This window comes from Mustela nivalis (assembly GCF_964662115.1).
Source record: "Mustela nivalis genome assembly, chromosome: 7".
Lineage (NCBI taxonomy): Eukaryota > Metazoa > Chordata > Mammalia > Carnivora > Mustelidae > Mustela > Mustela nivalis.
This window is the reverse complement of record NC_139026.1, coordinates 45,409,712-45,553,890: the sequence shown is the minus strand read 5'-3', so window position 1 is coordinate 45,553,890 and position 144,179 is coordinate 45,409,712. Positions and strand designations below refer to the sequence as shown.

Genomic DNA, 144,179 nt, shown 5'->3' with positions numbered 1-144,179 from the left:
ACAGATAATAATAACTTCCGTTAGTAATTCACTTATATTTAAAACAATAGTCCCCATTGATATGTAAACAAATCATTTAACAATAATTCACTGGGCTCCTATTCTGGGCACAGGGATATAAAATGGATAAGATCCAAGTGTTTCTGCCCACCTAGCGCTTGTTGAGCTGCTGGTATCCTCCTTGCTCTCTTTTTTTTTTTTTTTTTTAAAGATTTTATTTATTTATCTGACAGAGAGAAATCACAAGTAGACGGAGAGGCAGGCAGAGAGAGATAGAGGGAAGCAGGCTCCCTGCCAAGCAGAGAGCCCGATGCAGGACTCGATCCCAGGACCCTGAGATCATGACCTGAGCCGAAGGCAGCGGCTTAACCCACTGAGCCACCCAGGCGCCCCTCCTTGCTCTCTTTGCCTCCGTTTCATGGCCCTTGTCACCAACAGTATGGCACATTCATCTGTCTATTGTCACTCTCTTCTGTAGCTTCGAGGAGGAACTGACTCTTTTATGTTCTCTCACCATCTCCAGATATCCAGCTCATAATTGCCTTTCCATAAATATCTGCTCAATAACGAATGAATCTACAAAGTCGGAATCATATAACTTATAGAAGGCAGACCCCAACCTCAAGCCCAGATCCATCCAACTGCAGAGTTTCCGCAAATATCCATGAATTCTTTAATTCGGATGCCCCTACGTTAGGAAGAGCTTAAATTTTCTACAATAGGTGTGCCCACTTAGATCAATGATATAATCAATGGAAAAAAGTTTTCAAATTACCTTAAGTGATACTGGCAATTGCTGATAATATAATTTCTAGAAGGAAAACACACACACACACACAAAAACCTATGGTACGAAATTGAATACATATAGCATGAGAAAAATGACCGTGAGGTAGATGTAAAATCAAGGGCTGGAGGCAAAGGCATGAAAATGTTTGAACTAGTTCACTCTGGATAATGGGATTGTAGTAACTTTTGCTTCCTCTTTGCTATTTTTCTCGATTTTGCAAATGCCCCAGTCAGGACGCATAACTACTTATATAACACTAAAAAGTTGATTTTGACACTTACGTAGATTTTTTTCATAGACTATAAGAGCAAAAAGGGTGTACTAGGTAGGGAAAATTTCAGTAGCAAAGAAACAGAGGAAGGGATTTCCAGAAAACTAGCTCAGTTGGTCCTGACTCATTCGGTACGGAGGTGGCAGGGGGAGACTCTCCAAAGGCTGAGTTTGGACTCCATCTCCAAGTAATAGGGAACCATGGACAGTATTGGAGCTGAAAGGAAAGGGCTATTGAATGTGCAAAGCCTAAGTAATTGTGAGGAAAGTAGCACAACCAAAATATCAATAAACCCCTTTGCCTATTATTCCCCTTTGCTGACATGTCTGTCTTTAGTTTTAACATTATATAATTCTATCCTAAAGTTTACACAAGAATGCATTTACTTGCCAAAAAGTGCTTTGCTAACAAATTTTGTGGCTGCAAATGTGACAGTGTCCCTTGGGCCAACAACACCTTTCAGAAGACTAAATATTAAAAGTACAATAAATAAAATATATATTTTTTCAATTTAGGGGTTTAATCAGGCATTAGTTTTCTCTATTTCTATTTATTCTTTGTGAAATGAATTTAAAATATGGAATTGGGATATCATATAGAAATATATTTACTATTGAGTATTGAGAATTCTTATGAAAATGTTGTTTGTTAGATTTTTTAGACCTGGGCAGTTTCAACTGTATTTTTTTGCCTGTGTGTGCGTGTGTGTGTGTGTGAACTTTTTGGTTTCCTAGCACTATATCTGGAAGCCAATCAGCCAGCAATATCACAAGAGGCTAAAGTAATAGACCTACTCCTATTAATATAGATTCCTACAAAACCATCAGATTCATTAATCAAACTTTTACTTTTTTTTTTTTTTGCAGAGATAAACGTCCATAAGAATTGCAAAATCCAAGCATATAATAATTCTCCTTTCTAAGCAGGATTCAGAAGGCTCACAAAAATAGCTCTACTTTTTTTTTTTTTTTTGCTCTGCAAAGGAAATACATATATATGCTTCAACCTATGTAAAAACTGCCTTTCTGCTTACTCTACCATGAAAACTCATACTTGTTCTTCCCTACCTGCTTTACATGTGACCTTTTCATGATGCCAACTCTGTGAGAATTTTTTTGGCTTCAGGTCAAAGAAATCCAACTCAAACTGGCTGAAGAATAAACAGTGTGTATAATTAAGAAGTCAGAGAGAGTTTTGACTTCTGTTCTACAAAGCTTAACAGTGTCCACAGAATAAGCAGACTGTTACCTACCAGCTCCATCAGGAACACGAGGTTCGTTTCTCATGGGACTGGCTTGGCTATTTGCCCCGCTCTGAGCCTACCACTGAGACTGGGACGTGGACCACCCTAACTGGTCAGAGAGAATCCTGGCAGGCATGTGGAAGATAAAAATTTTTCTAGGCAGAGAAAAATAACGGGAAAGAAGGACAATGGCTTACAATCAAGGGACTGTGGAGTTTCTGGGGAATTACAAGGCACGGCATTCAGGAAAAATATTTGGAAAGGAGGAAACTGCCAGGGACAAGACTGGATCATGAAGGACCTGGAAAGTCATACTCAGGGTTTGGAGTTCATCCTGAAAACAGGAGGGTAGCAATTGAAGTATTTAAAGCAAGAAAGTATGAAGTATGGTCATATTTGCATCGTTAGTTAGCTCATTCTGAAAGCCAGGTGAAAGATGGATTGGAAGGGGAAAAATTCTACATAATTTTTTACCTATCTTAGAACACTTATGTTATTAAATTATTTGCCAATAGGTACAGCCACTATGGAAAAAAGGATGGAGTTTCCTCAAAAAATAAGAAGTAGAGGGACCCTTAGGTGGCTCTTTTGGTTAAATGTCCTAATCTTGATTTTGGCTCAGGTTGGGATCTCAGGGTTATGAGACTGAGCCCCAGGTTTGGCTCTGCAATGGGTATGAAACCGGCTTAAGATACTCTCTCCCTCTGCCCCTCCCCCACTCTAAAAAAAAAGGGGAAAAAAATAGAACTACCACATGATCCAGCAATCCCACTTGTAGGATTATACTATAAATTATACCATAAATACCATAAAATTATACCATAAAATTATACCATTATGCCATAAAAACATATATAATAAATATATATTTATATATGTAAATGTGTATACACACACACACATATATCTATATTGGACTATTATACAGCCACAAAAGGAAGGAAATTCTATCATTTGTGATGCTATGGATGGACCTTGAAGGCATTATGCTAAGCAAAATAAGTCAGGCAGAGAAAGATAAGAACTATTCGATCTCACTCATACATGGAATCTTAAAAAAAAAATTCATAGCAAAAAAGATCAGCTCCGTGGTTACCAGAGACGTGAGATGGGGGAGGAGGGAACTGGAAGAAAGGTGGTCAAAATGTACAAATGTTCAGTTATAAGATAACAAATACTAGGGAGGTCATGGAACTGTAGGTAACGCTGTTCACTGCACTGATCACTGTAGGTAACGCTGTTATATGATATACAGAAAAGTTTTTAAAAGAGTAATAGATCCTACAAACTTAGATCACAAGGAGTAATTTTTTTTGCTTTCTTTTTATGATATCTGTGAGATGATGAATTTTAACTAAACTTATTGTGGCAATGATTGCACAATATATATAAATTAAGTCACTATGCTATACACTTTAAACTTATATGGTGATGTCATTATTTCTCAGTAAAATTGGAGGGGAGGATTATAAGCCAGTATTTATGTGCTTTCTCTACTCTCTCTACTTAACTGTCCGCTCCTCCAGGGCAGGGCCAATTTTTCATTCATCTTTATAGCCTTCATCTGTGATGGTAAATCCTTAATGAAACTCATTAAAATAAAAGAAAATTACTTTTCAATGAAATTACCGTAAGTTTTTCATATAAATTAGATCTGAAAGGAGAAGATATTACTGGAAATTCTACGCTTCAAAAAAAAAAAAGTCATGAAAATATTAATCTCAGATTAGTTTTCAGACATTAAGATGTACTGAAACTGAGCCTTACTCAAAATTTTTTAGCTGGATTGAAAAGTACTCTTTGATCTAGAGTGTTGTAAATTTGGTAGCCTATGTTCTAGCTTATTTTTTCATTTTATGCTCTACACCAGGAATTGGCAATTTTTTCCTGTAAAAGATCAATTTATAAAATAAAAGATTATTTTAGCCTTTGTGTGTCAAATGGTCTCTCTTGGACCTACTCAGACCTGCTCTTTTGCAAAAACTCAGCTGTAGATAAATCATAAATGGATATGGTTATGCTCCAATAAAATTTTATTCATGTGAAATTATAGAATTATAATTAATTATAATAATTATAGAATTTCACATATCAGTTAAGCCATGTGGGCATGTCCTCTTGCTCCCAAAACACCTCTCTTTATTCTAGCATGGTGCTGAAAATCCGAGACATTCATCTGGGTCTCAACCAAGTTTTCATTCCATTTTGTAGGACTTTCAGCTTTCTTTTCTAACACCTTAAAAGATTTTTAAAAACATAGCAGCCAATTCAAAGCAAAACAGACACATAAAGTTGAAACCCCAGATGTAGACTCCAAGTGTGTGGCTAGAGGGTAAGAAGAGGGTCAGAGGAGTAGTGGACAGGAGGGCCCTGGGAAAGATCCTGAAAGAAAAGATAGGAGAGAACAAAAGAAGTGTATTTCTTCATAATTTCAGAGTTATGTCCAAGATGGTGCCCGTAGTCTTGGATTTCCTTTGTGAGTCAGAGCATAATGTTTCCATTTTTAAAAACACTAGCTTTTCTTTTCATCTGACGCTACCCACTGATAAGATTACTAAGGGAATAAATGGAATTATTCTTATTTCCTGAGCCTTTTATCCTGTTTCAAAAGGTCAAGTTCCTAGAGGATGGTAATAAATGAACCATGATAGAGCAGTTTGTGGAAATTTTTACTTGACCTGTAAAATGACCATGCTTGAAATATAATTGCTCATCGTGGTAGCAAATAGATTCTATCTATGCAGTTCAGGAAGAATATCATATCCCAAAAAAGACTTTCATTCAAAATTGTGGTTTCTAGGTATCATTGTTCATATACTTGGCTAATAATGTAACTTTGTATTTTAGAAAATATACATTTTATATACTGTAAAGAGGAAAAAAGTACTTTAGTGTCCCAGGATGTATCTTGTTTTGTTTTATTGATTTTTTTTTTTACAAGGGAACGCAAGAATAGGACATAAGAGAGACGACAGGGCTGGAGAAGACACGATTAATGTAAATGAAGAAAACAATCCATAAAGGAGCAAGACAAAAGGGCTGCAATCTCATAGTAGCTGAATAATGCTTTGATGTATGTCAGCAAACGGAAGGAATAAAAACACAATATGCTCTAGGGACAGAAGGCTTTATTTGTCTTAGTTTCCCAATAGGATGGTCTTCCTGATGTCTCTCTTCCATTCTCATATTCCAAAATACTCACCCAATTTCTTTAATACCATTGATTTGTTACCTCCTCTACAAGATGCTTTAAATACTCAGACAAATAAGAGACAATCCCTGACTTCTTTTCAGTCTTTGACTATAATCAAGAAATTTACTGTGAGCATTCTTGCACATGTTGCTTGGTACACATAAGATTTGCATCTGTTAGGTAAACATTCAGGAGTGAAATCTTTGTGCAATAGATAATTCTTATGTTTAGCTTTTCTCAGAACTGTCCGTTTTGCTAATGATTTTTCCAATTTTTACTTTGCATCAGTGTAAGAGAGCCTCAACATCCTCACCAAAGCTTATTAATGCCAGTCTTTAATTCTGAGCAATCCTAGGGGGTAAATTGTGGTGTTTTCACCGAGTTTCTTTGATAATTACTGATGCATATATATATAACATATTTTGATGGTCTTTCTTGTGGATTGCCTCTCAAGTCTTTGTCTATTTTTAAGTTAAATTATCTGTCTTGTTCTTAATGATTCTTCTTTATATATATTAGATATAAGTCTCTTGATTTAAAGTCTAATCAAAGGCTGTTCCATTTCCCAGAATTGGAGGAAACAACAATATCTGGCTGGTGAAATCTCTATGATTTCTATAGACCAGTGACTCTTTCATATCTGTCAGTCTGTCCTTTTTATAATTGCATTGTTTTTGTTCCATCATATGTCTATTTTGGATATTTTTTCCTAGCCTGTGCTTTACCTTTTCACTCTTTGAATGACGGCTTTTTATAAACAGAAGTTTATAATTTATTGAAGTATATTTTATCAGTTATTTTTTTGAAGTTAATGGCTTTTGTGACTGTTGAAGAAATCTTTGCCTATCTCAAGGCTGTCAGAATAGCCTGGTATCTTCTAAAAGTTTGATTTTTCTCACATTTAGGTCAATGGTCCATTTGAATTAATTTTATGTATGGTTTGAAATAGTGGTTAAAGTTAATTTTTTATCACATGGAAATATAATTATTCCAATACCATTTATTGCAAACATTACATGTGCCAGTTTTTTTTATTAGTTACTGCTTTTCCCTCCAAACCCATTTACGTGTATGCCGTTTTGGGATGCTGGGGCTGAGACTTTGCAAAGCACTTTTTCTGTTTTGCCAGCTGGCTTATGGTTAAGCACTACCAGTAGAAGTTACTAGAAAGAGCTTTCAAAGCTGGAAGAGAAGGAAAACTTATTTTTCCTGTTCCTTAGTTTGTTGGGTTTTTTTTCCCAAGGGCATTGATGGCTGGTGGTCTCCGAGAGTGACATCCGCCAATATTTTACCCCTGCTGAGGCAGAAGAATGTTCTGTCCTTCTACAGAAACAACACTCCTTTTCCCGAGACCTCGGACCCATCACACAGGTTCCTCCTCTGGCCCTCCAAAGCTTGTAAATACAAGCAGCAGCTGAGAATCAGCCCCACAAACCCTTCCTTTAACTTTTCAAGCTTTTCTCTTTGATCCTTCAACTGGAGGAATGGTAGCTGTGTTTGCTTTCTGGAGTTGATACACTTAGATTCCCTGTTGCCCTCTTGGTTGTTCATAACATTTTACTCCATGAACAATGCTTTACATTATATTCTCTTTGCTCAAATTAGTTGTGTGGTTTCTATCTCCTGACGGACTTCCACTAATGCAGCCATCTGTTCACTCACTGAATTGCCATGGAATGTCACCGCGAACCGGGTGACTTCATATAAATGGGTATGTTCTTGGCCTCTACGGTAGGTCATGAGTTTATTTGTGTGTCCTCGTGCCAGTACCACACTGTATTAATTACTGTTATTATTATAGTAAATCTTACTATCTAAGAGTCATGCGGTTTTGTTTTTCTATAAGCGTTGTCCTGGCTCTTCTAGATACTACATTTCCACCAGACTTTAGACCCAACTCACCAATTTCCATTAAAAAAGGGCTGAGAATCTGACTGAGATTGCTTTTATCTATAGATCAATTTGGAAAAAGTGGACATATTACAGTGGTGTTCTTTTTTTCACGGTAAACAAAGGGATATATTCAGTACGTGGTATATCCTACTATGTATGTAAGACTTGCTTAATTTCTCACAAAACTGTTTTGTAACTTTCCTCATAGTATTTTTACACATCTTTTATTAGATTTAATCATATGTGTTTAACGTTTTTTGGTGTTACTACAAAAGGTATTGTTCTTCATTTCCCGCTTGCTTGTTGCTCGTATACAGAAAAACATTTTTTCTTTGATGTTGTATCCAGCAGCCTCGCTAAATTTACTTATTAGTTCTAATAATTTATGTTTTATTTCCTTTTCTGTAGTTTTGATAAGTTGTGATTCCCAAGGAATTTATCCTATTAAATGGAGTTCTCAAATTTATTAGCATCAAGTTGTCCATAGGATATTAGACTTTTAATGATGGAAGGATCAGTAATAGTATTTTTTTTCATTCTTCATATTGGAAAAATTTTCTTTGCCTCTACTTTGTCTTGATCAATACTGCTGTGGAGGATGGTTATTCATTTTATTAGTATTTTCAAAGAAACAGCTTCTCACTTTGTTGATTTTAGTGATTAAACATTTGGTTTTTACTTTGTGGTTTTTTTCTTTTATCTTTAGTATTTTTTTGCTTTCTACATTTTGAATTTAATTTGCTCTTTTTACACCTTCTTGAAAACGAAAGATCCCTCAAAACATTGCTATGGGGGACGCCTAGGTGGCTCAGTCATTAAGTGTCTGACTTCTGTTCAGGTCATGATCCTAGTATCCTGGGATTGAGCCTGCATCAGGCTCCTTGCTTGGCGAGTAGATTGCTTCTCCCTCTTCCATGTCCCCTGCTTGTGTTCCCTCTCTTGCTGTGTTTCTCTCTCTCTCAAATAAATAAACAAATAAATCTTTAAAAACAAAAAACAAAAAACATTGCTATGGCTGTACCTCTCTGATTTTGATATGTTATATTTTTATTTTCATTTAGTTCAAAACACTTGCTAATTTTATCTTGCTTTTTTTAAAAAAAAAGATGAGTCATTTAGAACATGTTGCTTAATGTCCAGGCATTTGGGAATTTTCTTTTTTTTTTTTTTTTTTAAAGATCTTATTTATTTATTTGACACAGAGAAAGAGACAGTGAGAGAGGGAACACAAGCAGGGGGAGGGGGAGAGGGAGAAGCAGACCTCCCGCTGAGCAGGGAGCCCGATGCGGGGCTCCATGCAGAGCTTGATGTAGGGCTCCATCCCAGGATCCTGGGATCATGACCTGAGCTGAAGGCAGACACAATTGAGCCATCAGGCGCCCCTGGGAATTTTCTAGGACTTTTGCTGTTATTGATTTCTAGTTGATTTTCACTGTGGTGACAGATCTTACAATATGATTTTAGCCTTTTAAAATTCATTAATATTTACTATATATCATACAGTCTATTTTGGCTGATGTTCCATGTGTGCTGGAAAATAATGTGTATTTTGCAGTTGTTGGGTGTGCTGTTGTAAGATCAATTAAAGCAAGATAAGTAATAATGTTACCTGAGTTTTCTGTAAACGTTTTTGTAGCTTTTTCTGTTAATTACTGAAAAAGATGTATTCAAGTACGCAATTTTGAATGGGTTTATCTATTTCTTTTTAAAGTTCTACTGAATTTTTCGCTGTTATTTAGTTGCCAACATGTTTTGAATCATTGTGTCTTGCTGGTGAATTTCATTGAAAGATATAAAATGGATTGAGAGAGAGAGGGGAATGGAAAGATTTCATATCATAAAGAGAGCAAGTCTTTCCAAAATAATCTGTAAGTTAAATGCAAGATCAATCAATAGCCTAACGATTTTCTTTTGTTGTAATTATCAAGTTCATTCTATAAGTCATCCAGTACAATTAAAACCTAAAAATAGAATAATTGCAATGAAATAATTTAAAAAGGGAGGTTTCACATTTTACTATTCTTACAAACATTCAGTAATTAAATCAGAATGAGACTCTACCAAGTTAGATAAGAAAATTAAATGAATGGAAAAGAATGCTTAGGAGCATATCCACATTTTTTTATATATACAGGAATTTGGCAAGTGACAGAGGTACATTACAAGTCAATGGGGGTAAGAATGGTGTAATTATTAAATGGTGCAGGTACAACTGGCTATTCATTTGGGAAGGAAAAATATACCTCTCTACTTTCTACACACAAAAAACAAATTACAGGTTGATCGAAGACCTAACTGTGATCTTTGTTTTGGGCACATTACAGAGTAGATACTTTGAATTAAAGTATTACATTTCTAAGATAATAAATATTAAAAATAATTTTGAATGTTTTGCTAAGCTGGCAAGAAAAAAATAACACACAGGAGCCAAAAATGATGGAATGTTAGAATTCTGCAATGCAATGTGTACCACCCAGCTTTCGTCCTGGGCAATTTGGCTAAGTAGGTCCTGGAGACCTTGAGCTTCTACTTTGATGACTGCGTGGGCATGGACAGAGGAAAAGCCTTGGGCCTAGCTAATGTGGGATACCTAACAAAAACTGATAAACCTCAAACCACTCAGCTGGGTGGTATCTCCAGGTAACTAGAAGAAGCAAATACAAACCATCTTGGAGAGACACAACCGCATTTGAAGCCTCAGAAAACTCAAACAAATGAAAGAATAAAATTCCAAAGAACCAATTATGCAATAGTCAAAACACACAACCAGTATTGGCTGGTGTGACAATTAATGAGTTGATTATTTTGGAAAGCAGCCTGTCAGTTTGGAGATGGGCACTTCTGTGCGTCCCCCTAGCGCTATTCCTGGCATCATCGCTGGAGAAACTGTAGTATATGGGTGTAAGGAGAGGTGAGTGTGCACACGGATGTTGAGCAGAGCCTGTTGATAATTCTAAAGCAGTAGAAATGAATGAGCTGTTTCTTGATAGGTGGATAAGCTGAGGTCACAGAATGCAGCATCTCATAGAATGAATTCACTGCCTTTGAATAAGTCTCAGTATCACAGTGTTCAACTTTTTTACGAAAAGTTGTGGGCAGGTTGACATCATTCCTCTAAAGTTTAAAAACTTAAGTGGCACCTCGGTGGCTCAGTTCGTTAAGTGTCTGCCTTCTGCTCGGGTCATGATCCCAGGACCCTGGGATGGGCTCCCTGCTCAGCAGGGAGTCTGCTTTTCCTTCTGCCTTTCCCCCTGCTTATGCTCACTTGCTCTCTCTCTCTCTGTGTCCAAAATAATAAAGTCTTTAAAGAACTAAATAAAAATAAAAAGTAAATAAAATTGTAAAACTCAAGTTACATGGTTATTTTAAGAATATGAAATATAGGGCGCCTGGGTGGCTCAGTGGTTTAAAGCCTCGCCTTTGGCTCAGGTCATGATCCCAGGGTCCTGGGATTGAGCCCCCACATCAGTCTCTGTTCAGCAGGGAGCCTGCTTCCTCCTCTCTCTCTCTGTCTGCCTCTCTGCCTACTTGTGATCTCTATCAAATAAATAAATAAAATCTTTTTAAAAAGTGTTTTAAAAAAAAGAATAAGAAATACGTAAGAATTGTAAACATTAACTTCTAAGAACATATTTTTTTCTGGGGAGATAAGGAGAGAGGTTGTGTGAGGCAGAGGAAAATAAGACTTAAGCCATGTCTGTAAGATTTATATCTTTTCTTTTTTGTATGGGACAGATCTGAATCAAGCAATGCATTCAGTCATAATGCACAGAACAAGGCATTTGTTCTTTTCTAGTCTGTATGTTTTAAATGCTTTAAATTATAAAATTTGAAACAAAGCAAAAAAGATAGAAAATCAAAGCCAAATGCATTCTTGGTAAAGAGATTTCCATAATTATTTGCCTTGCTTCAATTTATTCTAAGTGTATAATTAATGCCAAATAATTCTTTAAAAATAGGTCTCAGTGAAAAATCTTAGTTGGGTGTGATCTGAAGCAGGAAACCTGAAATCTACTATTCAATAAATATCTCATTTACAACCATATTTCATTTAACATTGTATCAGTCTATAAGCTAGTATTATTATCCTTTAAAAAATGTTTTCCCCAGGGGTGCCTGGGTACCTCAGTCCGTTAGGTGTCCGACTGTTGGTTTCAGCTCAGGTCCCACTGTTGGTCCCCTGAGCTGTTGGTTTCAGCTCAGGGCTTCAGATCAAGCCCACACTGGACTTCATGCTCTCTCCCCCTACTCATGCTGTCTCTTTCTCTCTCTAAATAAATAAATAAATAAATAATTTCCCCCCCAGCTTTCTCTATCCCGTGGTCTTCTCTCCCCTAGGGAAGATAGAAGGATTCATCTGATAATAAGCCAGAGTCTGCCATAAACTGGGCCTGCCTGGCTTAATTCCTTCTTTTTCCCCATGGGAAGCTGGTATATCTCTTGGGTAGCTCATTCTATGGTAGGATTTTATAGTTTGGAGAGTATTATCTCAAATCCAACATTTGGTATACGCGCTTTGAACACTAGGAGTAGAATGATAGACCAAAGAAACCTATCAAGAGGATTCTCACTGGGCTTGGATTATTGGACCACAGACTTGAATGTATGGGGAGGGAGGACTGCCCCCCCCAACCCCTAGTGGTGCATAAAGGCTCACATAGAGCATAGCAAGCCAAGAGGGGTTTTACTGCTGTGTGATAGGAATGTAACTGCTCTAGCCCGATCTTGGGAAGTGATTGCTGCTCCTGGCCATTCTGTCCACAGGCCATTAAGCATCTCGTACAGGTGGGACTGTATATGTGGGTCACTATACACAGATCTTTGGACCCCTTAGACCTCAGCAAAGGCACATGGGTGGCAGGACCTGGGGTAGGGTGCAGAGGTACAGTTTGAATCTCAGGAAGGGTGTGCACCTCTAGACCGTCCTGAGCCAAATGGCAGAGGTTCCATTGCGTTGGCCACTGGATCTTACTCCACAGGCACATCTGAAGTGAAGATTCCGGGTCTAAAGGAAAGACAACCAATCCACATTAAACAATGGAAGAAAAGAACAATGTTGGCTGCTTTCAATACAAGACTGCTAGATATCAGGCATGCTACAGAACGCTGGGGAGATAATGGCTATAAATTGAGAGTGAGTCTCTAGAAAGGCAGCACTGCCTTAAATTCCACTCTGGATTTAGGGCCAAGATGGAACCCACAGAAGGCCCAAGGTTGAATTTATGTTTGTACCCAGGCTTGAGGGTGGAAAATAGTTAATTACCTGATGTGTTCCAAGGTGATCTTGTTACGGTAAGGGGCATGCAGGTTCTCTGAGGGAACATGCCTGAGAAAATGTATGGAATTCAACAGGACCAAAGAAAGAGCTACTGGGAAGCAAGAACCAGTTCTCTCTGGACTCCTCTGAGGGTATGGTTCTCAACTCCAGGTGCACATTGTAACAACCAATCAACGAACAATCTAGAAAATAAATAAATAAATAAATAAATGCCTCTAGAAATGAATGAATGAAAGAATGAGTGAACACCTGTAGAAATGGGACCCAGGCATTGGTACTGAGACACTGAATTGGGGTGTCTAACCTCAAGGTTGACAAGGAGTTAGGATCTACCAAATAAATGTTGATGCCCTTCCTAATGTTATCAATCCCTTTTTTTTTTTTCCACAATAGATAACCCAACATTGTAATTTAATCTGGCCATCTCAGAAAAGCTCATCGGAATAGTCATTTTTCTTTGGAGACTTCAAGTCTCACAATCCCAACACCATTCCTTTTTTTCTCCTGCTCCCCTGAAGTGAAAAATGTAAGTTTCTCAGTTCTCTCACCAGACACACATTACTGCTACCATTTAACCGTAAAGATATAGGATAATTGCATATGAGAATAATCTGGGTAGTAGGGAAAATAGAATTTCTGCTTTATATTTCTCAAATATATGCTTTCCAAGATATTTTTAGACTCTTTATGGCTGGATGCTTCCCAGGAAAGAAAGTTGGTTCTTCCATCAGAAATTTGCTGTTTCTATCTAAGGATTTTTAAATCTTTAGATCTTTGGAAAGTGCTTTCCAAAGTCCAGAATTTTAAGCCACTTAGGGATAATTAACAAGGATAAAAAAGGTATTGGGAGTTTAGCCAGCATTGCACAGAGCCGGCCCACAGCCTGACTTACAACCCCGGGCTCCAGCTTCCAGACCTGTGAGACTCTGCTTTCCCTGAGTCAACAAGTCCTCACCACATCCTAGTGCTCGTTATACACATTTGATTCTCGTTTTATTCCTGAGTACTTACTGGGCTGAGTTTTCTTGACTTGCCTGTTTCTATATTAAGCATTTTTGGGGTTATTAAAAAAAAAGAAGTCCAATTGCCAGTTACTAAGGCTTCTAGTTATGAACTTATTAAGGGTTTCTTGCTTGTTTATGACATTTTTTACTATTTCCATCTCAAAATTTGCCGTGAACCCTAACCTGTTTTCCAAAAATCATAATTTCTGCAGAGAACAACATGTTCTACTGGACTCACTAGAAATAGCGTTGCAAATTGCTCTTGGAGATAGCACGATCCAGGTGCAACGTTGTGTTCGCCTGGGTAAGTTATTACTCTTGGCTTTGCCACAAATGATGCTCAGATTGCTTTAAGTAGACATGACTTATTAGGGTCTCACCTTGCGGGGAACGCCAACAGAGCTGTCTCTCCGCTCGGCTTGATGCATGCTGTTCAACATCACCATGATTCCCAGATTACATCCCTTTTCATTTACTGTCTGTCATTCCATGCGGCTCAGTTCCTGGCCCCGTCTCCCTTCCCTGCCTTTTTGGTTTCACTGCTCAACATGATTGTGGGAGAGCAATCTTGGAAGGAGATTCTGAGAAGATTTATCGTTCTGTGGGAGAGCCGGTGTCAAAATCCATTTCAAAAATTCAGATCTTTGAAGATAAAGTCTTTGATGGTCTGAAGCTTTCTTTGAAGTGTGAAGAAGCCTCATAATCAAAACCAAAACTTGATAAGTGAATATTTAAATACCAATGCCAAGTCTATTTATTCTTATAATACTGATGATATTATAGCTGCTAACACCTATTGACTACTAACTGTACTGTATGTTCAGAATATTTTGCATGTATTGCCTTGTTTAATTTCTTAACAGTCCTGTAAAGACATCCAGACAAATCTGATTCCAGATTCTATAGATCTTAATCACCACCCATAGACAGAGGAGAACAAAGTCGTAGTGAACAAACTTCTCTCATTAAAAAGGACAGGATATTCTAATCTGCAGATATTTCTTGGAGATAAGTGAATTACATGTAAGTCATAGGACTTGTCAGCTCTCATTTAGGGGTGTGGCCATTTTAATGTCTTTAAAAATGCAAGCACTATTTCTTCTTCTTTCATTCAACAAACATTGGTTGAGCAAGTATCATGAGGTACCGTGCTATGTGTCATTAGGACACTAAGTTTAAAAAGATACAGTTTTTACCTCAAATTGCTCTAAGCCAGATGAAAGAGGCAGACATGGAAACAAAGCCCTGAAATATAGTGTGATAGAGGTTCTGATGGAGGTGTACACACAGTATGAGGGTGGGGAGGAGACCAATGCATTTGGACTAATGGCAGTGTGTCAACATACGTTAATGTTCAGCTATTACCCTTAATGATTCAGCTACCCCAGAAAAAAAAATCTAAAATTCTGTTCCTTAAACAAATCAGCTTTTTCCCCAAGAGATACACTATAGAGTTGTGGTTTCAAAACGCAAGTTGTGGAGCCAGGGTGGCTGGGTTTGAAGCTTGACTCCATTAATTTCTGGCAATTTACCTAACCTCTCTGTTTGTAAAACAAGGATAATAATTTTAATAATGGACTTATTGTGAGAATTGAATGAGTAAATATATGTGAATTTCTTGGAGCAACACCTGATATATAATAAGTACTATATGCATTAGCTATTGTTATTATAATGTTAATAAAAATATTGACATTCAATGAAAGATTTTTATGAAGTAAGGATGGATATCTTTCTTCAAATGGACCAGGTGATATTAATGACAACAATGTATACTTGAGCCTCTAATATATTCTAAGTACCATGCCTGGGCCTGGAGGACAAATATAATTCAAGACCTCAGGAATACTCAAGGAGCTTGTAATAAAATGGAGGCGACCAAAAACTAGCTACAATACATTAGAATAAGTGATATTTAAGTGTAATGTACTGTGGGAAAATGCAGATGAATGGAAAAATTAATTCAGTCTCCATGGACCCATAAAACCTTTATTGAGGAGGTCACATTTGAGCCAGACTTTGAAAGATCCAACCAAATAAGTACCAAGGCCATTCCAGTCATAAAGAGCAATATGGCAAAGATATAAAGGGATAACAAAAACAGAAGGTTGGTTTGAAGAGAGTCTGGAGATGAGTAGGGAAAAGCAGAATTAGTTCTTATAAAGAGCTTTGTAGTTAATTCTAAATTGGGAGAAATTAATGCAACTTGGTAACATCTGCATTTCAGAAATATTTCTGTGGCACCATGGGGAGTAGATTTGAAGAGAAAATAAAGGTAGAGGAAAAAAAAAATCAAAAGATTATTGCAATGATCCTAAAAAGAAATACAAATGGTCTGAGCCTGGGCCATGAGCAAGGATGAGGAAAAGAGAAGGTACAGTAGAGGGGTCACAAGGAGGAGTGACCAGTTAGATACAGTAGATAAAGAGGTGGTGTTGAAGATGACTCCAAGGTATCTGGCTTGGATGACTAAGTATTTGTTAATCCTGATAACAAAAATCAAAAGGGCAGAAGGAAAAGCAGATTTGTCTAAACCATCTCCGTCTGCACCTAAAAAATTCAACTCAGGGGCTTAGGAGACCAGTCCTGATGCCAGCAATGGATCCTGAAGTCCTGGGAGTCTGCTAGGAAATTGGAAATAGTTACCATCAGCAAGAAAGAGAAAGTGGAATGAGAAGAAGACTAAGACTAGAAGTCTGAGAAACTCCCCAATGAAAGGAGTGTCCAGAAGAAAGACGGTAAGTAATAGAATATAGAACAGACACAGAAAGAGCAACCGATGCATGAGTATCTGACTGTGTCCATCGGAGGGTTGGTGAGGGGGTTGGAAACAGAAAGAGTGAGGGAGAAAGAGCAGACAGTAGGATTGTGGAAGCTACAAGACAATATTTCAAGAATATGTGGTGACCTGGGGGCAGAGTTTAAGAAGACTAGAAGTCAATCCTCTCAATTCATAGAAATGAATAGAAAGAAATGTAACTAAACTCAAAATGCCTGCTGTGGGGAGGAGTATAGAAGGACATTTGGTGAGTGTAGAGAGATAGAAACTTAATGTAAGCATGTTTCTGGAAGCCTCAGTGCCAGAGTATCATGGGGAAGCCCATCTGATGATTGCTCACCAGGGCCCAGAACTGCACACAGAACACCCTGAGAAAGACCTCATTTCAGTTCTCATGGCCATTTCAGAGACAAATCCATATCTGAGGTAGAGGACAAGACGAGATTTTTTCCATTAATTTGGTGCCAAAATTGTTTATGAGACTGTTCAGAACATTTATATCTACTACATATGCCCTACGGCCATTCCTTCTCAGCAGCAAACCTCACTAGGTGCTTAGCCAAGTCTTACTTAGGTTCATGCACACACATACACACAGAGTCACACACGGTCACACTCACACACTTCTCCTCTCAATGTCTCTTGCCTACAGTTTGGGTCTGGGAGACACCTCTTCTAAGATGGTGAGGGGGTTAACAGTGCCCTAATCTCTCTCCCTTGCTCCTCCCAAATACTTGCCTGTACTCCAAGTACATAAAATGTCCCAGGAAGGACACACAAACTTGACTGCTTACGACAACTGACAGGGTATGTAGATGAAAGGATCAGGTCCATGGCGGCTCTCCCAAAGTGAAGCTTGAGAAGCCCATCTCAACAGGCAGGCACTGTAGTGTTCTAGCAAATTCCTCCTTGTGAAGTTGCAGATCCAGCTGTGGCAGATCTTCCAGAGTTCTAGAGGAACTGTCCCAACTTTTAACTGCTAGGAGCTATTAAAAACATTTTAAACACTGAAGAAATACACAACACATCTGAAGGCAAAGAGGCCCAGAGCTCATGAATATAACCCGTCTGTCTTAAAATGTTAAGCTTTTGAATAGAAAAGCTAGAAACAAGGCAGATTTTTCTGCTTTCCACTCTATCACTTCCTCCTCAAGGGTCCTATGTGACTGAACAGTGTGGACATTTAGGGATAGTGTTGAGACAGGAAAAAGAGGAAGGCCAAGACAAAAGAATACAGTTTATGTAAGAAATAGTACACAACACAACAGAAAGGATTCAAACAAACAAACAAAAAAGGGCAGAAAACTAACATTTCTCATACATTTTTGATAGAACTGATGACACCTATGTATTACCTTATTTCCTTTTCACGGTGATCCCAGTAAGTATGAATCCCTGGTTTACAGGTGAGAACAGGAGCTTCTAAGGGATGAAGCAACTTTCCTGTGGTTACACAATGGTGGAGCTGGAATTTAAACCCAGATTCTTTTTATTTGGATGTCGTGCTCCTATTCAGACTGCTTTCCAAGTGGCTGAATGCTCATGTAATGACAAATGTGGGTGCTGCTAATGTAAAATATAAATGTGTTTAGGACCATGTGTTTCTCTCTAGTCCAATGCCCATTACCATCTTCCTTGGGGAAAAATAGATGTCTGGGGAGCTGGCCGTTGTCTCTAGTCCAATGTTATTAGTTCCTATTTTCCTCCATCCAAGTTCTTCCTCCAAACCTCTTTGTTCTTTCAGACTTTATGAACCATCTAATCAAGAATATGCTTAATAGGGTTTTTTCTTTACGTAAGTCCCTAGGGCTATGCTGAATTTTAACATAATTTTGGTTACTTACAAAACCAGCAGAAGTATACCCTACTTCTAGAATGTGTAAAAAGCCTATGTATCTACATTGCACACCGATGGAAGACATCAGTTTTATTTAACACTCCACTGGAGGTTTAGTCAATGTAATAAATTTAAAAAAAAAGGAATAAAAATGAATAAATATTGGGAAGGAAGGAAGGAAGGGAGAAAGAGAAAGAGAGAAAAAGAGAAAGAAAAAGAGAGAGAAGGAAAGGGAGGGAGGGAGGAAGGAAGGAAGCTGTATATTACAAACCAATGAAATGTGGTATACATAGAAAATCCTTAAATAAAATGATCTACAGGTAAATTACTAAAATTAATTAATAAGTTTAGCAAGATTATTGGATTGAAGACCAACACACAAAAATTTCAAATATACATTAATTTCTTTTAATAACATTTTATGAATTTTCTGTTAGAAATCTTCCAATTATTTATTAGATTTAATCCTAGGTATTCGACATTTCACTCTTCTTTTATAAACGATACCTTTTTAAAAATTTCCCAATGTGTAATTTTTATCAGTTATACAGTGATACAATTTTGTGTGTCTTGACCTTAAATCGAACAACTTTGCTAACATTACTTATTAATTTAAATAACTGAATGATTTCTAGCAGAAAAATTCCAAGCATTTTTAAGAGAAATCAAAGAAAATCTAAATAAATGGATAGCCATGCCAAAGATAGGGAGACTTAATATTATAAATATGTCAATTCTCCCCAAACTAAATTATAAATTCAAAACAATCTAAATAAAAATTCTAGTAGGGCTGTGTGTGTGTGTAAATTGGCAAGCTGACTCTAAAATTTCTACAGAAATGCAAAGCCAAAGAATAACCACAATATTTTAAAAGAACAACAAAGTAAGAAAGCTTCTTTTATTTTATATCAAGCCTTATAATATTCAACAGTATGGTATCAGTCCAAGGATAGAACAAAACAAAGAGTCCAGAAGCAGACCTTGAGACAATTTGGAACAATATCCCACCTTTGCCAGTTGGCTGTGTTTGTCTAGTATAGAGCCAGATCTTAAGGAAAGGTGTTTGGGAAAGGCTTGCATTACAACCTAAGACATTCATCCTTTCTGGGATACAGAAGTTGCTTTTCCAACAGTTCACGGTTCAAATTATGTGACACTTGGTCAATTACAGGCATCAGACAGGCATCAGATTACAGGCATCAGACAGATAGTATCGCTTTCATCAATATGATAAAACCCTACTTTAAAGCTCTATGTTGTGTCCAGTAAATTCAGTCTCTTAAAAGATGCTCTTACATTATTGTAAGAATAGTTTAAAAATGGTATCTGCTTGCTACCAATGGGAATTGAGAAATATCACTAATTATGTGTGTTCTTAGTTTGTGTGTTTGCTAGGTGTGTTAAAGAAGAGATTCACTACAGCCCGAAGCAGGAAAAAAATATATTTTAGTCAAAGAGCTGTGTCAGGGTTTGGATCATTGTATGCCAAAAAAATCAGGGTATACTAGAGTAAGGTAGACAAAGAAACAAGGATGCTGAGTAGACCATTAGTTGTTTCTAACTCAGGAGGGACTAAGTAAGATCACACAGGATGGTGGTAACAGGGAAGTGGACATTTGTCAAAATCTAATATAATTACCTGTATCTAAATTAGTGCAAGAGACCAGTTTTAAGCACCATGAACATAATTCCTACATTTCTCTTAATTGGAAGAAATATTTCCATCTATATTGAATTATCAATTTGACAACAGTTATCTTTTATTTTCTTTCACCTTTGTTAAGTAATTCAATGTTTTTGAATATTGTGGTTTGTTCTGGGAGGAATGAAGTTAAAGTATGAGCTTATTCTTGAAACTAATTTTACTATACTACAAGAGAATAAAAGCTTCCCTCAAAATCACCTTCAGTACCAAAGACCAAAATTAAAACTCTAGTGAACTATCACAAGCAGATAAATATCTTCTTCTAGATAAAATGTCTTAATTGCAATGGAAGAAACTTCAAGTTAAGTGATTTGCAAAAATCCCAAAGCCAGCAAGCAGCCTATAGCTTTGGGAGCCTGGTCTAGGATGACTCCTGACTCCTCTCCAGTTTGCTTTCCATGGTAACATGCAACTTACTGTGCCCTGGAAAGAGGATATTTTGTTATTCAGATGTGATTCTCTAAAGCAGTTTTTCTCAATTAATCCCAGCCCCCAGGGCAGTTTGGTCTGGTAATTCTTCATTATGGGAGAACATTCCTGTGCATTCTGAGATATTTAGCAGCATCCTTGGCCCCCGCCCACTAGATGCCAGTAACATTCCCCTTCTCCCCATGTTGTGACAACCCGAACTGTCTTCAGACATTGCCACATAGTCCCTGAGGGACAGATGTCCCCAGTAAGGAACAAATGCTACAAAGTCCTCCCTATCCTGAAAATGCTTTGAAGGTTGACCAAAACAGAAAGAATCCAGGAAATTTTGTACAATTTCTCATGAAAAATTTAAATGTCAGTTATACTTTCAACAATTGCATCACCCTTTCATGAAAAAGTTCAGCTCTTTTGCTTGCTCTCTAAATGTCCAGCTGTTAGAAGTCTCCCTCTGCTCAATCCAGTCCTTGCCATTCTTAGCTTGGTTTTGTATCAGAGGAAACTACATTTCCCAAGCTCCCTTGTTCTTGGGCTTCTAGATGAGTTCAGCCAATGGAACCTACTGGCAAAAGATTGGAGTGTGCCAAAGGGAAGAATCCAGGACACTTCTCCCTTTCTGTTTGTGACAATAGCTGCTGAGTGACCTCCATGGCTCTAACTCCTGCTAACCAGCCTTTCTCCTGCTGTCCCTGCCATGGTTCCATCTTCTACCAGGTGAGTCTAGATCCTGGGATCTGAAAACACCATCTCTGTCCCTCCAGGTCTAAGGGTGATAGTGATTCCCCAGTGTTGCTGATATTTGGTTTACCTTGCTTCCCCATTTGACCACTTACTTTTTCCTTCATCTGTGGTATGGGCTGAATTTCCTTCATCTTGGTATGGGCTGAATTTTGGGCCCCCTCCATTCATATATTAGGCCCTAACCCTCAGTGTGGTTCTATGTGGAATAAGAAAGTAATTTAACGTTAATTTAGGTTATGAGGATGGAGCCCTGATCTGATAGCATTAGCGTCTTAATGAGAGAAGATAATGGAGAGTTCTCACTCTCTAATGTTCTGTTCTTTAAGCCAATGAGTCTGTTGTGTTTTGTTTAGACAGTCCGAGCTGACTAATACTGCAACTCCCTGCATTGTATTTCCATTGTTTGAAATAGCTAAGAGGAATTTTGCTTTCCTTCTAACCCTGACACAGCTCTTTATATCATGGTTACCATAAGAGGTTTGCCATAAAATATCCTAATATGTGCCTGACACTATGCAAAAATCACTTCCATATTCATTTCCTTATCTGTTTCTCTCAACAACACTGGGCAAATGACATGAAGACCCTAGGTTTCCAGTCACTTCGACTAAATCACAACTCCTCCACTTGGTGACTGCATGATCTAAGAAGAGTTAGTTAGTGCAAAGTGGGTCCAACAATATTACTAACTTAGGAGGGTTGTTCTGGATTAAATGAATTACTCTATGCAAGGTGCTTAGATTCTTTTTAGGCACAGGGCATGCTCTCGATAACTCTAAGTATTAGTTTTAGGTACAATGCATTGAGCATCTATTGCGTGTTGAGCACTGTGATAGATACAAGGGACATAAAGACAAATAAGAAACAATCGATGCCCTCAAAAAGTTGCAGTATACTAACAGAGAAAAACATTTGAACAGGTGATTAAAATACAATGTGGCAAGTATGGCAATAGACATATGGGAAAGCCAAGTAGAACATGATCCATTTGGTAGGCAATTGTTTGAGAGGTTTGGAAGGCAACTATCAAGGTTTGGATCCAGTTCTGCCTATCACTAATGGTTTTACCCTAGGCATGTTACCTAATTCACAGAAGTCTCTATTTTCTTTCCTGCAAAATGAAGATAAATAGCTCATATCTAGCTGTATCTAGCTCATAAGGATGTGGTAAGAAGAAATATGACAATAAAAGTATAGCTTCTGGTTTAGTTTCCAGGTGGTGAGAGGTGCTTAGAAAAGGATAGTTCGTTATCTTTATCAGTAACAGCGGAGCACAGAATTAGGTTGCCCACCCCAGCCCAGTATGCATTCCCGCTCCCCATTTCCCATTCCTTCCCCACGCTGATCCATTTGATAATGACGGCCTTTCTTTCCTTCCTCCTCCTCAGATGAGGAGGCTGTCTATCCTACTTTTCTAGTATGACTATAGGTAAGCACAACCACTTCAGAAAATTTCTTGAATAGAATCTATTAAACCAAAATATATGAATCCAGAAATCAGTACCTATAAGCACTAAGAGATGTAAAAGAATGTTTACAGCCAGCAACTTTATTCATACCAGCACCAAACTGGAAGCAAACCCAATGCCCATCAACAGGGGAATGGGTAAATACATTGTAATAGGTTAGTATACAGTGGGATATTACAGAGCAACGAGAGTCAGCTGAAGTTGCATACAATAATATAGATGAATCTCACAAACAAAATGTTGAGCAAAAGAAGGCAGAGTACATACTTTACTATCCCATTTCTAGAAAGTTCAAGAATAGGCAAAATGAATCTATGGCCACAGAAATCAGAAAAGTGGTTACCTTTGGGAGGTATTTGCCGAGAGTGATGAGATACTGGTAAATGATTATCAACCATCAAAAAAAAAAGAAAAAGAAAAGAAAAAAATCCTGATTTTATAGCATTTGCCAATTTCAATGGTATCAATCCTCTCTCTCACCATGGTGGATTTCAAGCTACCAATGTGATGTCACTGAACCCACGTCATGCATACAGTCTGCCCCTGTGAGCTGGTGGGAGCCAGCTCCAGCACATCAGAATGAAGGAACATTCTGGTGTGCTGAAAATGTTCTGTATCTTGATCTGGAAAGTGCTTACACAGGTGGAGCCTTAAGATTTGTTCACTTCGTCGTGTGGATATTATACCTAAATAAAAAGTAAAATGTAAAAATACTCCTGAGAACTTGCAAGATAAAAGCACTTAGATCCATGTCCCAGAGGAAGATCCAAAGAGGTCCCTGAGATTCAGAGCCTAAAAGGCAGCACTCAGACCTTCCTGCCCCACCCCCACTTCAACAGCTGGGAGGAAAAGAAGAGATGCCATTAGGAAACATTAGCACACATAGAAAAGAAAGGCTGACTCTTTCAGCTGGGCCACGCTCAAATTTTTCAGCCAGACGCTCAACTCAATCTTATCACCAATGGTTGACACACCACACAGAAGACAGTGTTGCTTCTGAAAAGCCCTGATCCCCTGCTTTAACTAACTATGGCCTTACCTGTCACTTAGCAATGAAAATTAATCTACCCGGGGCTCTGAATGAATGTTCTAAGCACGGTAGGACCTGAACACAATGATCAGACATGGAAATTCGCCAGCATGCACAAGGTCACTTTTATTTTGAGTAAAAATCACATTCATATCATTTTCCTTGTGTCACTCACATCTTAAGTATGTTCAATATGTCTGGATGATACCTGTGATCTAGTTCAATGAGATATTTGAATCAGACAGCTGCTCCTAATGTGTACGGCACTTATATATTTAAAGTTACAAAACCAAAGCCAAATGTTAAAGGGGCCCAATGGAGGATAGCTGGATACATCCACAGATTCACTTGCTCCCAATCTGGCAGTACAGGACCATAGAAAATACAAGACCAAGTACCTAGAAAATATAATAACAAGATTAACATGGAACTTGAAATTCTGGAGACGTTATAAATAGACAGAAAGGACATTACTCATGAAAAGATGCTGGCTAATGACAGTTCTAATCTTATTTATCTAAGTCATCTCTCTGCTTGGGAAATTGGAGCCTCCAGTGGGACAAAAGAGTATTGAGAAAGCTCTCTGAGTAGTTTTGTGTTTTAATCAGTTTTTAGCTGGCCACTCCGCTTCTAATTAGCTCTGTTTCATTGGGTAGTATTGGCTGCTCCCAGAGCACCTCATCCTTCTCGAACACAAACACTCCTCCATGGGACATGTATCCTAGAGCTCTGGAGAACCTAGGCCTTGTGGGGGCTAGATACACCTACTGCTTCCACGGAAGGGTTATACAATCATCTGGTTTAGATCATCTGCATAAAATCAAGGAGCCTAGAATTTCTCTTGCTATATTTTTAGTCATTGCCAAGAGGAATGAAGAAAATCACTTTCTTTTTTTTTCTTAAAAAGCTTCTAAATCTATGGGGAATAGCTTAATTCAGGAAATTCTTTTGAAGTGAAAAAGTACAGCTGAAAATCTGAGGCATAATTTCCATCCCATTAAATGGCTCTCCCAAGAATGAGGGACCCCAAAATGTGCCCTCATTGACTCTGCAGTCAGTGCCTGGCCTGCTGTGGCTTCCAAGCAGAAATGATGGAAAGGACCCATGTGTATTGCAGACACCAGAGGCAGGAGGGGAGCAAGGGCCATTTCTGCTGAGTCATCCCAAGTGTTCCTATTGTATTGAGGCATCCTGCTTACTAATTCTTCCCCGGAAATGCATTTCAAACAAGAATTGCTGCCCCATATTTCTTCCTTCTTAAAAACAAACCAGCAGACACCAATTCTCTGCAAAAATAATGGTTTTCATCCATAATGTTTTTCTAGAATGGCCTGGAAAAGCCCTGGAATTTCATTTTTTTGCCATAGTCCCAAACCTTCAGTCTGGGAGACAAGTATCAGGAAAGAGGAAAGAAAATGGGCAATAATCAATCAATCAATTAATTAAATAAAAAAAGAAAATGGGCAAATTATTGAGATAAAGCTACTGTCTATTGTTATTCATTGTCACAGCCTTGAAATAGAAATCCACTATTCATCAGCAGACTAAACAATTAATATCACATTTTTTTGCATTGGAAAAGATACTTTATCACTGTTCATAAAAACAGAAATAATTAAAAGAGATTCATCAGATAGTGATGTGTGCTAAGACTCAGGATAAAAGTGCTAAGTAGTGTGTATGATTTCCCGTGTTCTGAAGCAATCCAAAAAATGTTACAAATTCTCATTTCCTTCTCTCTTAACTGCTCTGTTTCTAGGACCTCCTGTCAAGATAATGTCTATCCTACAAAGTGATGACGATCATTGCCAATGGCTCTTTTTCTCCCTAATTAAAATGAGGAGTAGAAGTGCTTCTCATTTCTTGTACTGGTCTCAAATAAGAAAACATAGGAGAGTCTGGTTATTTGCACTGAATATTGAGAATTCCAATGTCTATAGATAAAATTTTCTTACAAAATAAAGTATTTTGCATAGATCCCTGACATCCTATCCGAGAAAAATCCCTCAGGGATGTGGTCTTAACAGAGCCTTGAAAATAACTATTGGCCCAGCCCCTCACAGCCTCTGCCTAAGCAGATTATCATCAAAGGTCTAAATGTCAGAGGGTGGTTTTTCGTGTGATATTTGTCTATGGAAATAGTTTGAATATATTTTCTGCAAGAAGATATTTGTTTCTATTTTCTTCTTAAAAAATAGTTATTAAAGGGACTTTTCTCTCTATGTTTGTGTTTTCTTGAATTTGAGTTTGAGAAACAGAACAGAGAAAGGCCTCACTGTTAGGCAACTAGTATTAATGCCTATAAGCCAGACTAATGCACATTTTTGGGATACAGTTTTACAGACTGGGTAATTTCAAAGCTCCTTTTTGAATAAACAGAGGGGGGATATAAAATGATTTTTTTTTTTTTCTCTTCAAATCCTAGATGGAGGGCAGGTTTTAGATTGGGGGAGTGAACAACACAAAATGGCAAAGAGTTCTTTGAACCAACTCTTTGCTATATCTACAGATAGTCTAGAAATCACACTTAATTTAACTGGCATTAACTCAGAAAAAGGTATACTTTATGATACCACTGCATAAATTCCATACCTATAAATTACTCCATGGAAGTTTTCTATTAAGGTCTTTTCCTATCCATGTCTTTAGCACACCAGTAAAATATCTAAATATGCAACAATACATGGAATATACCAATTTCATAAAATACTGAAATACTATTCCTCTTGTAATCTTATTTTCCGTTAGATGTACTTAGATTCTTGGCAAAGCCTTTGGCTATGATATGAGAGACATCAATCTTCCGAGTTCCCAGTTGACTATGTCCTTATTTTCTCTGGCTTTGCTTCCGAGAAGTTTCTTAAAAGCATCAGTGGTTTGTAGCCAGTCATAGTCAATTGACTGAATTTGAGTCTAACATGGATTTGACACTTATATTGACAATTACACTGAATACCTCTTTGAAGCCTGATCTTTCAATCATTCATTTAAAGTCTACTCTACCAACACACATGTATGTGTGTTTTATGCTTATAAATGTATGAGTACATCTGTGTGTGATTCCTTACTCACCTCTTCAACCATTAGCTCATATTTCTAAACTTGCATGAACCCAAAACACAGCAGCGAAAGACATTTTACAAAAGACAGAAATCAAAAGAGAAGCAGACCTGGTGACATCCATCATATGGCAGATAAAAAGAAAGTTAGCCCTATCTACTGACACAGAATGTGTCATACTTAGGCCTATTAATTTGGACTACAAGGAAGTAATACTCAACAGCTTAACTTGCTGTTCAAACTCTACTAGTAACCTAGAAGACCACTTAGAACACCAAATTGCTTCAACCCCAGCTAAAATTCCTCTCTGTTGGTAAAGTAGCAAAGTATGAGCTAGAAAGCTACCAGAAATCTCAGGGAGGACATTGTATAGCAAACTATGAGAGTGAAGCTGAAGTTACTACCTTGACCTAACCAGCCCTCTGGGGCAGGAAGCAGGAAGACACCTCACACATCATTAGGATTCTTGCCAATGTCCTCACAGGGGATCAAGAGTGAATTGACTCATGTGATATCTAAATTAACCAAGATCTGGAATGATTCCAAAAATGCTTCTCTGAAATAGTTTTATTTCATCTTATTAGCAAAGAATTTTCAGCAATGTAGAAAGTACCTTTGAGTTCTTAGAAAAACCCATGCCAAGAAAATCCATCAAAATAAAAATCTTATACAGGATTTTTTTTTTCAACACCAATAATCAAAATGATGATTGTAAATATATAAATCTTAAGTTTCCTTTAAAACTTCTTCAAGTGAATCCATAGTCTTTAAGACGTCTGTCTCTAGTTTTTAAAAATTATTAGATTTCTCTAGATGGAACAGGAGGAAAAGAGCTCCCCACACTCTTGAGTTTTTACTCTCTACTTCAAAATTGGGAAGAGAGAAGAAATTGTAGAGGTCATGTTTTGGTTTTCTTTGGTGCTTTTTCTTCTAACTTCAGGAAACTTTAACTCTTGGGCTAGTTTTCAACAAGAAAAGGATCTGGGACTAAGAACTGTGGGAATTAATTCAATTTTTGTTTCCCAGTGGAGAGATTGTTCATAAATAATGGTCTCAGCCCTGCTGAATTGATAAGATTGTAATCCTCTTCCCAGACCGAAGACCACTAGAAAAAAGATGCTGGACCTTGGGCAGTTGGCACCCAGTATTTTTCTCAAGCACCTGGTTTATACTTGGCTTACTATTCATATTTGTTGGAAGAATTAATGAATAAATAAGGCAATGAATGAAGAGTCAATAATGCAAGGTTATACTATACCTCAATAAACACCAGTCCAAATGCTATTCCAATAACTATGAGAAAATGTTTTGCAACTGTTTCTTTTATGAAAGAAATGCATGGCTGTTAAAAACAAAAACAAAAACAAAAAAGTTACCTTTAATGAAAATTTTATTTATTTAATTTATTAAAATTTTATTTGATTTATTTTAATTAAGATTTTTCCTCCCATTAGGTTGGCTTTTTACATTGCAACAGAGGAACACAGTCAACAAAAAGGAGTTAGATTACTCCACTCCACCATTCTGCCACACCACACTCCTCCCCGCACCAAAAGGTGGTTAATTGTGGTTTGTTCACTGAGAAGTAAAATCCAACTATTAAATTCAAGTATGTCATTGCTAAATCTAGGGATCTCTAGGTATAAGTAATAATTTTATCCTAACTTTCAATTATTCATTTTAGAGCTATTATCACTTTGAGTGTGGGTTTTTGGGTTTTTTTTTAGGTTCATAATCGGCAACAAAGAGTTTCCTGATTTTTGTTTTAGCTAACTATAAAACAAGTTTTCATTTTTAAAACAAGGTTTTAAAAAAAAAATCCCTTAGTAATTTATATCAGGATTATTTTTACTTTAAAAGGGGAAAAGATATTATGTCCACTCTTTTGTCTTTACTTCAGATAAAAATGAGAATTGAGAAAGTAGATTCTCTGCCATATTTGTTGAAATATATTCAAACTGGCATGCAATTTCAAGCTTAGAACATTTCAGACCAGACCTAAAAATTCCAAAAATTGTAAATTACATGGGTAATTTTCAAAATGGAAAAATACTGCATAATGTAATAGTGGGATTATCTGTATTGCCAGAAAATATATCATCCCTGTGATAGTCTTATATGTGCAGAGGGATAACAAAATATTGCTACGGTTGATAAAATAAAAGTTCTCCATAAGCCTGAGTAAAACAGTCTCTTCCTTCTCATTCTCGAATGTAATGGGTTTCTCCATTCACATCTGATCCAAAGTGGTAAAACATTCGAGTAAATTATTATGTCATGTAGGGTTAACTATGAGATTAATAATCTTATCTACTGAGTCACATTCATTATATTTGAGGAGCTTTCTCCCCCTTTCCCCTGCAGATAACCAGGTTACCTTGGCAAAGGAAGGGGAAAAAAGGAAATGTGAATTATGGCAATTCCAGATTTCTTATTTTTCCAGACATCTTGCAAATGACACAAGGCAGATGGAAGTATTTTATGAATTTATGACCCTCCTTTTGGGAAACTGGTGCAGCTATCAGCCTATCTTCCACTGAATTATGTGTGAATTTGGAGGGAATGCCTATTACTTTTTAGGATAAAGAAATCTATCCTGCAGAAAAACACCTTTGAATCGAATCTTTAATGGGCCGCAGATAACAATCTACAACTGAATTTACTAAAGCCCTCATCATCCTCAAAGTGGCAACTGCATTCATTTATACCATATTTATTTTACCTCTTCCTCGAGATACCACATCACTAAACTAGGTCGGAAGAAATATAAAAAGTAAGAATAAAACTGCTTAGGGACATTACTTTGACAATAAAAAAAACATGGTTGCTCTGTAGTTTGGTTGGGATAACTTTCCCCCGTGAATTATGTTAAGTACTAGTAACAGCAATTCCCCTTTAGAACAGTCTTTTGATTTGTGATGAGATTAGCAAAAGGGATGTGACAGCCAGCGGGAGAGAAATGTCCCCCACGATACTTTCTATTTCCTACTATATAATTAACCTTAATAGCCATTACTGCACCAATGCCAAAATGGAAATAATCTTCAGATGTTACAGAAATTAATTCATTGAATTATAATAGCTTTTATGCATCTTTCTCCCAACTAGATGATAATCCCCTCGAAGGTCCAAACGTATGTGATTTTAGCAAGGGCCTGTCTGATACGTGGTGGACACTGAAGAATAACAAATAAATGAAACATTAATATCAATTATCATTGTCCTCTGCATTCCTCCCAAGCAGAGGGAACAATTTATGTAAAGCCCCATGGTAAGGAACAGATATTATATTTTTGAACCCTGAAGACTATGTTTGATAAGGTCCCGTAATACCTTGCACCTGCCTCTATATAAGAAATATCAATAATTTGTTGAAATGAAGTTGCCTAGTTTTCACTCTCTCTTCATTATTTGAGTGTCAGCTCCATTAGTGCAAACATTGTGCCTGTCAGGAATAGATTTTCAGTGGCTGGTAAAAGGCCTGGCCCCTAGGAGGTGATCACTCAGTTTTGATGAATTAAACAGTAATAAGAAATATAACACATACTGACATCTACAAGTGACATAAATATGACAACTACAGCTCATAAAAGACAAACACAGCTTTTTCAATTGACTTTAAATGTCTGAGGCCACTTCTTAATTGGAGCAATAATTAGGTAAATTGATTGATGTACTTAACATCCAGAGCCAAACCCCTAAAGGCCAAGTCTTTATACCTGCACAATTACTTGAGAAAAGGAATCTTTGATAAGAAAAAGAAATCTTTACTTCACAAACTAAAGTGAAAATATAGTTTTCTAGGACTTATGTTAAAATAGAAAAAATAAAGAAGAATTATGATTAGTCATTAATCATTATTAATGAAGATGAGATGACTTTCATCAGTTAGATTGTGCTTTCCTTCTTGCAGTGGAATGTTTCTTTGATCTATTAATGTTGACTTTAAAAGATATCAGACTCACAGAAAAAATAAGAAATACTTTCACTTTTTTATATCCACTTTTATCTTTAAATAGGATTTATTTATTATTTGGGAAATTCCTGGGACTTTTATATCATTATTCCCATTATAATTTCTTGCAATTTAATTTTTTTTTGTAGAGACTCATGGTGAAAAAGAATTAACAGAACCACTTACTATGTCAAGTTTGATTTGTTCTTACCTGTTTGTAAACATTTTTGCCTTCATATACCACACAAGAATCTGTCGAACTTGTACATTCACATGACTTAAAATTTTGTTGAAAATTCTTTCCCCAGTCAGCAGCTCCATTGACCAAACCACAGCATTTAAACTGTTTAATGGAAAGTAGGTATATGAAACAATCACCAAAGAAAATTTTAAAAAATTGTCAATACGTTGAATCTTATTTTTCTGAAACTATTATTAAGGTGTTTCCTATACCAAAATGTCATGTAAATCACCTCACTAATTTCTCTGGATATAGAAGCAAAAATGAAGAAATCTTCCATTTTGGTCTTAATATTAATGAAGGAAAAATAGGGTTGCAGATGCACATGTCTGAGGAAGTTGGAGAAAAGATGAAAAATTCACCTAGTTTTTTAAATGACAAAAGAGAGGGGCAGAATCAGGTCTATGTACCCCTGATTTGGGGAAAGAAGCTTCCAAAAAGTTCATGAGAAAATCAAGTTCTCTTTAAATAACTTTTGCTCAAAAGAGATGAGAGGTTTTAAAAAATGATTTTAAAGAGGTTTTAAAAATGATCTTTGATCATTTTTGGAGGAGAAGAGGAAAGAATGAGAGACCTCTCAAAGGCCAAAAGATGATGCATGGTGAGTCTCCGGTAAAGCTGAATTTTACATGGACCTCTGCAAAAGGGGGGAGGGAGGCAAATGAAGGAAGAAACTCTTAAAATAATGTCAAGGAAGGCCCAGAATATACTGAAACATGGGGAAACATTTAGGGAATCTGTGGTCATATTTTGGGAAAAGAAACAAGGAACAATAAACCCGATGACTCAGGGTCCATGGCCCATCGTATGATCAGATGAAAGAGAGATGTAACCGTACCTCATCTTGTTCTATTTTATCTATTAGAAAGACAACTCTTCATGAAGAAAAGGTAGAAAAAACTGCAGACTACATGATTTTCTAGGCTAAGATGCATTATAAATGCTAGGATATTGAGAAATCTTTCACTTCTGGCTGGGTGACCACACTACCCCCATTACTTAACCGCTCAGTGCCACAGTTTCTTCATTTGTAAAATGCAGATAACAGTAGTTGCTCAAAGTAGATGTAAGTCGTGGGTTTGTTGTAAAAAAAAAAAAAAAAAAAAAAAAAAAAAAGTAATATTCCTGTGAAGATGGGAAGTGCTTAGCCCAGTACCTGGCTTATAGAAAGTACTCAGTATGTGGAAGCTATTGTTGCTGTTATTGTGGTGGGTGTTGCCATTTCCATTATACTCTGTTCAACACTGATATGAATCATTTAGATAAATATTTGGAAAGTACCTTTTCAACTCTGTAGTTGCTATAGAGCTGGCAGTGATGATTAACATTTTGGGGAATGGACTCAAGTTCCAAAGTTAGTTGAAAAAAATAGACTCAAACCAACAAGTTCAGTTGAAGCAGATATAAAGTCTTGCCCTTTGGCTCAAAGCCTTAAATGCACAAATATATGACTCAGCAGACATTCATATGACGAAGAGTGAAAGATTTCAGTTTGTCCCAAGGTCATTCAGTATGAGCAAGAAAAAAAACAATCTTGAAAAGCTTCCTTTCCTGTTTTCATGATAGACATGATTAATTGCTCATGCTTTCTGATTAAATAATCTTGAATAATATTAATTGATATAGACAGCCAGATTTTTTTAAAAGTCCCAATTATATGTACTCACAGATCAGTCCATATTTGGAGAACAATATACCTCAGGACTCCTTCCTTAAGAAGAGGCCTAGAAGCAGAAGACATGGTAGGAGGTAGAAAGACTAAACTTGGTATGATATCTGGTCACCAGATCAGATGTGTGAGAAGTCAAGGAAGAAGTTGGCCAGGATTTGTTGGAAGTGTTATCACAGCTGGATGAACAAGACACAGTGCAGTGAACAATACAACCACCTCTAGACAAAGAGTCGTCACCAAGAATCCGAGAGAAGCACTTTCCATTAGTATGTTAGCAGAGAAGTCATGGGGGCATTTCTCCAAAATCCAAAGAGAAAAACCACTTTGTATATACAACTTCTGTTCATGTGTGGTGGGCCCCCGAGTCATCCAGCAAGAGTTGGGTGTAGGATTCTTTCTCCAAAAAAAAGTGTTACTAAACCTTGGTGGAGAGAGGAAGAGGGGGGAGGGAGGAAGGAAGGAAGGAACTCAAAATGAACATTAAAAAAGAACTGTAGTTCTATGAGCATAGGAAGCTTCAGGCATAGGATTAGCATACAAGAACGGAAGTAATTCAGAACTGTGCTAAAATAAACAGAACATTTAGAACCCCATGGTTGTTCCTGGGACCTTGGATATCAGGGACAATGTGCAGCAAGTGCAGTTCAGGACCCAATCCAGAGATCTGGTGTTTACCTAGAGCACCTTTTGTCTTAAGTCAACCACCAGGGAGGATCAAGGATGATTGGTCCCACTCAGGGGAAGAACTGAGTTGCTTAAATTCTTCCTGCTTTCAACCTGGGTTGATCTGGGCTCCAGAGTAGGATGCTAGAGGGGAGAGGATCAAGAAATGCAGCTATTGGGGATGCTGGGAAAAGCACACCACAGAGGAAGTGAAACAGAGACTGACTCCTATCAGGTTTCAGCTCTTGGAAATGATGCTTTAAACAGAATTTTTACAAGCTGGAGTCTATTCAAACAGGAACTGGGGAATGCTCTGGAAAAAAAAAAAAAGTCATCTGATAAATAGTTCAAGAAACCAAGGATGTTTCAACTTAAAAAGCAAAGCTTTTAGAAGTCATATGATAGCCATTGTCAAAGTACAAGCTGCAATGTGCAGAAGCATCAGTAGATTTTCTTTTTTCCTCTGAAACTCCAGAAGGAAGAACTAGGACTAAATGATGTAAATCCTAGGGAGGCAGGTTTTGTTTCAAATTAAGAAAGAACATACTAATCATCAGACTTAGATATAAATGGGGTGGATGGACAAAAACTGATGAACTTAAATTCTTCAATGCTTAGAGGGTGAATAAACATAAATTAAAAAAAAAAAAAAAAACTTCAATCAATGAGAAGTCAAGTTAAATGCCCTACAAAGTCCAGCTGTCCTCTGAGATTCTGAGAATTTCCTTAACATGTGAACCGAATGCTACATGTGGTTAATACAGTGGGAATTCTGAAAAAAAAAAAAAAAAAGAGTGATTTGGAGTTTTACAGAGTAAGTAACATTTTTGTCGAGCCCTGAAGCACATGTAGTATTTGGGAAGAAAGAGAAAAGTATTAGTATTTTCCAAGATAGGGAATGATGCCAAGGTAGGAAGGCAGAATTGTTGAAGGGGTCCTGAGCAGACAAACCTGACTGGACGAGAGTGGAGGGGAAGGGTTTCTTTTTTGTTTTTGTTTGTTTTATGTTTACGGAGTAGTATTTACAAATATTAAAATATTCGGTAAGAGCCAGAGAATATAATACCTTCAATGCCTATCCAAGTTTTGACTTAACCCTAAAGACAGAGAAGCAACTTCAATAAGTAAATAAGGGAGAGGCTGGTACACCAATTAAAAAAAAATAACTAGTCAGACAACGGGGTTCAAATTCCAAGCTTATTGCTCATTAGCCATCAGACCTCTCCAACACCTAACCCCCTCATCTATAAAAGAGGGATAATAAAGATATAATGATCCACCTCAAAGAGTTGTCATAAAAATTAAATGACCTGCTAAATGTAAGGCCCAGTACAACTAAGTAGCAAGAAATGATACATGTAATTCTTTTTATGACAGAGGGGACAGACATGGAGACAGAGGGAGAGAGACTTTCCAAATGCCCCAAACACACTATCCTGGTTAATGGTAAGAAGTATGAAACAACTATTGATTTGGTCCATTGAGGCTTAATTGGTCATAAGCATATCTTCTTAATCTCTGTCCTCCTAAACTGGGTCAGAACTTCATAAGAAGCTGGAAGCAAAGTCAGAAATACTCTTGGATTTTTCTTACTGCATAGTGACAGAATAATCAGTCAAAATCTGCAAAACGGAGACATGTTTGTACTTTAAGGAATACTCTTGCTAAAAATTAAGTAAACGCAAAACCGAGGCCCCACTCCCCAAATGACCTATAAATGCTAATTACCTTTTCTTGAAATGTAGCCAGGGCTTCCTGGAATGCTTGTGCCTCCTCGTCTGTTTCACTTAAAAGCTTTATATTTTCATAGAAAGTCTCATTCAGAATGCGCTCGGACTGAAAATTGAAAAGCATTGTTAAATTATTCATGCTGGAAAGTAGTATTTTGGTATTTTAGACTTTTCCGGAATTATCAAATATCACGTATATATACATACATCAGATCTGAAGGTAGCTCCCAGGACACCTGCTGCCACCTGCAGGAGCAGGATCAGAAGTAAGCCTATGAAGAACTGAAAAAAAAGAAAACAAATGGAACACGTATTATCCCCAGGGCCTTCAGTCACATCTTGGGACATTTGGGCTTGGCGCATTGTTCTGCAATCAGGATCACATTACCGTTGGAAGAATAACCACATTCCTCATTTATTCTACCCTTTGCCTCAAAAAGACAATTTCGGGCCATTAGTCGTCAAAAACCTTTGTTTCAAACACCGACTAAGCAAAGCGGTTAAAACAAAAATTTACTGAGAGGATTGTAGACGTCGGTGTGATGTTGAACGGAAGGAAGTCTGAATGTTTACATACATACAATTATTGGAATATTCTTACTCTTTTTTCTTCATCAAATGCAAATTCGCACACACTTTAGGACAAACTTCAGAAAGGAGTTCAAAACAAGTTTTCTACCGTTAGCAGAACCACCTGGGATCTCATTATAAATGTACACTTCTGAAACCTGCCTCAGATCTACTGAATTCTAACTTGAAAGAATGCAGCCCACAAATTAGCTTTTCTCTCTTTAAAACAAGCTCCTCAAGTAATTAAGTCTCCCAAATTGCGAATGAGGCCTTATTGATCAAAAGGCAACCACTAGGGATACTATTAAAATCCTGCTGAGGTCTGTGTCTCGGCCTTCCCTCATAATACACAAACTGTTACACAGTATCTTTCAGGGACTGATACAATACTTACTCTGTGAGAGAAACAAGCTGAAGTGATCTCTGTAAACACTAATGTTAGCTTTTATCTAATAAATATGTCAGGATCTTTTTCTAATATTTTTTCTACATCCATTTATTATTTTCTACTGTACCTGGTAAAGGTAAAAGTCTGTGGATTATCCCAACCCAATCCATCCTCCCTGAAACTTTCTAAGCAACAAATCTGATTACCTCACTCTCTTACAATTTGGTCAGCATGGAATAGGATTTGGCGCCGTCCGCACTCACACCCATCTCCCATCATGCACTAAAAACAGCCTCTGTCACACTCTAGACACACCCAAGGCCATGTCACTCCCTAAACATGCCAGCACCACGCTGACAAACTCTGTCTCTGGAAAGCCCGTCACCCCCTCACCCACACAAACACCACTCTCACTTCCGCTTCTAGCTTGAAAGTTCTCTCCTCTATCCTTGCCCTTCTCTTCTTGGGCCATACACACTAGAGCTAATAGTTGGCTTGTCTGTCTTCCCTAATGGGTTCTAATTGTCTTAATGTCTTTGTATCTTTTAGCCCAGTATCTGGCACACAACCCTGTACTCAGTAAGAAGGGAGGAAGGGAAGGAGTGGGGAGAGGGAGAGAGGAAGGAAGGACTATAATTTCTTAGGGCATCCTCTCATCTAAGCTAAAAAATATTGGCCTCTATAATCAACCCCCCTAAACAAAAGTTAGAGTTTCCTCAGTCTTGGGAAGTCTTTTTGACAGACAATGGAAATGGAAGACCAGCCTCAGAAGTCTGAAGGTTGGGTGTTGGGATCTGTCTGGAGAACTCACCAAAAGAAGCAAGCAGCGGCTTTCTCTCACAGCACCACAGCATCCCAGGAAACCCAGAATCATGACGATAGACCCCACAGCGATCAAGATGTTCACAGAAATATAGGGGCTAGTAACAGAATTCCCAGGGTTGAGAATCTGAAAATAAAAAAGAGATGAATGATAGAAAAATCCCTTTCTTCCATGTTGGTTGTTCGAGAAATATCCATTGGGTACTTAGTATGGACCAGGCCCTATTCTGGCACCTTAAGATACTTCAGTGATTTCCAGAAGCAAAAAAATTCCTGCTTCAAGGAGCCTCCATTCTTTTGAGGTATTACGTACCTGAATAACATTTTCCAATGTATATTTTTCTAAGATGATATATTGGATGCCTTATTGAGGAAATGTCATAGACTTTTAAAATGGCGATTATTTTTTTTAAAAAAGATCTTATTTATTTATTTAACAGATAGAGATCACAAGGCAGAGAGGCAGACAGAGAGAGGGAGGAGGAAGCAGGCTCCTGGCTGAGCAGAGAGCCCCATGTGGGGCTCGATCCCAGGACCCTGGGATCATGACCCGAGCTGAAAGCAGTGGCTTTAACCCACTGAGCCACTCAGGAGCCCCTAAAATGGCGATTATTTTTTAAAAGTTTAGAGGGATAGGTACTTTCACCCATGATGCGATTTTTGGTTTTCATATTTTGTGTTTTATACCTAAGAGTCACATAGTAAACCATGCATATTTTATGGCAATCTAATTATTTAAATTCAAAAGGCAAGTTCCTCAAACTACCAAGAGACCCAACAGTATGAATGAGTCTTAAAAAAAATTAGGGTGAGCCAAGTAAGCCATATTCCAAAGAGTGATTGCTGTATGATTCCATTTGTATGACATACAAGAATAAGTAACTCAGAAATCAGACCAGTGTTTGACTTTGAGTAAGACAGGAGGGAAAGATGGAACCAACTGCAAAGGGATATGGTGAACATGTATGGGTCGATAAAAACGCTTTGCATGTTGATTGTAATAGTGATCATGCAGGTCTATACATTCGCCCAAACAAACAAAAATATTTAAACCAAGAAAATAATGCTAGTTGCTGACATTCCATGTAATTCTGTCTCCTTGTTTCCAGAAGGTATGGTCTTTAGAGTCGTCAGAAACTCTTTATTTTGCCTGTTAAGCAATGGTATATTGAGGAACACATCCTAGGGCTCCTTATATGGGCTTGGGCTACCCTCCCTGCATAATTCAGTTTTTCTCTCCCGTAATACGGATACTCTTCTTCATCAGCTTTCTGATACCTAGCCTCAATCTACCACTTGTTTTCCAGATAAATCATAAGCGAAAACTGAAGCCTTGTGCCTATTCTGTAAGCGAGTGCTCCTGGGATCTCATCCATTAATATGCTCTCTATCTACCGGGCTATTTCCAGGCAGAGTCCTAGCTATTACACTACAGAGACTCTGCCTTCTAGAAACTGCTGCACAGCATGTGGGCCAGCATGTGGACTCCCTTAATAGGAAATACATTAAAAAAACACAAACTGCTAATAATAATGTGTATGGTTTTTAAAGACTTTAAAAACCAGCTTATAGCCTAAAGGAAAGCTTCATTCAACGTTAATAGGAAAGAATGCGCTGCAACTGTAAAAGCATTAAAGCAAAGATTTATACTCTAGTCAGAGTCCTTATATATAACTAAGATTCTAACCCCAGACTAGTCAACTAACCTTGTGGGGCCCTGGTTTCCCATTTATAAAGGAAACTGGGTCAGCCTCTGTGATCCCTGAGGCCTCCTTTGTCTCTAAGAGTCTGTGCTTACAGATAATGTTTCAACCTACATATTTAGAAAGCTTCCTTATGTCCTAAAGATTTTTTTGTTTGTTTTTCAGGGTTTTTGTTTATTTAATTGTTGTTTACATGTTCATACTGAAGCTAAGAAATTGGTTTTGTTAATAAACACAGAAGGCACCTGGATCAGAGCAGATAATGACCCAAAAAAGCAGCATTAGGAAACCCCCTCTACCCACCTACCGTCAAACATTACTCCCCTAGAACATTGTGGCCAGTGCAGGTAAACCTGAAGGCATCTGAGAGGGATAACTCACTATCTTGAGATGTCAGAATTCGGCTTATAGGCCAGACAGAAATAACAGGTCAAATACCTACAGGGGAGACTGCAGAGGGCGGCCAGCATTGTAATGAAGCAGTTCTAGAAGACTGGTGTGGGCAGCGTGACCCCTTGGCCAGAGACTGGCCAGAAAGCAATGTGTTGGATGCCTGAGGGTTTGCTGTTCTAAGACCAGCCCAACAAGTGGCTCTTCTTTTTCAGGCAAGACATGGAAATCTGAGTTCAGGTGTTGACTCCAGGAAAGGGAGACCAGAGTTTCAAAGGCTGTCTTGGATGAACAGTGTCTGTGTGGGTGAAGACAAAGGGAGAATGATTTCTAATGGCTGAACCTTGAAGAAGACTCAGGGTGTTCTGTGAATTCTAAGAGATCTCCTGAGACAGAATAGCTGCCCACAGGCTTTGCCTCAGGGTGCTGAGTTTCCCTGAGGGAAAACAAAGTGTCCTTAGCAGAGATACTTTGAGCATAAAGAGATATGCTAAAATTTGTGCACAAAGACTTCCCAGACATTCTTCCTTTTTGCCTTCATGCTCCAGCTTTTCCTTGTAAAACTGGTGCCTCTGTTTTTCCCCTACTAAAATTAGTTCTTTGTAGTCTTGATTCTTAGTCAGAGACTTTAGATAAAAATAAATCAAGGGCACCTGGGTGGCTCAGTGGGTTAAGCCTCTGCCTTCGGCTCAGGTCATGATCTCAGGGTCCTGGAATGGAACCCCACATCGGGCTCCCTGCTCAGCCGGGAGCCTGCTTCCCTCTCTCTCTCTGCTTGCCTCTCTGCCTTTTTGTGATCTCTTTCTCTCTGTCAAATGAATGAATAAAATCTTAAAAAAAAAAAAAGAGAGAGAGAGAGAGAGAGAGAGATAAATCAAGCCAACTTCACAGAAGCCAAGCTGGTTGCTGGTGTCCTAGCAGATACGGACTTTCCATTTGGGGTTCGAGGCTGACAGAGCACAAGAGTCAAAACGTAACAGAAGATGCTGCCTCGCTCTACAAATTCATTCTGTGTCCCCAGATGTGGAGTCCCTCCCTCTCAAGGACAACAGTTTTCCTTTAATACATTCAATGTGTGGAATTTCTTAATAGACTAAACACCAAAGTTGTTTACCAGAAGCACTTGGAGAAAAAGAAAATGTTCCCATATCAACCAGAAATAAAGTGAAATAAAAGACAGGCTGCACACACATCTTAGAAAGGCAAACGCGCCCTGTGAATAGGCAGCTGTCTAATCTCTGAGTTTAATTACGCTTCCGAAAGTCCAACGTCAGCTTCTAGACAACAGAGTTTCCGGGTATCTTCAAATATCCTTCTTGAGTGCAAACCCAGGGCCCAAGGCCACCTGGAAGTCCCTGTTAACATTTATCAGTATAAAACCATAAATGAAATCCAGATGGACTAGGATGTTACCGACTAGTTTGCCACACCTGTCCCTCACCCAGTTTCCTCACCGTGGGAAGGCACCAAATGAGGAAGCTAACTGCCCCTGTGATTCCTTGGGCTCTCTAAGGGTAGAAAGCAGATTTGAAAAAGAAAAAGAGAAGAGGAGATAGAGAAGGAAGGAAGGGAGGAAGGGGGGGCAGGGGAGAGAAGGAAAGAAGGCAGGCAGGCCGGCAGGAAGGGAAGAAGAGGCAGACAAGCCACCCAGTTGAGGAAAGGAATCAGAACAGATGTTAATTTGCTTTTAGTCTCTCTTACGACAAGACTGTCTCCAAAGGCATTTAGCTTCATCACGGTATAATCAGAATACATTAATCGCTGGCTTAGTGTATCTTAATAATTATCAAATAAGGATCGAAATTTCTCTTACAGGCAGACACTTAATTTGGGCAAATAAATATCTTGAAAAGGCTCTAGCAGTAGAAGACAGGATCCTGAACGGTGGCAAGAGCCCAGACCACAAAGAAGAAGGGAACTGCCGTGCATGCGGTTAAGAATAATTGGAGGGCCAATTATTGGTGGAGGGCCCCTCAGAAGAAGGGGGAGAGAAGAATGGAAGCAGGGGAGCCAGGAAATGATGCCAGCTATTCTGTTGGGTAGAACCAAAGGAAGAGCCCCGCGCGCCTCCCTCCTTCTCTCTCCCTCATGCACTCTTTTGCATTCACAAAGGGGATGTAATACGGAACGGAAACCGCCCATGTGCGATCCAAAGACTGGAGCCAGAATTAACTCTACGAACTGAATTCTTCCTGACCTGTGAAAATCTTGGTAAGTGCTTTGCCACGGGGCACGGAATGGCGCCTGGTGAAGGAGAGGGGCTTGCGCTAATCTTATCTAGATAGCAAGAGGTTGGACACCCCCGGCCCAGGGCTCAGTTGCCCTAGTGGGACTGCTGTCTTACTGTTCTAAGGAGTCACCCTCAATGCCAGTTGGCACAGGTAATTAATTACTAACCACCTTTGTACTTTGTTGCCTTTAGATTCAAATTCTTCTTCTCCAAAAGAACTTCTCCTTTTCTTTACTTTGGACCAACCTTCCACCTTGGGATCAGCCAAATGATGGTCAGTACCTTGGATTACAGACACTGTTGGTGTGGAGGAATGGCAATCTGTCTTCTCCAGCTACACTTCAGGCTGGCCTTCCGCCAATAACGAAGGAGCCTGGTTTCCATTCTAGCCCCTTCCGATCTCCATGTTCATGGCAGTCTTCCTATCTTTAAAATAACACCCCTCCATTCTCCAAAAGGATTGATCCATGCCTGGCACAGTGCCAGGCACATAGTGAGTAATTAAATCTGATTAATTAAATTGAATTAAATTATAAGATCGCATACCAGCACAAAGGACTACATCAAGCAGTTAAGGAAAAAGCTATAGAAATATTTATATTATTGTTGTCACTATTTTCATCATTGGAAGAGAAATAACCTGTTTTGGGAGTGGAGAAGTTTGTATCTATTTATTTACCTCTTCACCATCTTTGTTAACTCGTATCCAAATTGCTGCTCCCAGGATCAAGATGCCACATAGCTGCAGGAAAAAAAAAAACAAAAACAAAAAACAAAAAACATGTTAGAGGACAACAGAGACAAGCTGTGACTCTGACTGAACACACCCCTAGATCATAATGACTTATCACTAATCATACACTACCACCTAAAAGATGTAAATCCGGCATGTTCACGTGCAGGTAATTGCTAAAACGTTCCACTAAATTGGTAAATTTGTTAAGAATAATTCTGTTTCCCATCCACAGTCCATTCATCGGTCTGCAGACAAGAAGTCACCACCACTACAGGGGAGGGGAACAATAGTTTTTCATATTTCAACACTAACTCTGTGTTTTTGCTAGATTATAATAGCTGAAAGATAGGTCACAACAGTTTAAAGACAAAATATCCTTACTAGGCCCCTGGGTTTGTCTCAGAAGCTGTCTTGGACCAAAAGGGAAGAAAAAACTAATCATCAAACATTCCTTCAAGATTCTAGAAGCAAGAAATTGGGATAGGCAGGGAACAGTAGTATATCTGACAAAATCTTCAGGTAAGCAACAAGGGTTTACACTTTTTGTACCCAAATAAACTCTTTTAAAAATAAGCTGTTTTAGGTTGTAAAACTTACCCAGAGAGGAGGAACAATGAGCAACAGTACTTAAACTCTTAAATGCATTTAATGACTTTCCCAGATTATTTCATTTGGACCAAAGCCAACACATAAAATGTGAAACACATTTTACTTTTGTGTAAGGAAAACCCTTGTCTTTCAGGGTTTGATTTTGTTTTATTTCATTTCAAATATATATATATATATATATATATATATATATATATATATATGTTATAACATCAAAAAAAAATCAAAGCTCTATCATTAAAGAGAGATGTTGAGAGCGAGTTTGGTAACATAGCAAACATAGCAGCGCTTGCAAGATTTTCTAGACTGTTCTGGTTGTGGGGTGCTCTGACAGAGAAATTCCCGAGTCTTCTGAAGCTCGCTGACCTTGTCCTAACGTTGCTGTTGTGCATGGTTGAGCCGTAGGCCAGCAAACCCAGAACAACCGGTTCACTTGCAGTGGCTTCTCATTAAGTCTACCCTGAATGTGGAGTCAAAGGCTTTCTTAAGCAATAGGGAGTACCATTGGCAGCTGAAAAATCAGAGAATATCCATGTTGTCTAAAAGATCTCAAGAAAGTCATCTGGGTCCAAACCCTTCCTTTCAGATCAAGGAGCTAGAACCCCAAGAAATAACAGTTCTGTCATGAAAATCCAGCCCCACTCCTAACCCAATCCGCCCCTCCACATGCTTTAACTCTTACCAAATAATGAAGGCAATGGAAAACCAAAGCTCCTTCTCAAATCGCCAAATAACCTGCACAATTTAATTATCTTACAGTCACACACTGGCATACACCATAAAATTCAAACCACTGAAAAGACAGCTTTAGAGCCTGACAACCCTGTCCCCCGCCCCCTTTCCACTAAATCCTAATTTCACTTGCAGATGGAGATAAGTGCTCATTTTAGTAGTTCTGTGTTAATAAATAAGTCTGTAAGGATTTATGTCGAATGATAATGAGACCCCCTGAGATTTTCAGTAATTTACAGCAGTTAGATTTTTGTTTGTTGTTTAATTTGTTCACTGATATTTTCTTTCTTTTTCTTCTCAAGTAGATTTACATTGATTGTCTTAGTAGTTGCTCTGGCTTTTAGCTTTAACTGAACATAGCATTAATTATCCAACTTTAACTGAACATAGCATTAATTATTATGATTATTATCCTTATCTGATATTAATTTATGAGACTACCAGTGAGAAAACCGTAGGAACTCCTAGAGACTAAGACTTTGGTTTTTCAAACCCTTAACTTTTGTTTTTCTCTGTGTGGCTCTAGTTTACTTTTTAAATCCTTTTACATATCAACTCATTGAGAAGTCAATGAAATCAACCATATTTTCCCTTCAAATGATAACCTTTAGTCTTCTCAACCACCAAGTGTTATCTGCAACACTAACTTTAAAAGAAGGAGTATGAAAACCACAAGATAGGGACGCCTGCTGGCTCAGTAGTTAAGTGTCTGCCTTCCGCTCAGGTCATGATCCCAGAGCCCTGGGATTGAGCCCTGCATCCTGTTCCCGACCCAGCAGGAAGCCTGCTTCTCCCTCTCCCACTCCCCCTGCTTCTGTTTCTTCTCTCGCTGTGTCTCTCTCTGTCAAATAAATAAATAAAATCTTAAAAAAAAAAAAAAAAACCAAAACCAAAAAAAAAAAACCCACTACAAGACACCCTTACACACCTATTGAAATGGCCAAAACCTAAAACTCTGACAATCCCAAATGCTGACAGGAATGTGGAGCAACAGAACTCTCAACCAATGCTGATAGAAATGCAATACGGTACAGTCACCTTCGAAGACAGTTTGGCAGTTACAAAACCCAACATACTCTTATCCTATCATCCAGCAATCATGCTCCTTGGTGTCTCTCTACATTTATGTCCACACAAAACCTGCACAAGGATATTTATAGCAGCTTTATTCACACTAGCTAAAACTTGGAAGGAGCCAAGATGTTCTCCAGTAGGTGAATAAATGGATAAATAAAGTGGTATACTGAGACAAGGGAATGTTATTCAGCACTTAAAAAAAAAAAAAAAAAAAAAGAGCTATCACTCCATGCAAAAACATGGAAGAAACTTAAATGCATATTACTAAGTAGAAGAAGCTAATCTGAAAAGGCTACATACTGTAGGATTCCAACTATATGACACTCTGGAAGAGGCAAAATTATGGTTTAGTTTTAGATCTTAAAAGATTGGGGGATGCCGAAGGGGATACAGCATGAATAGATAGAGCACAGATGAGTTTTAAGGCGGTGATAATACTCTACAATTATAGATACATGTCAATGTCGTTATACATGTGTCCAAACCCATGGAATGAACAAAACCAAGAGTGAGACCTAATGAAAACTATGGTCTTTGGGTGATTATGATATGTCAGTAGAGGTTCATCAATGGTAACACGTGTACTGCTTTAGTGAGTGATACTGAAAACAAGGTAGGCTATGCATGTGTGGGGGTAAGGTGTATGGGAAATGTCTGTCCCATCTTTTCCATAGAATTGTACACTTAAAACTGCTCTTTAAAAAATTCAATTTATTTTTAAATTATTTTAAATAATTAAAAATTAATTTTTAAAAAGAAAAATAAAGAGGGGCACCTGGTGGCTGAGTCAGTGAAGCATCTGACTCTTGATTTCTGTTCAGGTCATGATCTCAAGGTCGTGAGATCAAACCCCACATCAGGTTCCACACTGAGTATGGAGCATGCTTAAGATTCTCTCTCTTTCCCCTTCTGCTTCTCCCTAACCCACTCGCATGCTCTCTCTTTCTTTCTAAGAAAGAAAGAAAGCAAGAAAGAGAGAGAGAGAGAAGGGAAGAGAAAAAAAGAAAGAGAGAAAAAGAAAGAATATCCAATTATTTCAGAAGTCAAGAATATTTTGCCCAATTTCAATTTCTACAATTAGCTAAATTTTCTTAGAAATTTTGAAATTGGATACAAAGTCATTTCCATCCCTATCTATCTTTTCTTCTAGCTTAATCTTAAAAACAAAAGAAATACATGTTTAGAACATGCCAGTCTCATCTTATTGAAAAAACTTACATATAAAAATCAGTCTAAATAATATAAAATTATTAAATTTTATACTGACTTTAAAAGTAAATTTATTTTCTATCAAGAATAATAATTCTAGAGTCATGGTTGGTATTAACCTATTTTATCCCAATTGTTACAAGACTAGCTATCATAATGGTTCTCTGAGCCCTTTTCCAATTTGGCTTTGGGTCTTTGTCCCACAGCCTTCTTATACTATCTAAATAATCAAGAGTATAAATTAAGATATAAGTACCTAGCTCTGTCCCACTTTCTGTTGAGCAGGTTGTAAAAGGAAATGTAAATGGACATGCAGAACTGGCCAGGCCTACTGCCCCTAAACCCCAAAGGTTTCTCCTTGAAGGTAGGACTGAAAGACTATAACCAGAGACTCACATGCAATAATAGTGCAATTAATGCAATTTCATTTTGGTTATCACTCAGCTACTATAAGACATCTTTCATTTTGGTTATCACTCAGCTCCTATAAGACATCTTTCTTTTTATGGAATTAGGATGCAGTTGGTCTGAGCCAACATTCTAAGAAATTAGGTAATAATTTTGATGTTTGCTTAGGAGCATGCTATGGACCGGACTATATCCCTCCTAAATTTACGTGTTAAAGCCCTACCCTGCAGTCTGATTGTATTTTGAGATAGGGCTTTTAGGAGGTAATTAAGGTTAAATGAGATCATCAGGGTGGCATGCTAATCCAGGATGACTGGTGACCAAGATGATTGGTGACAGAGGAAGAGATCTCTTTATCTCTTTCTCCCTCTCTATGCACCAGCAAAAACCGTGTGAGGAGGACAGGTCAAGAAGGCAGCCACCCGCATGCCAGAAAGAGAGCCTCACCAGGACCAAAATGGACTGGCGCCTTCATCTTGGACTTCCAGCTTCCAGAACTATGCGAAAATAAATTTCTGTCGTTTAATCCATCCAGCCCATGGTACTCTGGTACGGCAGCCCAAGCAGACTAAAACAGGGCACAAGCTGAAAACTACAAAGTGCCAGGAAGAGAAAAAGGGAGGCACCACCTAGAGCAAAGATAAATGATACCGAACCAGCTGATTTGTCCTCTTCTTGGATACGGCGCCCGCCAGTCATTCCTACTCCTTCCCTCTCAATTCTACCTTTTGATTTATCAGAGTGTATTTAAGGGGCATTAAAAATGGAAGAAAGTGCACAGCGCTCTGTTAGCGGAAAGTATGGATCATGAGCTCTATCATTATTGGCCCAGAATGGACACATTTTCGGTAAGCTTAAGGGAAAGCTTCCTATGCTGCTCCTGAAAGGCTATAAAAGAATAAGAAAATATCCAAATGGATAATCTGGATGACTCCAAGATCTATTTTCATGGTAATCCAAAGACACCTCCGGCCATGAATGCAAGAGGCAAGGATTCCAAGAGCCCTAATATTTTAGGACAGAACTGCTTTTGTTGATTTTCAACTTTCTTTTTTTTTTTAATAAAGATTTATTTAAAAGCCTAGTTCCATGGCATTGTGGTTAAGATGATGCAGAGTGTGCCATTGTTGCCTGTGAGAATTTTTTTAAAATGTGAGATTATCTTTCTTTTCCCATGTACTGTATCCTCTTCTTCAGGAATACAAACTGTTCCGGTTGTCCATTCTCTCATCTACCTTCTTCCGCCTCATTTATCTCTTTCTGATTTTCCTCTGGGAGGGTTTCTCAGTTTGGGATTCTCTCTCACCATTTCCATTGAATGTTTCCGGAGTGGATTTTAACTCTATCATTGGGTTTCTGGTTTACATGAGGTACTTCTTTAGTTTTGTTTTTTTCACCTTATTCTATGCTTTTCCCGTTGACCTTTTCTGCTCCCGTGGCCTCCATCGTCTGTTTCATAGGGAGTTGTTTTCTGCCATTGCTCTGTGGATGCCAATTCCCAGGTCCTTTCTCCATGATGCTGGAGTGTTTCTTTCAGGGATGTGTGCTTGTCCTCTAAGGTTTCAGAGTTTCCTGTCACCTGTTCAGCAGTCTTTATTAGGACCTAGGCTGGATTTTTCCCTTATTCATTTTTGAATAAGATGAGACCCATTCTGATGTATTATTCAGTGAGAGTAGGCTTTGCACGTTGCCTTACTCTAGCGACATGGCTGACGGTAATTCTCAGACCTCCTGTTGGAGGAGAACTTGCTGGGCCTTCTCTTTCCAGGCATGGCCTAATGCAGCTCTGACTTACGGACCGTGCCTCCTCTCGCTCACACACTATCTGCTTTTCTGATGCTCTACACCAATGGAGTTACTTACAAACTTCAATTGTCAGCAGGCTCTGCCCTCATGGTTTTTCAGGCTCCAGTGACTGATTATTTGTTGTATCAAGGACTGGCAAGCACATAGCAAAGTGTCTCTAGAGTTGCCTTCATGTGTCTCTTCTGAACCCAGTAAATAAGCCAAATGCCCAGTACAACTGCTGAAAATTCTGATTTTAAGGAGCTCTAACTTTAGGAGAAATAAATCAAATTTAGGAGGATGAAATCAGCACTTCTTTGTGACATAACTAGGGTCTGGGTGAACACACTTCAGGTTATCTTTGCTGCACTAAAGCATAAAATCACTAAAATGTACATAACTTCACAAATAGGTAAAGAGAGCTGGATGTTCAGGATTTTATGAGCTTAAGGTTACGAGTTAATGTTTCTGAATCATAAAACGGATGCAAATTCAGGGGCCACCTGGGTGGCTCAGTCGGTTCAGCGTCTGACTTCAGCTAAGATCATGGTTTCAGGGTACTGGAATCAAATCCCGAAACAGGATCCTTGCTCAGCAGAGAGCCTGCTTCTCCCTCTCCCTTTGCCCACCCCCCTACTCATGCTCTCTTAAAAAAAAAAAAAAAATGATGCAAATTCAGGAATGTTTTTATCACTTTGCATCAAAAGCACAACCTGCAGAACTGTACATACATTTGCAGGGCCTGGGGCAAGGACACCAAGAACAAACAGTCCACAGCCCACAGGTCTCTATATTGAGAAGTTATCATTCATGGTAATAAACATATATAAAATGTTTCTGATCATCCAACCTTGACAAATGTGCCCACTTAATCACCTGGAGGACAAGATATGATTTTGAATTCTCTGACTCCTTGGAGTCTGCTATCAGCAGAGGGTGGCCTGGGGAGAAGTGCCCTGCCCCTGGCCCCACTCCAGGCTCTGTCCTTGAACTCCAAGGGACAAAACGGGAATGACTGTAGATGCATCAGCCTGTAAGCCAGCCCTGTTCCAACCTGCTCCCATTCCAGCAAACACCGCCCCACACCATGAAGAAGGGTCTAGACACTTCTAAGGGACCCTAGAAACAGGTTTGGAGCCATTTGGGCAGAGAAAATGGGGGTCTCAGGCCCCCAGCTTGGAGGCCAGGCTCAGGGTGGCTCAATAACTCCTTGTCCCATGAGGCCAGAGGAGGGCCAAGTAGAGCTAAAATCATATTTCAGTTTTTAAAGCCAATTATGTATAAAATATTACCATGCCAGACTCTAATACTTTTAAATTAAAAAGTAGTATGATGGGTGGCATTGGGGGAAATTGCATTAATTGCACTATTATTGCATATGAGTCCCTGGTTATAGGCTCTCAGAAAGTATCTTATTTAATCTTCACAATTAACTCTCCTGGATAAAATTATCATCTTCATTTTACAAACACAGAGACTGGGGCACAGAAAAGTCAAGGAAAGTGTTCCTGTCCACAGAACAATATGAAGTGAAGTCAGGATTTGAATCTCAAGTCTATCTGCTTGCAAAATTTGCTTTCCTTCTTTCCATTCCCCTCATCTGTGCTAGAAGATTTTTCTGCCTCCATCATATTTCTTGCCATCTTATTTCTGCCTCTGTTTCAGAATCGAGCACTGGAACTGATTTCTTACTACACAGCATAGTTGCATATTTTTGTCTTACAAAAATGTCCATACAATGTTGGTGGAAATATCTGCTTCTGAAACATTTCTTAAACATTGGTGGAAATGTCTGCTTCTTAAACATTTCTTTAACGTTCTTCTGAGTTTTTTTTCTATGCCTTAACTCATTTAACCTTCCCAACAACTCTAGCTCCAGTTTTAAAGATGAGGAACTCTAAAGCACACAGAGATCAACACATTTCCCCAAGGTCACATGGCTAGCGATGAAAGAGCAGAGGTTCAGTCTGGCCTCTCAACCCCTGGGCTTGGCTGCCTCTTGTCAGGGTTACAGTTCCACATGACTGCATAGTGGCAGGAAACCACTGCATTTACCAAGTTCACACATTCCAGCCATAGTTAGGTCTTTAACCTGGGAGAGTTCATCAACTGACAGAATGAAATATCATCAGGCCTGATTTTTTTTTCAGCTTCCTCCATCTCAGTTATCTCTGTCTTGACTCTCTTTTTTGCTGCAGGCCCAGCCAGCCAGGAGACCCAGGCACCACAAAAAATACAAGGAGAAACATCAAAATTCTGGCTCCTGGACTCCCTCCAAGTTCTGACTTCCTTCTGCTCTCTTCAGATGGCTTCAGGTCCCAGCATCCTGCATTTGTTGATACCTTTGGCTCTTACAACCTGGCCCCTCCTTCTCACCTTACCTCAGTTGGGATGGGGCATGTGACCTCACTCCACTTTCCTTCTGCAGGGCTGGCCTCTCCATAGCTCCCTTTTCGGACCTCCTGGAGGTTCCACTGTGTCCCTGGGCGAAGGCTCCGTGTCCTGTGCTTACCCAGAACAACTACTATACCACAGCATCTACACTACTGCCCAGACTGACCTATTTGAGAAGACCATAAGGAAATTTGGGCGGCTCATCTGTTCTGACACAAGACTTGGAGAAATAGATTTTGTACCTGGAATTTTTCCATTCTCTCCACTTCCCTGTGACTTGCATCCAACACTAGCATCAGTGATTAAGAATGATTTCCACTTTTACATGTTTTTCTTCAATTGCTAATTCTGACAATTGGAAATTGCCCCATATTTACGTGACCTATCTCAAGTTCTCTCCCAAAAGAAACTGGTATGTTTAGGTTACATGACCATATGCATATCTCAGAGATATTTCAACATCTGGCCCTATTTTGCAAAGGCTTAGTTTTGCAAGCTACACAAGCTACACCAGAAGGAATGCATTTGAACACATAAGGCCATGGATATCTATGAGAAAACCACATCAGTGGGACTGTTAAACTTGTTGTTTAAGTAAACATTAGGAATGTGACAAATTGCTAATTTCCTATGAAGGTTCATAAAATTCCAATGGAGAACACTGGGTTGGGGATAGAGGGGGGAGTAGAAATAGCAGTGGTTCCCTAACCTCAGGGACTCCTGCTATCTAATTTTGAATGAAAATGTTGATATCACCTGTTGGCTGAGAAGTTATCACTGGCCTTTATCTCCATTCCTCTTACTTGAAGACTCCTTTTCGAGATGTGTCCTATAGAGATTGTAGGTCACACCGATACGCGGATGGAAAGAACAAGGCCTTTTACCCGAGGGAAGTTAGAAATATCTAACTGAAATCTAATGCATTGGAAAGACTTCGTCTTCATTACCAGAAAAACAAGAGATAATGGGGACCATAAAATAATCAGAGAATTCGGGGAAAGCAGTGACAATATCTGGGTACAACACAGTAGAGATCTCTAATCTTAAATATATAATCCTGAACCTGTAACATGCCCCTTGCCTAATCACTCTTTGTCATTTCAGCTTAAAATCCAGATTTCAAATTCCTGAGTAGCTCTTTAATGGAACACGGATCTCCAATGTATTCACAATCTTTGCGAATGCACTTTATAATGCTGTTTTTATACAATATAGATATATTTTAATGATTTCATAATTTGAAGACTTCTACTAGTTTAGGTACTTTAGAAGATCTTATTAAAATAAGAGGCATGTATTTATTGACATATTCATATTTTGGCTTGTTTAAATGGCCCATATACATTTTGTGCCTTAGAAATACAAGGTTTGCAGTTTTTTAAAAATAAATCTCAGGACTTCATGAAGAAAAAGATGATTCCAGGTCTAGGGCAAGAACTAGGGAAATAAGTCTGGAACACCTTGTCATACCAATGGGAAAGAAGTTACGCTAAGATCGTGTCAAAAGGACTGAGGATCTAACTTGAAGACACTCCCCAATGGCCAAAGATAAAAGAGTTACAGAAATGCTTGCTAATTACTGTTGCATGATATCAGGAAATTAACTCGTAATTTCGAAACTGGTTAAGTAAAGAGTAAGAAGCATTTATGCTGTCTTTTTTCTTTTTTTAATAAAAACCGGGTACTACTGGTAACCAGTCAATAAATGCTGGGTTTCTCTATATTGAAAGTATTCCCGCCCATACATGAGGTGATGGATACAGAAAATCACCAATTTGGAACTCTTAATGGACTGTTTCTTAGGTTCTTGAACATCAAGTGGCAACCAGAATCACAAAAAGCGACCCAGTCAGACAGTATGTCTGTATGGCCAATGAAAGGACTCAATATCACTTTGAAAGTAGTTGTGTTCCCCTGCCCCCCGCCCCCCAAATAACCACCTGAATCCCTTCAAGGGGAAAAATTCAATCACTAGATTAGAGATAATACAGAGGACATGGGGACATGATAAAGTAGACCACAGGTATGCAAATAGCAAACTCCAGACTGTGGGAAATGTGGAAAGACCGACAAGACCGACAACACACATCAATGCATTAAATTTCAAGGGCCGGGGGTGGGGGGGAGAGATAAAGATGGAAGTGAAATTGACATATAGGATATATCAGCCAATGGCAAAGTGTGAACCTTATTTAGATTCTGAAACATCCCTAGATGGATATTCAATAATTAAGAAATTCTTGTTAAGTTTTTAGTGTGATAATGACGTGGTGGTTACGTTTTTCTTTCTTTCTTTTTTTTTTTTTTAAAGAATTACTTCTCTTTTAGAGATATATACCAAAATGTTTACAGATGAAATGATGTATCTGGGATTTGCTTCAAATTCATACAGGGTGAAGAAAGTGAATGAGAGCACACACACAGAATTGCCTTGATGTCCTCACTGGTGGGGCTCCATGATGGGGTTGATCACCTCTTTCTATTCTGTGCATGTTCAAAATTCTTCGTAACAAAAAGCTACAAACAAAACCAATCAAAGTTCATAGACATCCCTTTGTTTATATTCTACTCTCAAGGTTTAACCAGTTTTAAATATTTTAAGGGAAGAAATTTATCAGGACTAACTTAAAAAAACTGGCGTATATTCATGATCTAGACTTAATACTTGTAAAAACCAGTCTGTTTTTCTAGGGAAAAGAGGAAGTAAAGGGACAGATTATCTTTATTTTATTTTATTGGTTTATGTTCTCATTTACTTCGCCAATATTTCATCTGTACTCATGAGGGTTGCTGGCATTGAATGGAAAGTTATTCTGTACAAGACTGTATTCCTATAATTGTTTAATTAGGTACATCATTGTTTTAACAGGACAGAAGTTTACCAACATATAGATACCAGCTGCCTGTTTACTAAAGGTAACCAAGTAAAAAACAAAACCAAAACTCTCTCCTGCCTATACTACATAAGCCATTTTCTTTTTAAGATTTTATTTACTTATTTGTCAGAGAGAGAGAGGACAAGCAGAAGGAGCAGCAGGCAGAGGGTTCAGCAGGCTCCCTGCTGAACAAGGAAGGAGTCCTATGCTGAACTCGATCCCACACTCTGGGATGATGACCAAAGCCCAGGGCAGACAATTAACCAACTAAGTCACCCAGGCATCCCACGCAGAAGCCATTTTTTAATTCTAGTATGCAGGGGCACCTGGCTGGCTCAGAGGGTTAAGCCTCTGCCTTTGGCTCAGGTCATGGTCTCAGGGTCCTGGGATCGAGCCCCGCATCGGGCTCTCTGCTTAGCAGGGAGCCTGCTTCCCCCCTCTCTCTGTCTGCCTCTCTGCCTACTTGTGATCTCTGTCTGTCAAATAAATAAATAAAATCTTAAATCTAGTATGCAAAATAAATTCTTCGTTTAAGGACATTGGACTATTTCTACTGATTCACTTCTGAACAATCTTTAATTACACCTACATTACTAAAAATGATGTCGATTGTCCAACATCCCAGCCTGCCTTTTACCTTTTGCCTTCCATATCTTATTTTTTCCATTTTCTAAGATTAATGTGACTTATCAATTTATTTGCTGTCTTATGTCAACAGGCTTTCAAAAAAAACCCATAAGACCTGCTAAAATACCAACCCTGTTGATTAAGAGGCAGGGTGATGACACATGGAAATACTAACTTCTTTTTAACCTAGTTTAACAAAGTTTAATTTTTCCATGATTAAATAATTGTATTATTTTCCTCTCAAGGTGTTTATGACCCACTGTTTCTTCTTTGGGTCTCTGAAAATGATCCCTTCCTCACATCCCTAATCGGACACCCCACCATTCACCTGTTTCAGACCCAGATGTAAAGATTAGGATTCAGGGGCTGGGCGCCGGTGGAATGAGACCAAATTTTTCCCACAAGATCCTCAAACCAGGGAGGCCTGCATGATACACAACTCAGAATCGTTGTCCTTTAATTAAGGGATTTTTTTTTTCCCTCTGTGATTGTTTTGCAACAATATCAAAACATTTATGAAATGTTTATCCGTACAGATCCTGAAGTCCACTTTTCTTGAGTCATTGGCTCATTTTCAATTACTGAAATAACCAAAGAAAGAACAAACAAAACCAAACAAGTAAATGGAAAATACATTTTCTTCCTCCTCTTATTTCTCTAGTGCAGAGTCTGTTCTCATTTATGATAAATTTGTATCAAGGTCCCCCTTTCTTGTCTAAAATTGATAATTTAAAAAAAAAAAAAAAACTTACCCAGAACAAGAAGTTGAAGATAAACATAGAATATTTTATACAGCCACTCACACCTGCCATGTCGGAAAACGATCAGGAATCCAGATGCCGTGAATGTAACTGTTCCTTGTAGGACTGTCCAGCGATATGCTCTGGAGTAATTTGCCTGCAGAGATTTCTGTGCCCACGGCTTCAGAGTAGAAATAGAAAGCAGAGGAGGAGTGGAGGGGAATAATCCAGTTATTAAAGTGGATAGAAAATTAACCCACACATTTAAATATCACAAGGACTATCACTAGGCGAGTGTGTTCTTTTGCTTGTCATGGCTCCTGGGGCACCCAGCCAGGATATTTATGATCCTTTCTCAAAAAACTGCCTCCTCTAAAGTAAACAGATATCAAGTTAAGGAGTGGCGCTGGATCCGAGTGAGAGTGGCACGGTGATACGAGGTTGTTGGATTTCAGAAACCACAACTTGACTTCCTGCCCTCTGTTTCTACTATAGGAAAGCAAGACTGTTTTGCTCTGACATAAAGGGACATTGTGTCTCAACTCGTTTTTGCATTGCATTTTCTCCACAATGCAAGATTTCTCCTGGGGGCAATAGAATGCATTTGGAAATGTGCAAAATCTGAAGGCTTACCCCCCAGTCTCCTTTCATCCTGAACCCCAGAGTACTGGGAACAACCACGACATGCACCTGCCTTCCAAAGCTTCTAAACTCATTTCAAAACAAGTCGGGGAGCTGCTGTGAAGGCAGCACAGATACGGGAAGTGGGGAGGGAGAGACTGCCCTGCCTATGACAAGACCATTCAGCTTTTACCTTTATTTCTTTACAGTATAAAGAGGGGGAAAATGCTCAGGAGTCACTTTCTGACTGCCTCATTGTGTTCATTTTATAATAGGTGGCCATTTTGATAGTTCAGTTTATTGTTAAGGCTGAAGCACTTCCCTTCCCCCTGGTAAGTTACATCCAGCAACAGCTCCTCCCCACGGAACTCAGTTTCTGGATTCCTGGTCCTCTTAGACAAAGAAATTCAAAATGAGAAGGTGGTCACAGTTCAGTGACCATAGATTGTACAATTTGTTTCTAGTGCTAATAGAAGGCAGCTGTGGCAGGTAAAAGGCAAAATTCTCTGACCTAATCAGGGAGGTGTGGACTGCTTTTGTATAAACAATTTGGGTCATGCTCGTTTCCACATCCTGCCTCTAAAAGGGAGTTCTTGTGTCCCTAAAGAAAAGAACCCTATACTTCAAAATGTTTTAGGACAAAATAATTCTTTAAAATCTTCGTTAAGTTCTATACAATAAGCTAGCATGGACCTGTAAGAAACTGGGTCAGTTAAAAGAATCTTTTTCTACTTGTCACTGACATAGAAAGGTGCTCTTGAAAAATCCCGCTCCCTGAGTATAAACACAATGTATTTTTATTGTATTGGCATCAGTAATATTTAGTGTGAATGCCAAGTTCAGGATTAGTTCAAAAATAATGGCTTAATATTTAAATAATCGTGAAAATTGTTGGAGTCCTATGCTGTTTCCTCTAGAAAATAGAAATAATTTCACAAACTTCTACTGAGATATTAATGTGGATAGGATTATCAGATGCTGAAAGAAGAAACTGGTTTGGACTGAGTGAAAAACCAAAATGGATTTGAAGTCCTAGAAATGGTTATCAGCTAGAGGTAAAAATTAAAAAAACAAAAAAAAATCAATTCTATAGATAAAAATGCTGTTTTGTGGACAAGAATGTATTGAGTACTTACCAAATTTCAGTTTAGAATACATTCTTAAAAAAATATAGTCTTTAATTAAATCACTAATGAACTCTGAAACACAAAAATCAATGGATGCATTTTATAGAGAAATTCCTTTTTGTAGAAGATTCCAACATTCAGTTCAAAATCTAAATGAAACAGTTCATTCCTCTGAATTCCTATCCCAGTAAATTTTGTAATCACACAACATTTACCAAAGTTAATACTGTGGAGTCCCTTTGTATTCCTCTTTCTTTCTTGCCTGGTATCCAATCATTTCCCACAGTCCGATGAGCTCCTAAATTTCCTTCAAATCTGGTTCCTCCATCTCTCCTTTAGCTACTGTCATTATTCAACCTGTTACCCTCTCTCATTCCATAAGAACCTTAGTTTCCCTGTCAGTCTCTTCCCCCTCCATCTGCCTTAGCATTCCAGAATTTTCTTTTTCATTCTGTAAATCTCTTCATAAATATTTATTGATTATGTGATTCCCCTGATTAAAAGCCAATCAAAGGATGGCTTCCTGTCACCTACAGGATATGTTCCAGACTTCTTAGGATAGCTCTGATAGCACAGGGTAGGTAGGCATGCCTCTGCCCCCCTCCCAGAACTTTCTCCCATTCCTCTCTCCCTGGTAGCTTCTATCTATCCGGTAACCAGTATCCATATCCATGAAATTGAAATTGATTCACAGGACCAGAATATTTCTTGGGATTTTATGACTCTTTGTTGTGTCACCAAGTTCTGGGAACTACCAACATGTTACTCTTCGCCTTTCTCAAAAGATCAATTGTCAAGTAAGGAAAAATAGTTTATTTCAGAACTTGTCAGAATCCTAAATTGTGGTGCACCTGGGTGGCTCAGTGGGTTAAAGCCTCTGCCTTCCGCTCAGGTCATGATCTCAGGGTCCTGGGATTGAGCCCCGAATAGGGCTCTCTGCTCAACAGGGAGCCTGCCTCTCCCTCTCTCTGTGCCTGCCTCTCTGCCTACTTGTGATTTCTGTCTGTCAAATAAATAAATAAAATCTTAAAAAAAAAAAAAAAAAGAATCCTAAATTGCTGATATACTAGTAGCAATTCCCAAATGAATGGGACCCCAGAAAGTATTTTTGAAAGGCATATCTTTGAACCAGTGTTACAGCACTTACTTATAGAAATGCTGATCTAGATGAACATCCACATTTTGCATATAAAAAAAAGTGAAGCCCAAGGAGATTCAATAGCCCAACTCCACAAAACTGGCTAAGGACGGAGCTCTTTAGCTCTAGACTGGAGATCTCATGATGATCAGATATCATGACAGACAGATATCATGGACAGACAGTATTCTGTCCACTTGTACCAACTATATCTTGTGTTATATAATGTGATTATAAGATGAGTCAGTTACCACCTTAGATCTTGAGAAGTTGTTCTATGCAGATATTTAACAGTGGGAGGGAGGAGGGAGGGAGGGGCTGGGGAGTGTCAATAATATATCAGACCCAGTGAAATGCCAGGCCAGGAACGAGAGGCGATGGAGGGTAGGATATCGCAGGAAATGACACTGAAGAAAAGTCTAATAAATTAGACAAAGGTTTCCTAATGCTCCCATTGTGCCAAGTATTATCACTCGTACTAATTCATTCAGATCCAGTTAATCATGAACATTCTCCATAAAGTGGTAATAGTAAACTAGGTGTTGATAGCAGTATGGGGACCCTGGCAGGGAGAAGAGAGAGAAATTCCTTGTGTTCAGAGTAAAGGGCCTGAATAAAGCCATAGGTACCTTACATGAAATATAACATTTTCTCTCGGTCATCAAACAAATCAGGCATACATTTGGGACTTGAACCAGCAAGCAAACATAAAAAGGAGGTTCATTTTTCACCATGATATCATGTTTCCCTCCACAAGATACTTCATATCTTCACAAATGTATGAAATACATTTGTGAGATACAGCAGTTTGCAAAACAAGATTAAAAACCCTAGCCCTCGTGGGAAATTATATACAATATATATACACAGATATTTCGGGTAACTAGATTTTGGAAACAAAAATATAGGGAGAAAGTTATCGTCCCACTACAATGTGAATATAAACAGATGCTCTTTATTATTATTTAAAGATAATTAGCATATCCAGATAACTTGATGTTTAGTCATTCATTCGACAAACATTTATTGAACACCTACTATATTCTGAGTCCGGAGGATTGGCAGTGAAAAAATAGAAAATGCTCCTGATCTCCTGAAGTTTGTACTCCAGAAAGGAAGAGAACTTCCTCTTTGTATTTTTGTTTCCAAAATCTAATTACCCAGTATATTTGTCTTTGGAGTAGGTACTAAAAATCAAGTCATGTATTTTATTTTATTTTAAAGATTTTATTAATTTGAGACAGAGAGCAGACCACATGTGAGAGAGCATCTGAAGAGGGGTGGCAGGTGGGAGAGGCAGAGAGGAAGAAGCAGAACTCTCCAGTGAGCAGGGGGCCCAAAGCAAGGCTCAATCCCAGGACCCTGGGATCATGACCTGTGACCTGAACCAAAGGGAGACACTAAACCAACTGAGCCACCCAGGTGCCCCTCAAGTCATGTGTTTTAGAGAAAAGACTATATTCTATTTTATCTTATATATTCTCCCATTATAACTATCGTTGAATACTCTATGGGTTTTTTAATGGATTGTGGATATTCATTTCCTCAAAAGCTGATAGCAGTAGTGAGAGAAATGATGTTGAAGTTTCTCTGCCTATGACTACTTAGGTGTGGGTGTGTAAGTGCATGAAGATATGAGGTCATACATTATAAACAATTAGAGTGAAGAGAAAGTTTTGGTACTTTAGCATTTCTCATTTTGAAAAACCTTTTTTCTTACTTTCAGAAAATGGAGGGTTGCTCATTTACTGGTTTTTATGATTCCCTTTATAGGAGTAGAGCCTTGGCTCTTGTCCTCTAGTCCAATTTCAGCATTCCCAAGACTAACATTTTTCTTCCGCTTTCATTTGAACATAATGCTCTATGCTTCCTATCCTGTGTGCTTATGGAGCCTAGCTCATAAAAACCTCTTGCATATTCCCACTGGGGATGGGAAGCATCTGGTATGAGAATGATCTGTCTTCTTCCTTTGTAGGACATTTTAAAACAATAATATTTGTAGTATTAATTCCAGCTCAAAAATAAAGTGTGACTTGGAATTGTCTTTGTGAAGTAGCAAGACAGTGCCCATGAACAATGGATATCCAATATTCTTCCTCTTTTACAGATACTTTTCCTCTAAAATAGTCATGATTCGTACCTAGACATAAAGTCACTAACCATATAGGTTACAAAAGGAAAAATATGAAAATATGCATCAGAAAACAGACTTTAGATCACCAAAATCAATTTTTTAGGAAGATTTATTTATTTAAGAGAGAGAGAGAGAGAGAGAGAACCAGAGGGAGAGACTCCTCACTGACCACAGAACCTGACACGGAGCTCGATCCCAGGACCCCAAGATCATGACCTGAGCCAAAATCTCTTGATGTTTAACCAAATGAGCTACCCAGATGCCCCACCAAAATATATTTTCAAGTGTTTACTAGCAAAGACTGAGAGAAAATGGTACAGTGATTAAAAATGCACTTTTTGACTATGATGGATTAGAGATGCCCATGAGTTCTTATGAGGTCTCAACTGCAGTGTTTATACTTCATTCATGCTTGCGGCAAGATGAGAAAGAAGCCAGCTGCTGGGTGTGGGCCAGGGTCAGGCTCTAGGTTGGGCAGCCCCTGAACCTCAGCTTTGCCAGCCTTTCCTGAAGTGCTCTTCTTCTTAGGACAGATTCAGTTTAGATGATATCACAGGAGCCAGAATGTCAATTTCGTAGATTATCATGAGACACACACCCATGAAGCCATCCAGCATCAGAGAGTGGCTGATCAGACAATCGTCTCCCTGTAAGTAAGCAAGTATGCAGCAGAATCCAGAGCACATAGAGATGGCTTCCTCGAGGGTAAATTCAGTAAAGGGTCGGTGGATGCATGGCTGAGATTTGATAGTCCCCTGAGTCTAGAACCATATCACGGATCCAACAGCCCAGCCCACCAAATGACACTCAGTGGAGGCAGTAGCCTCTCCGTGGATATTGCTGCGACAAACCATGGATTTCTTTCCCCCGCAGGGGCCCTCTCTGCACCCTGTTCATTCTGTGCTTTCTCTGTGATCACAATCTATCCCCAGGCAAGGGGATGAGAATATTGGGTATCCACTTACTGACCGTAATTACCATTCAGCCCTGCTTCCAAAATGGCATTCGACTTGCATTTTAGAGATTTCTAAAATTCCTCACTTAAAAATGACTGCTCCCTTGGTCCATGCCTATAGATTTTCCTAGCTGATGTCTCAGAGATCAATCTCATTTCCCTTCTCTCCGAATCGAGACGTGTGCCCACGTACAGACTAGAATACTCAACAGGAGAATGAAGAATACAAAACAGAGCTTTGTAATCCCCAGCCCAGGATCATTGGATACTCTATTTCTGTGCTGCATATTTGCCTGGCTGTTTGCTTTTTAAGTTTAAAGTGTAAATGCCAACCTGCTTCTCCTTCAGTTCTCTCTGAATCAGTCCTTTGTTTGGTCGGTTCACAAGGTACACATTCGCTGCCAGGCATGATTAGGCTCTGAGGTAACAGTGATTAAGAGGCAAGGAAATGAGTAGAGGCCACCAACACAGAGTTTAAAAAAAGAAAAAGAAAAAAATAAGAGGGTGGGGATGTTTAATGCTTATATCAGATACCAGCTTCTCAAACTGAAGGAGGCAACAAAATGTTACACTGAATTTAACACAGGCTTATCCCATGCCTGGTCAGAAATAAACACAGACGTTTTACTCATAATGCTAATTAGGCTCTCACGAGTGACTGATTCTAAATTAGAAAGGTTTATTCAACCTCACACAGTGGGAATGTACGGCATAGCTATTCTGGTTCCCGGGAGAAAATAAAATAACAGAAAGTCACTGTAGAAGGTCATTTACGAGGAAATCCCAAACTTCCATTTCACACCTTTATAAAAAGCAACAAAATGGATCCCAAATGAAGCTCAGGTAGAAAACAACTCAGACTCTGTCTTGAATTTTTTTTTTTTTTTAAACCGCAGAGAGTCCTACTTAGATTTTCCCTGAGCACTCGAAAGACTTGATTTTCCCTTACTGCAAGAAGGCAAAAGACCCGAGACAACCAGAAAATCCATGGGTGAACCCCTTCCCCATTGTTCCCGAAACAGGAGGGCCTGGCTGCGTTCTCTTCACTATCATCCCGTATCAACGGACCACCCCAATTTCAATCCATAGCAAATAAAAGAACACATATTTAAGAATCTAATATCTAAATGCAATCTTACCACAAATGGAATACACCATTTCTCCTAGAATTCTCTTCTATTCCTTTCTTCATTTATACTCAGGTATTAAAGCATCTTTCCCTAAACTTTCCCAGCAATTATTTTACTATTAACACACTGACTGATTCAGAAAATGCTCTGTCCATAAGCCAATCACGTGAGGAAGTGAAAAAAAAAATTTAAAATAAGCTACTCTTGGGGTCAATTCAAGTTTTTTACTTTATGCAGAATCATGTTGACCTCTAATTTAGCCTACACTAATCATTAAACCTTAAGAAAATATTCTAAAGGAGAACACACTGACTTATTTTGTGTGTGTGAAATGGACCCGACTCTCTCTGCTTACTAATTTATTTATACCATATTCATAGTTGAGGCTTCAGATAGCCAGAGAATTCCCGTAAGTGCTCTGCTCTCTTTCCTCTTCACTCTTCATGCTTTCTTGAGTGTGAAGAGGTACCATAAAGCCAGGAAGACCGGCCGAGCCAAAGCCCCTCAAAAAGGAATGTGCAAATCTGGGAACACATTCCAGGATTTCTAGCTACCAGTTCAGGGCCTGACGTATAAGAAGTATCAGCCAGAAATTTCAAGTTTCTCGAGAATCACAGATTCTCAGCCAATCCCCTCAGGAGCTTTCTGAGAAGGAAATAGTTCATAAAGCAATTCTCTGTGCAGTAAAAGATTATGTCACTCCCATGCTTTGAACCCTCTAATGGATTCCCATCACAATTAGAATGAAATCCAAAGCCACACAAGATGGGTCCTTGGCTGCCTCCCTGATCTCATTTCCTCCCTCTGTCTCCCTCACTCATGCTGCTCCAGCCACAGTGGTCTCCTTGTAGATCCTGGGACTTGCCAAGTGTATCCCCAACTCAGGGCCTTCCCATTTCCTCTTCTTCTTCTGGAATCCTCTTCATCTACAGGAGCTGGATGGCTCATCATCTCCACTCATTGTATTATATATTTATTTATGTGCATTGTTGTCTTCTTCCTTTCTGGAATGTAAATTTCAGGAGACGGGAGCATTTTCTGTGTTGTTCACTGCCACAGCCCTTGGGCTCAGAATATAGTGGGTGTTCAATAAATATTTATTGAACAAATGTGTAAGTAGCAAGTTATCTCACTCCCTTTCTAATTTATTTTTTGTAATTACAAAGAAGACCTGTTCGTGCTCCCTGTTACATTCTTACTGACTAGCACAGGGGCTGGCAGATAATATAAGCGCATGTGCGAGGATAGAGCATTGCAAAAAGAAACCAGTCCACCCTGCTCTTATGAACTTTATACTCCACCCGCGTGAGACAACAAACACACAAATACACACATAAGCAGGCAAGAAAACACCCAGAAGAGAAAGATGGCAGGAACCTTGTTACAAAGTAACTTTGAGGCAACTACCTGCCATTAGATGGAACCCTGAGGACTTGACATTCAAACTGAGTCCTGACCTGGGTCAAATCCCAAGGAAGTACCAAACAAGGCTATCCTACAAAATAACTGGCCTAAGTCATTTAAATGCTAAGACAATGAAAGTTAGGAAAGACTGAAGAATTATTCCGTATTCAGAGAGGCTGGAGAAAGACATGGCAACTTGGGGAAATAGGATCCTGCATTGGATCTGTTGCTGTATAAAAGATGATACTGGCGAAATCTATCAACCTAAATGGGGTCTCTCGGCAAGGTGATGTGGGAATTCTTTCTTTCATTCCTATAACTTTTCTGTAGGTTTGAGATCATTTGGAATAAAAATAAATGGTCTCTTGAGGGGAAAATAACTGAAGCACAGGTAAGTTAAATAACTTTCCCGAATTCCCATAGTTTGTAATAAAGCCTGGATGTGGACCCAGGCAGTCTAGCTCCAAACGTTATGTTTTCAACTACTATGTCTGTTGGGACATAGATGTGTTTAGCAGGATGCCTCATGCAAAGTAAGCTCTTGAGTGATATCTTTATCATTAAAAATAAATACACTGTAAACAGAGTCCTGCATGAGAAAAAGGCACAAGCCATGCTAACATGTAGGGTAGGAGAATTCTAGACAAAGACAACAGACAGGGCAAAGACTCTAAGGGGAGCACAGACTTGGCATTCTAGAGAAAAAAGGCTGGTGTGTATGTAGCACAGAGAGTTATGGGAAGCATGGTTAGAGATGAGATCAGAGGAAGCTCTTTTTGTCAGATCCTGTAGAGATCTGTGAGACAGAGAAAAGAGAATGGATATATTTAAGTGTTAATGGAAGTGTAAAGTGTTACAGGCTGAATGATGCCCCCTGAAAATTCATGTTGAAGTCTTCATCCCCAATATCTTAGAATGTGATTATATTAGTGACATCAGCAAGATGTTGGAGTAGAAAGCCGTGGACCATCCTTCTGCCCACAAACAGACCAGCTAAACAATTCATAAACAAATAAATGTCCTTTATGGGAAATCTAGAAACTAAGTGAAAGGCTCTTGAATGCTTTCCAATCACAAAAACAGATGTATTGAAGCCAGTAAGGAAATTCAGGACATCTCCTCCTGGAGTCACTTCCCCTGGTTCTGTGCCACATGATCAGAAAGAGACCTCCTGGCTCCCGGCTTCTTCCAGGGTAAAGGAAGGGTTGGTTTGCCTATCCAGTGCTCCAACTTTTTAGAGGGGCCTTCCCAGCTGATGGACTCTGATCCTGCCAGTGTTGGAGCTTAGACCCAATTTAAAAATGTGGTAAGGACTTGAGTAGACATTTTTCCAAAGAAGATATACCAATGGCCAACAGGTATATGAAAAAATGCACAGGGTCACTAATCACACGGGAAATGTAAATCAAGACCACAATGAGATTATACCGGTCAGGACAGTTATTATCAAACTAAAAATCCCACAAACAACAAGTTTCGGTAGGATGTGGAAAAACTAGAACATTCACACACTGTTGGTGGGAATGCAAAAATGGAGCAGCTACTATGGAAAACAGTGTGTGTGGGGGGGGGGGTCTTCAAAAAAATAAAAATAGAGCTGCTACATGATCCAACCATCCCACTTCTGGGCATATAACCAAATGCACTGAAATTGAGTTTTCACTGAGGTATCTGCCCTCTCATATTCTCTGAAGCACTATCCACATTTAGAAAAAAAAATTTTTAAGATTTTATTTATTTATTTGACAGAGAGAGAGAGACTACAAGTAGGCAGAGAGGCAGGCAGAGAGAGAGGGGTAAGCAGGCTCTCCGCTGAGCAGAAAGCCCAATGCAGGGCTCTCTATCCCAGCACCCTGAGACCATGACCTGAGCCAAAGGCAGAGGCTTAACCCACTGAGCCACCCAGGCATCCTGAAGCACGATACGCATTAATTAAGATGAAGAAATGTCTAAAATTTGATCAGCAAATGAATATATAAAGAAAATGTGGGGCGCCTGGGTGGCTCAGTGGGTTAAGCCGCTGCCTTCGGCTCAGGTCATGATCTCAGGGTTCTGGGATCGAGCCCCGCATCGGGCTCTCTGCTCAGCAGGGAGCCTGCTTCCTCCTCTCTCTCTGCCTGTCATTCTGCCTACTTGTGATCTCTGTCAAATAAATAAATAAAATCTTTAAAAAAAAAAAAAAAAAAAAAAAAAAAGAAAATGTGATATAAACCTAAAATGAAATATTATTCATCTTAAAAAAAAGGAAATTGTGCGCAACGTGACAACATGGAGGGACTTGAAGACATGCTAAATGAAATACGCCAGACACGGAAAAAAAAAAAAGCAAGTACTGCATGATTCCACTTAGAGGAGGAATCTAAAATAGTCAAATTCAGGGTGCCTGGAGGGCTCAGTCAGTTAAACATCTGACTCTTGATTTCAGTTCCGGTCATGACCTCAGGGTCATGGGCTCCACCATGCCAGCTTTGTGTTCAGCAGTGGATGGCGGTCTGCTTGGGATTCTCTCCCTCTCCCCCTGCTTCTCTCCCCACGTACGCTTTCTCTCTCAAATAAATAAGTAAATCTTTTTAAAAAATAAAATAAAATGGTCAAATTCATAAATTAGAAACAAGAATGATGATTACCAGGGGCTGGGGGTAGGGGGAAATGGGGAATTATTTATCAACAAGGGTAAAGTTTCAGTGAAGTAAGATAATTAAGCGTTAGAGATCTGTTTTACAATATTGTGCCTATCTTCAGTAATGTTTTTTACCACCGTAAGACAATAAGCAAATAAATAGGATATAGCTATATTTAGACATAAAGTCTTTAAAGGGGCAATGAAGGTAAAATGAAGTCATTAAGGTGGGTCTTCATCCGATATGGTTAATGTCCTTATAATAAGAGGAAATTAGGACACAGACACACAGGGAGAAAAGACCGTGTGAAGACACAAAGATAGGACAGCCTCCTTCAAGCCAAGAAGAGGGACCTCAGAAGAAATGAACACTGCTGGGGTCTTGATCTCAGACTTCTAACCTTCCAAACTGCAAGATTCATTTCTTATTTAAAGTGACATGATGCAGTGATTCAGGTAGAAGATGATGGTGGCTGGTCAAAGGTGATAGCAGTGTAGAGGAAGAAGAGGACTGGATTCAAGATATATTGTGGAAGGGAGATGGACTTTTGGAGGGGGAGCAAGAAAAAATAATTACCTAAAGGAGAAGTGGCACAGATGCCAAGCGCTGCTGAGAGGTCTGGAAAGATGAGAACTTCCCTTGCCACTGGTTCGGGCAGCATGAATATTAATTACTGCTGTCTTTGAGAGAAGACCAGTCTCAGTCACATAGTAAAGACAGAGTCCAAATAGAAAGGGCTGAAGAAGGAATGAGAAGTATGAAAGCAAAATCATTCCATTTAGACAATTATTTCAAGTTTCAAGGGAAGCACTCAAAATATGGAAGCCTGAGTAAGAGGGGCTCATATAGTTCCACTGATCACTGGGAATTTCAGAGGGATGTGAAAATATGTTCCCATGTAAATTAAATTGGAGGATTTCTTACCATATATACCATTAAAATTATAATATTGTATCATGTAGAATTAAACTCTTTATTGATTCTATAAAAATCTGTAGGAAATCATAAATGTAGAGCATTTCTCATGATCTATCTTTTTATTTTCTTTTGATTTTTGAACTATACAAATATATTAGCTATCCAGAAAATTAAATTTTTAAATTTAAATTTAAGTTTCTGGGAACCTGGATGGCTTAGTTGGTTAAGTGTCTGACTCAGTTTCAGCTCAGATCATGGTCTCAGGTTCTCAGATGGAACCCCATGTCAGGGTCTATGCACAGCGCAGAGTCCTCTTGTCCTTCTCCCTCTACTTCTCCCCCTGCTCACTCTCGCTGTCTCTCTCTCTCTCTCATAAATTAAAAAAAATTTTTTTTTTTTTTATCTGAGTTTCAATTCAAAGCCAAGGAGACAGATAACTGAACAGATCTCAGCAGACAGGCTGGCGATGGTGTTTAAGATCTGCCTTGGTTCGTATCAGAGGGGAACCTGAAAGGTATAATCGCCAGATGGTTATGGACAGAGCCCCAGTACATAAGGGGAACACAGGGATCAGGGACCAATCAAATATTTAGGAAATTTTTCAGGGTAGGAAAAGGGAGCATAATTACATCAGGATATGATGCAAACAGGCAGATATGTATAAAAGAACAATGTTCTATGAGCATCTACAATGTTCTATGAGCTACTTTGCTCCATATTTTGAATTCAGTGCTCTTCTCAGAGAATAAAGACCAATTTGGTAATGTTAGATTTCTCTTCAGAAGAAAAATAAAGTGGATTCTATGGAAGCTGGAAGCTAATGATGACCACAGAGAGAGGGCTCAATCCTCTCCAGGATGCTGGGGGCTTGCGCCCTAGGTCTTTGGTCTTTCATGAGGTGTTTCAGCCAGAAACAAGCTGTTTTCTGAATGTGGTGGTCCCTCTCGTCTCACCACCAGGATAAATTACTGTTACCAGTTTTCTTGCTGTCTTACCCAATATTTTGTTGGCCTTCCTTGGTGAGTCACTTTCCCCCCAACTGTTTAATTCTTTTATGTACCATATTGATATCTTTATGTATCTCGGGACCTCAAACTCAAAATCATCAAGTTAAACTAATCTATTTTCCCAACCATCTTCATCTTTATTACTTTTTTAAATTAATATACTTAATTTTTCTTTTTAGAGGAGTTGTAGGCTTACAGAAATGGAGCAGAAAGTAGAGTTCCTCTACACTCCTTCTGCCCCCACATAGCTTCTTCCTTATCAGCATCTTGCATTAGTAGGGTGCACTTGTTACAACTGATGGGTCAATATTAATGCATTATTCATAACTAAAGTCCATAGTTCACATTAGGGTGCATTCGTGGTGTTGTACATTCTATGGATATTAACAAATGTATGATGACATGCACCCACCATGACAGCACCGTACAGAACAGTTTTATTTCACTAAAAATTCCCTGTACTTCACCAACTCATTTCTCTCTCACTCCACTCGAACATCTGGCAACCACTGTTGGTTTTTACTATCTCTATAGCTTTGCCTTCCTCAGGGTGTCACATACTTGGAATCATACTTTGTCCCTTCTGGGGTGGGTTCCTGATGTACAAGCTCCTAAAACCCTTGGAATCTCAGGAGGAATAATAATGTCATTTGTATGCTAATGAGGTGATTAGTAGCTAAAACAACTTCCGGGAAGTGGCTGGTTCCCACAAAGATCAAGGCTTAACTGCAACTTTCAGCCTCACCCCTTGGCCTCTAGGGAGGAGAGAGGGACTGGAGATTAAGTTAATTACCAATGGCCGGTGACTTAATCAATCTTGAAAACTCCGTAATGAAAGTAATGAAAAATCCATAATAATTCCTAAGCAATGGTGCTCAGAGAGAGTCCAAGTTGGTAAACAAACTGACATGCTAGGACGGTGGCACACCAAGAGAGGGCATGGAAGCTCTGCATGGCAAACTGCCCCTCCCCCCCCACAATGCACCTTCTCCTATGTGTCCTCCATTTGGCCGTTCCTAATGTGTATCGTTTATAATAAGCCAATAATAATAATAATAATAGTAAAGCACTTTCCCAAGTTTTGTGACTCATTCTAGCAAATTATCAAAATGGATGGGGGAATGAGGAAACCCCCAAATTTACAGCCAGAATTTATATACAGGCATACCTTGGAGATACGGTGGATTTGATTCCAGACGACCGCAATAAAGGTAATATTGTAATAACGCAAATCAAATTAATTTTTTGGTTTCCCAGTGTAGATAAAAGTTATACTTACATTATCCCGGAGTCTATTAAATATGATAGTATTATGTCTTAAAAAATGCATACCATAATTTAAAAATTATTGCTCAAAGATGCTAACAATTATCTGAACTTTCAGCAGGTCCAAGTCTTTTTGTTGGTGGAGCTTCTTGCCTTGAGGTTGATGGCTGCTGAGTGATCTGTGTTGGTTGCTAAAGTTTGAGTTAGCTGTGGAAGTTTCTTTTTTGTTGTTGTCATTTTTTAAATTGAAATATAGTTGACATACAGTGTTATGTAAGTTTCAGGTGTACAACATAGTGATTCAACAATTTTACACATTATGCTATGCTCACTGAAGTATGGTCACCATCTGTCACCACATGATGTTGATATAATCTTATTGACTATATTCCATATGCTATAATTTTTATTCTGTGATTTATACATTTCATAACTGGAAGTTTGTACCTCTTTTGCCTACATCACTTAGCTTCCCAAACCCCTTCCTCTCTGGCAATCACCTGTTTGTTCTATTTTTTATTACATTTTGAGTTTTATTTATTTTGTTTTGTATTGGATTCCACATATAAATGAAATCATATGGTATTTATCTTCCTCTGCCTGACTTATTTTACTCATTATAATACCCTCTAGTCCACCCATGTTGTCTATTCCAAATGGCAAACTACCTCCCCCCCCCGTAATGTACTTTCTCAATGTACCTTTTTTACGGCTGAGTAATATTCCATTGAGTGTGTGCATCACATTGTGTGTGTGTTTATGTGTATCATATTATCATGATCCATTCATCTACTGATGAACACTTAGGTTGCTTCCATAGCTTGGCTACTGTATTTTGTAAATAATGCTGCAACAAACATAGGGATGCATATATCTTCTCCAATTAGTGTTATCATTTTCTTTGCATAAACACCCAGTAATGGAATTACTGGATCATGTAGTATTTCCATTTTTAATTTTTTGAGGAACTTCCATACTATTTTCCACAGTGGTTGCATGGATTTATATCCCCACTAACAGAGCACAAGTGTTCCCTTTTCTCCACGTCCTGGCCTAACTTGTTATTTGTCTTGGATAAGGTGATATCTCATTGTAGCCTTGATTTGCATTTCTCTGATGATTAGTAATACTGAGCATCTTTTCATGTGTCTGTTGGCCATCTGTATATCTTCTCTGGAAAAATGTCTATTTAGGTCCTCTGCTCATTTTTTAACGAGATTGTTTTTTAGTGTTGAGTTTTGTAAGTTCTTCATATATTTTGGGTGTTAACTCCTTATTGGATCTATCATTTGCAAATATCCTCTCTTCTTCAGTAGGTTGCCTTTTTATTTTGCTGATGATTCCTTCTCTGTGCAAAAAAATTTTATTTTAGTATAGTCACAATAGTTTATTTTTGCTTTTGTTTCTCTTGTCTAAGGAGATTGTCCAGGAAAATGTTAATCTCTTGATATCCAAAAGATTACTGCCTTTATCTTCTTTAAGAATTTTCATGCTTTCAGGTCTCACATTCTGGTGTGTAATCCACTTTGAGTCTGTTTTGTGTGTGGTGTAAGAGAGTGATCCAATCTCATTATTTTGCATGCAGTTGTCCAGTTTTCTCAATACCATTTATTGGAGAAACTATCTTCTCCTCACTGTATATTCTTGCCTCCTTTGTTGTAAATTAATTGACCACACACGTGTGGGCTTATTTCTAGGTTCTCTGTTCTGTGTCACTCATTTCGGTGTCTATTTTTTAACCAGTGCCATACTGTTTTGATTACTATGGCTTTGTAGTATATCTTAAAATCTGGGATTGTGATACCTCCAGTTTGTTGTTCTTCCTCCTCAAGATGGCTTTGATTATTCAGTGACTGTATGGTTTGTGGCTAGTTTTGTAAAAAACTGCCCAACTGTCTTCTGAAGTGGCTGCATGATTTTATATTCCCACTAGCAATGAATTAGAGTTCATGATTCTCCACATCTTTATCAACACTGGAAGTGCTGGGGTTCTGAATTTGGGTTATTTTAACAGGTGTGTAGCCATATCTTATTCTTGGCTTAAGATGCAAGTCCCTAATGATATATGGATCTGAGTATTTTTCATATGTTTATTTACCATCCATATATCTTCTTCTGTGAGATGTTTTCAGATCTTTTATCCAGTTTTTAATTGGATTATTTTCCAATTGCTAAGTTTCAGAGATCAGTCTTTCATCAGATAGATGTTTCCCAAGAATTTTCTCGCATTTTGTGGTGTGCTTTTTCATTCTCTTAATCCTTTTTGTTTTTAATGAGATAAAGCATTGTCCCATGAAAAACACCAAGGCTCAAAAACCATTATTCTTGATAAATTATTTTCTCAATTTACAGACATATTTTGTTAATTCTATCTCTGGAAAACTCAAAACTTATGTACACTACGAATACCTTATTGTGCCTTATTTGAATTGTTATTACTCTCTGCTGAAACTTCAAGACTTAAATCTATCAAGAACTTGGAAGGCTATGAGAGATTATCCCACTTTCAAACTAACAAGTTAAGTTGCTACAGTTTAATGGTTGCTGTCAAAAGACATGAGACTCCCAGACCAGAGACAAATGACTTTATAACTCACAGCACAGCAAGTTCTATGAGCTTCTTATTTATATTAGGTTTTTTGGTTCCCTATTTGTGTAAATGCCCAGCAGCCCAGATGGATGCTGAGTACATAGTAAGCTTGTATCACACTGAGGAACTCTGAGTTTAAGAAACTCCAACCTCTTAAATTTCAATCTCCCTTGAAATCTTCTCTCTGCCTCTATCTTCCAAGGACATTCTTAAAAATATATTTGAAACAAAAGTTTTAATGTCTTTGTTCAGAAGTTGCACAGAAATGTGAGACCCATGAAGAAATTTCTCCCAAAATAATCTTTCATCTCTCATGATGAACAGTCAGAATAAGAATTCAGTTTTAAAAAGCTCCTTATGTCTTAACAAAAATGTCTTTAATATAAATACTTCATATAAACTCCTTACCAGAGCATTCAAGGCCCTTAAACATCAATTTCCCTTTCTCCCCTTCCAATCTTATATTCCTAAGATTTCCCAACTGGTACCATTTATGCCAACCAAGTTGGACTTTTTGCCTTTTTTCCTGTTTTTACCAGCTCTAACCTTTTATACCTTTTATTCTTCCATTCTTCCTGTCTCAAGTGTTCTCCCCATGTCAACAACTTCAAAGATAGAATCAGATCTGTTCAATTCTTAATTCAAATGATACCTCTCATGTGAGAGGTTTTCTTTAAAATAGATCTCTTCCTTCTCCTGAACTCCTAGAGCACTTTTCCCCCCTAATTCAATTCAAGCATTCTCTAGTAGACTCAGTTATCTATTTGTATTTTTCTCTCTACTAGCATGCAGGTAACCAAGGTCTTTATTTCTTCAACTATGTATCTGTCATACCATGAACTGTGTCTAGCACATACTGAATGAATAAAATAATAAATGTTTTGATTTTTCTTTTTTCTGAGGGATTTCTAAGCAGATAAGAAGGTATGATTTTTAAAAACAACCACCTTTGATCAATGAAACAACTATTCCCAAATTCACCAAATTTTCTCATCATCACCATAATTAGAGATATTTTTTGGACTTTCTAGTTTTTTGGCACAAAACCCTGTGCTTCCTTTTATTAAACCTGCTATAAAATTTTAACCTAATATGAAAGTAACAAAGCAAAACCAAAAACTGCATTCTGACTTGTCAACATCCCTCTTTTTAATCCTTTTATCTCTTAACTAAAATTCTTCTCCAACTTTCCTATTTGACATTCTCTAAGCTTTCATGTTAACATTGCTCCTCATGAAGTCACCTTGCACAACCCAGGCCTCCCACGAGGAGAACAGGTTCCAATTAAGTTAACAGACAGCAGGTTGAAAACAGTGTCCACTGACATCAGAATACCACAATGTTTTCAAGAATGAAAGGTTCACAACTTTTTTCCCAGAAACAGTAACATACAAGGCAGCTCAGCTTGCAAGGAAGACAAGAGGTCTCCATCAGAGACTCTGAAGTAAACCATCAAAAAAAAAAAAAAAAAAAAAAAGTGGGGGCTGGGGTGGGATTATGAGCTATCCAAAGTAGGGAGGTTGAAGCCAAACGTTCTTGGCAGAAGCAGGAGCTTTGTCTTCACAGAGTCCTGAGTTGAAAAGGAAAAATCTGTTTCTAACCAGCTCAGAGAACTTTGTTGCTTTGTCTAGTCAACAAATTTTTTTTTTAAGTGCCCACAAATTATTAGATTTTGGGTACATGACAGTAAATAGAGCAAATATAGTCTCAGCCCTGGTAAAGTTTACAATCTAGCAGGGTATAAACATAAAGCAAATAAACTAAGAAATCAATTTGTACTTACAAATGATGATGAGTACTATGAAGGAAAAGGATGGGTGTCAGAGCATTAATGACAGTAAGAACCTACTCTGAAGAAACCTCTGCGGAGGTAATGTTAGTTGATACAAAAAATAAGGATCCAACTATACAAAGAGTGTGGGTGAAATACCCAATCAGAGAGAGGAAAAGGTATTTTGCTTCACTCACAAGATGGACGCTCTTGTGAGAGTTGATACACGAACTTCTTGGCACACAATTGCCCTTCGTAAATTCTCAGCAAGTGATCATTCTTGTTATTGCTATGGCTGTTGATTGTATACGCCTGGTAGCCACCTATAAAAGCTTACAGATCACTGATGGGTCTTTTAAACTCTAGCAGATGCTCAAACAATATGCATCAGTAGTTACATCTTTAATCCAGAAAGAGATATATCAAAAAATTTGTAAAGCATAGTGAAAAATCTAATGAGAAATTTAGCATCTTTTCCCTCTCCTTTCCTTGATTAGTCCTTCATCTGGATTTCTGTATTAATCCAAACCTCACTAATTCATATGCTGATAATTAGGGATTTTGCATTTGTTCTGTGAAGCAAATAAATAATGTAATCAAAATGTGAGGCAAAAAACGCTTAGTTTAATTAAGGAAACCTGTCGTTTCTGGGTGGATTTAACCACATGCATTTGCATACAATTAATGTGCTGATTACAGATGAATATTCTCATTAAAGCAAGCCAAGTTAAGATCTTACTCTGTAACACTTGACCTCTGTAAACTTATATTTCTTGTCAGAGTTTGCCATAAATAAGGTATGCCATTAACTCTGATTCTTTTCTTCAGTTAATTTAAATTAGAGTTTTCTGTATGGCCAGTCCTAAATTAACCTGCTTTCCTTTAGTAGTATTTCATAATTTATATGTTGCATTTCCCAAGTTAGTGGATCCAATTAAAGTGGACTCCTTTATGGTTAAATAATCTTTGTAATAGTTACAATTTGATAAAGATTGAAAGGGTGTTCAAGACATAATTTTCCTTTCTTTATTATTCTGCCAAATCTTCCTTTCTATAATCCTCAAGACTATTCGCACATCTCTGATTCCATATGCCCAGAGCCCCATAAGGGCCCCATATGATTCTCTACATCCTTGAAAAATAATTATCTTTGTTCTCTGCCTCATGGGATGAGAGAAGTTGTCAGAAAAGTTGTACACGTTTTAGCACAGAGGTCCTGAAGTCAGGCCTCCCATTGGACAAAAGGCTTCAAATTCGAACCTGTATGACTAACATGTTTTATTAATCTTCAATGATAATTTTGATGTCCCATAGGAAAGATGGTTTCAGATCATCTTAGGATGTGTTGTATTCAGACCATCTCACAAAATATTTTAAAATAGCCAAGATCATCATTAGACAGGTTTGAGGCACAATGAAAGGACTTGAAAGAAAAAAATGAAAGAAAGAAAGCAAGAAAGAAAGTTATAATGCCCATACAGATATAAATTGAATATATGTTAAAGATTTTAATTCATCATTAGTGAAGGAGTTGATTAGAAGTTATAAGTGATTTAAAGAAGACTCCAAAGACAATCTGTAGGTCTAAAATATTGAAATGATTGTGCAAATGGATGGAGGCATAGTTAGCTATTTCCACAGTAAGGGAGAGAAGTCAATTGAATCTCTACCGTGCTGAATTTATTTGCATGCCCAAAGCAAGAATTATTATTCATTACTATCAATTATCTACAGTTTCCAGAATTGTAGAGTAGCTCAAAGGCAATAAAAGACCCAGAGCTTCCATAAAATCAGAACTGAATAACACAGAAGGGAATGCTCTAACCAAAGCAGAATTTTCCATTGAAGCACTGAAGTTTTTCCACTGTAGGAAAATTTTTTCTCTGCAGTGCAAATTGCACATATGCTTTCCACTGTTATTCCCATATCTATTCATCCTCAAATGTATATTGAAATATTTCTGTATTCCAGATGGAATGCTAATCTCTGGAGACCCAGGCGTGAATCATACGTAGTTACTATCCTCAAAAAGCTTAAAATATATGTGCAAACAAATGAGGTCAACGAAAGTGCCAAGGGGGTTATAATAAAGGTTTATACAGAACACAGTGGGGTAGAGATAATGAGGAATCTTCAGACTAAACGAATCCTCTCCAAAGACTCCAGCCAGCCTAAAAGAAGAGACATGGAGGATTCTCCAAAGAACCAAGCCAACCTGATCTCCGTCACCACTCACATGGTGCACAGTCAGAATGTACCCTCTTCTCTGAGAATTCCCCATCAGCTTTTTAGTGCTGCTACCTTAATTATGAGCAGACAGTCAAGAATCCCCAAACAACTAAAGAAAACCTCTAACATGAAAGACCGAAAACAAGGCAAACAATAAATAACCAACGATGCAGGGAAGTGAAAACCTTAAAAAACTACCATTAATATAGTCAGAAAGTGGATTGCCTGCAAAATACAAACAGAATGTTGCAAATAAAGGGAACAATGGAAGAATAAGAAAAAATAAAAATGTTTGCAGAAATAAAATAGGAAAAAGGTAAGAAGACTCTCAGGAAATCTCCTATAAAGTAGAGCAAAAGATAAAGAGATAGATAAGAGAGAAAAGAAAATTGGAGAACTGATCAATGAAGCCCAACATTCAAATAGCAGATGTTTCAAAAAGAATGAATAAAGAATGAATAAAGACGATGGAGGAAAGAAAATTATCAAATAAGTTTAAGAACATTTCCTACATTGACAGGGCAACTGGGTAGCTCAGTTGGTTGAGCATCTGCCTTCAGCTCAGGTCATGACCTCACGGTCCTGGGATTGAGCCCCCATCACATTTCCTGCTCTGTGGGGAGTATGCTTCTTTCTATCTCTGCTCTCCCCCCCGACTCATGCTCACTCTCTCAAATAAATAAATGAAATCTTAAAAAAAAAAAAATCTTAAAAAAAAAAGAACATTTCCTACATTGAAAGCATCCCTAGAGTGCACAGAAAAACATACCCTAGGTACAAATATATCAATGTCAGGCACACCCTGAAAAACTGCAGAATACTGTGGACAAATCTGTATCCCTAGAAAACAACCAGAGACAAAAAAAAAAAAAAAAAAGTTTTGATTAAAATATAAATAAGATTAAACCACCTGCAAAAGATCAGGAATTAGCATGGTTTTGGGTTCCTTAGCTTCAAAATTCTGAAAGAAAGTGGTTTCTGACTCCAAATTCTATACACAGCCATACTACCAATTAAATGTGATGATAGACTACACACATTTTTAGACATGCAAGGACCCAAAATATTTACACTCTTCCACCCACCGTGCATCCCTTCCCCAGAAATTACTGGGAGTAATCTGCCAAAATGAGGGTGTGGAGACAGGGAATCCACCACACAGGCGAGGCAGAGGAAGTCCTGGCTGATGAAGAGCACTTCCAGAAGGACAGCTGTGCACCAGGTGTTGGTCACAGCCAGCCCAAACCCGAGCAGGTCAGAAGGCTCCAGGAGAAAAGTTGGCAAAAGGTAAAACGGATAAACTCCCTGATGGGTTGGAACGCAACGAGAAGAGATTTAGACAACTGGGGAAGGGTTAAATAAATACAGAGAAGAATAAGCAAATGAGGAAAAGAAAAATTATTAACTTCAGGAAATAGAAAAAAGGTGTGTGGCAAAGGAAAGCCTATCATGTAATTCATCTAGGAACGCCATTTAACAGTTATAGTCATGTGACACCAAAATTAAAATATAACTATACAGGAAAGGGAGTTCGTGGAAGTATATATGGAAAGGACGGTGTTAGTAAGAGAGAAATCCTCATCTTTCACAGAATGGAAATGATGGACGGGTATTGTCGACAACGGAAGAACCAAGAAGTAGCATGTTTTAAGTTCTATGAGAAATATAAAGATAAAGAAAATGAAAGGATACTGACCATTTAAACTGAAATTTTTATCAAATTTTGGTAAAAGGAGAAACTAAATTTTTTAAAAGTGAATGGAAAGGTGAGCACAGATGATTTTTGGATGAATTTAGTGAGAAAGGAAAGGTAAAAGACAATGAGGGAGGCAAAGAAAGACACTACTTTTCTGCGTTTTAACCAACGATGAGAAGCTTGAGCATGTAGAACCAGGGGCAACACCAGGGTTAGAAGATCAAGAGAGGTTGAAAACACAGATGTGACCAGGTGGTAGGTATTAGGGAGGGCATGAAGCATGAAGCACTGGGTGTGGTGCAAAAAACAATGAATACGGGTGGGGGGGGCACCTGGGTGGCTCAGTGGGTTAAGCCTCTGCCTTCAGCTCAGGTCATGATCTCAGGGTCGTGGAATCGAGTCCTCTGCTCAGCAGGGAGCCTGCTTCCTCCTCTCTTTTTGCCTGCTTCTCTGCCTACTTGTGATCTCTCTCTGTCAAATAAATAAAATCTTTAAAAAAAATGAATACTGTTACGCTGAAAAGAAATTAAAAAGAAAACAACAACAACAACAACAACACCACAGATGTGAGAAGAAACAAAGAGAGAGCAGGGTACTGGCCTTGGCAGGGGCAAAGAACTGACCAGGAGAGCACAGCCTCTGCCCGGGAGAGGGGACATCTCTTCTTCTGAAACTCCAATAAAGGAGAGGAAAGTGCACTTAGAGACAAACAAAAATGAAGTGACCGTGGCAGCGAGGAGAACGGAACCCACAACGTTCTACCTCGACTGCTCAAAACCCAGTGAATTAAGGCATGTGAGTCTTACTAAACATTTGAAATATTCTACCTAATTTTCTTTTCTTTTTTTTTTTTTTAAGATTTTTATTTATTTATTTGACAGACAGATTACAAGTAGGCAGAGAGGCAGGCAGAGAGAGAGAGGAGGAAGCAGGCTCCCCACTGAGCAAAGAGCCCGATGCGGGGCTCGATCCCAGGATCCTGGGATCATGACCTGAGCCAAAGGCAGAGGCTTTTAACGCACTGAGCCACCCAGGTACCCCTCTACCTAATTTTCAAAATCAGTCTCCACTACTTTAGTTTTTAAATTTCATGGGGTCAATGCCCTCCCTGATCCCTGGTTGGTTTTCTTTCTCATTTTCAAGTCCTGCAACAGCACATATGGGCTTGTACTCATACACACACACACACACACACACACACACACACACACACGCGCGCGCGCATATCTCTTCCTCACTGATAGGCATCTGCTGACTGAGAATATCCCTTCAGGAAGGACTATGCCGATAACATAGCAAAGAGGGCTTTGGTATTCTCTTATAATTAAGATTTTTCTTCCTACTTGCATCTCTCAAGGAGACAAAGTCAACAGCTGTATCTGGTGGTAGCTATCAGGGCAGCCTTAGAAACTCTCCACTTAACTTACGGACTGCAGTTCAACAATAGGTTCACCACATTACGTTTTCTATGCATTTCTAGTGCTGCATGGATCTGGGATGACACCAACAATGTCCTGTAAGGTCACATCTTCCAAATGACAAATCATAGCCCTAATGACTGGAGCAATATGTAATATGTAATCAATTACCTCCATCCTCTTCAATTTCACTTCTTTCACATTAACACGACCTTTCTTAGAAGCCACTCCTCTTTGCATTTCAAACATAAATAACTAACCTTGCTAGAGAATGTACAACATGTCAGACCCTGTGCTGAGCTTTCCCCACCCATGCCTATGTTTCCATTTATTAACCTGTTCTTTTCCTAAGAGCTACCCTAGAAGAGAACTAGGAAACTCGCTGCATCTTGAGGAATTTGAAGTGCCCGGTCCTTTTAAAAGACAAGGGCATTCCCCTGAACAACTTCAGTTCTTTCCTGCAAAAGCAGTGGTGCTAACCACGAGCTTCCCTGTCTTGCAAGGTCCAGAATGCAAAGCCAAGTCATTTTCCCCCAGAGTCCTAGAATATCAGGTGCTTCTGCCACTCTGGCTCCCAAAGCATCTGGCTACTGCCACTCTTGGTCCAGGAGCAAAAGAAAGGACTTAAACCTGCAAATGGTCCCCTGAAAGATGTGGCATAGATGCCTTCTTTTCACTCCGCAGCATGTTTGCCTCCAACTCCTCACTATAACTGGCATCCACTACGAAGTCATGTAAACAACCCCTCCTGTGATAAAGACCTTCCCTGAATTCTTTAGGGTTTGGAGAGGACCGTGTGTATGTGTCTATTGTGTGTACACATTTGTGCGTGTGTGCCGGAAACTACTTGCAGGTCACTTTATCAAATCTGCCGATAACACTGTGAGTTAGATATTGTGATCCTTGTTTATGGAAAAGAAAATGGAGGTTTAGAATGGCTAAGTGACATGCTTGAGACTGGGGGGGGCAGATAATTTGGGAGAAAATGCACCAACAGAACAAGATTTTGAGCCAAGCTTTGGATACTGTAGCTGGGAATAACACCGGGAGGGGCTGTGTTCCTCCTGCCTGTTGTTCCTCTGTACATGGCCCAAAGGTGATGTTCATATGTAAATATTTTATATTTTTATTTTATTTTTAAATTTAGTTTATTTTAACTTAAATTCAATTGATTAACATATGCATTATTTGTTTCAGCGGTACAGGTCTGGGATTCATCAGTCTTATATAACACCCAGTGCTCATTATAACACATGACCTCCCTGATGTCCGTCACCCACTTACCTCATTGCCTCACCCCCACCCCAATATTTTATTTTTAAGGAAGAGACTATCCGACCATACCCATTTAGGAAATCTTATATGTATAACATTAAAAAGAGATTCACAAAGTGCATGCTGTTTTCCATATGATTTAAATGCAAGAATTGATAGGTGAAACTAGCTTATTGTTTTTTATAATATAAGAACAGACCATTAACATTGATGTTAATTACATATCAATATAAGATAATACAACAGTTATTCCCTTGTACGACTTATGTTGTACAACACAAGGCTTAATAATCCCATGTGGATTCTGCAAACAGATGTGTCTGGTCCTTTTAAAAGACAAAAGCATTTCCCTGAACAACTTCAGTTCTTTCCTGCAAAAGCAGTCCTGCTAACCATGAGCTTCTCTGTCTTGCAAGATTCAAAGGACAATCCTTTCTCATGGTGAATCGGGAAACAATACTCTGTTTTCTAAGGAAAATTTGCCCCAGAAAATTATCCTGACCTTGAGATGTTTTTGAAGTAGAATTAATGTGAAAACTGTCCTTGGGCACTCCCTCCTAAAAAAAAAAAAAAAAAAAAAATCGTGAGAAATTTCCATTACCTGGACTGTTTAACGATGGTTTTGACTTTCCTCGCATCTTATTCTTTGGCTATTGAAAGGGCCCTTGTTTATTTCAGTTGAAGCAGACAGAGGACTGGTAGCACAGGACCATTTTAATAATAAACCCTGCCCTTGGGTGTTAGAAAAGAATAATTTGTTTCTGTTAAAATTGTACAAAGCTGTATTTTCTAAGTAAGGCTATCTTGTGCTGTAGATGCCAAATCCAGACATGTTAAGGACATCAAAAAACAGAGAATGTATATCTATGCTATATAAGCCACCTTCAGAGAGTTATGCCTACATTAACAGACATTTTTCTTTCTATAAGGAAAATTTTAGAAACTAAGTTTATCTTGTTAGAAAATAAAAAAGAATGATGTTGTACATAGATACCATCTGAACCCACAACAGACTTCAAAATACAAAACAGTTCCACATTCATAATTATGCAAAGCATTCCAAATATGAGGCCGTCACACCCAAGGGAAGCACACAAATTTAAAAATCTCATCACTTGTGTGACTTTCGGAGACTTGTGCTCTTCTCCCATTTCATGCTACATCATGTGTTACAATTTCATCAAAGCCAACAGTTTGTTTCATTTAAAATATCTTCAATGAGCTTAGTGAGAACAGCTGCAGCGCAGGTCTCTCCTCTCACATTAATACTATGGAGTGTTCCTTTTTGTTCCGTTTCCAGTCTAGACTTAATTAACCAGATCTGCAAAAAGTCTGCTCAGCCACCTGTCTCCATGTTCAAAGGTAATTGTTGTTTCTCCCAGGTGAGTATAAGAGTAAATGAACAACATTAGAGCACTCTTTACAGAGAGAACAAACAAGCTATTAACAGGTAAAAAGGAAGGAAGAGAGAGAAGATGATGGATGGAAGGAACCGAGGAAAAAGGGGAGAAAAGGACTTTTTATAAGGGTTTGCCCTGGTCATTCTTTCTTTTCGTTTTGTTTTATTTTATTTTGTCTTGCATGACTAATCAACATAATAGTTGTATTATCATCAGCATAAATCAGTTACCCTGGGACAGGAATCAGGGCAGAGGCAAAAAGTATCCATTTACCCTGCTGGCTTCGGGAAATGAAACATAGTAATGAATCTTACACCATTATCCATCATGACATCCTTGGGCCAATAAGTAGATATTCCCCAAATCAAAAGGGGTAAAGAGCACTCCCATTTCCCGTTATTTGAATAATCTGACTTCACTACACTATGTTTCAAACTGGTTACAATTCAACACACTTTTTTCCACAAGAAATGAAGACATATGGACAAAAGTCAAAGAACAAATTAAAACATTTTAGCTGTTAAGATTAACATAAATATACTCTGCTTTAATAAACTAATCAGATGTTCATCCATACGATGCACATAGAATCACCATCAATGAAATAGAACTGCCAAAACTAAGCCTGAAAATCAATTAAAGGAAATGCTGACACAAAATTTACACACATTTTGGATGTACAGCATTAATTCTTTTTTTTTTTTTTAAGATTTTATTTATTCATTTGACAGACAGAGATCACAAGTAGGCAGAGAGGCAGGCAGAGAGAGAGTAGGAAGCAGGCTCCCCGCTGAGCAGAGAACCCGATGTGGGGCTTGATCCCAGGACCCTGGGATCATGACCTGAGCCGAAGGCAGAGGCTTTAACCCACTGAGCCACCCAGGCGCCCCACAGCATTAATTCTTTAATTCTCTTTAATTTCACACATCTGGTCCTCTTTTTTTTTTTTTTTTCCTGTGTATTTCCATATATAAGCTTTTCTTTGTTCTCTAAAGCAGTATGGTGCCTTTGGGGTTGCCTAGGATGCAACCTTGCAAACACATGCCTCTTTGTTGGCAACATATTCAGAAGAGTGAAAACTCATCACCTCCAGGAGGTATGGTTATCCTTATGAAAACCTAGCAGTGCAAAAACTCCAATGTTAAAAGCCATTCATTCTAACTCACACTAACAAACAACTGCCAGCAGAGTATATGTACATGGCACCCCAAATTACAGGTGTATCACTACCTCAGTATATCCTATATTGTAAGAAGGTCTTATCTCTAGGGGGGGAAAGTCTGTAGACAACCTAAGTGTATGCATCTGTGATCCACTGAAGGGGCATGAGAATCTTGGGGCCATAGACGGATTCAAGTATTAATTCCAAGCTTCATCTAGCAACAATCCATCCTCTCAAGTGAAAAAGTTGGAAAACAATTTCCCCAGGATCCTGTTAATTTCATTACCTGCTAATGAAAAAAAGTGGATAGATTAGGCCTAATTCAAATTAGCTAAATGTCCTTACATTGCTTTCTCAGGGAAATGAGTAAAAAGAAGAGCCCCAGTCTGAAATCTGTAAGGGTAGTCTTCATAATTTTGTACCTATGGTCGTTTCATTAACAAGAAATAACACAGTGCAAGGAGGTATCGGGATACATGGTTTCTAGCCCTGGTTTTACCATTCGGTAGCTATGTGTTGTTAGGAAGCTTGTTTAACTTCTCTGGGCCTTCATTTGTTCACATTTTTCTAAATAGGGAAAAGCTATGTTTGTTTGTCTTGCTTTGTTTTGTTCCCATGTGGTCTTAAAACTCAGTTACAGACATGTATACAAGGCAGAAAAATTATATTATAAAACTAATAATGTTAACTTGCAGTTATAGCTCCTCCTACTTCTATCCAATTATTTCCATGTAGGGCACTGATAACACACAACCATTACTATGCAACCTAGACAGCTTAGCCGTGCAGGCAAATATGAGCTTGATTGTCCAGTATTAATATCCACTGATGCAATTAATCAAGCTGGCAAAGTTTCCCGGGAACATAAATGGCTGCAAGGGAAAAATAGCATGGGTTGGTTTAACAGTGGTTTCCAGGCTGCCCTCTTAGTTAATGCCAGATGACTGACTAAAAGGCTTCTGCAAACTTTTCCTATAAAAGGCCAGATAATGAATATCTTAGGATTTACAAGGCGCTGTCAAAGCTACTCAATTCTGACATGAGTATTCCAAAGTAGGCATAGACAATATGTAAGTAAATGAGTATGGTTGTGTCCCAAGGAAACTTTATGGTCGCTGATATACGAATTTCATGTAATTTTTACATATCACAGAATATGATTCTTCTTTTGATTTTTAATTATTTCAAAATGAAAAAATCATTGTTAGCTCTTGAGTATAAAAGAGCAAATGTTGGCTCGAATTTGGCCCAAGACCTTTAGTTTGCCAATTCCCACAATGAATGTTAGGAAATTATGCAGGTTTTTCATCTGGACCCTGTTGAGATGTCCTATTTCAACAGGTCCTATTGTGTGATTATTAATTGTCCTCAGCACCAGTAACCCTCCCTAATGTATGGTGATTACGTCCATGGACCGGGCACACTACGCCAAGTAAATACATGTGAGTGAAACAAAAAAAAATGCATCACTGAAAGAAAGAGAAACAGTGGAGTGCAACAAGTCCTAAGCTGGATGGCAGGTGCTCTGGTCTCTGATCCTGCCATTGGCTCAGAATCGCCATGAGACTAGAGGAAAGATAAACGCAAGAGCCCAGGCACAGTAAAGGCAAGGCCACACTAAGACCTACCTGCAAAGGAAGTGCAGTGTTCTCTCGTCTTAAAGAGCTCATCTGGTACATAACAGTCACTTGATCCCCAAACTGGTTTAACTGGCCTTGGAGGCCTGCCTGCTCACTGAGGATAGTAAAATTCTACCCGGTTCACTCAGTCTTATCTTTAGCCTCCTTTGGAAATTGTAAATACTTATCAAAAAATAAATAAATAAAATAAAACCTCAATAAGTCACCGCTGTTACTGTTGATCAGGTTATCTCACTCAGGGCTTGGAGCAACCAGCAACAGCAGGTAGGGAATATGGATGACCAGACATTCGAGAAGGAGAAAGGAGGTCAACAAGTTGGAAGCATTCAAACTATGCCGGTTCCGTAGTCCAGGCTAAGCGAATCCTTGTCATTCATTCCCTGGCATTTATTGGGCTCTTGTTCAATTCAAAGTGCTTGGCAACCAGAACCTTAACCTTCATGATGCTCACAAATATAGAAATGTGATTGAGGCATTCTTCCTGTGTTAATAATGGCTAACATTAAGCTAAAAGGTCCATTGAACTTTAGTAAGAAAGCCCAGGTTTACTGATAATTTCAGATATATCCCTTTTCATTCAGAATAAACCATAGTGAAATCTGTAGTATAATGACATACTGAGCTCACTGCCTAGCAGATTCTCTTGCTCATATTTTTTTCCCACATTTGTAACCAGAATACGTTGGTTATTCAATACAAACATAATGGTTTTAATGGTTAATCAAGCACGTGCAAGAAAAACACAAGAGGAATAATCCCTATTTGAGTCTGGCAAGAACTTCTACCATTTGCTTTGCTAATATTTTGTGGTAAGAGCAAAGCTCCAGAAATTCTGATGAGCATTCAGCTCATTCGAAGACACATCGGTTACCAGATTGCCAGTAACAGTGCTGGAAAGACAGATCAATTGGAAATGCCTAAAAAAAAAAGGATAAGCATTAGAGTCAGATGGGCCCAGATTTGAGTCCTCGCTCAGATGTCTAACAACAGTGTCACCTCAGGCAAGTGATGTCCACTTCCCAAGCCTCAGCTATGTGTGTGTCCACATAGCTCAGTAACAGCACTAATCCTACGTGAGTTCATAAGTATTAGCCATTACCATTAACATTAAGATTCTGGACTTTAGAAAAAAGAGTGAAGCCCAAAGATTGAGAAGGTGTCTAGGGGTGGCAGCTAAATGGATAAAGAGAGTAAGATTTACTCACTTAAGAAATTATAATTGATTACTATAATGTTCCAGGCACTGTACTATTTTTCGTTACTCTCCTTCTCGGTCAAAAGAGACACATATAAGCTGTACTTTCAAAATTATTTGATTGTTTTCTAAAATTTAAATAAATCTCTGTTGTAAACTTTTCCTATGGCCATTTGCCTCTTTCTCCTAAAATCTAAAGGGAGAGAAAAACAATTTACTCTGCTGGAATTTCTTTTCTTAGTTGTGGTCCCGTGATAGGTGTGTGCCTTTGGTTAGTTCTGTAAGCGGCCTCTCACCTCTCCCCTTAGAGACTGAATGGAGGCTGTACCGTCCTTACGATGTCATATACGATGAAGCCCAGTCAAGGAATTCCTACACTTAGAAGCTGCACTCAAATGTCCTTTCTATGAAGGATCGGCCACCCTATTTAAAGCTAGAGGTAGCTATGAGCCAAGAAGATACTCAGTTTTTAACCCAAAGCCTAACTTATTAGGACGGACTCACCACGCTGGGAGTATAAACTCCTGCTTATACTAACAGCTGGAGAGTAAGTCTTTAAAGAAGCCATCACTTTGGTTACTGGTTTTTGTTCATTTTAAGAGTAGGGAGAAGTAGAGATGAGGGGACTTATATGTTGAACTCAAATTAGTATTCAAGACTTAAAATACTTCTTTTTGCTAGAGATGATGAACAAAAAAGTGAAATATGGAAATGAATGTTCTGGGGTCAAGATGGATCCTAATTTCCCAAAAATAGAACTCTCTGGATTTGGACTTCTTTGGATGTAAGTTCTGGAGACTATAAGAGCCACCCTCTAAGGTTCTGGTGAAGGACCCCTTCATCCTCATCTGTCCCATGGTAGCAGCGGGGGCCAGGGGTCCCACTCTCCCGGATAACCTCCTGCTTGCTTTCTAGTGACCTGCAATTGTCATTCGCCAGAGCACTGCTCCTTCCTTTCCCACAGAAAGCATCCAAGACCCTGTCCAACATCACCTTCTCCCCAGGCTGGAGAAAGTTTCCTAGATCTCTTCCATCAGGAGAATGATTTTTATTTTCTTACGCGTACATATGGATTAAACCAGTTAAATGTCTTCCACAGAATAAGAAAGATTTGCCTGATTTTCTTTCCTGCAAATAACAATCAATCTAGCTTAGAGAAAAAAAAAAAATTGAAGAGTCATTTTTGGAGATCTCTGGTTAGGCATCTGCTCACAACCACCAAAAAGGGCTTCCCGCTGACCTGGAAGAATTCAATGTGGGGAAATTCTAACCACATACTAGCTATCATGATCTCAGAATACACTTTAGAGTACTTGTTTTCAAAAAAAGAAAAAGCCTGTTTTTTTCCTTTATCATTTCTCCTTGAAAAGGTGCATTAAATCAAAAGAGTACCTTAACATCCATGACATCCTCATATTGAAATAACAGCCATAGAATCTTCCTTATAGTCCCAACAGAAACCAGATTGTGACTATTCTTTTATGTGCAAAGGACTCCATCCGGAAAGTAAGGGAGAAGTATGGTACAGGTATCTTAATAAGTGAGTACGGGTTGGTTGTACTACAGAAACTAGTCAAACCCAGTAGAGGAAGGACTGGGAAAAAATAATAGGAGGCAACAAGCAAGGTCAGTAATTTAAAGGCTGTTTCTCTGGGACAGAAAAAATTCAGGGCAAATTCAAGAAACAATTCAGCAACAAAACCTGTGTCATGCAGTGGTCATTTTTTTTTTTTTTAAGATTTTGTTTATTTATTTGACAGAGAGAGAGCACAAGCAAGGGGACCTGCAGGCTCCCCACTGAGCAGGAAGACTGATGTGGACTCATCCCAGGACCCTGGAATTATGACCTGAGCTGAAGGCAGATGTTTAATCCACTGAGCCACCCAGACGCCTCTATAGTTACCATTCTAATATAGGTCATGGTTGAGGGGAAAGGGGCAGACAGGTGAAGAAAATCACACTGATCCTATGTTGTAGGGGAGGGAAGCTGTCCCCTTCTTCCCTTGTAGGTTCTTGGACTGACCTAATCATTCCATTGACATACTACAGATTACCAGGAGAAACATAAATTCAATATTGTATGCACAGGAGCCCAAAGATAGTTGAGTCCAAAAAGTGGCCAAAACAGGCAGCTTTTCTGTCATTTAGACAAAGAAACAATTATTCCCAAGGATTTTGACAAAACAAAGGAGTTTGGTTGTGGGGTAGCAAACTAAAGAAGAAGGAATAAAGTTTGTTTATAGTGCCTTCTTGGCCTTGAATTCCCTATCTCTGGTGATAAGGATGACTTCTACTTCTCAAGATAGGAAGGATATCTTCACGTGAGAGATTTATTTCCTACTTCCAGGGGAACAAAGGACACCAGAGTGTCCTTCCTGCAGCAGCTGTAACTTTAATTCAAAATAATCAATATGCCAAAGTGCCGTATTTTTGTTCCCTTCAATATTCTTTCCAAAAATAAGAAAAGAATAACAGTTGGCTCTTAATATTGTTACATATACACACAGGATGCTACTGGGTCAGGGAGGGGAAAGGCTCTAAGTACAGGAAAAGAGGGCAGGGAGGGCCTCACCAAAGAGGTGCCTAGGCCAACCACCAAAGGAAGAGGAATTCTTTAGGCAGGGAAGAAAGAAAGACTGTTCCGACAGGAGGCCATGGGAAAGTATATCCCATTTTCTTTCTTTTTTTTTTTTTTTTAATTTATTTGTTTGTCAGAGAGAGAGAGAGAGAGAGAGAGAGCACACAAGTAGGCAGAGAGGCAGGCAGAGACAGAGGGAGAAGCAGGCTCTCTGCCGAACAAGGAGCCCGATGTGGGGCTCGATCCCAGGACCCCGAGATCACGACCCAAGCCGAAGGCAGAGGCTTAACCCACTGAGCCACCCAGGCGCCCCTATATATATCCCATTTTCAGAACGTAAATCAGAAGATGGGATCTGGCAAACTAGACAGGCCAGATCATAAAAGAATTTTGTGTTAGTTTTGTTGGGTTAGCTGTTTTCTTCAGTCAGGAGAAACGAAATTTTGCCAACTCACGCCAAAGAGAAGAGGGTAAAGGGGAAGACAATTAAAAGAATACGGAAGCAAAGGAAACAGTGAATACACATGCTTTTGAAAGAAACCCAGGTAACAGCTGCAAAAGGACAATCTTAGAGTGCCTTAATCTATACCTGTCAGCAATGGCTTGAAACAAACCACTTCCAACTACTTTCAATCTTTCCTTCTCTTCATTGAAAATTTCTGGGAGAAAATTGGCTCTCTTGGCTAGGAGAGCAGAGAGCTCCTTGAACAGACATCCTACAAAGACTGCAGGCACTGGGATCTGCTCAGATTCCCCCAAACTAATATCAATTGTATGGCGCCCAGGAGGACTGAGGGTAGATATTCCACAGGTAAAAAAGAGACCACGAGAGTCGTGTATGCTGTGTCAAGGGTTTTGAGCTTTATCCTATAGGCAGAGGGAAGCCAATGGGATGATCCATGCTTATGTTCTCTTTGGGCACACAAGACACTGCGGAACTATAACAAATAAGACCGTAAAATGAATGTCACAGGGTTTTGTGTCTAGGTTACAAATGATATCTAAAACCCTCATGACACTTATTGGCAGACAGTCTCATGGGATGTTAGAAAGAGGAGTAAATTTCGAAATCATTTAGTGAATCCAATTTCATTTTACAGGTTACCTATAAAGAGGCTCAGCAGCTGTGCCCTTCCTTGGGTCACGAGTCTACTTATCAGCATTCAGGACTTGGGATGAAATTCTTTAATCATCAACACCATCCTGTCAAGCTACTATGAAAAAAGCTCATTTTAAAACCTCTTTCTTCATGAAAGTATTGGGCTTCAACACAGATTCTGTGGCGCCTTTGATTATGTCTGTACTATACACACAGTATAGGGCATTCTTCTCATCATTACGTAAAATTCTTACAAAATGTGTCTTCTACTCTCTCCCACGGTTTCATTTTTTCAGCAAGAAACTAGTAAGTATCAGTCATTGTCCTGGCTGAGGGCACAGAGTAGCAACGATATTGTTAATAATAATATCAATATAGCGGCCATCATTTACATAACACTTACTAGGTGCCAGATAATATTCTGAGTGTTTTTCATATAGTAATTCACTTAATCCTCATAACAACTGGTAGGCTGGAATGGGGAGTGATTGTTTGTGGCTTCAGTGTTTCTTTGGGAGGCAAAAAAGATGTTCTAGAATTAGATTGTGGGTATGCTTTCACCAACTGTAGATATACTAGAAAACACTGACTTGCACACACATTAAAAGGAATTTTATGATATGTGAATTATATTTCAATAAATCTGTTCAAAAAATAAAAAAGAAGTAAGGGCACCTGGGTGGCTCATTTAGTTAAGCATCTGCCTTTGGCTCAGGTCATGATCCTGGAGTCCTGGGACTGAGTCCCACGTCGGGTTCCCTGCTCAACATGGAGCCTGCTTCTCCCTCTCCTCCGTGCTCATGCTCTCTGTCACTATCTCTGTCTCTCTCAAATAAGTAAATAAAATCTTTAAGAAATAAAAATTAAAAATAAAAAAAAAGAAGCAAAACCCAAGATGTCGATTATACAGAGAAGCCATTTGAGGCACAGAGAGGTTACAGCAGTTGTCCAAGGTCATAAAGCTAAGTGTCAGAGCTGGGGTTCAAATATAGGCGGTCAGATGCAGAGTCTCTATATTAAGACACAGTCCCTGATCTGGAAGAACTCACAATCTGGAGCATATTTACAAGCATGAGGCGAAAACATCTTGCCCTTGTATCTAAATTACTCAGATGTAGTAAACACACAGTCAGAGGAAAAAAGGAGAAATATACAAAGGAAAACTAATGGATGACAGAGTCCCAGATATCTGTAGATGCGTCAGCATGTCTAAAGCCTGATTCTGCTTCTGATGGCGTCATCAGGAAAAAGTATCCTAAAATAAGCTACGTTAGAAAAGAAGACAAAGAGGGTGCTTTCTCACCATCCATTAACATAATAAGCTGAAGTCACCTTGTGTGTGCGCATGGACTTGCCTGTGCACGTGTGAGCTTGTGACAATTTGGGTATATGTGTGTCTGCTGGAAAATTGCCCTCCCGGAATTCATGCCTGTTCTTCATTGTATGCCCAGAACCTGGCAGGACACGTGGGAGATAATGGATGATGATGAATGAATGACTCTCAGCTAGTTAAAGAATAGCTTAAATTGATTTTTGACTTCCTGTACTTTAGAATGGCTCAAATCTAGATCATAAGGAAAAAGGGCTGCTGGTGACTGGAGGTATATGGGCATTACATGACTATTAGTCATTTGGGGGAGTGTCTGGTGTTCATGAGATCACAGCTCCAAACCTGTAAAGGTCTAGTTCTCACACTCAGTCCTTCTCAAGACCCCAAGCTCTGGTTGTCTTAAAAGTGTATTTAACTGGTTATGAAAAGGACTGGGTAGGAGAAAATGGGTGGCTGAGCTCAAAAATCTGTTCTGCCTCAGGGCACCTGGATGGCTCAGTCAGTTGGGCTTCTTGCCTTTGGCTCAGATCATGATCCCAGTGTCCTGGATCAAGTCCCGCATTGGGTGAGTCTGCTTCTCCCTCTGCCTGCCACTCCCTCCTGCTTGTGTTCTCTCTCTCTCTCTCTCTGACAAATAAACAAATAAATAAAATCTTTTTTTAAAAATCTGTTTTGCTGCAGAAAAAACTCAAAGTGCACTCCCAGTGATGGTGAGCTAAGAACAATGCATTTCCTTAAACAGTATCTATTCAAGCTCATCTTACATCCCAAATACAGCAAGCAGAAGTAGAAGATACCTAAACCAGAATGCAGGGACCGCATGTCAGTTTCACAAGCTGGCAGGGGCCGCTCAAAATCCTTCTCAACAGCATTAATGCTCAAGCACTAGGTTAACTGCTGGATGACTAAGCTATGTCCTCTTATGCTGAAGGAATTCACAGAATTGGTGTTCCTACCTCCTCAAAATTTGTAGAATTTCTGTATCATTACTCAGTTGAATATTCTTCACCTTGGGTAACAAATTATGAACGTGACATTCATCAGGCCCCAAATGGGACCACTCTGGAGAGTCTGGGAAAAACCCAGAGAGCTACATGAAAATTACAAAGGTTAAGATTTTCTTCCTCAAGTTCAAACAAGAAATTCTACTTGTCACTGAGATGACAAAAAAGATAAAATTTAAATAAGGTAATAAGTACCAAGCAATTTATATTTAGCTTTTCAACATTTGAAGAAAAATGACACGCTCTCTACCCAGATCTAATTCCTCCATCTGCCACAAACTTGAGACATTCTTCCATGAGCTTACTTATTGTATCTATTACAGGCAGGAGAACCAAGTTGCTAAGAGCTAGCATGTCTCTATAACCTATTACCCAAATCAGAGCACTTCTGAAAGTGAATAAAGTCACAATAATTACATTGGGACATCAGAAGTAACCTGGGACAATCCCAGACAAACTGAGACACACTGTCACCCTATTAATTGTGCTCTGGTGTCCGAATTGGATGATGGGCAGGGAGAAACAATGGAAGGCTTTTGAATAGTGTTGTTAAGTGACCACAACTTCAGGAAGCTTAGACAGAAGTGGACTTTGGCCAGAATGGACCAGAAAAACATCGAGGATAGGAAAGCCCAAGAGAACATTCTTATGGCACTAGGAAAGAAGCCACAAGAGGCCAACCTAGGACAGTGGCAATAAAAAGAGAAAGCCTGTATAAGAGAACAGGCTGTTAAAGAGGTCAGATAGGTTGTAATACTAGTCTAAGTAGTTAGAAAATATTAAACACACCTCAAGGGACTCAACAGGTAAATGCATAACAGAGGACATGCTGATTGGAAAAACCAAGGGAACTCGGATTATAGGGCAAAAGCCGTCTGCTCCCTATCTCTTCTCATACTTCCTGATCATGTCGCTAGGCTCGCTGGGGTGTGCTTCATTCCAAGGAGAACTGGAGCCCTCCACAGACCGCTTACTACGATGAAAGGCACAGGTAAGCCAAGAGTTTCCGTCACCAGGAGGGTAATAAAATGCCACCAACAATTGCGCCAGACACCACTTGGTGGCACCAGTACCCTGAAATGATTGAAATGCAACCTGCTATTCCTTGATCTTAAAGTGGAAACCTTGGACTCCTAAAAGGTCTGGCCAACCCTCAAGTTCAATTTCTTCCATGATTATCTGACTTCTTCCAGAACTTTCACATCCTCAGTCTATGGGAATCCTGAAAGCTAGAAGATGAGAACGTTTTATTTCAATGATCTCTTATTATTTCAAAAATTCCTTTTTGGCATATACACATATAATTTGCATAAATGTGACCACCTCTTTCAACCACATTTTTCTTACATTAGCCTTTTCCTTTTTTGTTTCTTTTCCTCACCTACCACCACCTTCTAGACAATCCATCTTAACAGCCTAGAACATATCCATTCATGTTTGTTCCATCACCATCTAACCTTATACAAATGTGTGTATAGGCAAAAGAGAAATGTAGAGAGATAATGTTTAAAAGTTTTTTGATCAATGATTTAGAAAAGGACTCATATAATATACTGTTTTACACATCTTGCTTTTCTCCCTCAACAGTATCTGGTGGTAATCCTTCTAAGCAGCTAGTATTGCTCTAATTCATTTTGAGGGGATGTTGTTATATAATATTCCATGGTATAGACATACGATAATATATCTGACAACAGTTCCTTATTAAAGGGTATTCACTTGCTTTCAATTTTTTGTTGTTATTTTGCCATGATAAACAATCCTGCTGTAGAAATCCTGTGTTTGTATGCTGTAAGGTAGTGTTCCTGTCTCCATGAGTTAAATTTCCAACAGGAGAATGCCAGATTAAAGGGTAAGTATATACTTTTAACCTAAGAAATGTTTTTCTTAATTTCACAAAATTTTAAGAAATGTTGCTAGATTTACATCCCCCACAAAACTCTTTAAAATCCCCATTTCCACCAGCAAAATATGAATGACAGTGCTCTTTTCCCCATGTCTCCACTAGCAATGTGTATTGCTGCTTTTTTCTTTTGCCAGGCTGATGGATGTAAAGTGACAACTTATCATTAACTAACTTCTTGTTTTCCCAAATGATTGTGATTTGGAGCATCTTTTCAGTTTTTTGGTTTTTGGTTTTTGGGTTTTTTTTTTTTTTTGTCATTTTGATCTGATTCTTCACAGCTTTTGCCCAAAGCAAGGATTTTTTAAAGGGATTTTTGCTTAGTAATGAAGCTAGAAAAATATTGCTGAACATTAAAGAAAATGGAAAAAAATAGGTTTTATCATGATCACTATTACCTATATTTGGTATAACACTAAAAGCACTTGGGTGCTCAATTCGGCAGCACATACACTAAAATTAGAACAATACAGAGAAGATTAGCATGCCCTCTGCATAAGGATGACATGCAAATCTGTAAAGCATTTCATAGTTTAAAAATACATGCAAACATACATGCATGCATATATACATACATAAAAACACTGGGGAGCCAGAAAATAATCTGTGAGTACTATTCAATTCTGAAATGTTGACTCTAAGGGCAGAAGATGGTTATTTCTCTCTTCATAAGGAATTATCTCACTGTTAGTGCTTTGTTTCTGACTGGACATTGTATTGCTCTATATGCTTAAGTAGGACTTGGTATTAAATCGAACCAGTTGCATTTATTTGAGTGTCATTCAAAATACTTGTTTAAAAAAAAAAAACAAAAATCAGTAGGGAAAGAAATTGTATTTTTAAGCTTCTAAGAAGATTTTATAAACAATGGAGCCCAGAGAACAAAAAAAGTCATAAAATGACTTGACAGTGTCCTTTTAAGTGAACATATGTGAGTTTATGCCTCCATATGTGTTCACATATGTCCTACATATGCACAACCAGCTGCTAACCAACCAAATTGTTCAATGTGTATGTTTACTGTAAAACAAGCCGAAAGTGTTTGGTCTCTTTGTTAGAGAAACAGCTCATAATTTGAAGTATACAAACGTCAGTTGTTTCTCATTTCTTTTTTTTTTTCCAAGCCAAATGAGCTGTTGATGCCCAATTTGGCAGGGTCCTAACTGAGGCTGACTCTCGGCCAGCTGCGGAAACCTGGCCCTGAAAGTTTGGGAAAATTTTTACAAGAATAAGGAGCTTTTCCTAATGGCTCCCCAAACCAGAGGAAGTTTCCTTAGAGCCTCAGCCAGTTTTTTCCCACTCAATATCCCAAAGGATAATCACTAACATTGCTTGGATACTAATGGATGGAGTTAGGGTGTGAAATGAGGGTCCTCCCCGACTTTGGTCAAATACTCTTTCAAAACCCAGTCTTAACAGAAAATGTTCTAGGGAGGTAGAGATTATATCTGTGATAACTTTATCAATGAGTCTTCAGTATCTCATCTTTCATTCAGCCTTTAGACAGTGCTCTGCAGCTTAAAATGGCGAATGAAATTTGGACCAATTTCCGGTTGAAGGTCCAGCCTTTGGACGGATTAGACCCCTACTTCTACAATCACAGCATTGAACCCAATCATCACGATTGGTATCCTCTACTACTCACATTAATATTCTCTGAAGAGCAGGCTGTTATGAAAAGAGCTCATGCTCTGGAATGGAAGAGTCTGTCCAGTCCTGGCTGTGTCATTGCCTGGCTGTGTGGTTGTAGTAGCTTCACGCTTTCAACTTCAGTTTCCTTAGAGCTATATGGAAATAGTAACACAGACTTCCTAAGTTTCTGATGAAGATGAAATGGGTTAACCTATATAAAAGATGATGTGCAGTACTAGGGACATGTTAAGGGCTCAGTAAATGTAAATGCCCTCCCTCTCCGTGTCTCTTTTCCTCTCTCTAGTCCCTGCAGAGAGAGAGAGAGAGATAAGAACCAGGAATATTTCTTGGTCAAGGGGATAATCCAAAAGTCCCCAATCCCAAAGATGGCGGGGATGGGTAAAGGAGAGGCTGAATTCAGCAGAAAAAAATCATTTAAAATGTTCTCTCTCTTTTTTTTCATATTTTAAAATTATTTTTATTAACATATAATGTATTATTTGCTCCAGGGGTACAGGTCTGTGAATTGTCGGGCTAACATGTTCTCTTTTGACAAAAAAATAAAAATAACAGAAATAAAACGTTCTCTTTCAATATCACTGAAACCAGACAGATGAATATGCAAGGGTGTTCATAAATGCATGCCCATTTATTGAACACCTACTGTGTGCCTTGAATAGTGCTTGACAGAAGAAATATTTCTTAAATAAATGAATGAAAACCAAACCCTTAAAGCACCATCATAATTTCTTCTCTGACGCTCATTTCCTGGGATTTATTTATTAGTGATGATTCTCTGCTTTTCAAAGTGAATGCCATCATAAGGAAGAAGTATGGGTATCTGTTGTCACTGTCTTACTCAGCCCCTGTAAAACCAGAAGCATCCCACCCATCTTTCTGTCTGCCAACACAGGCTCTTTCTACATCAAACCACCTCTCATTCCTTCTTTCCCTTCCTCCATTCAACCTTCTGAAGGCTGTCCAGTATTTGGCACAGCTGAAAAACACAATTCCTCTTGCTGCAGGTGTCCGTGTGTTTGGAGCAAAATGAGCCACTGTTGACAATTGTAAAGAAAGGAAGAGCAGCTGTTTGCATCTGGGCGTGGGGTAAGAAAGAGAGAACAGCTGGTGGCAGCTGTGGCAGACAAGAAAGTAACCCAGTGAGCAGCTGCTGGTAATTCAGAATCTACTAGACTGCCCGGAATAACTGAAATCCAGAAGAAGCATGTGAGACTCGATTTAACTACTTTACTGTACCCTGCTCTTCATTAGATCCGACTTGTCCTTCATTAGGGACATTCCCATGATAGCTGCATGAGGACTCCCAGTGGGAATATCAGACCTCTCCTTCCCATCCATAACCCTTTGGAAAATCAAACCAAGAAAAGTAAAATGGCACAGACATTACTTCCAGTAAGCCCATGCTTATTTTTACAAGAGGAAGCAGTCTATGGTTGACAAGGGAAAAAATGTTACCAGTGATGGATCTATCATAAGAATGGGCAAAAAGAATTCATTCTATATTACAAGAGATTATGGTCATTTTGATGATGATCCCACACTTCAGAAGTCAGTAGGCTAACATAATGTGATAACTTAAGTGTAATAGAAGCCTAGAAAGATCCATTTAAAAACCCTGTCAGGGGTTTCAATATTTCTTTTCTCATATGTATGTAATCCTGTGAATGTGTATACATAGAATTATTTCCCTCTACTTTCTTTTTTATTCTTAATAAAAAGAAGATAAAGATGTCTTTATATCATTCATCTGGTGACAAAATATTTGGTTGGTTGTCGTGCTTCCCCCTGGTTCTTTTAGTCATCTGGAATTCCAAGGTAAACTGAGAGGCCCCCAAATGTGTCATCTACTTCTCATCTTGTTCATCACAGAAGAAAAGCATCTCATCACTCCAATTTACAGAATTCAGCTCTTTAGTTTCTAAGGTACAGTTCAAGAGAAGAAAAAAGAAACTACCACAATGTTATATATTAATAAACTATATACAACGAATGCCCCCAAATAAAAAATCATTAAGGAAATTATACGGCAAGCTATCTGTATTTACAGAAATGATAATTTTGCAGATAGTGATAGGGAAAAATGCTTGTGATGTAGTATTTGTGGAGAAGTCTGCCAAGCTTTTTCACACATGAAAAGTTAATGCAGGGTGCCTGGGTGGCTCAGTTGGTTAAACAATTGCCTTCAGCTCAGGTCATAATCCTGGAGTCCTGGGATTGAGTCACACATCAGGCTCCCTGCTCAGCAGAGAATCTGTTTCTCCTGCTAACCTCTCTCCTCTCATGCTCTCTCTCTCTCAAATAAATAAATAATTTTTTTTTAAGTTATGCAAAACATACATCATGATTAAAACTAAGGTAAAAGGATAGGCATAGGACAATGATGTAAAAGGAATTTGTTAAAATAGAAAAAGCCAAAGAAGACAGCAGAGGAGGAATCTTAAATTTTCTTTTATATATTCTTTCTGTTGATAAATTATATTAGTATAAAAGATCTAAATAATAATTAAACTATTATGAAAATTACTAATAAAATCACTAAACTATAAGCACCATAAGGACTGGATCCTTCCCTGTTTCTGATCACCTTTACCTCCAATGCCTGTCACAGTGCCTAATTACCAATAAAGATTTGTTGAATGAAGAAGTCAATGAAATGAGTCATCATTTTAAAATAAGATTTATAAAAGAGAGAATGGAACCACTTCCACCAATGGCATACGTGTGACTGAGAAAAGAAGGCTGCCTCTATTCTAGAGATCAATTAGAAAGATCCCCAAAGATATGCTAATGGTATTTTGAAATCAGCTCTGTCCTGCCTGGTGAGATATGTGGCCCAGCCAGGCCTAAATGAGCCCCCACATTCTTAATTGGAAGGGAAAGAAACTAGACAGTGCAAATATGCTTCCAGCTCTAAGATAGGATTCTGTGACTTGGAGTCACAGAAGTAGTGGGACTTGGAGTAACTTGGAGTAACTTGGAATGGGAGTAGTTGCCAAAATACTCATGTCACAAGCACTTGGCCCTCAATATACCGACCAGAATGGCCCATGGCAAAGTTCCCAGATGTCTTGTGCTCTAGGTGAGTAGCTTTCCTCAAGGCGAATTTGATTAATGTTTCTATCCACAGCTCCCCTCTCAAGTCCAGGCTTGGTGACTCAGTCTGGCATTGAAAGCTTGAGTTCTAAATCAGCTAGTACGAATATGAGATTTTTTTCACTCTTGATTTTACTGTCCCATTTTCCTTCAACAATAAGGTCCACAGTTGAAAGAATTTTCACTATGTCAAAGGCTGCCTTTGAATCAGCCTTCCTTACTAAATTCCTCCCTGGGGAAGTTGGGATAGACTCATCATTCCAATATGAACATCCTTATACAAAGTCTGTTTTCCAGATATCTTGAACCTTCCCCAAGCCCAGCTTATATAAAGTGTGAATGTTCCATGTTAATGTAAAGTACTCCTACACTCTAAACATGAAGTAACTCAAGACCCTGACAAATTTGTATGTTATCCAAAATATGTTTGCAGATTTTTCCCTCTTGCCTATAAAATAGCATTAAAGGAAATGTCTTGCTCCATAAATGTAACTGTCAAGAGTTTAAATGACTTACACTTCATCATCATCATCACCAGAATCATAAACTGCCTTTTTTTGTCCAGGGCTGGAATTGTAGTATACTCAGCATATTCAACAGATATTTGAGTAACATGCTGAGAAGATGCAACCACTAGGTTTTTATCAACCTTCCCTAAAGGGACCACAGCATATAGTTATTTCCAGATATAATTTCTATATTAGAAGTGTGAAGGCTAATTTTATGTGTCAACTTGACTGGGCTATGGGATACCCAGATATCTGATCAAATATTATTTGTTGTTTCTATGAGAGTGTTTTGGGATGAGATTAACACTTTAATTGATAGACTGAGCAAAAGCAGATTGCTCTCCATATGTGAGTGGGCCTCATCCAATCAGCTGACAGCCTGAATAAAACAAAATATCTGACTCTTCACTAAGTAAGAAGGGATTCTTCTGGCCTGAAGGCCTTCATACTGGTACCTTAGTTTTTTTCTGTCTTTGAAGTTGAGATGAAACACTGGCTTTTCCTGAGTCTTTAGTCAACCATCCTTCAGACTGGAACTACACCATCCATTTGCTCTTTTGGGTCTCCAGTTTCACCAGCTCACTGTACAGATCTCTAAACTTATCAACCTCCATAATCATATGAGCCAATTCCTTAACTAGATCTCTTTATATACACAACCTATTGGTTCCACTTCTCTCAAAAATCCTGAGTAAAACAACACATAAGGTTTAACATACAATTCAGCACATGAGATTCTATTCATTAAAAGAGGACTCTGGAAAGATGGCAGAGTAGAAAGCACCAGGGATCTGTCTCTCCACCCAGATAACAATTGCGTTGACAGTGTCTCTCTGATATAACTATTTTGAAACTCTGGAATCCTTGAAGGCTTGTAATTTCCAAGGGAAGACTTAGATGGTAAATTGCAGTTAGTTTTAGTCAATTTCAGTTCTTGGAAGAGTAGTTACTAACCATTCCCTACCTCAGTCCTATGGTAGGCAGCTCTGCCAGTGTTCCTGGAGCAGCCTGCACATACTTTGATGGAGCCAGGCTAGGCAAAAAGGATGTTGTCCTTTGGACAATCTATTTGGAAATCTATGTTCTGCTCATTGATTGCTGCTTCTGATCAAAGAGGTACAGACAAAGAGGTGGGCAGCCATTGTTGTTTCACTTCCCCTCTGTTGTTGCTAGCCCCTCCCCTGCCAGCTAAAGTGAATTCTAGGGGGTTTAAATTTTTCAGCTTTTCTCCTTTCAGAAGCCAGACATTAAAGTCTAAAACATACAAAAACACCTGCATATTTGGAGAAAATTAGAAAGTAACTGCACATGCCCAGGAAAAAGCTCAGAAAAGACATTAGAAGACCTTGGGTTTATACCTCAGCTGATCCTTAGCATAGGGAGACCTACAGTAATCAGAAACAAAGAAAAAACAAAGACAATAATAAAAACCAGTAAACCTTGGGGAAGAGTGAGGATCCGATTTCCAGAGTCACCCTCGTATGTTCAGTGTAAAACAAAAAAGCACAAAGTATATAAAAATAGGAAACTGTGGCTCATTTATAGGAAAAAAAAATAAACCAACAGAAACTCTCCGTGTAGACTTAATAGCAGATCTCCTAGACAAAGACTTTAAAGCTCTTATCTTAAAAATGCTCAAAGAACTAAAACAACATGTGGAGAAATTTTAAAAAAAAAGTGATATGTGAACAAAATGGAAATATAAATTGATAGAAAGTCTAAAAAGAAACAACAACAAAAAAATCTGGAGCTGAAAAGTACAGTAACTGAAGTGAAAAAAAAAAAAAAGATCACTGTAGGGATTCAAAGGCAGATTTGAACAGGCAAAAGAAAGTATCAGTGAACCTGAAGACAGAACAAGGGAACCTATCAAGTGTGAGGAACAGAAAGAAAAAAACTGAAGGAAGGCAAACAGAACTTAAGAGATCTGTGGAACACCATATCTAATCCAGTAGAACTAAGATGTGCAAAGAAAATGTAGCATCTTTTTTTATCCTTATAAATTCAGTCTCTTCCAGATTGTGTCTGATAAATGCTATCTTTAAGCTCTCCCCTTCTCTCTTGCTCCTACAGAATATATCAGTTTAGAGTACACAGGCACTGATATGAGTTCATGGTGACTGGGGGTAGGGAATGGGGCATCTTGGATCCCATTCACCATCTGAGTTCTTGCTGGTTCTTCCTGTGGGATTGCTGTCTAATTTCTGAACTGACCTGCTAAGGTGAAAGTGAACCTGTCTTTAGGGCACTGTACTGACATTCACTACTGAAGTCAGTAACAGTAGCCAATTATCTCTGGTCTTGAACTCTCTCAGATCTCTCCTTATACTCTTTGTCCAGTCCCCAGGCCCTCAAACAACCTGGTCCCACCCCCCTTATTTCTCTGACTTCTTTTCTGTCATTCTCCCCCTTGCCCACCCTTCCCCAGCCACACTGACTTTCTCTCTGTTCCTTGAATACACCTGGCATGTTCCTATGTCAGGGTCTTTATATTCTAGCCCTCTGTCTAGGATCATGGTTTCTTCCTTCACTATATTTGAGACTTTGCTCTGATGTCACCTTCCATGTAATATATTCTTTGACTATCTTATTTAAAACTGAACACCATTCCTGAGATCCCATAGTCCCTTGTTTATTTATTTCCGTGGCAGTTATCACCATCCAATATAACATATGATTTACTTACTTGTATTGTCTGTCTCCCTCCTCAACAATACAGGTTCACTGTAGCGATTAGGGCTGGCAAATGGTGTAGAGAACTCAGAATTAATGTGGTACTTGCTGCATGACCATGAGATTCAATTACATGAATCAATCCCTTAAGAAAAGTTGAGCAATGAATGATTGAATAAACAATAAGAGTTTCTATTGAGTCAGTAACATGTTTCCCCCACCCATTCTAGTCCTTCACTTTTCAGATTTCCACATTTTCCTCATCTCTGTCTCTACTGGCTTTATTTTTTAAACTCCAAAGGTACCAGCCAATGACAAAAATGTCTTAATTTTTGTCAAAAACTTATTGAAGCCCTACTTAAATTTTTGTATTAGTGAAAGTAAACACTGGCTGCTGTAACAAAAACATTTTAACCAAATAGAACCTTATTCTTCACTAACATTATCAACCCCAAGTGCTATATGCAGCTGGCAGGTGGATTTTCCCCACAGAGGGGTTTTTAAGGATCAGGCATCTCCCAGATTAAGACTCCAGGTGCCCTATCAGTCACTCAGCAACCAGGCAGGAAAGGAAATAGGGGATGAGATAGATATCGGCTGCCTAACTACCTTGACCGCACACATCACTTCTGCTTACATATCATTGGTCAAAACTAGATCGTGGCGTAACTGGATTCAAGGAGTCATGGAAATTGTAGTCTCTGTTTGGGCAACTCTTTCCCTGTGCTGATTCTATGCCATGGAAGGAAAAGCACAGATCTTATTTCCCACTGAGCTTTTTCTACCATCGCTTGTCCTATAGTGTATAGGCATTCTCGCATACATTACTTCATTTATTACTTCAACATCTTTATCAGGTATTAATATCATTCTCGTTACATGGAGGAAAACACACCCAGAGATAAAAACTGGCCTCTCAAGTCTTTAAGATGTGAATTCATTCATGGAGATTTACATTTTTAAAGATTATTTATTTGACAGACAGAGATCCCAAGTAGGCAGAGAGGCAGGCAGAGAGAGGAGGAAGCAGGCTCCCCGCTGAGCAGAGAGCCCGATGCGGGACTCGATCCCAGGACTCTGGGATCATGACCTGAGCTGAAGGCAGAGGCTTTAACCCATTGAGCCACCCAGGTGCCCGAGATTTACATTTTTAATACAGTCTTTCCTGAGTTATAACTTAGATACTACACCATTCACCAATTTAAAATATACACTTCAGTGGTTTTTAGTATGTTCACAGAGCTGTGCAACCACCACCATGGTCAATTTTGGAACATTTTTATCACCCACAAAAGAAATGTGTGCTCAGGAGCACTGGGTGGCACAGTTGGTTAAGCGTTCAACCTTTGGTTTTGGCTCAGGTCATGATCTTGAGGTCATGAGATGGAGCTCTGGAGTCAGGCTCTGTGCTCAGTGCAGAGCCTGCTTAAGACTTTCTCTCCCCTCCCTTAGCCCCTCCTTCCCAATCTGTCTCTTTCTCTATCGCTCTCTCAAACAAATAAATATTTTTTTAAAAAAGTAAAAAGTAGAAATAAATTCAAAAAGAAATATACATTAGCATTTCCTTCTCATTTCTTCTTTAGCCCCTTTTTAGCCCTCAGCAACCACTAACCTACTTCCTATCTCTTTAGATTTGCCTTTTCTGGACATGTACTATATGTTGGCTAATTGAACATAATAAAATAAATATCCAGATATAAGTGGAATCATACAATACATGATCTTTTGTGACTGGCCTCTTTCACTCAGCATAGTGTTTCCAAGGTTCACCCATGTTGTAGCAGGCATCAGTATTTTATCTCTTTTTATTGCCCAACAATATTCCATTGTATGGATATACCACAAATCTGTTTATCCATTTATCAGGTGATAAACACTTGGACTCTTTCCATTTTTGGTTAGTATGAATAATTCTGCTATAAACATTTGTGAACTAGCTTTTATGTGAACATACGTTTTAATTTTCTTGGCTCTATACTTAGAACTGAAACTGCTGGGTCATATGGTAACCTGTGTGTTATCTCTTTTTTTAAAAATTGCCAGGCTATTTTCCAAAGTGGCCATGCCATTTTATGATTTTCTTATCAGTGTAGAGTTAGAGTGTTTTCATTTCTCCACATCCCTCCCAAAGCTTATTTTTAAATCTTTTCTATTATAGTAGGGTTTGCATTTTGAAGGATGACTGTTTCTGTCAACTTCAAGAATTATGAGTTATGGATCAATTCCTCTAGTAAAAAGCTAAGAATGGAGGGGCTTAAGAAAAATTTTAAAGGATTTGTCCTCTGTGCTTTTTCTTCCAGGTGTACCTTGCCTTAATCTGCCATTTGGATGCCCAGAAATCTGAAGCTGTGTTGTGGGATTCCATAAATGCTTGCCCTTTTTGAGTTTACCCCATATTGCAGACTCTTCCTAATCATTCCTTTTTTGACACTTTTTTGCAGACTCTTCCTAATCATTCCTTTCTTGAGACTCACAATAAATAATTGGATGCAGGAAATTTTGAGCCTTTTGTTTCAACCCATCTATTTAGATACTGTTGACTTTCAGATATGAGAATCTTTTAACTCCTGTGTTTAGGAGTAGAAACCTTTACATCAAAATTATGCTTACCTGGATGAATACTCATTCATTAGGAAAGTATTTTTTAGAACTAATTTCTATTAAGCTACTTTAATAGATAAAAATACTTGATAAAAATTTCTTCCAAGGCATTAAGACATTTCTAATTTTCTTCTCTTTTGGTTTTTAATTTACAGAAATTCTTTTCATTGGAATCAGTTATTTTCCACATAAGGTTTAAATGAAAATGTTATTGAACATTTTTTTTCCCTTACTGTTCATATCAAATTTTTCTCGATTATACTTTCTACAGTTGCATGTGTTCTTTTATGGTCATTATTTGTACTAAGTCCAATGGTCTCAGGTCAAATTATTCACACCCAAATTGATTCTTAAATCAATTTTTAGGCAATAATAAGTTTCAGCGTGTGCCAGTTTAGCTGTTGGCAGTTTTATTTAGTGTTGATTACTTTTGCCAAGTCTAATTTTTCCTTGTTCAATATTTGTATGTTTCAATGTGAGCATCAAGACATGATTTGTCATCAGATTTTCATCTCTAACCAATTTTACCATGTGCAGTTTCAACTATTGTCCTTTGTTTTGTGGTGATCATTCCTAACAGTAATATTGAGTATGAGTTGGATAAAGGACTGACAGTTTGGATTTTTTTTTTTTTAACTAATACATGAGAAAACTGTAAAAAAGTTCCCTCAGCTATGTCAAAGTTATTCTGCTGTCTGGATTTCTCTGTCTTATGACCTAATTCTTTAACGTATTTCCAGTCATTTTGTGTATTCTCTACCAACTACCCACGTTGATGGCACAGCAACAGCAAATGATGGGATCATAAAATCCTTGGGGTTAAATGTTCCTGTGTCATGAAAGCTAGGGGTTAAACAACCCAGTGTCACAAGTAAGATATCCAGTTCAGTATGCTATTATGTCTGATTCATCACTGGGATCAGCTAGGGAGCTTTACCTTTAAATGTAAAGATTCCTAACGGATCTCTTCCCATCCTTGCCTATCCTTGAAGCAAATTATCACTTCATAGATCTGGGATAGTCTCCCAGCATCTGCAATTTTTTAAAAAGTTCCTTTAGTGATTCTTATGTCTATCCACAAAAGTTTGGCTGTCTTCTGGGCTAAGCCATACCCAGAAAAGGGCTATCTGTATGGGTCATGCTATGTTACAATACTTCCATACCTTAAACTTACCAAAAAAGAGAAATAATATATTAGGAGGAAAAAGGACACTGCTGGTGGCTAAGGAAGAGTGGACGGGTGCCCTAACCAGAAGGGTCTGGCAAAATCATAAGAGGTGAGCAGGTAAGTGGTCTTCAATTTGGAGATCAAGAGAAGGAAGTGGAAGCAAAACAGCACAGTTCAGAATCTATGTGCTCAAACTGTAGGCACCAAGGGGTCTTGCCTTTTTCACAGCTTTTGTTCTACTTTGACTGGTCCCAGGCAGACTTTTAAGGCTGGACAAGACGGTGCCTTGCTCAGTAACTACATCATCAGGTAAACTGATACAGCAGATATAAATCTCAGTCTACAACTCAAAATTTGGGGGGTGGGGAAATAGAAATTTATTTCCTGTGATTCAAGTTATTTTCTATTTTTGAGATGCTTATTCTCTATAGAAAGAAAAATAAGTTCAGTCAGTTTAAAGTTTGCCCTAAAGTGGGTCTGAAATAGGATGGCAGGACTGTGGTTTCAGTGCCAACATATTTTGAAGGGAAGCCTGTTATGTCACCTGCAGAGGCAGATGGACCCTCATCCAAAGTCTGGTTTGGATGTTGCTACTGATGCCATCACACGTATACCAAACAGTTAGGAAAAGGCTTATTATTTACATAAATGAGATGTCTGGGAGGGCAGGGAAGGCCTCTCAACCAAGTCCAAAGCGAAAGAGCAAGGAAGAGAGACTGGTATCGATTTTTAGCTGGGTGGAGGGGTTGGGGCTGAGGATGTGAGTCCCCATGTAGCAGGAACTTGTGGTTTTGCTGGTGCCAAAATGGTGAGCACTCGAGCCTAGACAAGATCAGCTGGTCCAGATGTGGTACAGAAGGAGAAGAGGAAGAGGTGAAATTTAACAGCTGTCAACAATCAAATATCAGAGTCCAGATCTTCATTATAAAGTCATTCGTCTTTGATTTCACTTGTCTACACAGAAATCTTCTGAAGCAACCAGCATCTTGCCTGATACTTGATTTGTAATAATAATTATTATTATGGCTATTTTTGTTAATTACAAAGTCCCAAGAACTGCCCTGTTTTACACGGATATTTCATTTAACCCTGACTGCACTCTGAGGACACGGGTATTATTATTAATTACCCCACTTTACAGTTGAGGAAAGTGAGGTACTGAGTTAATGGCATCTGCTTCTCTCTGGTAAGAGTCAGAGCCAGGATTCCAACTTAGACTGTCTGGTTCTTTACCTCTATTTCCTGTCCTCCTCATTCTTCTCATCCTACCCCTGCATGATATAACTGAGCTGCTCTGGTGCATGAGCAGTTGTACAAGTCTGTCCCGACCTTTAGAGCTTGCTGTTTCCATGTGACTCTAATCCTGGAAGCAGGGCTCTGCGCCCCACTCTGCGAAACAGACCAGCCAAGATCCTGGAAGAAATCAGAGGCACTTCCTAACTGGATAATTAAAGATTGTGTAAAGGAACTGTTTACAAAAATGTGAGCAGAGGTTAGGAAAAGCAACAAAGGAGGTGACAGGGAGCCATCACCACCCTACATCCAGCCAGAATAAATGAGGGGAGGAAGTGGCTACAGGAACCAAAAAGTGACCAGTGCAGAAAGGGCCATCTGACAGAAGCTGCAGCCTTCAGTTAAAGGGCACTGCTGGGAAGGCAAAGGAATAAATACCCCATTCTTCTTTTCCTCCTATTCTCTAGATCCCTTGCCAATGTCTTCTACTGGCCAATGAAAGAATGGAGGGCAAGGAAACTGTTCATATAGTCCATACGGATAGTCACCCAGGGCACCAGGCAGGATGAAGGGTGGGATGTGGCTCTGGGGAGTAAAGCAGATAATCACCATGGTAGGCTTTTGTCACTGCTTTTATCATTCCTCCTTATTATACTTTTGTCACTCCTCTTCCCTTCTCTTTTCTCCCCAGGCTAGGTAAATAACAAACTGACAAATATAAACACACACACACACACACACACACACACACACACACACACACGGACAGGAACATGTCAGGGACAGGAAAGGAGTGCTCACTCTCTCTCTCTCTCCCCCCACTCTGCCTCCTCATTTCTTAGTGACCTAGTCAACTGCAAATACTACAGTGTCTGCCACATATTGGCTTACATACAAAAAAAGGTTTATCTGGCTCACATAACTAGTTTTATGACCCAGTGGGCCATCAAGGGCCCCAAGTCTGTCCATCTTTCAGCTCTACCATCCTTGATATTTCGGCTTTCATCCTCACTCTGGTTGTCTTTTGGTTTCTAAGATGGTTGCTCCTCCTCCAAACATCACATCTATGCAACTGTGTAATAGGCAGAAAAAAAGGATAAAGGAAAAGACTCTCAGAAATGCATCATTTACATCTCTTTGCCTAGATTGAATCCCATGACCACGTTGGACTACAAGAGAATACACCCAGCAAGTGGTGTGAGTTGAGAGAACTGGAGTTCCCTTGAAAAGGGTAGAGGGGCAGCTGGGTGGGTCAGTTGGCGGAGTGTCTGACTCTTGGTTTCAGCTCAGGTCATGATCTCAGTGTTGTGGGGATCAAGCTTCCTGTCGGGCTCTGTACGTAGCTCAGAGTCTGCGTGAGAATCTCTCCCTCTCCCTTTGCCCCCCACCATGTTCTCTCATTTTCTCTCCCTCTCTCCCTCCCTTCCTTTCATAGAAATAAATCTTAAAGAAAAGGGCGGAAAGGAAATAGACACTGTGTAGAAAAGTATCAGTGCCTAACATTCCATTTTTATCTGTATCACAAATCTGCTCTGCTCTCATAACTCCTTAGGCCTTTGGAAATCAAATCCAGAAAGAGACTTACAGACTTAGAGAGAATATACACTGAAGCACATGACTTCTCCAAAGTACAGGTTTATCACATCTTCTTGCAGGTGGTGTGAACATGTGACCATCTTCTCAATGACTGAATGTGAGCAGAAGAACTGTTTGCCCCTTGAAGTTAGGTCTTAAGACACAAGACCTTTGTTTAATGTACATCTTCCTCCCCTCTCTACGGTCCAAAAGCTAGTGCCTCTGACCAGCTTCTGCTATGCTCTAAAGGATAATGGACTAGTGAGATAGCATACCTCTAAATGTCGACATCAATCAGGAACATATGCAAATCTGGACTATTAAATCCAGGACTGTTACAGAAAGAAAAAAGAACTTCTTTATTGTATAAGCTACTGCCTTTTGGGGTCTCCATATTACAGTTTTTATCCTACCTAATGTAGTTTCTATCCCAAACATGATTCTCCAGGATGGTTACAACCTCATGCAGGGCTGTGCTTGGGTTAATTTGTGATATTTTCCTAGGTTTCCCCAAATCAGTGGTAGAATTCTTGCTCTCCTCATTTGCTTGTCATTACTCATTTCCCCAGCGCTCTTTCTCTTTTCCAAACACTATTCCATCCTTCCCATTTCCCCAACCAGAGTTCAAACGAGAAGGGAGTAAATTATTTCTGTGGATAGTAGCCATTGTTTGGGCAGTGTGGATGTTGTTGAGGATGAAGATACACAGTTAGGAACTAAAGTCATGGGTGAGAGGGGTATGGAGAGCACCTGAAGGAGACCAGAACATACGAAGGCCACACTGGGAAATTCTCAGTCCCTCCTCTAGGTCAATGGGCAGACAGAGTCTCATCATTAAATCCAGTCTAGGCTCATTCAGTGCTCTAGATCTATGCTGCTTGAGACAATTAGTCTCAGATTCTTTTGTACGACTGCCATCGGGGTTTTTCTTAAAATTAAACCTCTTCTCTATGACCTCCTATGGAATCTTGCCTTTGTAATTCAATTTAATCATTTATCAAGTGAGTGCCTGAGGTATTTAAAATTCTGAAGAGAATATAGTAAATGACTGTGGAGACAAGCATAGACATAAGAATTATGAGAAGGCCTTGGACAATGCCTCTTAGCCAAGATCCTACCCATCTGCAATTATCCCAGAAAAAACCCTCTCTCCACCTGGAGTCTATAAAGAAGACTTCTGTCTTGATGTCCTATTGACATCTTAGGGATGTATAACACTTTTGATTCTCCTCATTTACCCAGAAAAAAATAAAACAGTTGAAGTATTGAAAAAAAAAAAGACTATAGAAACTTTAAGAATCTCAGAGATGGCTATGAAAAATAGGAGAAAGAGATGAAGAGGTATATTTTCAGTTACTCTTAGAGTGCAGGGGTCTTGAGCTGAAGATCTTGGATAAAAGGATCACTATCCAGCAGCCCACTGCTTGGTCCAAATATCAGAATAGCTATCACCTTTGTGATGTCACCCTCTGGAAGATTCCAAGGAATTCTCAGTTTTAGATCTCCTGTTGACACAGAAGTCCAAGAGGTAGATGTATGATAACTTTCTAACTGGGAGACAGGGATCCAAGGATTGATTCCCAGGACTTTACTGCAGTGTATGTAGTTAGCAACACTTGATATGGTCCTTTCTAATGAAGTTTGAAAATAGTTTTATGTTCTTGTCATTTTCTTTAATCCAGACCCAAGTGTGTGAAAGTCATGCAAGAGTTCCTGTAGATTAACATTTGGAAAAGCTGCTAGGACCTGTTGATTATAACCTTGAGTATGCTGTGTTAATCCCCTAGAATATTTTGCCATGTTGGAGGGTGAAAGAACAGTTAGGATGGGGGTGAGATCTCTACATGCACTGAGTATCCAGTGACCATTTCCTATGGAGATTAGGGCCATGAAGTTTAAGTATAAAGCCTTTGGCCTCAGCAACTAAAGTTCCTCAGATAGTTTTACAAGTCTCAGTTGGTACCTCTATCACCAAACAAATAGGTGGATATTGCCAAATGGAAAACACAAAGTCTTAGAGTTTCTTCGCTACTATCAAAGCAGTTGCTTTATGGCAATGAAAATCTTCTAGAAGTCCAAGAAATAGAAACACAATAGCAAGTACATACTCATAACTACATGAGGTGAGTGACTGAATGAAATCCATCTGTAAATAGATGTCCAAAAGATCTGAAAGGTTTTGGGTTGTGTTTTTACCACAGCTTTACAATTTTCTCAAGACAGTAGATTTGACAGATGGGAAACGCACCACAATCTTACTGAAGTGTCCACAACAATGCTTGTTGATGATGTTTTTAAGATTTCCTTTCTGTAATGGGTCATAGCATGCAACACTTTTTGAGAAAATCCACTTCAATAACTTGATGGAGGTCAAGAGAATATCTTGGTGTTACCATAGCTACCTGGGAGGATAAAAAATTTAATCTTTTCCAATACACTTCTTTATAATCAAATGCTGATACTAAAATTAACTCAAGACCTAATGCCGATACTTAGGAGCTAGTTTTGGCTTTGACTTTTAGACTTGTTGGAAAGCCTGAAGGTGTTAAAGCAACTCATTTAGTATAGTAATCTGCTATTACCCTTTGTTGGTTGAGTCTGCTTTTTACTATGGGGCCCAACCTTAATATAGTCCATTCCTTTGGAAAAACAAAGCATCTAATAGGAATTTTATGTGACTACCACGTTTAAATGAAATACCAGATGCAGTTAAACCACATTGCTTCCAAAGCACACCAAAATCATGAGCTATCCCCAAAGCATATTTACTATCTGTATAGATAGTTCCTCTCTTATCTCTACCTAGTTGGCAGGCTATAGTAACTGCTACAATTTCAGCAACTTGTACGGATCTGGCCCCTGGGAAAGGATAATATTTGAGTGAGTTGCCGTCACATACTAAGCTAAACAACATCCTTGCTCCATTCTCTAATAGGCTCCATCCATACGCATTTCTAAATCTGGATTGTCAAAGAGTTTCAAAGAGATCAGAGTGAGGTAAGAAAAATTCCTGAATAAGTGCATGACAGTCATTAGGTTTGCTTCCTCCTCTGGGAGAGAAAGAAAGCTGGGGGAAGGAGAGTCAAGGAGCTACAGCAATGGATAGAAATACGTGTGAGTGAGAAGAGAAGGATTTCATAGAAGGTTAATCTAAAGCAGAAAAGCATTGAGTGTTTTCAGTCAACAGTAAGGTCTGAGTGACATGAGGGACCATAATGTTAAGAGGAGATCCTAAAACTAAGTCAATAGAAGCCTCAATTAACTATGCAGCTGTTGCCACTGAAGACAAAGAAGGTAGACTTTTGTTATAGGTAAAGTGAGAGGCTATTACGAGTGGTGGATGGGCTATTGAGTTAGAACCCTCAGAGCTTGTCTTTGGATGCTTCATATACAACAGAAGGAAAGGTCTATGATAATCGGAGAGTACAAGCATAGGAGCTTTTGAAGAATACTTTTTGAATTACAGAAGGCACTAGGTGAGTCTGTCCCAGGCAAAGGCTCTGGTACTGGGAAATTTATCTGTACCAAAACAAAATAATCTTCTCTTCCATGGAGTTTGCCCAGCCCACATTTGAGTAACACTCCATTTTCAAGATAGATTTCACTCCAACAGATCTACCAGAGTGGAATCATTGTGTAGAAAGCATGTTGACTAATGATAGGAGATTCCTACCACTGAAATGTTTTAGCTACTCCAAGGAAGGAGTGATGGAAAAGTGGGTTTATGGTAGAATATGTTGGTCTGGTATCAACAAAAAAGGAACATCCTTGGTTTGTTGGTTTTTTGGTTTTGTTTTGTTTTGTTTTTGCAATTATATGGAAATTTCTTCCTTTTGTCTTAAAGGCAATTTTGGACAAACTGAAGGATCTACTTACTCAAAAGGAAGTAATTCTGTTACAAAAATTTGGTCCTCTATTTTAGATTCTGTCTTTTAATTCAAGGCAGAGCAAGCATTCTTCCAGTATCCCTTTTCCTTATAATATCTACACATATCTTTGTTTAATTTGGCTATAGAGATGTTTTTGTTCTGGGTTTATCTAATTGCTTAATTGTGAAGAGTTGCTAATTGAATCTATATAATTTTTTTCTGAGCCAAAGTATCTTCAAAGTGCGCAAGTTCTCTTAGTCCAGAGAGAAGGCCGTCTACCCTTCAATTGTCTGTTTCCTAACTAAATCTGCCACTTCTATTTTAAGACCATCAATATAGAGGTGGTTAGGGTGATTGTGATATCTTTGTTCCCGCTGAGAAAAGAGTACTGTGTGAAATAGTAGTTAAGCTGTCTCTGAAATTAAGGATGGATCTGAGTTTTTCCCCTCCTTATGTAACTGGATTTTTGACCCATCGATTTTGACAGGAAAGTTCTCAGGAATAACTGCTAAGAGAGCTTGTCTGGTTTTTACACTTTTTATAACGACCTGCAGTTAAATTTTATCCCATTTTTTCCCTATCATTTTAGTAATCAATCCATCATGCTTTTCAAATCAAGTTCAGCATCTCTGCTTAGATGAACTAATTGAAAGAGATCAAGGACTCCTTGACTATAAATTCCTAAGACAATGCTTAAATTCTTAAACTAACTTTTGTCTTTCCTAAGAAGGGATTAGGAAGTTCTTAGCTATATTATGGAAATCTGATTTTCACCAAGGTTTAAAGCTGTGAAACAATTTCCATCTACATTAAAAGATATTGAAGGGATATTCTTCAGTAAGAGCACTGTATTTAGGAAGGGACAGTGGAGAATAGGAAAGAGGGTTGAGACCATGTGCAGGGAGATGAGGAGGAGGAACAAAACATGGGGAAGAGAAAGTGAGAGGGGGCCAGGAGGAAAGTCAATCCAAAGATGGGGCAGAAGAGAAAAAAGAGAATTTAAGTTTGGATTTTTAGATGATCCATATTTTTATTAGCTTTTTCTAAGGAGTCCCAAAGTAATTTTATAATTTTGCTGTCTTTTAGAAGATTTTTGTCTTTAAGAGGACTCTTCTTACCAGTTAAAACCTGTTGACCATTAAATATTTGGAATCTTTGAATCCTTTGATGGTAAGGTGCCAATCAAATGGATTGTCTCAATCATATCCCAAGTTCCGCAAGGTGGTCAGTAAAGTTCTAGAACACTCACAGAGCTTCCACAATGTAGTGTTATTGGCTTTATAATGTTAAACGTATATGCAAGTGGCCTGAACAAACTAACAAAATCTCCTTGGCATTATGGCCCCACTGTGACTATGAACACCTCTATTAGCAGAAAAATCCAACCTAGAGATGTATACAAGATGTATACAAGACAATAAAGATGAAGAATAAAGGTTTAGACAGTGCTTCAAGGCCAGGAGAGCCAAGCGCTGGTCTAGTCCATAGAAGGAACTGGTCCTTTAACAAAGTGGTCTGGGCGGAACAGCAAAGTGACCAAACCTGCCTGAACCTCAGCAGTGGAAACTATGGAATAAAATCAGCTGGAGAGTCATTACCATAAGGCTCTGAAAGGAAGGCTCCAAAGGAGCATTTTAACTTGGAGAAGGACAACGGAAAATTTTGCATGGCTTTAGCAGGAGGGGGTTGGCCGAAATTCAGCTAGACTTAGCAGGACAGGGTTTGGCGGCAGTCCAGCTAGTTTCGGAAATGGGAATACAGGGATTGTTCTTGTGGAATAAGAGTCATTGTTTGGGCAGTCTGGATTTTATTGAGAGAGGTGAGGAGGAAGAATTAGGGGTTAAAGTCATATGCAAGAGGGGATGGGAAGGAAAAGCAATGGGGGTCCAAGAGATTTGAGAGTCGGGGGTACAAGGATTTGTGAAAGCCACAGTGGAAAATTCTCCTGTCTTAAGTCACTCGGGGTCTCTTACACACAAAAGCTATAAAACTTGTCTTCACAGGGGCTTCAATGCCTTCATTCAAAGTGATTTCTAATAGTGACCATGTTAGTGGGAGCAATGTCTTGTAGCAGAACTCCCTTAAGCCTCGTTAAACTTCTGGACTAAGCTGTGGATTGGGGGAATTCTGGGAGAACAGGAGGAACTTTCCTCTTGATGGCCTCTTCTTTATATAGATGATAATTCAAATCTGTCAGGAAGTCTGCAGGGTAAGATTCAAATGGAAAAAGGTAAATCCAATGGATAAATTCCTCCATATTACTGCATGTCCAGATAAATGTGAAAACCTTTTAGAATTCAGCAGTGGTCTTTTATTCTGTCAAGATCCCAGGATAATGAAGCATAATTTTGAGGAAGAGAATTCAAAGTACTTGGATGTTTGCTTATTTTGGTTCAGGGGAATGCTGGCACCCTTAGAAGACCAGCCCTTAAGTATGCGACATTGGAATGGAAGTCAAGTAGGAAAAAGCGTTGGTTCTTCTTACATAAACTTCAGTTGAATATAACTTTCTCATGATATTTCAGCTCCCCACCCCAATCTTGGATAGAAATAAGTGAAAAGATAGGACCAAAAGAAGAGACAATGTTTAAAGATTTTCCAGATGCTTTAAAACCCTGGAAAGCATTCAGTTCTGGTTTGATCTGGGGTATAAGTTAGCCCACTCGTTTTTCTTCTCTGGATCATACAGCTGGTTCCTGAACTGAATGTTCATCCATGCCCTTGTGAACAAGTTCCTTGTGAACAAGTTCCATAGCAGTTAGAAGTGAAATTATTGGAGAGGCTTCCATAAATCTGAGTCATTGCAGGGAAATTTTGTGTTACTTTTGTCCTTTCTCCTCTTCATGATTAAAAAAAATTTAATAAAAGCATTGTTTTTGCCATAATTTCAAAGAAGGTCATAACATTTATGGATCTTGGCAAAAGCATCATTTAAGCAACGACTCATTCCAACTTTGAGACAGATGTAGTGTAACATGCTGTAGGTGTTACTTGTCTGTACTTTTAAGAGTCTCGTGAAATACAAAACCCATTCATTATTAAATTTTAGTCTTGTTTGAGGCTTATTTGAACTTGTTTTTTCAATGTGCATGGAATGTATAAAAATTGGCTTTGTCCAGAACATTCATTTAATTGCTTTTGACTGCCTTGTGAGTGCACAACGTACCAGGCATGACAGTGTTTTGTGTTAAGAGAGTGTAGTTCTGAAATAGCAGAAAAACAAAGATAATATTGTTACAATTTAATACAAAATCCATTAGGTCTGGGATACTGATAATCATTATTTTACTTGTGTATCCCTGAAAAGGCTTAATGATTAATTATGCACTTTTCTGCACCAGATGGTTCTTTTGGAAAATATACTTCTTCTCTTCCATTTGCCATTCAGCTACTACATTCCACCAAGTCAGTATTCAGAACATTTTTTAACTGTCTCAAGAACATAAACTGTCGAAGTTCTGTAATTTTTAGTGCTATGCTCTAAAAATTGTACAGAGATAGATTTTTTTTCCCCTGTATCTAAAAGGATCTACTTAGAGGAACTCCATTTAACAAAGTTGTATCAAGTTAAGTGACTAGAACTGTGATACGTACTATAGATACATTTTTTTTTCCCTGTGAAGGTAAGATTAGCGTGTTTGCTTATACATACAGGGATATTTAGGAGAAAGATATAAGAAAAATTAGAAAACCAAGACTTCACAAGCATGTCAAATTGGAGGTTCAGGTAAGCTTTCAGTTAAAATTGTTACATAGGTAAGAAAAATAGGTAGCTTTTAGGGCACCTGGGTGGCTCAGTGAGTTAAGCCGCTGCCTTTGGCTCAGGTCATGATCTCAGGGTCCTGGGATCGAGTCCCGCATCGGGCTCTCGGCTCAGCAGGGAGCCTGCTTTCCTTCCTCTCTCTCTGCCTGTTTCTCTGCCTACTTGTGATCTCTCTCTGTCAAATAAATAAATAAAATCTTTTTTAAAAAATAGGTAGATTTTATCTTCCTATTTAGCCCATTCTCTTCCCTTTGCTCTCCTCATCCTTCTTAATGGCATTTTGTCTCAGCTGTAGACATACTTATTCAGTTAGTTGTATAAACTAATTCACACTAAGGTCGTCTTGAAAGAAATCACTAAATATTTGTTGAACATCTCCCATGGACCAGACTCTGTATTTGGGACTCTAAACTTTTTTTCTTTAACCTTCAAATCATCCCCCAAAACATCAGCCTTAACTGTAAGCTTATTAAAAATGCAGACTCTCAGACCTACTAAATTGGAATCTGCACTTTAACATAATCCTCAAGTGATTCATAAACATATTTAAAAATCTGAGATACAATCATCTAGAGTAGTGGTTCAACTTAATCAGAATCACTGAGGTGGTTTCTCATCAGGTCTACATTTGGGGAAACTCAGGTCCAGAGGATATAAAAGAGCCAAGACTGATCTTTGCCTTTAAGCCTTTTACAACACAGCTGGGGATCAAATCAATCACACATCAAGTACAGAACAGTTAAGTGTCAATCTGGGTGATTTTGCCGTTAATGCAGTCGTTCTGAGAAAGAGTAATGTGGAGTTGAGTTGTCAGGAAAAGTTCTGTTGCCTGGGAAGATGATGGTACCACTGATTAAATTAAGAAAGATGGAAAGTAAGGCTGATTTGTAAGAAAAGATGACACGTTTCATCTCAGATATGTTGACTTAAAGAGGTGATAGATTATCAAAGGAAGTTTGTTCCACTGATACTGGACATGCATGATCCTACTGCACCTAAAGCTAAAAATTAAAAGACTATCTTCCCCTTGAGGACAGGATCCCTCCATTACTCACTCTTCTATCATCAGTGCTACTGGTATACCTGGCACACAGGAGACATTCCATAGCTTTTTGCTGGTTTAATGAATAAATGAATTTAGATTTGTTCCTTAAAATCACAACCCTTCACAAATTTTCCCACTTCAATGCATTTAGTCTTTGAAAGAAGACAATAGGAATAACCAAAAAGCTTAACCCAAACTATAAAACTTTAATAGCAGATTTTCAGGACCTGAGGAAGCCAGAAGAAAAATATTTTTGAAGGAGACATTTAATTTACTGTATCACCTGTTGATAAGGCAAGTATATGGGGAACTCTACGCACATCTCTTCTATTTTTTTAAATGTCCTGTGTTCTGTTAGAAGGAAAGTTGTTAGTAATCTCAAACACTCCCAGAAAGCTTTTAAAATGCAGTGGAACAGGGCACGCGGGTGGTGCAGTCAGTGAAATGTCTGACTTGATTTCAGCTCAGGTCATGATCTCAGGGTCCCAGGATCAAGTCCCATGGTGGCTCTGCGCTCACTTGGTGTGGAGTCTCTCCTTCTGCTCTTCCCCCTCTGCTCGGGTTCTCTCTCTCTCTCTAAAGAAATAAATCTTTTTAAAAAAATGAAGTCAAACTTTATGATTTTCCCATTACCGTTATTGAATAGCACTAGGTGCTACCGCATGCAAAGTCTCCTTCTCTAAGCCAAGAAAAACCTACATGTTGTGGGAAGAGAGAAATGTGGTTGCTAGCCAATTCTTCTATAACCATCCATCACATCTTTTTGATTTCCAGTCTTCCTTGGAGCCCAGTTTATATACATAATGTTGAGTTTGCTTTACTGCTACCATACTCAAAGAGAATTCTTTTTTTTTTTTTTTTTTTTTTTCAAAGAGAATTCTTCTACAATAAACTAAAGTCAGTGTCAGGGTCCATATATTCCATCTTTGATCTTAAGGTAATATTTACTGACTTGGGGGAATCCCATGATATGATGTGACATTACATACGGGTCATTCAAAATAACGAAAAAAGGGGCGCCTGGGTGGCTCAGTGGGTTAAGCCGCTGCCTTCGGCTCGGGTCATGATCTCAGAGTCCTGGGATCGAGTCCCGCATCGGGCTCTCTGCTCGGCAAAGAGCCTGCTTCCCTCTCTCTCTCTCTCTCTGGCTGCCTCTCCATCTACTTGTGATTTCTCTCTGTCAAATTAATAAATAAAATCTTAAAAAAAAAAAAACGAAAAAATTATTAAATATATGATCTTGCTTTCAACAGAGTAGAAAAGGTGTAAAGAAAAGAAAGAATCATAGCCCATTCTCTTCCCCACTGAAACAGGATGGGTGAAATCACACAGTTTCAAAAAGCCAGCTTTTGTCTGAACTCCAATCCAATGTATCATGGTTTATTAATTTACAAGCAGCCTATAGTATATAAACAATCTGTGTAAAAAATCAATTAAGCTAATCCTCTTTGTAGAGGTTCCTAATTTGTTATGCAGCTTTCTTCTTTATTGTTATAATCAGACAGCTTTCATACTTAAAAACACATACCGTATACTCTACCCATACCTAGAAATGACTAGCCCACTGATATCCTACCTTTTGAGCCAAAATCACCCACTCCTATTGCTTTAGGAGCCACTATAAAAGAAGCACCAGCAACTCTTGACTACCTCATTGGAACAAGGTGGAGAAAAAAATAACCTGGAAAATAAAAACAGCTTAGGAGAGCTGACCCTAACCAGTTTCCTCATTGGAATGATATTAATCCTAGATTCATTTAGGTTAGAAAAGCATCTTCTCTTTAAAGTAAATACCATTTTGTAAGTTATATGACTATTTTCCAATTACATTTTAGTACGATTTGCTTGACCTGGTTGCTTTCCTTGTCATAATGGGTGGAGATGAACAGCACCCTGGGTTGGGAGTTTTGACTGGATTATGGAAGGCAGGTACCTTGGCATAGGGAGCCATGGGAGCGGGGGCGGGGGGATCAGAGGTTAAAAGTTTGCATGGAGCACTTAAGCGAGTACAGCTGTTCTAAGAATTGAGGCTAAATGGCAGGAGTGAATTATGGAAAGTAAGGTGAGGCAATGCCAAAATTAAATTTCATGCGTTTCAAATTTTGTTTTACTAATGCAAAAATAGAAAAATAAACTCTTTTTGCTCTTCTTCACACCCCTTCACACATCCTTTCTTTTGGATTCCAGAATTCTCAAAAAAAAAAAAAAAAAAAAGAGAGAGAGAGAGAGACAGAGACAGAGACAGAGAAAGAGAGAGAGACTTTGTCTTGCCTTGGATTCGGTTGGTAAGCTCTTAAGCGCACAATGATCTCAAGCTTGTATTTCTAACGATATGCCCATTCTCTATCTAAACTACCTGACAATCCAAAAGCTTCTTTTCCAAAGGATTTACAAGTTACAGTATTATGAAATAATGTCCATGGAGGTTGGGAATATAATGGTTTGAATGTACATACCTAAATTTACACAGTTTAAAATATTAATGATACTCTAAAGGATTTCAGCTCCAAAGTTGGTGAGATTAACTCTCCAGAAGGTCACCAAAATAGTGTGCTTTTTCAGTTTAAGCCCTGGAGGAATAAAAAATTGCAAAATTCTAAGAAGATTAAAATCGGTTGCATTGCTAGATTGGAAACTAATTCAACAAGAGCCAATTGCACATGAGACAAAGTTCTCCACCACACCCTAATCCACCGAAACATATTGAACAAATCATTTGGCTAAAGAAGTGGGAACACTATTCACAATTATCTTATCATCAAGGGACAACTAGGGACAAACTATGTTCTAAAAATTGGAAACCAATTTTGAACCGAGTTGGAAGACCTCACTATACTGGGCAGAACGTCTTGCCTATGGCTTGTTGCCTATTGTCTATTGAATTGAGTGAAGTTGAAAAAAAAAAAAAAAAAGGAAAATCCATTGTTGTTGTTTCAGCAGTAAAAAGAAAGCAAAGAAGAGCTTTAGTTCAAAGAGCCTTAGGGTTTAGAAACAAGTTGATAAATACATATATTTATGTGTATTTATTTATTTGTATATTTCTTCTTATGTTTATTTCAGGATTTATTTCATATTATATATATATACTTCATATGAAATCAGATTAATAAATAAAACTTAAAATTCCCTATCTCAGAGACATGATTGCTGGTTTGATTAGGTAGCCTTCAAACTGAATGTGTAAGTCACATAATTATTTTAGCCAGCCCACCATTTGGGCTGTCCACGTGATGGAAAACAAATGTGTTGTATGTGAGTCCCCTCTCGTTTTGACAGCATAGACCAAATAATGTTTTTGAGAAATGTTTTCCTGTGGGCTCTGGTTAGATCATGAGGACCCTGCCATCCATCCACATTCACGGGCACGCTCAAAGTCCATTCCAAAGCCATTTGTTTGCTTTCAGGAAAGCACAAACTACATAGTAAATCCAAGTCATGTTAGGTTATTAATTGGTATGGAAGTTTGCAGAGCATAAAGTTAAACTGTAGAAGTATTCTTCAAGACTACATGATTATAGAGAGAGAAAAAGAGGGAGGGTGTGTTATTTTACCACTGTTGGGGTTTAGAGTTATCATAGCCAGTTTCAGAAGCATACATTATGCTCAAGAGTCTAGTATACCTGAGAACATGATACTCTCAATAGGAATTTATTTAGCTTCCTAATGATTCATTAAGAAAGTTATAAAGAACAAGACATGTTCTGAACTACTGTTTAGCAAACAAATTTTTTAGTGCTTGTAGGTGAGCCCAAAAGACACCAGGGTATAACTCTAAGAAAGCTTACGTGTCCCGGGACCTTTTGCCAAGATCATTTATATTTTATTTAGTTAGCCATACTTTTGAGGATTACCCAAGCTCTTTGCTGTTTGTATTTACTTTCCCTCCTCAAGGAAATGGAGGAAAGCATCCCATCTGGAGAAGTTTTCTTCCCTCCAAGAAAGAGGCTAACATCTCCTATATCCATAGATCACTTCTCACCTAATTCTAAAGATGTGTAAAAATAGGCCATACATTCATTTACCTGCTAGGAGTCACTATGTGTAAAAGATAGCAAAGATGTTTCAAACTGGCAAGATTTTAAATTGTCTCTGGATCTTTATTTATGTGTATTCTTTGGAGATAAGTAATTGCTTATTCCTTTAAAACATCTTTGTCTTACGTTCATTAAAAAAGATATACGTACCCCATGTTTATTGCAGCATTATTTACAACAGCCAAGTTATGGAAGCAACCCAAGTGCCCATTGATAGATGAACACACACACACACACACACGCACACGCACACAATATTACTCAGCCCTAAAGAAAGAATGAAACCTTGCCCTTTGCAACAACATGGATGGATCTAGACAGTACAATGCTTAAGTGAAATAAGTTAGAGAAAGACAAATACCATATCATTTCACTCATATGTAGAACTTAAGAAACAAGATAAATGAACAAAGGAAAAAACAGACAAGCCAAAATCAGCCTCTTAACTGTAGAGAACAAACAGACGGTTACCAGAGGGGAGGTGGGTGAGGGGATGGGTGAAATAGATTATGGGGATTAAGGTAAGTGCTGAGTAATGTGTAGAGCTATTGAATCACTATTTTGTATGCCTGAAACAATATAACACTGTAAACTATAGTGGAAGTAAAAAAAAAAATATGGTTAAAAAAAATCTTTGTTTTATTATCAACTAAATCCTGAACCTCACTTCAGGGTTACTAGATTTGTGTCATCAGGCTCAGTGGTTTCTCCTCAGTCTGGGAAATCCCAGTGAATAATGAGATTATTATTTATTATAATATTATCATGTAGATTGACTGGAAATTCTCTCCTAAAGCAAATTATAAATCTCTATTTAACTAAGGCCACAAGAAATCCAATGTTATTTACTTAAAATAAAGATGGGGGTGCCTGGGTGGCTCAGTGAGTTAAAGCCTCTGCCCTTGGCTAGGGTCGTGATCCCAAGGTCCTGGGATCAAGCCCCACGTCGACCCTGCTTCCTCCTCTCTCTCTCTCTCTGCCTGCCTCTCTGTCTACTTGTGATCTCTGTCTGTCAAATAAATAAATAAAATCTTTAAAAAAATTTTTAAATAAATAAATAAAGATGACAAGGAATTAATTAATCCTTTTCTGATAACAAATTGCCAAGAATGTTACATGCTTTAAAAATCTATAGCTGACCCATTTCTGCCCAACTTGTTCCTGCAGAGAACCGCACCCCCACTCCAGTGACTCTGGTCTTCTAGAAGCCTATGAATCTGCCAACTCCCTTTGCTGCCCACTTTCCATCCCCAGGTCATTTGGCCTCCATCCCCAGGTCATTTGGCCTCCATCCCCTAAATATTTCTGGAATGTATCCACAAACACATGCCCATCTAGGACATCATTAACTGCCACCTGTGTTACTCTACCTGATCTATCTCCAGGCTGGCTCTCCTCGTGACTATTCTCCAAATAGCAGCCAAAATAATCTTTCTAAAATAAATATCATTTTCTTACTCCTGCTAACCAACCATTAAATTACCTCCCTTAATCCTTGTGATAAAAGCCAAATTCTTCAGGGCACCTGGGTGGCTCAGTCGATTAAGCGTCTGACTCTTGATTTCGGCTCAGGTCATGATCTCCGGGTCGTGAGATAGAGCGTGGAGACTGCTTGAGATTCTTTCTCTTTCCCTCTGCAACTCCCACCCTGCAAAAAGCCAAACTCTTTCCCATGACCTAAGTCCCTCCCACTTTGCCACCTGCTGCTCTCTCCAGTCTCATCTGCTGATCATCACCCATTCTCATTCCTTCGCCCAACTGCCATTTCCTCAGTCCCTCAAGTATATAAACTTAGTAAGATATAAACTTAGTATACAAGCTAAGTTAGATGGCCTACAAAGAACACCAACAGCTTCCTGTACCTAGTTCCTTAAACTAGCACAGAGCATATGTTTTTGATAACTGCTTGTTTATGCTTTTCCTAATATACTCTGGAGGCAACAAGAGAGCGGGTCTATCTTTGTTCAGAACTGTATCCTTAGCTGCCAGCACTGAGCCTGACAAAACTTAAGTGCTCAGTAGATGTGAGCTGAACACCAAATCACAAAGAAATAAAAAGAAAGAGAGTCATTGGGGGAAAATACCTCATGCCAATACCACAGACCAAGAGCAATTTCCTTTTTAGCTAATGACTGATACAAAAAAGGAAAACAAAAATAAATGTGTATAGGACAAGAAAAAATAGTTCACAAAAATAAATGTTTTTTCACAAAAAACATTTGTCGTGTAAAGGACAAGAAAAAATAGTTCACAAAAGTGTAAAAATAGGACTCTACAGTAGCCATAAAGGCAATTTCAGCCACACTTCAGTGAAATATCCTCTTTCCATGTAAAATGACTGGTAGATTTTGTTTTCTAATAGAACGCAATGCTAGCAGTTTAGCAAGGGTACAGTGAAAGGAATAATGCATATAATTTAAGTTTAAATTGGTCCAAATGTTTTTGAAACAATTAATGCCTAATCTTAATGGGTATACCCCTCAGGAATTCATCCTATACAAGCAATTCTAAATGTGAGAGATTTATAAAACTACACAAAGCAGTCTTACTTTCAGCAGTAAAAAATCAGAAACAATCTAAAAATGCAATAGGATAGAATATGGAAGACATGATGTACCTTTTTTTGGATTATTATGTAATTTTTATGAGAATGATTAAGAAGCAATAGGAAAATGTGTTTATGATATAGCTAAAAATAATATAAAATTTCAGGCACAGTATGATTAAGTATATAAAAGCTAGGAATAAAAAAAGGCTGAAAATAGTTTTGGTTAACAGTCACAATTTTTCTGTTAATTCAGTGAAAACAGAACTTGTGCCTAAATTACCCTAAAATTTCCACTTTACTTTGTTCCTGTGAGCTATCTTTGTTATGAAGAAATAAAAATACTTTCCATTGGCTCTGATTTTGCTATTTTGATAGGTGTTTTGGGGAAAATGAGAGAAAGAATCACAATGACTCAAAACCATGTCATGTATGCATGTTTCCTTTGTTTGCATGTTACCATTATTCTTAAGAGGACAGTTACTCAAGTTCTTTCGAAATAGTATCATAAAAAGCACCCAATGTGTTTCTTACAATCCATTCCTATATTCATAAAGAAAAAAATGTAATGGTTGGAAATGTCTGTGTTGTAACATGGTATAAAATATGTTATTGCTTCTCCTCGTGTAAATGGATACTACAGATTGATGGGAAACTTAGCTACCAAATTACAAAATCCCAGAAAAATGTCACCATACAATTTCTAAGGGATCCTTCTTCAAACAGGGATTGTGTAAAATCAGACAGCCAGATAGGATTAGTCATGAGAGATTTACTGGAGGAAATACCTGTGAGGGAAGATAAGGAAAAGAGCCGGAGGCGGCTGGACAACCTGTGAGACCATGATGCAAGTCTGAGCCCCATGAAGGGAAGAGGGAAGAATGGAAGGATGGATAGGAAGCATCTTAGACTGCAGTGCAATTCTGAGAAAGTGCAGCAAGATTGTTGGGAAGTCCCTGAGAAAAGTCTCCCAGCAGAGAAAGAGGAATCCTTTCTCTCCCAAGAATGGCCCTGCCTTAAGTATTTCTGCCGTTGTTTGATCCCAGGCTTGAAGGGGCTCATTTTAAGTATGACTTCCATGCGAATGCTGTGATACATTCAGAGCACAGCGGCTGGGCCCATCCGGTAATTATGCCCTCTGCAACAGGAGCTCCAAGAAGCTCTTTCTCAAGGCTGCCCAGGCATCAATATTTAATCACATTCAGAATAGAGCATCTCACTTTATAAAAGAGCATCTATTCCAGTGATTGCTTAAAGGAGCTACCCAGTTATCTGATGGCATTTTTTGATGTAAGATGACCTTGTGTTTCTCATGACGACAGCCCCTGGTAATAATTAGGAAAGCATAGATCTCCATCTTTTGGATGGGGAAATAGAGATAAGGAGAAGCTAAGGGTCCTACAGAAGCTAGAAATAAATACCAAACTAGAACCCAAATCACTGTTGTTTTAGTATAAGGTTTCTTCCCCTTTACATCCATATACGTAGAAATATAATAGAAATTTCAGGATGATAGCAAGATAACACATAAACAACCAAGACCAAATGGCTCTCGAGATCACTGTTGTATATTATAAGAAAGGAGAGTTCACAGTTAAATACATTTATTTCTGAATAAAACCAAAAGAATCAGCTGTTTATTCATAAACTTTCCTGAGAGACATTAATTTTTCATCAATTATTTCATTTTCTGACTAAGGTTTTCTTCAACAAATCTTAAGAGCACATGCTCAATTTTGAGGTACAACCAAAAAAAGAAATCGAATGTCTTTCTGGTCACTGGACACAAAGAAATTATTATTATTATTTTTGAAGGTTTTAAAATGTTTTATTTAGTAATTTGAGGGCAAGGAGAGCAAGCAAGATAGCACAAGCAGGGAGAGAAGCAAAGGGACAGGGAGAAGCAGACTCCTCGCTGAGCAGGGAGCCCAGGACTCTGGGATCATGAACTGAGTCAAAGGCAGACATTTAACCCCCTGAGACACCCAGATGCCCCAAAGAACTTAATGGCTTTAAAATAACTCTTAGTGTTAGCTTGCTCCTGCCCGCGATAGTGAGAAAGGCTACGGATGCAAATGGATCTGAGAGTTGAACTTTATTGCAAGCACCCTCAGGCGAGGTTCCGTGACTCACAGAGAGAGAGTCGGGGAAGTCTGAGAGGGAGTTGGCGAGGTCTTTTTATCGGGTTGAGGTAGGGCATAGCCTTGCGTCCATATATGGCAAGGTATGTGGTGATCAGAGGGTATGGGGGGTGGGGAGTCCGTGATGGACAGATCCGGATTGGGAAGTTCTTGGGTGGAGAGTTTCCGTTTCCTGACGGTGACGTGGGGGCTGCAGTGAGGGTGGCGGGAAAGTCCGCCATCTTGGAGAGGGTTGGCGGGAAAGTCCGCCATCTTGGAGAGGGTTGGCGGGAAAGTCCGCCATCTTGGAGAGGGTTGGCAGGAAAGTCCGCCATCTTGGAGCCCCAGTTTCCCAGCCGACCCATCACTTAGTTTGAAATATTCGATCTGACCCACATAGAAAGTAGGTTCCTCCTTCAATTCTATACATGTACTGATGTGTTTTCAGATAATTCCCACCTTAAAAACAACAGTTCTGTTCTGCCCAACTATTATGAGATTGGTCTCCTATACTTTATTAAGCCAAATTTTAAAATGAGAAAATCAGGGGCATTTGAAAGTTTAGTGAAGTTCTTAAGGCAAAATAGCTATAACTTTCTTTATGATGAACTATTGATCTAAAAAGATTTGTTTATGCACAAGGAGCAGTTTATTGTCATGAGATACTTAAACCACTTCAGATCCCGTAAACATCATGAAGGATTTTATTTTCCAAAACTCAAGAACATGTCTGTCTCAACATCAAAACCACCTCTCACCTTATCATCTCTACTGGTGGGTGTTCTTAGTTCTAAATTTTGGATTTAAAAATTTTCTAGGATCTTTGGAATATTATATAACAAGTTTGGGCAGAGAGGAGATGGATGCTAAACTTACTAAAAACATCATTTCCAAGGCACCCTTTGAATGACATCCAAAGTTGGTTTGTCTTGGATTTCTTTTCTGATCTTGAGAAAAATGCATGAATTTTCTTAGGCAGGACATGTGTTCGAAATGATGAGCTGCATTAGTCATCTCCACTAAGGTACATTATTCTTAAAACAAAATAAAATAAAACTCATTGCCATAGAAAATTTGTTTCCTCAGACTTCAAAAGAACTAAATTCTCTATTTCTTTATAACAATTACAGCAGTACAAGTTTTAGGGACCACCATCGCCAGATTTTAAATTGAGCCTGAAACAACCTACCTCAAAGACCTCTCTTGGGCAGTTTAGTAACTTTATCTTTTTCTGCTCGAGCCATCTAAACAGAACAAACTCACATCATTTATTTTGCACATTTGACTCCACTCCATTGGGACAAAATCATTTTCTGCATGAAACGGAACTGCAAAAGGGTGATCATAACACTTGATCATTTAGAAGGAAATAGAACATACACTCCCTATTCTACATACATGAGGTCACTGGCATTTTTGCATAATGATTTCATAAAAATATAATCATGTGCCTGACTGGAAATGAATTTATTTAAGTTCCACTCAGAAAAAAAAAAAAAAAAACTCAAGGAACTAATTTAAAAAGTTTAAAAACCATGTTTTGTCTTTTTTCAGTTAAAATTACTCCGATATATTTAAACTTAAAATCAACCAGGGGCAAAATTATCAGAAAATCTTGGAACTTCAAAGATTCTCAGAGGTTGTTTTAATTGAGATACAGTTTTAGAACTATGTAATAGAGATTGAAATTAACATTGACTTACCCGGGATGAAAATTAATTTTTCTCTCATATAACACAGCAGACTTAGGCAAACATTGCTAGTAGGATGACTCTGGTCTGTGAAGTCATCTAGGGACCCAGGATCCATCTATCATGCTGCCTTGCCATCACTAGTGGGATACTTTTTCCACCTGGTCAAGATTGATCATTACCAAATCCTTAAACTGGCCAAAAGCCTGTCACGTGGCCATACCTAGACACCAAGGAGGCTTGGAATCAGCCACACCTAGATGCAAAGGAGGCTGGGAGTTGAGTGTTTATTCTAAACATTCATATGCCTAGCTGAAATTCAATTAATATGGGAGAACAGAAGAAATTTCAGAAGATTAACTAAAAGTCTGAACCCCAGAGGTCATTTTAAATCCTAATATATGGACACATATAAAAACTGAACTCTGAAGATTGAAGAGAGGTTGGACCCCCGTCCATGTCCTCTTGATTCCTTATGAGTTTCCTAGGGCTTTGTAAGACACATTTAAAAGCCATTGCTGTGGACAAAAGATGAAAAACTGAAATGTCTAAAAGGGTCAGGCAGCTAAAGTAAATAAGTGCAGCAAGTTGACTGGGTCCTATGGCTGGCAATGGAGCAACGTTAAGAAAGCTTTCCCAATTATATCAAAATGGGTCTGCTGCACTCCATATCAACATCAAGTTATGGGCCCCAAGTTACCAGACATTCCAATTTTTCAAGAGAAGTCAGAAATCTGTATTTTAGTGAAATCTCCTGCTTTTCAAATATTGGTTACTAGTTAACACATCTTATATATAGTGAAGGCCAGAAACACATCTGTGAGCCAGATTTACTTAAGGGTCTCTCTGTATAATCTCTACTCGTCTAGACCAATTATTTAATTTTCTAGACAAAGAAACAGAGGCCTAGAGTGACGAAGTGATTAGACTATGGTCACCCAGCTAGCCACACCTGGTTAAGTCTTTTTTGTCTTTCAGTTTAGGACTCCTTATACTACACCATCATAAAATGCCACTGTGAATGTCAGAATAAGCAAGGGGAAAAACATGGAAAATAATTCCTTATAAGTAATCTAATTCTATGCTTCAATTTAGCGTTCAGCTTTGAAATAAAATATTTAACAGCAGATCAAGTATGTGTCCTATGCCCCATTCTCTCTGAACCCCATAATTGAAAGTAAGAGCTGTTCTGTTTTCTGCCTGCCTGGCCTGGATTTGCCAGAGCCTTGGCTGCCTGATCAGGAACACATGAGGCCGGGAAGCGTCAAAGGATATCACTGGCACCCGCCCAGTAGCCAATCTTGCCTCTCTCCGGCATGGCCCATTTAATTGCACACTCATATCATATCAGTGGCAGATTTATTGCAAAACACATTTTTCACTTTTATATGTATTTTTTTCTGTGTGCTGTAAAGTTATATGGTTAAAATATTTTTGGCTGAAAATTTTAAATATATGGAAATGGATAACATTTATCTTCTAAATGCCTGAGTGGAATTAAATTGTTCATGGATTCGTTATACGGTACTTGCATAAGCTGCTTTATGCTTTTTCTTTAGAAGATCCTTGTAGGAGAATCTTATACTAAAATTGTGTGTCAAGCATGAAAAAGTACCTCACACATTATTTCTACCTTATGGTGGGGTATTTTCAGTCCAAAACTTAGATGAATGGATGTGCTTACTTTTTTGCTTTTTCACCCTAAAACTTTTGTTTTCATCAGTCTTCCTAATACTTAAGTTAAAAAATTTTTTTGGTCCAGGGAATGTTATCCTAAATGTATAGTAAGAAAAGTCTGGAAATGTAAGTAGTCTATACCCACATAGTAATTCAAAAAGATATTTAGTTTTCAAACTTGAATTTTTTTCTAATTTAAAATCATTAGAGCTCTTTTTTTTTCCATCTGAGGTTTCGGTGGTTTCTGTGATACTAGCAGTTGGCAAAAGTAATGTCTATGGGGGGCCAACCTCAGAAAATAAGAGTCAAGGGTTGGATTTGGTTTGGCTGGGAAAACACAGTATTTTTCCATTCCCTATTTCTTATGTCTTAAATCATCAGATTTTATTAATAGAATAAATTGAACCACATGGAACATGTCCAACATCACTATTAGAAAAGCACAGATACAAATGTACAAACAAAGCTGCTCTATTTCCTGGTCACTTTCTATAGTCTTACCTCTTTTTATCTTCTGTTTTTCTTTACTATTCATTCTCTTCCTCTCTCCTATTTATTGCCATCACACTTCACTTGTTTGTTCTTTTAACTTTCCTCAACATTCTATCCTGTCCTGTTTCCTTTTGTCACTGCATGTCTAAAAGGATTGGTAAATTATTTATAAATTGAAATTCAATGATTTATTTGTAAATTTAGTATATTTAAATATAATTAATTATAAATGATAAATTATTTATAAATCTTGTTATCTATTATATATACATTCTATCTTCTTATAGATTTGCCTGATACTTTTATAAATAATGGCATAAATATTTTTATGGGCTGAATTGGGCCCCCATCCCCCACCAACACCACCACCAAATCAGTATGTTGAAGTCCTGCCTGTGCCATGGCTTAGCTGGTTAAAGCGCCTGTCTGGTAATATGATGAAGTCCTAACCCCTGCTACCTCAGAAGGTGACTATTTGTATATAAGGTATTTAAAGAGGTAATTAAGGTTCAATTGATATCATTAGGGTGGATCTTAATCCAATATGGCCTATCTTTATAAGAGATTATAGAGAAGGAAGGCCATGTGAGGACAAAGAAAAAAGATGGCCTTCTACAAGCCAAGGAGAGAGGCCTCAGAAGAAACCAACCCTGCTAGTACCCTGATCTTGAATTTCTAGCCTCCAGGACTTGAAGAAAATAAATTATTATAGTCTGTACTTCCTCATGGAAGCCCTAACAAACTCATTCCAGTAACATTCAAAAATCCAGTTTAAAATAACAAACCTTTGTGGGGACCTGGTGGCTCAGTCAGTTAAACACCTGCCTTCGGCTCAGGCCATGATCCCAGAGTCCTGGGACTGAGTACTGCATCCGGCTCCTTGCTCAGTGGGGAGTCTGCTTCTCCTTCTGTCTTCTCCCCTGTGCTCATGTTCTGTCTTTCTCGCTCTCAAATATATAAATCTTAAAAAAAAAAAAACCCTCAGAAAATATATTTTTTTAAAAAAGATAACAGACCTTTGCAAGTTACATATTTTTAATCGAAAGTTACATTTTACTTCGCCATTCATAATATCCACTATATGAAATGCAGTATGATAATACAAATTCTCACACTTTCTAGTATATCTGAAAGAGTAATTGTCTCAGATCCATAGTAATTCACTTGACTTTTCTTTCCTTCACCTTTTTAATCTATGGAACAGAGAGATCCGAGTAAAACAAATTTCTGTTTCTCCAGCTCTAACAATCTGATTCGGTTGGTCTCCCTGATGACAGTGTGAAGCATTGTTTTTGAGCCCCCCATCCACCACTCATACAAAAAGATGCTTAAATATGGTGAATGTTTTCAGTTGCTGATCTTTTTCCAGGCACTTTTTAACTCCAACCTTAATATGAGTGTTGCATTTTCACTACATCTATGGTAAACATTTGTTGTCTTTAAAAAAAAAAAAAAAAAAAAAAGATTCTTTTCCTTCCTCTGCTAAAGAAAACAGCCTGGCTAGTAAACAGGGGGCACTGAACACAGAGCTAAGGTGAGAATGTGACAGAAAGATAAAATCTCAAGCAGTGAGAGTCAGAGAAGAGAAATTATTTTTTTTTTAAAGATTATTTATTTATTTATTTGACAGAGAGAGATCACAAGTAGGCAGAGAGGCGGGCAGAGAGAGAGAGGGGGAAGCAGGCTCCCTGCTGAGCAGAGAGTCCGATGCGGGACTCGATCCCAGGACCCTGAGATCATGACCTGAGCCGAAGGCAGCGGCTTAACCCACTGAGCCACCCAGGCGCCCCGGGAAGAGAATTTAACTAGCAATGATGAAGCAAGAAGGAAGATTATTCAAGAAGTACAGTGAAGAGCAAAAGCAGTTTCAGGGGGTGCCTGGGTGGCTCAGTGGGTTAAAGCCTCTGCCATCGGCTCAGATCATGATCTCAGGGTCCTCGGATCGAGCCCCTCATCTGGCTCTCTGCTCCGCGGGGAGCCTGCATCCTCCCTCTATCTCTGCTTGCCTCTTTGCCTACTTGTGATTTCTGTCTGTCAAATAAATAAAATATTTTTTTAAAGCAGTTTCAGCCTGATTTAGTGTGAATTACTTCATATACATGACATTAGTATATGTCAACGACATAATTAGTCGTTGCTAACTCACCCACTGAAATGCGTCTTTCTTTCCCCTAACCTCAATTTCCCTTATCACCCTTCTCCAAGACAGCAGGACACCAGACCTCAGGAATAGAGAAGATAGATCAAAAGAGGTTGTCAGCAAGCCCACAACTCAGTGGAGAATTACTGGTTTGATCTTGTCTTGCTTCCCCTTTTAAGAGCACAGATGAACTGAGGTAATTGCATTTACCATGTGAAAGAAGAGAAGGAAGCAAAGGCAGAAATACTGAGAAGAGTTGCAAGGGTTGACGACTAGGCAAAGAAATCAAAAGATCGACCAAAGATGGGATCTTGCGCTCTCCCTCCCTCGCCTCTGCCTCTCTCTTTCTCGGCAACCCTTCCACTCGCTTTCCCTATTTCCCTCCCTTCCTTTCTCTCATCTTCCAAATCCTTGAGCTCCGTGGCTCCTTTGAAACTTCCAAGCTGTCTCTCCTACCCAATAACCTAGTTCCTTACGGTGCCATTCTTCTTGTTCAGCTCTTTTCAGTCTTTATTTATGACCCTTAGTGCTTTGGAAGGAAGGAAGGTGGGTCGTTTCTCAGGAGAGTATCTTCTCATCTAAATTCCTATTATGCCTAATCTAGTCATGCCCAGTTGTCACAGTTTTGTTCAAAAGTGGAAAAATTCTAGCTATCGTCCCTCCTCACATGAGTATCCTCCACGGACTTGCAAATGATCTACCAGAAACGTCTTCTACTTGACCAGCCATAGAGATCCTTCAAAGAGTACATTTCCTTGAAAGTCAGGCTAAGGAAATCAAATTCTATAGTTAAAAAGCATTATCTTTGGGGCACCTAGGTGGCTCAGTCAGTTAACTGTCTGCCTTCGGCTCAGGTCATGATGATCCCAGGATCCTGGGATCAAGTCCTACATTGGCTCCTTGCTCAGTGGGGCGTCTGCTTCTTCCTCTGTCTCTCCCTCTCCCTACCTCCCGTGTGCACGCTTTCTCTCTCTGTGTTCTTTCTCCCTTAAATGAACAAATAAAATCTGGGGGGAAAAAAAAGCACATTATCCTTGCCATACCTGTCAGGCTGTCCCCCCTCAGACCACAAGGATACTGAGAATTAAAGCCTTCAATCATTTGCAAGGAGGGAAGCTTTCTACCCCAGAATTTCTAATGGAATTAATGCCAGTTGAATTTACATGATAATAAAAGGTGTGCATACAGTCAGAATAAAATGCTTCCCAAGGATAATATGGTCTTAGAATGGAGCATTTTTTAACTTCACAAGGAAGTTTAGAGCTATGGAATCGAGAGCAGTGAGTAGCCATGGGTTTTTATTCCATGATTTCCTATACATTAAGACAGAGCTGTAGTGGTCCAGTTGGGGCTTAACTAGGAAATTCTAGCATTAATAAAGACTATCCTTAGAGGTTTACTTATCTTTGTCTATTTACTGAACCCATACAAAACATCTGAATAACAGTGGCATGGTGGGTGGGGTGTGGGGGCAGTGGAAGAGTTGCATAATAATGAATAAACCCAAGTACAACTAATAATAATAGCTAGCATACACTTAGCACTTACTACATGTATTGGTAAACCATTTAATTCCACCTTCACTCTGAAACTGAAGCAGAATCTATGTGTAAAAAGTTGCTTTGCAGTACAGCAAAGTTTGACAAAGGGCATACAAAGAAGCACATCATAAAAGGTTTTTATTCTGCTTCGAAGTAAACAACATGTCTTGTGTAATATTACCAAGTCTTGTGTAATAGATTTTCACTAGCCTGAATCCAACACCAGGAGGGTATAGTAGTTAAGAGATGACATAAAAGACTCACCAGTAGCCCCAGTCAATAATCACAGGTTTAAATTTCAAAATAGAATCAACAATTAAAAGGAAGGAATTTTTGTTTATATCTCAGTGTGTCTGTGTCAAAAGTACACTTTGGGGGATGTAGGTCTTGGATAAGTCCTACTTAAGGTGTCAGTGTCCAGACTACTTGCTAGTGGTCCATTATGGTCAAAACCGGTCCTTTACGAGATAAAGAGCTTTTACCGCAATGTAATCAACATACTTCTCCCTTTGCTGAGAACATCTCACAACCCCCCAAAAAGAAGAAAAATGTCCAGTTGAAGTAGAGTGTGTGTAGTCAAGAAATTGGTCTAGAGTCTAGTGCTAGCTTCTGAGTCTGTTGTAACTGATAGCAAAGTTTGTGGACAGACTAGTTTACACAGTAGAGTTTGAATGGCAGTGTTGTAAAACATCCAGTCTTTGTCAGCTGGAAATTATATTCAGCTGCTAATAGCAGAGACCCAACTCCAAGTGAATTAAGGGACTCTTCTCTCACAGAACAGATGTGAGAGCGTATATGGGACTTGTATGTCTATAGCAAACTGAGCTCTCCCAGATCCACCAAATCATACAGCTGGGTGGGCCCACAGCATTCCCTTAGAGGAAATGGTGCATCTGGGACAGTTGCTGGTGGGGCTCCAAGCAAGTGGCCCAGCAGGTGCCCTTGTGTTATCTCCAGTGTTCCACCTGCGCGTATCCCTCAGCTCCTCCCCACGGCTTCCTGAAGCCCACTATGATCAAGTAAGTAGTGGAGGAAGAAAATGGCCAAGCTTGTATACACAGACTGATCAGTCCAATAAGTAAGTGTAAGCCAAGTACAACTCCACAGCCCCACGCAGGCTGGCCCTGAATGTAAGTGGGGAAGGAAAACCTCCCAATAAATAGGGCTTCGGGTTGTCCACCCAGTCACCCACTTTGTGCAGAAAAAGAAGATGCTTAACATGAGAATATGGCCTAAAGAATAAATAATAAGATTAAAGACAAAGGTCTGGGAAGGGGTGCAGGGAAAGTACTGCATGTTATCCAATAGAAGCTTCCACCACCGAGAAACTAATAAAGAAATTTTAATAAATAAGTAATAAACAAAGAAGCAGACAGTGAATGCCAGCAGTCTGTATCCTAAACTACCATATTCTTGGAGCAGTGGGCCCTTGAACAGGAAAACGGTGGCAGGATTGGAAGCATGAGCCTGACTCCCTGGGCTCCCACTTACCAAAGCTCATTAAATGTTGCTTCTGTTGAAAGTCCAAAACTGCCAGCAATTGAGACCAATGCTGAGACCCCCAGAATGGCACCAGTTCTCCAGACCAACTTGGGGCCAAGTTGGGCCCCCAAAGTTAGATTCCTTTCATCCTGAAAAAATGCAGTCATTTACCTCGACTGAAATCAACCCATATTCCCAGTACGGGTTTGCCTTCTTTGCCTCCAGGACCTCAGCCAGCACCATTACCCAAGTGCTTATAGAATGTGTGACCTACTACTTTGCATCCCATATGACATGCAGGGTACAAAGGGACCCACTTAAAAGCAAAAGAAGTTAGCCTGTGGGAACCTGATCATGGGATCTTCAGTCTAAATATAAAGGTGCTTAAACTTTCTACCGCACACTGGGCTACTACACATCGGGATATCAAACAGGACGTGACCCATCATTCTATCTGAATCCCCTAGTTTTCTAAAGCCTTTCTCTGACGATTTAGGCCTCAGTCAGACTGCTTTCCCTAGCACTCCTTTTAACTTTTATTGCCCCCTTCAGAAGATAGTTAAGGTGTCCAATATCACTATTTCTCTCTTCTTTTCATATCTTATCTTATTCTTATGGAGTCTTGCCCTTGCAATATATAATACAACTCTTGGAATCTATCTCCGAACATGATGGTGCCATCCAACCTGAGTTATAGCACTGTCTTTTTGGTTCTTGTAACATAAAGAATAAAAACCGTATTAAAACAGATAGTACCTTCTAGCAGGCTAGTGGTTACAAAAGAAGAATCATACTGCTACATCAAACTGGGGAATTATGTCCTCCAATCTCTGAATAAGTGCTCTCTCTTTAAACCGATAAAAAAAAATTGTTTTTATTTTTCCCTTTAAGAGAGCCTTCATCTGCTTCTACAAAATACAGGCAGGATCAAATTTTGTTACCTCTGATTTTTCCATTTTCCCTTTATCTTGTGATTTCTAGTTAAATCTGTAAAAGGCTTAAAATAAATATGTTCCTCCTCAAGATGAAGATTTTTAAGCCTGCAGTAGACACAATTTTCCCAATATGCCAACCACATGAGCGTGAGCCAAATAATTCCTCGGTATTCACAAAATCTCTTATAAAGCCGTTTCACAGTAGTTTCCTTTAGCAACATTAACTTCTATCTGCTCCCAGGGGGAAAAAAAAAAAAATTCTACATCTGTTTTTCTCTAGTCCCCATTTCTGTGCCTTTTATTCATATTTCCATTGCCATGTTCTATTTCATCCAGCCAGCTTAAAATACCACAGTGCTCCTTTATCTACGTAACATTGTCTTCTCATTTCTGTAATATGCACTTTTTTTCTTTTAATAAAATCTTGGCCTGCTTAGCTGTATTCCTGACACATCAAGCCAGAAGTTCTTATTTTTTTTCCAGTTATTTCTTCCAAAATTTATCACACGTTGCTTTACTCTTGAAGTTTACATCATCCTCTTTCATCCCTCACAAGGAATGACTACAAATATGCCTTTTGGAGTAACATTTAGTTATTTGATTGTCCAAACGCCCATAACATAATCCCCAGGCAGCTCAGGCTGATTTATTTTTTGAATCTTTCTGACAATAAAATGTTGCTGAAACAATTCTATGATGTCTGTGTTTCATGGCTTTGAACAGATTTTCCCTCTCCCATTTTGGCCTTCCTTTTGTTTACTTAGATCTCGAAGAACACAAGAGATCTGAAAGAAAATACACCCTCATAGCTCCGTAACACATAAACCTTAAATAGTCCTCTTTGCACATCGCTGAACTTACTCTTCCCTTTGTTCTCTCTCTTTCTCTTTTTTGCTTTTCCCAAGCATGAATTCCCCATCTTCTGCATAGTTCCTGGGGATCTGAAGCATTTCCTGACTAAGGGCACCATGAGCTATATTTCCATTTTGAAGTCCCCTAACATTTACATCAAAAAGAATGGAATCAACTGCTGTGTGTTCATTGTAAACATATTGCTAGCTCTGTGTGTGTGTGTGTGTGTTTGCACAAGCGCATGTGCACATGCCAGTGCAGATAATTGCCTCAACTCATCAGCTGAAGGTCTCTTTCTTCTTTTGCATCATGATTTCTGTCTATACAAATGCTATAAATGCAGCTGTGACTAGATGCTTGACGTGTTGTATTAACTTGGCCTTATTCCATTCATCTAGAATTTATTGAGCATCTATTCAGTGTCTCTCACCACGCCAGCTGCTCAATCAAGTGATCTCAGCTTCCAACAGCTCATAGTCTGCAGAAAAAAAGAAAATAGGCATTGACAACAGAGTATAAAATCTACAGGAGGAAATGAAATGGACAAAGAAAACCCCTAAATCAATGTAAGAAGAGGGGGAGGAAGGAGAGAGTGGGAAGAGGAGGAGCAGTAGAAGTTCCCTGGGCAGAGGCAAGGCGGGCAGAATGTCCCAGGCAGAAGGCAAAGCAAAGCAGAGTAGGGTACTGAGGTTTTAATGGAATGGTTGGGGTGACGCACATGATACCATATGGCTACAGAAACAAATTCAGGAAGATGGGGGGAGATGAAACTAACAAAGCAGCAAGAGCCAGTTTTGAAGGGCCTTTGTAGGGCAGTTGAAGAGTTTGCCTGTTGTCCCACCCCATTACTTTGTGGCTCTAGTTACCAGACTTCTGACTAGCATTGGGAAGGTGGTTCTGGATTCCATCTGCTGTCTGATTTCTGCTGCTCAGTACTTAAAGCTCCTGCAATTTCAGGCCATACTCCCAATCTCACAATCTACCTCTCCAAATTATCCCAAACACAACTGCCAGATTAACTGTGTTGTTGCATTTTTATCTCTCCCATCCGAAAACCTTCAGTGTTTCATTGCAAACCAAACGCAGCAGAAATCCATACACAGCATGACTCCTCATGAATCCCCACTACCACTTCCTGTTTTCCTATAAACACACCTTTTACACGTAGGTGCTATGGTTTCCCAAATCTATGCCCTTCCTCCAAATGGCTTTTCTGTGTTTCATCTACTCAAGCCTTTCCAGTCTTCCAGACTCACGTCCGATGTAATTTACCTCCTTGGCATCAACAAAGAACTTCATTTCTATTATCTTTTAGCCCTTATTGTACTGCGTCCTGTAGGTTTATGTATTCATTTCAGTCATCTGACTAAAACAATTGCTCCTTGAGGGTGAGAACTGTATCTTGGTCACCTTTTTAAAATTTTCAACAGTACATAACACCATCTCTTGAGCAGAGATGTCAGGTAAATATTAAACTGGAATATATTAAACTAATGAGATATTAGGGATGCGTGATCAATTTACTCTTCTCCTCCTCAATGATCACAGTAGTTCATCAGCTCAACTCCCTTTATTATATTATTTACAAGGTAGGTAGAGGCTGATGTTTTATCTCTATTTTATAGAAAAAAAATTGGGTGTTAAGGACTTAAGAAGCATAAGCATATATGTAACTGATACCTACTCAGAGTTTGTTTAGATTATGCTAGATCCAGGATTCCTTTCCTGGAAAGGATTAAAAGGGAAGCTTTAAAAAATATATTAAGGGTTATTTTTACTACTGTTTATCATCAGTGCTGGGAAAAAAACATAACGGAAAAGTTGTTAAATCACTAAAAAAAAAAAACAAGTTAGGGACTTCAAATTTTATGATTCAGGGACATGAAGACTTCACGCACAGAGATAGAAAGTTAAGAGGTAGTCGGGAGTGCTCTGGGTTCATTTAAACTGCTTTGGGTTAATTTGTTGAAAGTCAATTGATTCAAAGCTATTTCAGCACATGGCAAACCCACCAAAAGACCATCTGGAGGAAACTGTCAGCTTCATATCCTGAGGCTACAGGAAACTTGGTTACAACCATTTGCGGGCAGTTTCAGGGATGGGACGTGAGCCCACCAAAAGAGAAAAGGCTATAAACTGGGTTTAAGAAAAAGACCGCCCGCCCATTCACAGATAAAGCATCAAGCACAGAGCAAAACCGGCATCCAAATTATAAAATACGTGTAAAATTAACGTCCAGCTGAGTTGAGCAGATAGATCCTTACTAAAATAGCTGAGGTGTAAAGGCTATATAGGAAAACTAAAACTTTGAAAAATATCTTCCATAATTCATCAATCTTGAAAAATTGACTTTTTGGAAATGGATTTTCAGTGAATTGTCCTGATTCTAGTTGGGATAAATATTTAGCCTCAATTGCTTACACATTCTTCTATAAAAGTTCGAGGTTTGTGTTTGAGCATGATATCTCTGATCCAAGACCTTCATCTGTACCTTAACCGTATCCTACCTATTATTGCCTTTCCTTATGTCTTTCTTTCAAGATTTTAAGTGCTATGAAAGTTGGGACCAGACACCACATCTTATGACTGTTCAAGTCCCTAGTACCTTTTTGATAGACAGAGCACCACCCGACTGCCTCGTCTTTGAGGGAATAGTTAGGAGAAACCTCAAACGAAGATTCCCTCCTTACTGTGGTTCAGTATTTTCACCTTCACTATGAAAGTGTTACTATTGCAACTATGGAAGTGTTACGCTGTGACAGTGTTACTGTTACAACTAAACCAAGAGTATTTTGGAGCTAGATGAGGTTTTCCTGCCTGATTCTGACCCCACTCAACTTGACCAAGTCTTTTCCTTTTCTTGAGTAGAAACGGGAAATGGAACCATATCTTGTCCTTCTAAGTCCTACTAATTATTGGGTAGTTTTCATGTAATAAACTTGGAATTTCAAGAAGTTTCTTTTATTTATTTATTTATTAAGATTTTATTTATTTGATAGAGAGAGAGAGATCACAAATAGGCAGAGAGGCAGGCAGAAAGGGGGGGGGGGGGAAGCAGGATCCCTGCTCAGCAGAAAGCCCGATGCAGGGCTCCATCCCAGGACCCTGAGATCATGACCTGAGCTGAAGGCAGAGGCTTAACCCACTGAGCCACCCGGGTGCCCCTCAAGAAGTTTCTTTTATTGATAATGCTTGCTTTTACCAAGAATTTGAATTGCTTTAACAACTTCTTCTTTCTGTTTTGCAATGACACAAAACCTACCCAGAAAACAGAACTTCTCAACCTATGAAACTGAGCTTCTGGCTATTTTTATTATTTTAGATAAATAATAATGGTCATTATTGGTGGTTCCCCCTCCCCCTTGATATTATGACCCTTGTACGACCCGCCTTTATCTCTCACCCTGAGGGAGGAGGTCCTCCCATGTCTGATGTCTGAGAAGCCTGGACATCTCCTGGATTTCCAGCTCTGGAAGACTATAGTCTGGTCCAGTCCTGTGCTGATTGAAACTCATTTATTAGCTTGTCATTAAAGCCTAAGTTTATCGTCTTGTGAAATCTGATTAATATCCACTATTCTAACCATACTTTGTTTATATGCTATCACAGCATTTGTCATATTTTATGTTAGCTATACCCACATCTGAATTCCCCACTGGATTGTGAACATATTTTTGCTCTTATGTTTTCACTCTAGGGATATCCATCTTTTCTGGATGTGGAATGACTAGATTCCCCAAAACTCTAAAGTTTAACCACATGTAACCAAATCCTAGAACTACTAGAACATGAGCTCCATGACACATGCCAGCTTGTAGAGCAGTGCCTGATAAGAGTCGGTACTAGTCTCCATCATGTTTGTGATACAGAAAAAAACTTTGTTAATATGCAACAATATGAAGGGAACAGTTGACATCAGTCTTTTTCAATATTTGTAAACTGTAAAGACTCAACTACTCTTTTCATATCTTAGAGACAAAACACAGTCTAAGATTTTTGTATAACAGTGATTTCTAAATTTTCAGCATGGATATTTTTCATTCATGTGGTTTCACAAGAACACCCTTATTTGAATACTTAAATAATTGTCATTTTTAAGCTTTACAGGTTCTAGGGTCTTCTGCTTCCAAAGTAACTGCTATAACCACATCGGAACTCAAGGAACTGCTGTTAACTTAGATAGAAAGAGCAGTCCATTAGGATAACTTGAAGAGTCAAGACACCACACCCCAGAGTTCTCCCGGATGCCCTGAGCAATCTGGACTGTTTACTGGTATGGCATGTCCAGATGTGGCCCAAGAGTTCTGTAGGGAAGAACTTAAACCTGACCAGCAACTGTGGCTGGGATATGCTCCCATTACCTGAGCCCCTTAGGGACTCAGTTTCCCTAAGACAGCAGACTGGAGGAAAGGAAGGCAGAGCATCGAAAGAAAAACTGGCAAAATGGAGACAAAGCCTGGCCAAGCTGGGCAGAGTGAGCTTCAAGAGAGCCAGAGTCCAGGAACAGGGTCTGATTGCCGGCTCTGTGCCTGGTGTGAGCACAGGTGGAGGGGAGCAGGAGACACGTGGACCACCAACAAATGGGCAATGAGGGTGGCAGCAGATCCATGGAACAGAGGAATCACGGCACAGCAGATACAAGAGCAGAAATCATCAGATGGAGCAGCAGCAGCTCGAATGATGTGTGAGACCCTCCCGGAGTTGGTGAAAACTCGAGAGAGGTGAGAAGGGCTGGCTCTCCCACCAAACAATGCTCAGAACATGGGTTCCACCCACCGCCTCTGGCTAGAAAAAATACAAGTTGCATCAGGGAGAAGCATTCAGCTGAATGGAAAGAAACAAATCTTTAAAAATTCAAGTCATGTCACCAGCTCAGCGGCTAGCAGCTTTTTCAAAAAAATGTGTACCCCTGTCAAAAGAAAACAGCATGTTGGAAAGTCTCCGTGTCAGGACACTTAGGAGGCAAGGGGAAGGGATGCAGATGGTCTCCCCTAGATGGGAAATAGACATGCAGTGCCCCTCAAGCCATGCCAGGAAGACACGCTCCCCCTCAGGACATATTTCAGGCTCATTCAACAGGAGTGGGTTCAAGGGAAATATCATGGAAAGGAATGATTCATCAACTCACTAGTGCCTTGGCAAGAGTTGGTGCATCTAGGTTCCAAGACTGCAGAGAATGCAGGGTCCAAAGAGCAAGAGGCCTGGAGCAAGAGCCCAAGAACCTGAAATAACACACATGACAACTTACTACTGGCTGGGTAACAGGCGTTCCTTGCCTATTTTCATTTACTCATTTAATCCTTAAAAAAACAGCTTTATGAGGTAGGGACTGCTGTTATGCTCTCATTTTACAGATGAGAGACCTGAGGCACAGAAAGTCGGAGAAACTTGCCCAAAGTCACACAGGTACTAAGTAGCACATCTGAGCTTCAAACCCAGACAGGCTGGCTCCTTCCCCGAAGGTCCCCACGTCCATCAGACAATGCTTCTCTATTGCAGACTCTGTGCCATGCCACGTTCCCTTCCAAGTATTTTGCATAGATTAGGACATTAAAGGTTGAAAAGGGAAGGTAAGGATAGAGGAAAATAAATTTTATCTAAGGTTTCCTCTGTCTTGGGCCAATTTTTTTTTTTGGAAGATTTTATTTATTTATTTGACAGACAGAGATCACAAGTAGGCAGAAAGGCAGGCAGAGAGAGAGGAGGAAGCAGGCTCTCCACGGAGCAGAGAGCCTGATGAGGGCTCCATCCCAGCACCCTGGGATCATGACCTGAGCCGAAGGCAGAGGCTTTAACCCACTGAGCCACCCAGGTGCCCCTTGGGGTAATTAAAAAAAAAAAAAAGAAAAGAAAAGAATTAGGATCACTCCTCACTACTACTACAGCATGAAATCTGATTGGGAAATTAGTAAAAAGAAAACTATGGCTACAGTGAAGATCCGGATTTTTAAAATCATAGGATTCTAATGAAAAAAAAAAAAAAAAAAAAAACAGTAAGTGGGCTTGCATCACTAAGTCATAGAATAGTACAGGACAATGAAAGTGAATCAAAAACAAATAATGCTAAACATATCAACCTGAGTAGATGTCCCAAAATAAAAATGTTGAGTGCAAACTATCAAGCTGTAGAATGATACATGAAATGTGAAATCACTTATATAAGCTTTCTTTTAGCAGCTTTATTGAAGTAAAGTTTAATGTATGCATTTTAATGAGTTTGGACATATGCTTATACCTATGAAACCATCACCACAATCCAAAAGCTGATGAACTAAGTCTGTGTGCTTAAAGATGTAATTGATTTACATTCTTTTTTTGTTTTTTTTAAGATTTTATTTATTTATTTGACAGACAGAGATCACAAGTAGGCAGAGAAACCGGCAAAGACAGAGGAGGAAACAGGCTCCCCGCTGAGCAGAGAGCCCGATTCGGGGCTCGATCCCAGGACCCAGGGATCATGACCTAAGCTGAAGGCAGAGGCCTTAACCCACTGAGCCACCCAGGTGCCCTGATTTACATTCAGAAACAGGTGTCTTGTCCTCTAGTTGACCTGTAACACTTTTAGGCCATGAATGAACCATTTATTCCATAAAACACAACAAAAATGAAAAATGTAAAATAAACATCTTAAGAGCTTATCAATAACTTCCTATGTACACATAGATTTTACAAAGTAGTTGACAATCCTTTTACACAATAATTTTGATGGGTTCCTGTAATAAGACAGATGGGCACAAAAGGTACAAATTAGTATTGTTCTCCACAGTTTCTTTCCCCCTCTTCTTTATTCTTCAAATAAAGAGAAAAAGAAGTCCATATTACTATTATTCTCCATGGTCCTTTCCCCCCTCAACTGTACTGCCCTTCAGATAAGGAGAAAAAGAAATCCATATTGTATGGTATCAAAGATTTTCCCAGTTGCTGAAGGTTCAACCCAAGTACATGCTGACAGAGTGTGACACCAGCATTCGCACAGAGACGGCATAGGAAGACTGTGGTTCTTGTCACTTTAGGTTTACAGTCACTTGCTTTGGCTTGTCCATTATGCCATAAATATCTCCAATGGCATAAAAATGTGACACCATCCGGTCTGGATACCACCATCTTAAAGGGAATAAGGTCTAGTTTATAGGCATGAGAGAAACTTCCATAAACTCTACCAGTCAAGGTCCAGCAAGGAAAACAGAAACCACTCTGGTCATATCAAACAGAGAGAATTTAATACAGGAAATTCATCACAGAGATAGTAGAAGAACTACATGAGCCAGAAGACAGAAGTTCACCCAAAGATGAGTAACTGCAGAGAATCATTATCATGCTTAGAAACAGAGAAGCAAAAGGGAAAACACTATGACCCAGAACCCATAGTGTGAGTCTCCGAGGCTGCTGAGAACCCCGTATTGCCAATGCTGCTGTTGGGACCCCTGGCCCCAGCACCTGCTCAGACACCCACCACCACTGCCATTGGAGCCACACCAACTGAGAGAGAACCCAGAGCTCATGCTGGCCAGTGGCCTCTACTCCCCAAATCACCTGCCAGAAGACAAGAGGGAAAAAAAGAAAAGGTTTCTTCCCTCTTCCCTGTTCCCAGTTATCTGCCAATGTTGCCAATGTCTCCCACTAATAGAACTCTCGCAGTTGAGAGAGAACCTGGGGGAAATAGCTTGCAGGCTGTCAGCCCCAAATGTGCAGAGGAGTATTGAGAAGGGGAGAGGTAGAACTCAGAGGTCAGATACTCTCAGCCATTCATTAAAGCATCTTTTATACTTCCAAGAGGAGTCCAATTGCCTTCTTAGAAACAAAGAAATAGGACAATTACTTCAAAACTCTTGTCAATTTTTTGAGGCTTTTTCTTCTAGAATTATCTACAATCTTTATTTCTATCTATATAGAAATACATAGACATATGTAGATAGTTACAGATATATATTTTCTACATAGAAATAGATATCTTTCTAGCTTCATAGGATATAATTGAAGCATAACATTATATAAGTTGAAGGGGTATGACGTGTTGATTGCATACATTTATAAGTTTAAGTGTGATCAGCACCACACTGTTAGCTAGCACTTCCATCCTATCACCTAGTTACTATTTCTTGAGAACACTGAAGCATACAGTATTATTACCTCTAATCACCATGTTGTACATTGGATTCCCAAACTTGTTAATCTTATAGCTGGAAGGTTACAGCCTTTGACCAGTATCTCCCTATTTCTCCTAACCCCCAACCCCTAGTAATTACCACTCTTCTGTTTCTCTGAGGTTTTTGTTTGTTTGTTTGTTTGTTTGTTTTTTAGATTCTACCTGTAAGTGATATCACACAGTATTTGTCTTTCTCTGACTTACTTCACTTAGCATACCGGCCACAAAGTCCAATCATGTTGTTACAAATGGCAACATTTCCTTATTTCTCGTGGCTGAATAGTATTCCATTGTTTATATATACCATATCTTCTTTATTCACTCATCTGTTGATGGATATTAAGTTGTTTCTGTATGTTGACTATTATGAGAAATGTTGCAAGGAACATGGGAGTCCAGATATCTCCATGGAATCCTGATTTCAATTTCCTTAGATACATACTCAGAAGTGG

The 144,179-nt window shown here is 38.8% G+C and overlaps 1 protein-coding gene across 3 annotated transcripts; it reads right to left on the bottom strand.

Moving 5' to 3' along the window:
* Positions 1 to 23,766: 23,766 nt before the first annotated feature.
* On the bottom strand, positions 23,767 to 121,752 carry TSPAN8 (tetraspanin 8). Of its 3 annotated transcripts, XM_082742849.1 has the most exons (10): positions 107,671 to 107,727; positions 100,832 to 100,963; positions 54,292 to 54,460; positions 41,766 to 41,828; positions 36,753 to 36,890; positions 35,191 to 35,265; positions 34,982 to 35,089; positions 30,889 to 31,020; positions 27,981 to 28,064; positions 23,767 to 24,060 (listed from the first exon to the last, which is right to left on the bottom strand). In XM_082742849.1, exons 3-10 carry the CDS (start codon positions 54,349 to 54,351, stop codon positions 24,007 to 24,009), a joined length of 714 nt encoding a protein of 237 aa, XP_082598975.1. In that variant the 5' UTR covers positions 54,352 to 54,460; positions 100,832 to 100,963; positions 107,671 to 107,727; the 3' UTR covers positions 23,767 to 24,006. The 3 variants fall into 3 exon arrangements, with proteins under 3 accessions (XP_082598975.1, XP_082598977.1, XP_082598976.1); XM_082742851.1 differs by lacking the exons at positions 100,832 to 100,963; positions 107,671 to 107,727 and adding an exon at positions 121,632 to 121,752; XM_082742850.1 differs by lacking the exons at positions 100,832 to 100,963; positions 107,671 to 107,727 and adding an exon at positions 54,913 to 54,998.
* Between the last annotated feature and the right edge of the window lie 22,427 nt (positions 121,753 to 144,179).

Bases quoted from the DNA above. Each gene is read 5' to 3' on its own strand.
- TSPAN8 (XM_082742851.1), bottom strand. From the start codon at position 54,351: ATGGCAGGTGTGAGTGGCTGTATAAAATATTCTATGTTTATCTTCAAC. The intron at 35,266-36,752 runs GTGAGTTCTCCA...CTTTTTTTTCAG, and splicing joins GCCGCTGCTTGCTTCTTTTG to TTCTTCATAGGCTTACTTCT. The intron at 31,021-34,981 runs GTAATTAGCATT...TCCATTAAACAG, and splicing joins TGGCTACATTTCAAGAAAAG to TTTAAATGCTGTGGTTTGGT.